Here is a 144,179-nt window from a genome sequence, read left to right as displayed (position 1 = left end):
CCAAGTTAAAGGAATGAACCGTAGCATCATGGAAGGTATCAAGGAAAGATTGGGAAGGTATGGCAAGAACTAGTTAGAAGAGCTTCCAAGCGTCCTTTGGGCTATCTGAACCACGGAGAAAACAAGTCATGGAAAAACACCATACAACCTCATCTTTGGCTCAGAAGTTTTCATCCCTGCGAAAATTGGGGTAAATTCAAGAAGGGTGAGAAACATAATGGAGAAATCAAATGACTCCGAGGTTCTGCCCAACCTCGATCTCCTGAAAGAAGCTCTCGAGCAGGCTGCCATTGAGGAAGCCAAATACAAGAAGAAGATAGAAGACTTCTACAACACAAGAGTAAGAACAGAAGTGTTTAAACCAGGAGATTTGGTAATCAGAAACAACGAGGCCAACAGACAACCCGACACGGGAAAATTGGGACCCAAGTGGGAAGGTCTCTATTTCATCAAATAAGCTCACAAGGGTGGATCCTACAAGCTCAATGACATGGAAGGAAAGAAGGTGCCACGTTACTGGAGCAACAAGCACCTCAAGAAAATTTTTGTTTAGGACAACAATTCAAGGTCCTTGTAATAGTTGTTTTGGTTTAATGATATTGAACAAATCAATTGATGATGTTGTATCCTATCTAAGGGTGGGCCCCTCCAAACTAGGCTCTGATGTGAGAAAATATATATAAATAATAATAACGAATCGCAACTAAGCTTTAAAAAAAACCAAACAACCTATCCTGGTTCACACAAACGGCAAGTGTATCGGTCTCGTATAGCAAAGAAAAGGAAAGTCCGGATATCAAACTCGAAGACACGTGAGAACGGCTCAGAATATTAACCCTAATCCAAATCCTACCTTATTATTTAATTGATTTTATTATTTTTTTATATTTTATTTTAATTAATTTAAACTAACTTAACTTAGCGAAACTAACTGAAAAACTTAACGGCACTAACGGAGCTCTCAAATATGATGAAGGTGAACCACCTAGGAAGGTATCTTTAAACTATCAACGACGCTTGGGTGACAACGAACACATAAAACCGGATTCTAAAGTTTATCTAACTAGACAATGAAAAGGGAAAATAGGTCCCCACGGTTTACTAAAAACCCCTAAAAACATCCAGAAAGAATGATAAAGCACGGCTGATTTTCTAAGTACCCAATTGATTTATTACTTGGTTCGTATCAAAATCACAAATTCCTCTAAAGCTCGTAAGCTTAACAAACCTAGGGAATAAGGGGTAATTTAATATTAAAGATTAAATAACTTGGCTTACAAAATAACCTAATCAACGGCTAGGAAACCGCACGTGGTCTCGCAACGGCTAACTAAATCGATTAGACCAAAGAGATAAACCAACTCCTAATGTCTTGGTCCAACTAAAAGGAGATAACTATTGAGATAAACAAATCTAACAAATCAAACCCTATGGTGACGTCTATCACAGAAAACCAAAAACACCAAGTAATTAGTCTAACATGCAATCCTAAACCAAACACGAAACTAATTCATGTAAAGATAAAATCACATAGGGTTTAATTAATATAATATTGAACAAACTCACTAGCAATCATAGAATAAAATCATAATAATATGAACTTGACTACAGAAAATTAATTATATGTTCGTTACTCAACCCAAAACAATTGTCAACACATCGTCAATCAACCAAACCTAGGTAGTTCCTATAAGTTTAGCTTCTCATATTCATAATAATAATCATCTTGAAAAGCATACAAAAAAATTGTAGCAAACATGATCTAAACAGGATTGAAACGAAAGATTAAAATTACTAGATTGTTGGAATCCCCTTATTTGAACAGTGACTCACAAAATAATTCTTATTACGTGTTTTGATATGTAGCCACAAAACCAAAAATCCCTTGACCCACACCAGTAGTTCCAAAATAAGCCTGCACCAAACCAAGTTGTGGCTCTGCTTCTCTCCACAAAATTTTGCCGCCACTGTGCACTAATAATAATAATATATATGTTGTTCTTTTATCTGCGTTGTTGTGCTCCAACACCTATTGTGTAGGGTTTCATCCTTTTTAAATAACTTAGATTCCACCGACTTCAACATATTTCCTTGTGGGCCATTCTTATGTGGTAGAGCCCAAGTCCATATTGACATCATAATCCCTTAGCTCGTTTATAATTTCTTGGGTTGTGACTTTCTGGAATGAAATTAAATGAAATTAAACAATAAGTATGATATATCTCTTTGAATTCATTTATTATAAGTTTGTTACAAGTCACCCTTTTCTCTCTTTTTTATTTCATAAACCGATGCCTAGCATTTTTATACCATGAGATATATTTGAAGTTTAATATAATATAATGGGTAGAGAAATCAATGTACTCAATTAATATATAATTAAACTGGTATAAAATGCATTGATTAATTATGAGTACATAAACTTCACCAGTTAGTAGTTATTATTGTTAAATCGGTTTACTCGGTTCGTTGTATCATAAAACCTTGAAACCCCACATATGAACCAATTTAGAATAATATTCAATAAAAACTCGGCTCAAATATACTTAAAAGTGTAGGAAATATTATTAGTAAAATATGTATATTCTAGAGCACATCATGCTCCATAAGGTCCGGCGTAGTTCCTACTCATGTAAAGGGTTGAGCTGCTAGGCCATATCGCTCAACAGGTAACAAGACACTATATCTTCCTGTATACAGGGTGAGTTCCTAAAACAATACGACTCCATGGAACACTTAGAAATATATTATATCCATTAAACGAGACCGAGCATCTCTTACCAACTAGCTCCTCAAGTATTAAAATCTTAGAAGCCTATTAAGCTGATAAGCTCAAGAAGCTTAGGACTTGTGTAACAATATACCACAAAACGAGTTAAGAAAAATCTTGTGGACTGACAAGCGGATAGGATGAACTTTGCATCGGTTCTTAGCTACCAACTTCAGGAAGGGTGTCTGCAGCATCCCTCCTTAACAAAGTTTCAAAGACATTGCAAAATAACAAGCAAGCTTAAAAATCAATTAGATAAATAAACTACGAAACTAGCATATAAAACATTAAAGGCAGCATTCTAAGGTGCAACGTACATCAGTAGCATAAGGTAATAATTGTCTAAGCCAATAAAGGCTTACTGATGTAACACAAAGTGTACACCTTTTAGCATCAAATTATCCTCTTATTTTGGTAAAACTCCATGCAAATTCGTTGTATTTAGTACTAAATTGAGTTATTTATGAATTTGCAGGTCCGGGCGCCCGCCCGATGAAGAAACGATGAAAAGATGTCGCTTTTTGTACAAAAATCAAGAATCTGCCAAAACTGCATGACCATGCTAAGAAAGTGCATGACCATGCAGAGTAGGTGCATGACCATGCTAAGAAAGTGTATAATCATGCTGACCAAACTGCACCATCATGCACTTTATGGGTGTGATGGTGCACCTTTATAGGAACCCCTGCACATCTGCTACCGTGCAAAAAGAGAAACTACACCATCATGTTCTTTTTGTGCACCACTATGCACTTTCGAGGGCACGAGTCCGTGCACTATCCGATGCCGAGAAAAATACATATCAACTTTGAAAGTGCACTAGCTAGTGCCGGTAATGCACGACCATGCACTTTTTGTGCATGACCGTGCACTATTTTTGGAACCTGCAACTCTGAGCAGCCGAAAGTGAAAGTTTGACTTACCAAATCGGTGCATGACCATGCACTTTTTGTGCATGACTGTGCACTTTGTCCAGAAGCTTATAAACACTTATTTTCACTTCATTTTGGGTGTGTGGAGCCTTGGTGATTCTTTCTCAACTCTTGAAAATTATTTTATGTGTTCCTTGAGAGTTTGAAGGCTTCCACCATCCTCAAGATCCATCATTCCATTCTTCAATCCTTCTTTGATCTTAGTTTACTTTCACTTGTTCTTGAACATGATTTGTAATCTTATTTCTAGTTTGATTGTAGTTGTATTAAGCCTTATGGGCTAATTACTCTTGTTATCTAGACAATGTTGAAGCTTTTGCTAATGTGATATGTTATCTATGCATGATTTTGGTAAATTGGTATTATTTCAAGAATATGGTTGAGTCTATAAGTTGATATTGATGGTGTTCATACTTTTTAGAACTGCATAATCTGGCTAGTTTTACAAATGTTTAGGCATTCATGTTGGAAGAGTATGTTCTAGATGTTTGTTTGTAAACTTTGAATGGTCATCTCTTCTTTGTTTACATTACTAAGTTAGGAATGACTAGAAAAATTAACTTGGTTATAATATTATTGATGAGTATGAAACCCTACACTTAATATTGGAAAATTGATAAGTGTTGTTATGTTTCTTGACTTGGTGATGACTTGCTAGTTAAAGTTTCATAAGTTGATATTAATTTCATGAATTTGGCTACTTTAGTGTAATCTTAGGTGGTTAGAATGTTGTTCATGCTAGCTTTCCTTTGATTGACAAACAAGTTAGTCTATGTTTATCTCTTGATTGAAAACCCATCATGATGATTATTTGCTAGTATTAGGTTGCTTTATTGAAATCTAGTATTTATGTATAGATTCATGATGTTTTGCCATATCAATGTTATTTTGTCATTTTAGTTGAGTGGATTCATGTATAGGTAGTTTGTTGGATTGATTGATTTCTTGCTTATTTACTTTCTTTGTGTTCATCGTATGCTAGTTTAGTTAATTAAAATTCAACTTAAGATTTACTTGTTCGGTTGGTCATTTACAAAGATTTAGTACTAGAAAGTTGTCGTGTCCATGGATTGATACTCGGTTCTTACCGACAATTTATTACAAAGGATAGGTACACTTCCCTTTCATGTGTGGTTAAGTGTAGGTGAAAACCTATTTTAAAACTCGATTTGTGTGGAACTTTTACTTAAATTTATATATATATATTCACACACGTCACCTACATAACCAAAACATAAAGAAGCTTCACACACGAAGCTTAAAGATAGTAAATTATTTATGCCAACAGATGCTTACACAACCAACATACAAAGAAGCTTCACAAACGAAGCTTGATAAAAACAAAGCTACTCATCAGAAGTAGCATCTTCACCATCACCACCGGAAGTCTTTGGTGCATCTCCAAAGAGGTTCCCATACAACATGTCAACATCTTTATCAATATCATCCTGGGAAGCTTCATTTGTGGCAAGAGAAGGAGTATGCTCAACTTCTCGCAATGGGGAAGGGTCCGCTCAAAGTCATCAACCTGGGAAGGAGTAACCTCAACTTCCTCTTCATTATTGTCAACTATCTGGTCAGTTGGATCTTCAAACTCAACATTAGCTTCATCACCCTCATGACCCTCATCAGAACTATATTTATCTGTAATCTTACTAACAATGGCTTGAATCACTTGATGTGCCAGCTCCTTCTTGAGACCTTCCGGCTCAATAGCTTGAAAAGATGAGAAAGGAAGGTTATAATAGCGAGAAACGACTTCAAGGTAAAGGAATGTCCTCATTTCCATGGCTCTCACAGAAGCTGCAAAATCCGTAGTGGCATGGGGCCGATAGCTTGAAAGTCCCACAAGGGAACAACCAGCTCGGCCTGCCTCAAAACCAATAGACAAGCCATGATGACGGTCATGTGCAATGGCCCTTTATAAACTTCACCAAGTGCCGAGTTAAACTCACCACTATGAAAGAGGTAGGAAACAATGTGAGGAATACCATAATTAAACATCAAATTTCTTTCAGAGAAGAGATCATTAACTTGGGCTTGGAGATCAACAATAGTAATGGAAGAAGCCAGCTTCTCATCAACCGCTTCTGCTTTTCAGCTTCCAGCTTCTCGCGCTCAACAACTAGCTTCTTATTCTCCTCAACAAGCGAGTTCCTCTCTTGACTAACCTTCTGACGTTGTTTGTAAAGATCCTTGGCATAAGCTTCTAACCTACTCCACTCATCTTCAGCAGAAGCTTTGGTAACAGCAAGCTCATAAACCAAGCTTTTCTCATGAGTGGTCAAGTTCACAACCTTCTCGTTCGACTCAACCAAGGCACCCTTTAACTTCACATTCTCTTCCTCAAACTCCACCGGCCCATACCCTCGGGTTCAAGGGATAGCAAATAAGCCAAGTACTGAAAAGTTCGGCCCATGAGCTCACTATCGCTTAAACCCTCAACAATCACCTTCTCAGCAGGAGGAATAACGTGAAGCAGGAGATCCTTCTGGAGGGATCAACAATACCCTTTTCTTTAGCCTTCTCAGTCATAACAGTCTCAGTAGTAGCAGGCTTGACACTAACATGTTCCATGTTACCTTCCACCTTCTTGCCAGTAAGTTCCTTATGCTTCTCCACCTTCTTCTCAGCAGCTACGGGAATGGGTTTCTTGGCAGTAGCCTGAGGAACCTTCTTAGAAATAGAAGGCTTGGAAGATACCTTCAATGGTGAAGAGGAAGGGCTTCTAGACAGATTCTTCGCACCAGAAGGAGGAAAGCCAATGATAGAAGCAACAAGAGCAACATCACCAACCAGTTCAACAGGATCATAAATGTTGGAGTTAGGAGTGGATGTTTCATTAAACCTCTTGATACTCCGAGCAGGAGTAGAAGCAGCCTTCCTAATGGTTCCTTTGGGAGGAAGACCGGAAGAGGTAAAGGTAGAGCTACAATCACAGGACTGGCGGAACTCCTTAGTATTCTCGACAACGTTGGGATGATCTGGGGTAACCTCCACAACAACAAAGGTAGCAATAGAAAAATCCTCAAGCGAAAGTAACTCCATAGCACTAACATCTGAAATAGGGAAGACAAAGGTTAAACCTGAATGACAAAAGAAGCATAAAAATAAACATGGAACATACCTTTATCATCAACAAAAATCTTGGGTTCGGTATGAGAATTGGGCCACCTGGTTCTCAACCCCACATAAACTAAAAACTCCTCTGGAAAAGTTCAAAGCTTACAATTCACAGAGCGAAGGCTCTTGATGAAGGTTACATAAAGCTCCTCGGCCTTCGGCTCAGGTGTGTTCAAAGTGAGATCATGATTCCTCCAAAATGGAGAGAAAAGGGTATAATAGAATCTGAAACGAAAAAGAACCTATCTTTCCTGGGAGACGTCAGTCCATCAATGCTTGAAATTAACCCAGCCCCACACCGAGTTTTCTCTCAGTAAACCAATTCCCATTTTTGGCAAGCTAAAAAAATCGCCGATACATGGGCAGGGAAGGTTCATAACCCAACGAACGAAACACGATCTGAAAATGCAGAACCCTCGCTACACCAACGGGAGCCAATTGTCTGAGGCAAACGCCATGATATTCCAACACACTCAGAAAGAGCTTCGTAAATATATATTGAAGATTCGAAATATCGAGTTTAAAGAGCAATCTTACCTTTCGGATGACACGGAATGGGAGTAGAAGGATCACGAATTTCATGCTTCAAATCGGCCCCAATCCCATAATCCAGACATAATCGATTGAGTTATGCTTGGGTCAGCTTAGAAAACTTGGTAGCCATATCACCTTTGGAACCCATAATCAGCAACTAAAGGAGGAAGAACGGTTTATGAGTAAAGAAAAAATTAGAATGAAGATCGTCGAAAAATAAGGAGAAGTTATAATTAAGGAATGGAGAAGATAGGTTATGGTGGTTACATAACTTATAAAAATGAATTTTGAAACTCAAATCCCAAAGAGTAGGGACAGGTGGAAGGTCAGGATTGAACTAGGCTACAGCTGTAACCGTCAGTCTTATGATGACTTCCGGACGTAGAGGTCTAATAGGTCAGGTGCAATAGGTAGCAGCCATCAAAACTGATAAAAATAATATTAACTTATAGGTCACTAAGAAGCTTCCAGCTTCCATCCTAATGCTTCACAAATGAAACGTTCAGGATGCTTAGCTTCCAACTTTCGCCCTGATGCCTCATGAACGAAACAATAAGGATGTTTAACTTCCAGCTTCCATACCACAAGTTAAGGAAACGTTTATCAGCTCTTGGGCTCCCCCATAACGAAACCCAACACATCAAAATGGGTAATTCTTTGGTCCATGAAGAGGCCTGCCGCTGAGCTTAAATGCATTAAACACCCAGGGGGAACATAACGAAAAAGAGTTGACTCACAAGCTTTCATCATTACAATCCGAAAACATCTGGTGGGGGGCTGATGACGTGGGTACCCTTACCCACCAACAAGCTTAATTATAGAAAAGTAGCTCACAAGCAGGGAAGCTTATGAACTAAGAGAAACAAGCATAAGCTACCAAATGGGGAAGCTTGACACTTGTCCAACAAGTCTCCTAAGTTGACTAAGAAGCTTATGCTACAGTAACTTGAGAAAAAGTCATAACTGTTCAAAAGCTGACACCTGCCATAAAGTAAAAGCAAGTACATGACAAAATAAACGCTGAGTGCAAGTTACATGGAAATGGCATATGTCCAATCTGCACAAGCTAAAGGAGGGCTGACCTTTTCAACTTAAGAAGCTTCAGCTTCCCCGGAGAAGCTTCCAAACTAACTATAAATAGGACATTTCACCAAAGGTATTTCCTCATTATGATTCACCCTATTCTCTCTAAACTCTCTCTACATACTCCTACTATATCTCTCGTATCATATCACTGATTCTCATGCTAGAGGTTGATCGTAGGAGGCCCCCTCCTACGGTGAGACTAACCGGTCGTGTTTTCTTTGATTCTTAGCAGGTTAGGAAGCTTTAATAAGATTATACTCTTGAACCGCCATACTCTCTTTGTGTGCTATATTCATTTTAGCAACAAACGGAATTAATTATCGACCGTATCAAATAACCTCAAACGAACATCTCCTTTAATTTTTGACCTTACGTTCTTGATGTGATTGACCGAGGAAAAAAAACGGGACGACACGGCAGTTCAAATCAACCGTGTGTTCAACGAGCCAAAGCTCAGATACCAATTGTTGGCCCAGACAGATCAAACAAACAAACACGAGATATTTTGATGACAACCCTCGACTCTTTTCATATAACCAAACGAACATAACTTCATGAACATACAACGAGAAGAGACTTCTCTTGACTCTCTCAAATAAAACCAATAATTTAGACCTTATTTATAGACCTACTAAACTTGTTATCCAAGAAAAACCTAACTTAAAAGATAAGATAAACTTATTCTAAAATAATCCATAATACTCTTACCATATTAAACAAATATTAATATAAAACTTAACAAAATAAAGCTCGAACTTTATTAAGATTAAATCTTCACACAATGTTTGTGTCTATTAACCATGATTAAAAGATAAATAAGAGAAAAAGGTATATCATGGATAAGTGAAAAGTTAGAGACTAAATCTCTAATGTGATTTTGGGACTATTGAATTGTATTTTTCAAGACTCTGTAAAGGAGTATGGTTGGATGCAAGCAGTACACGTCAGTGCGTGGGATTCATTCCAGATCTTTAAACGATTTAATCATTATTTTTTGGGTATCACAACAAATATTTTAATATCAAGATTTCTATTTAGTTATACCAAAATAAACAGAAATCACATAAATTTATAGATTATTAATGTGACAAGAGAGTTAGTTTTTGAAAACTTCAGGTATCCACTACATTATGTTGAAAAACCTACATTATGTTTCTTAAATGTATAAGGTGTGAGAGCCAATTTAAATATTTACATTTTTCTGTGTTTATAAATATGGGTGCTTTCATTAGTCATAACGAAACCAATTTGAAGTGAAGAAAACGAGAGAAGTGCATAAACACTTCAAAATAGAATAATAATGTTTCTAAATAGAATAATTATGTTTTAAGATATAAGGATGTCCGTAGTCCCGGCGTTTCGCCGGCGTTTTAGGGTATAACGCCGAGCCCGAGCCCCCCCCTCCCCGCCGTTTTAGGTATCTTTTTTTCCGGCGTTTTGTGTATAACGAGAGACATGACACAAATTTCAAAAATATATCCGTTGGGAGCCGTTTGAATTAAACAAAAAAACTATTTTAAATATTAACACAAATATACTATATAAACAAACCCAAACCTTAATTTTTTATACAATTCTACTACTTCTCTATCATATATTTTTTACACAATTCTACTACTACCAAAATGTTTCCGTATAACAACCAAAATGTTCTCGGTTTCGGTCAATTCGCCGTACCCGATGCCACAGTCCCCGTCCCTCAATCCCCGTACCCGTTCGAAGCGCATATGGCCGCGTACATGCAATATTCTAGAGCCCCTAACCTAAATATGGTGCCCGGTTTCCAAAACTCAATCACAAACATGATGGCCGGTTCGGGTTCTCAACCCGACGACAAGACGGTGCCGGAGACACAAATAAACCCGGAGCCACAACCCGTCCCGAAGACTCACGGCGGTTCGAGCCAACGCAGACGTCCGAGAAAACACGTAAAGAAACCCACCGGTAAAGCTCGGGCTAAAAAGAACACTATACCGTGGACTATCGATGAGTGTGAACTATGTGCTCATGCTTGGTGCGCGATATCGGAAAATCCCGAGTGCGGTAAGTTTTAAAAAATATATGTATATTTTTTAATTTCTTATAACAAACACTAAACTTGTAATGTTTTAGCGAACATTCAAGCATCAGATGTATTTTGGAACAAAATTAAAGAGTTGTTCCACGAACTTGGCGGGGACTCGCGTCGAGAAAAAGATTCCTTACTGTTGAAATGGAACGATATAAACACCAAATGCACGATTTTCCATACTGTTCACTCTCGGATGATTCGAACGTGGAGTAGCGGGTGTCTCTGACGCGGAAATCATGAAAAGGGCGTTTAAAGAGTATCAACATAAGGTCTCAGGGACCTTCAATTACTTTAGCATTTGGAAAGAACAACTGAGGTTTCACCCAAAATGGGGCTCGGTTATGGAGGCCGACACCGAAAGTGGTCAGCCTAAAAAAAGGTCTAAAACATCGGTTGATCCAGAAACGCCCCGTTCCGACACTCGAAACTTCAGCTTAAGCGATAATGAAGCCGGGAATCCCTATGCGGATATTACCGAGATGCCTCGACCAAGGGGTAGAAGCAGCAAGGGAAAGGGAAATGGGGTCGCGTCGTCGTCGGCAACAGGTTAGAATGTCGAAATGGAAAGTCATTTCAAATTAATGAACATTCGACTCAAAGATATACAAGAACTTGGAAATAAACGTCTTCAAGTAAATTTGGACGTTGTCGAAGTACTTAAAAGGAATGAATTGGACCACGACATCGAGGTTTTGACAAAGGAGTTATCCAAAGACGACCCAAGAGTCCAATCTCTAAAAGCAATTCGGCAAGCAAAAATTTTTGAAAAATACAACATGTAGTCTTATTATTATTTATTGTTGTATTTTTTTAATTTAATGTATTTTTTTTTGTTTTAATTTAGTTTTTATCTGTGAGTTTTATGTATTTTTTAAATTTTAATGTAGTTTTTTAATTTTATATTTAATTCTTTAAATGAATTATTATTTAAAAAACAAAAAAATTAATAGTGACTGGGCGCCACATGGCGCATAACGCCTGGGGTGGAGAGTTATGACTACACCATGTTTTTGTAAAAAAACAATAACTCTGACTGGGCGTCACATGGTGCATAACGCCTAGAAGTAAGACTTTATGACTACACATGGTCTAATGGTAGAATGTAAAAAAGATAGATTTTTATTGAATAATTATATTTAATTAAAAAACAGAGCAACCCTAGGAGGGCAGACAATTTATACACGAGACACGAATACACGACACGTACCTACATGACTTTAACAGGTAACAGATAAGACATTAACATGTTTCGTGTCTAAACAGGTATATTACCTGTTAGATACCTGGTTATTTTTAAAATTATATATATATATATATGTATGTATGTATGTATGTATGTATGTATAAAATATATATAGTTATATTATATCCCTAACCCTAAATTATCCAAATCATTCTTACAAGTTACAACCCACAGCCGTCGCCTCTCAATCTCTCATCATCCATCCACCGTTGACGGCCATCCTCCCGTCACCGGCCTTCCTCCAGTCGCCGGCCATCCATCTGTCGCCGGCCATATCTTTCTCCGGCCATTCTTACATACCACAGTTAATACTGTCGCCGGTCGTTCTTACAAACCACAGCTGTCGCCTCTCATCATCCATCTCACCGTCGCCGACCTTCCTTCTGACGCCGACCATATTGATCGTGTACTATCATGTATTATCGTGTATACTATGTAGTAACATGTTCGTGTTTGTGTTACAGGTACACGATAAGTTTTCGTGTCGTGTACAGGTATACACATTTCGTGTTTGTGTCTTATCGTGTACGGGTATATACGATATGCCAGCCCTAAACACGAGAAAGAAACTAAATGATGCAAAACCACCATGACACAACTAACTCAGGATGTCAAACCAAAAAACAAAAAATAAGAAAATTACAACCAACACTTACATCAATTATGCCATAAGCATTTGATATCCTCTAGGATTTGGTTGATAGACAGACTTTTATGATTGAAAATAGCCTCATTTCTTGCTCGTCAAACACAACAAAAACCCATGAGAAAAAAGATAGATGGTAATCTATTGTTTATGCGGTTCTAAAAAATCATTATTCCAAATGAAATTAGAATTTATTGGTTCTCTTACCAATATTATCAACTTTTTAGAGATGAAAGAAATGCATCATAATCTCCCATTATGTATCACACACACAATATATATATATATATATATGGAAGGGTTATTTTGAGAACCATGGTTAGTTTTAAAAACTTTAAAAACTCAATTTTAAATCACAAATTTTATTAAACGATATGAAATATGTGGCTGAGATTAAATTCAATTAAAAAATCTCGTCAAACACAACAAAAACCCATGAGAAAAAAGATAGATGGTAATCTATTGTTTATGCGGTTCTAAAAAATCATTATTCCAAATGAAATTATAATTTATTGGTTCTCTTACCAATATTATCAACTTTTTAGAGATGAAAGAAATGCATCATAATCTCCCATTATGTATCACACACACAATATATATATATATATATATATATATATATATGAAAGGGTTATTTTGAGAACCATTGTGAGTTTTAAAAACTTTAAAAACTCAATTTTAAATCACAAATTTTATTAAACGATATGAAATATGTGGCTGAGATTAAATTCAATTAAAAAATGAAGCAAGAGAGAGAATAAGTATTTTTAATAATTACACAAGTTTAAACGTTAGTTACACATGTGTAAAAAGTCGATTCGGTGTGTAAAAAATACCGTAATTTTTTGTACATCACTTACACTTACGTATTACACATGTGTAAAAAAATTCGAAAAAAAAATTGTTACGTTGAGTTCTTTCGAATTCTTAAAACTCAAAGTAGTTCTCAAAAGAAATCAATCCTGTGTGTATAAAATCATGATTATAATCATGTGATAATTATTTTGAAATTAAGAACAATGAGAATTATTTTAAACCACAAAAAACCCAAAATATTTAAAAAAATAATAAAACATAAAAAAACGTAAAAATGAAAAAAGTAAAAAAATAGAAATTCATATTTATCATCCAGGTTTCATAACAAAAACGTCTCGATTTTGCTAAATTATATACATATGTATAATATGTACATATATATATGTACATACATGTTTTTTTATACACATATGTATAATTTAAGGTAAATGATAATGTACATTACGTGACTAGAGATTAAAAAAAATTATACATATGTGAATACTGTATAGTACGAAGTTTATTTTTTATAAAACCGGAATGAAATATAAGAATTTTTGTTTTTTTATTTTTTAAATTTTTTTGTTTTTTTGTGTTTTATAATTATTTTTAAATACTTTTTTGTAACTCAAAATGGTTCTCAAAGTTCTCAATTGTCAAAGTTTCTCTTAGAATATATATATATATATATATATATATATATATATATATATGATCAGGATCATGAGAGAACTTTTTTGAAATTGAGAACCATGAGAACCATTTTAGACCACAAAAAACTCAAAAATAAAAAAAATCATAAAATAAAAAAAAACATAAAAATGAAAATGAAAAAAGTAAAAAAACCAAAATTCTTATTTTAACATCCCGGTTTCATATAAAAAAACCTCGGTTTAGCCAAATTATATACACATATGTATAATATATACATATATGTACATTTACATGATTTTTTTATACACATGTGTATAATTTAAGATAAATGACACTGTACATATGTGTATATTACGTAACTAAAGATTAAATAAAATTATACATATGTGTATGATACGACGTTTTTTTTATTTTTTTTTTGTTTTTTTTATTTTTTTTGTTTTTTTTATTTTTTTAATGAAACCAGAATGAAATATAAGAATTTTGGTTTTCTTACTTTTTTAAAATTTTTGTTTTATGATTTTTTTAAATATTTTTTTCAAAAGTGTTTTTAGTAGTCCAAAATAGTTCTCAAAGTTCTCAATTTGCAAAGGGTTCTCTTAGGATCCTTACCATATATATATATATATATGGGTGGGTTATAATAAAAAGAAATAGTTTTATAGGAAGAGTAAGAATAAATATAAGCCATTGTATCTATGATCTAGTGGTTGAGATTGTTAGCTTTTAAACTACCAAATAGTTTCCTAAGATCTAGGATTTAGGCTACATAATTTCCTAACTCTAAATTTTATTTCATTCCTACTTTTCTTACAAAACTATGTCTTTTTATTTTAACCCTTATATATGTGTGTATATATATATATATATATATATATATATATATATATATATATATATATATATATAAAAGTTCAAATAAAAAGAAATTGTTTCCTAAGAATGGTAAGAACCAATAGAATTTTGATATTTGGCATTAAAACCTATGGTGAAAGAATAATTCTAGGAAACTATGTCAGTTATAATTGTGAAAGAGTAATTCTAAGAAACTATGACGGTGTTTGATAATTTTAAATCTCAACCATTGATTGATATGATCCAATGGCTATGATTTATTATTAGTCTTCCTAGGAAACTACTTATTTTTAGGATAACCCTCCCCATATATATATATATATATATATATATATATAGAGAGAGAGAGAGAGAGAGAGAAAATGGTTCAAATAAAAAATAATTGTTTTGTGAGAAGTGTGAGAAGGCTTTAAAATAAAGCACATCATTTAAATATGACACTATATCATGTAAATAGGAAATTTTACGGTTTTTAAAAACTATCAATCTCAACCACTAGATCTTAGATCCAAGGGCTTAGATTTATTCTTATGTTTCTCACCAAACTATTGTTTTTTTCCGTTAACCCTATCATATATATATATATATATAACCATAAGTCTCTAGGATGCCATCATCACATTCATCTTCTTAACATATTGTTGTAATGGCTACCAAGGTCAAGAAGACCCACAGGCTTTCTTTTGCAATGCATACAAGTGAACACTGGTAATGATCATATATCTTTCTTGTTACCCAAATTCAGATTTGATTATTATTATTATTATCTTTTAATCTCAAATTATCACAAACTTATGATTTCATTTCCTCTTACTTGAAAATTTTTCAGTGAAGATATCCCATCTGACATATTGATTCAAGTTGGCGAATCAAAGTTCCCTCTTCACAAGGTATCATCATTCATCACATAATTATAATTATAATTTGAAATAAGGGTCGGCTAAGTCACACATGCCCCCTCCATACTAAACGTATTCATGGTGTAAATAGATGAAATTAATTATTTAACAGGAGGGTACGTTAAACATACATGATACAAGTGCACCTGACTAGAATTAGAAATAGGCTTATGCTAAAGGTGCCCCTTACGAACACACACTTGGTGGGCCCTCCCCCATTAAGAAACTAATAATCTCTCTCTCATAGGGTATGTTAACAACTTTATATATAAAACAAATCTTAAAAAGTCACCAGGGGTACATTTATTCGGTTTTGATTTTTTTTCTTTGGATATGGTTTGACTTTCAGTTTTTTTGTTTCACAGCCCTAAAAGCAGGGCCGTCTATGAGGCATGGCGGGGTAGTCGACGGCCACAGGCCCGACACCTCGTTAGCCCGAAATATTTTATTTTAAAAATAATTATATGTATTTTTTTCAAAAAAATATATATGTATAATCAATATTTCAACACAATCAATCATTAGCTTGGTTTAGTGGTAAATGGGTATGACATCTAACCAAAAGGTTGTGGATTCTAATCTTTTTTGAGACAATTTTAAGTTTATTTTTATACAAAAATTTTTTACACAACTCAAATCATAATCAATTAAGCCCACTTAAAATTAAATTGTTTAAACCCAACAAAATGTTTCTTTTACTTAAGGCCCGAAAAAAATTTCGCCTTTGACCCAAAATTTTTTTCGCCTTCTCATAGCCGGCCCTGCCTAAACGTCACATTATATTTTGGTTATGGCAGATAATGTTAATAGCTAAGAGCAACTACATAAGAAGATTAATTGTAGAATCAAAAGAACAAGAATTGGAAACAATTGATCTGTCTAATATCCCTGGAGGTGCAGAGACCTTTGACAAGTTAGCAAGGTTTTACTATGGTGCTAAGGTTGAGATTACTGTAAATAATGTTGCGGCTCTGCACTGTGCTGCAGTGTTCCTTGAAATGACTGATCATTGCTGTGAGCACAACCTTGCTGACCTCACACATGGCTTCCTCACCCAAGTGGCCTTATCTAGTCTCACTGGAGCCATTACTGTTCTAAAATCATGTCAAGATCTTCTTCCTTTAGCACAAGAGATCAATATTGTGAACCAGTGTGTTGAAGTGATTAGCATTAAGGTAAATCTTCCGTTTCTTGTATAGGGTGTTGCTATACGTGCACTATCTTAGGAGTATTCATGGTCACTTGGGTCGGTTTTGGGCTTCATTTTTCACTATAGGTGGTTTGGTTCAATTTCGGTTGTCATATGGGCTTCTTCTTTTTTATTTCTTGGAACAATCAACCAAAGTTTTACTAGAATACCACCGATTACACAAATTTTTAATTTGGGCTTCTAATTATTGAACTAAAACAAATTTGGCTCAAAATAATGCATTTGAGCTTAATATTTTTCTTTACTTAACGATTAATTAGTTATTACATATTAGGCCTAAAACTTCTAGACCACCACATTTATTAGTTTTATCACTTTATGTAAGTTAGTTAAGATTCGTAAATAAAAAACTATAATCCATAAATTTAGTAGCAAATGTCGGTTTTTTTGGTTTATTATGGTTCGGTGATTTACTGTTTCTCCTACAGGCTTGTGATGAAGCAGATTCCCCTAGTCATTCACCCGCAAACCGGTGGGCAGAAGAACTTACGAACCTCAACATAACCTTCTTCAAGAAAACAATCAACTCAATGAAATCACACCGCATGAAGCCACTCGCAATAGCTTATGCAATCACAACCTACGCCAAGCGATCGCTGCCAGACTTGGTCTTCAGTCATTCTGTTGCCGACACCAAATCTCCAATCCCTGATGAATCCAGACAGAAACAACGAGCCATTTTGGAACCAGTCGTCGATTTATTACCCGTTGAAATCCAACAACCAATTTTTTCAATCAAGTTTCTATGCTACCTCCTTCGTTTCGCTAATTTCCTAGAAAGCAATGGCAAGAAGCTCGAGAAACTGATATCAGCTGTCCTAGAGCATGTAACTGTCGACGATTTGCTCATACTGACGAGTAGATTTGACGGAGAGAGACTGCATGATTTGGAAAGTGTAAGAAGGATTGTGAAAGGATTCATGGAGAAGGAGAAGAGGAACCAGGCTCCATCGCGGGAAATGGTCAGGGTTGCCAAGACGGTTGATGCATATCTGCATCAGATTGCTAGAAATGGTGCATTGAGCATTTCACAGTTCAATGAAATTGCTAGTTTGGTGCCGAAACATGTTCGAGATGTTGATGATGATCTCTACAGCGCCATTGACATCTACCTCCAGGTAAGTTTCTCTCCAGAACGTCATATTTGAAAGATAATCAATTTATGGAATCCTAAGTTACACGGGTTTTGGTTTGAATTAGTGAGTTCAATTCATAAACAAGTTAACACGTTAATGACTAACGGATTCAACCTATCTCACACGTTTATGACACAATAGCACGTTTAATTATTGTGTTAAACGAGTTAACACGTTAATGACAGACGGGTTCAACCTATCTGATACGTTTATGAAACAACTACAATAGCACTTTAATTATCGTGTCATTTATTTATGACACAATAGCACTTAAATTATTGTGTTAAATAGGATGTCATGAACTACTTATACACATGAATTCACTTGGTTAAGCCGTTACAAGTCATACTAGCTATACCATTATTAACATGTACTTTACTTGGTGATCTATCTTTTTAATTGTAAACTTACGATTTAACGCGTCCAATTTTCTCTAGGCTCACCCTAACCTAGATGAAATCGAGCGAGAGAAAATTTGCAACACATTGGAACCCCTAAAGCTATCGGTTGAAGCGAGGGGACACGCTTCTAAAAACAAAAGACTTCCGTTACAAATAGTTTTGCACACCCTTTACTTTGACCAACTACAAGAAAGAAGTGGGCAAAGCACACCAATGAGTGCTCAAAGCATGAGGCTTCAAGTGAATGCAGATGTTAAACTGGCCAAAGAAAATGAAAGACTGAGACATGAATTATTGTGGATGAAAATGTATGTATCCGATATGGAAAAGAGTTGTAACGTGGCTCCTAAAATGAAGAAGCCTACTTTCTTCTCATCAATGTCCAAAACTTTAGGAAAGTTAAACCCTTTTAAACAAGGATCAAAAGACACTACTAATACTGATGATCATATGGATCGTATGAAGCCGAGGAGGAGGAGATTCTCCATGTCCTAATGATTATGAAAATTTATTTTAAATCGGGATTCTTGGGTCTATAAAGAAAAGATTAATTAACTGGTAAGCCGTACGGGGAAGGATGTTATGTGTAACCAACTATAGCAATATTTTTAAGTCTCTGATTGTTAAGCATTTATGTAAAAGATCTATATTATTACTTTATTTGAAAGAAAATGAAATAGAATTGATTTATTATGTTGTTTAATATAAAGTAATTTTTCTTATTTTGTGTTAAACGTTAACATTTTAATTTAAATCGGTCATATGGAACTTTCCCTATGAAATTTTATTAAGTTCGAGATCTTACCTTCTAAGAGTAATTTAAAAATATAGTTTTCAGGTTTTTATTTAAAAGTTAATTCTTTTTAATATCAGTATAATATCAATTAGGCTAGACACTCGTGTAACACCTAAGATGAATAAAAAAAGTATTAAATTAAAAAAAAAGGAGGAAAACAAACTTATATTGTTATATATAAAAATCAAGTAAAAAGATACTAAGAGAAAGAGAAACCAAAACATAAAACGAGAACTCAAACACTAAAATAAGAGCATCACCGACAGATAGATTCTTGAGGTTTTTAGATGATTACATGACACTTGACTCACCAAAATATCATTTCTCTTCTCTCTTCTCTTCTCTCTTCTCTTCTCTCTCATCTCTCTTCAATCTTTACTTAGAGCATTACATCACATCCCCTATAATTATGTGTGGGAAGTTTGTAAATTATGGGGTTGGGTTGTGAGTGATTGTGAGTGTAAATTATAGGGTGGAGAAAGAAATGTAGTGATTTTTTGTAAATTTGGAGAAACATTTGGGGAACATTGTTTGCCTCCATTTATTTTTTAATATTTGTTGGATTGGTTGTGAGTAAATGAGAGAGAAAACTGTAATGATAAAGATATAAAAAATATTATTTAATTGAACAGGAGAAAGAAATTTAGTGTTTTTTAGTGTAATTATAGAGATTGGGATGGAGAATGAGATGTGAATGCTCTTAGAGCATTCTCAGCCCATTCCCTATATTATGTGAGGGAGTTTAGAGATTCTACCATAAGAATCTTACATCGCCTTCTCTCCTCCTCCTCCTCCTTTTCCTCCTCCACATTATCATCTCTTTTTTACATCACTTTCTCTCTCTTCTAAAAGTATATAAGAATATCCTATTGGAGATGGTATAAGTAATGTCGACTATGAGGTGGGCTCGGGTGGTTGACCGACCCCGGCCCGACACCCTGATAAGCTTGAAATTATTATTTTTTTAAATATATATATATATATATATATAATATATAAACGAAAACCCAAAAATCCTAGGTGTCGCGATGTGGTCGCTCCCCCCTTTTTTGGAGTCATCAGATTTGCTTGATTTTTAAATGGAGGCTTCTCATGCATTTGACCCGAATTCACGTGTATGGGTCTTACCAAACCCATATATTTCTTAAACGGGTTATAACATCTCATTAAATTAAAACTTAATATCACCAAATATTTGATGTAAAAATCATATAAAATGGGGATATATTAAAAATTAATATATGATACTTTTAAAATATATTATTATAAATAAGTAACAATTTTATGGTAAAAAAAATAAACGGGTCCTGGGTCCCATCAAACTCATATAGCTTTTAAACCAGATTATAACATCTCATTTATTTGTGAAACAATTTAATATCAAACCATAAGTATATTATTAACTTTCATACAATAAAAAAATAAAAATTTAAAAAATAGATAAATATTAAAAATAAATAATATAAAACGACCCCGTAATACGGGGGATAAAAACTAGTATATATATATATGTTTAAGTTTAAGAGAGAAATCAAGTTATTGCGAGAAGTGTAAGAAATCATTTCAACCAATCAAAAATTTTCTTCTATTTTTTTCTTTTAATTAAACCTAAGGACATTATGGTAAGAAATTAAAATATTATATTTGATAACTATTAAATGTTTGAAATTACCATTTCTTAAAGTTATTATATTCGAAATATTTTTAATCGTATACAACATTCATTCTCATATCTTTAATTTTTTTATATTTTTTAATTCTTTATTTTGAATTAAATTAAAAAACACCAAAAGTGTTTTTATCTCCTCATCCTAATTCAAATCTTCAAAATAATAAATAAAAACCGTAAGCATTCAAATCACTTTTTATTCCTACACAACAATTTATAGACACTACACAACAATTTATGATAGATACAACTTACATGTATCTATTCTACACAAACTTTATATATCGCAAACAAAATATTGTCTTTCATTACTAGGCACGAATCACGTATACTACATAAACAAAAATTATCTCTTTCCTACACAAAAATTTATGTATCCTATACAAATTGTTATATCATAAACAATGCACATGTATGAAGCCTACATACAAAAAAGAAAAATAACCCTACATATAAATACTAAATGTGTAGGCTTTTTTCAAACTGTATAGGTTTAAATATCCAACCTCGTTATTTATAACTCAAAACCTACATAATATCATATACTTACACAAAACTATTTGATAAGAGTCATTCATACACATTGTCAAATAAACCCTACACTTGAAATTACAAACAAAAAACAAAATAAAAAATGTTGTCTTGATTTATTCTAGGCAGCCACTTGTTTTCATTTTCATATTCAACAATCAGATCACGAGTTTTATAATAGGAAATAATATTAGAAGTAAACACCAATAATTACAACTTTCCAAAGTTATCTCTATGCACAGCCACTTGTTTTCATTTTCATATTCAACGATCAGATCACGAGTTTTATAATAGGAAATAATATTAGAAGTAAACACCAATAATTACAACCTTCCAAAGTTATCTCTATGCACCATAATACTAAAATACCCTTTTCATTAAAACATTTAAAAAATAGGAACCTAATAATTACAATAATGCCACAATCAATGTAGTCCACTGATCAATTTTAATTAAGGGTTATAGATAACTTCTCTCATTTATTGTAATAAATTGATTTCTCTCCTGAATCATCCCATATATCCATATATATATATATATATATATATATTTGGCCGAAGACGAAACATAACCTATATATATATATATATAATATGTATTCTTAGCATTTAAACCCAATTCACTCAACTCTTTAAGACCCAGGTTATGTTTCGTCTTCGGCCAAAAATTTTTCACGATTCTCATATACTTACCTTTTATTTACTTATTTAGTTATCTATACATACTTTTAAAGCAAGATGGAGTTTCCACTTGTCAACATTCTAGCCCTCCACATCAATGCCATGTCAATGCCATGTCACCAATTGCCTTTCATAATAATGTCAACTCATCCACTATCCTATATTTAAACCTTAAGATTTCACCATTTTTTACCCTAAACATTATTTTCTCTCTTTCTCTATTAGCCGGATCTCCTTTAATCCTCTCCCATATTCCGGCGAATCCAAATCTAGATTTTTATTAATCGTTTTCAGGTAAGTTTCTATTATATATTAAACTTTCGATTGTTGATATATGTATTTTCCGCAATATTATATATTCTTCTGGTTATTATTTCCTCTACCTTTTTGTAACATCCCGTTTTTCTAGTTTCGGTTAATAAATGAAAATACGAGTTATTATGAGTCGGTCTAGTGTTGGGTTAAATGGATATGGGTTATAGACTTGGGTTATGAAAGAAAGAGGAAAAGACCATGGGCTTAATCTCATGATCCATAATCATATAAGTCATAATTACCCATTTAATTTCATTTACACATATTTCATACACCACCAAAACACACATTTAAGCTTTCTCTCTAGTTTCTTCTTTTCTCTCTAGCCAAACCCAAGGGTAAACCGAGCACCGATCCAAGGTAATGATAGTATGATGTTGTATAAGCTTAAACCCGTTAGTTATGGTCACGAAACGACGAGGCGACACCGTTAAACCGTTAAAATCACGAGATCAGGGTGGAATCGGGTATAAACCGAACCTAAGATGAGCTTAGGGATCACCCTAGCTCAGATCTGGATCGAACAGGGCGAAAAACGGTGAAAAACGAGTCGAAACTCGTTTTCCGACGAAACCGCCTTTTTCCGGCGACGGCGCTGGAAAGTGGTACGAGGTTAAGATGGAATGTCAGAGAATGTTCTGACATTCTCTGACCTAAACCTAGTTCACAAACAGGGAGTTAACGAACTAGAAGTGATTCGCTAGTAATTCGTTAAAGAAAGCATAACAAACTAGCTTCAGTTCGTGTTCAATTCGTTAAGGGAAAAGATAACGAATTACCCTTAATTCGTTATAGTCATTCGTTAAGGGAGATAACGAATTGGAAGGTACAATTCGTTACATGGACTGATTCGCTACATGAACTGATTCGTTAAAGGACCAGTTCGTTATAAGGTCCAATTCGTTTAAATAACCAGTTCGTTAAAGGGTCCAATTCGTTACAAGGACCAGTTCGTTATGATAACCCAATTCGTTAAGAACAATGTAACGAACTAGAAGTTTAACAAAATGACAGAATGGTCCCTGGACTTAGAAAAAGAAAGATATAATTACAAAGAAGCCCTTGAACTTTTAAGTTAGTAAATTAATTAATGATTCAAAATTTTAATGGAAAATGTGTTAAGACAGTTAATGGAAATAAAACTTTTCCAAGTTGACCTGGCAGCTCAAACCCCAGCCAGGGGCTCTGCCCCTTGGACCCTACTAGGGGCCGCCGCCCCTAGACCCCACTGCCAGGGGCGCTGCCCCCCAGACACTGTTCGTTGAGGGTTATAACTAGACTAGAAACGCGATGTGAGTAGTGATAGTTAAATTGATACGTATAATTGTTATAAAGTTAGTAGAGCATAGCTAAGGAAATGAATAACAATTAACGGTGAACGTAGTCGAGTTCAGGTGAGTTTCTAGCCCCACTTCTTTGTTATGTTTTCGGGGCTGTGTGCATACTCTATGGGATAGTTAATACACTAATCTTAAGTGGTAAGTGTATGCCTTATATGAATTATGTATGACGATTGCTTGACGGTGCATGAACGATCTTCGGATATTGCATAGACCATCAGGTGGTAGCAAAAGATATGAATGATATATATGATGTATGAATGATGCATGTATGAAGTATGTATGATGTATGAATGATATATGTATGGTATGTAAATAGTACGTGAACGATCTTCAGATATTGCACGTGTTATTAAGGCAAGTATGTAAAGGACATGTATGTTACAGTAGCACAATATAAAGGGACCAGACCCTAATAATATCTGTGAGGATAGGGACCAGACCTTAATAATATATGTGAGGATAGGGACCAGACCCTTATAATATCTGTGATGGTAGGGACCAGACCCTTATAATATCTGTGATGGTAGGGACCAGACCTAATAATATCTGTGATGTTGGGGACCAGACCCTTATAATATCTGTGAGGTTATAGGGCGGAAGGCTCTTTATTTAGTATGGATAGTTATGCAAGTAAAATAAAGTATGAATAATGTACACACCTTCGGGCACATGTGCAAGTATGTGAACAGATTGTATGTCGTATGATTAACTAGAACTCACTCAGCGTAGCTGACTTTTAGTCTGCATGCAGGTGAGTAGATTGATGCAGCTTGCATAAGGGGAAGCACATGGCATGAACTTGAAGAAGCTGGCATCTCAAGAAGTGTTATGTTGTTTTAAAGACAATATTTTATGATTAAATGTTTTGAATGCCCGTTAAGACAAGAATGGATGGTTATGTAATATAATGGTTTGAATATTTTAATATTCGGGGAATGTTTTCATTAAATCTGATATTATGAACTGTGTTTATGAGTAAATCCAACGGCCAAAGTAGGGCACCAGTAACGGGGCCTTACAAGTTGGTATCAGAGCTAAGTTCGAAAAATTTAAGCATCCTACATGCTTACACTCGAACAGATAATGGGATAAAACTTAGAAAAGAAAGAAGATGCCAGTACGAGAATGCCATGTGTCACTCAAGTAAGCTAAGTGAAGGTAAAGTATGTGATTAGATTCACATGTAAAGTAGAATAATGTTTGAACGCTAGCTTAATTGCTAGGGATAGGAGAATACGATGATATGAACTATTTGATTGTCTAACTGTTAGAAGTAGAACTAACACAAATAGACTCATAAGAGGAAGTGTATAGGACACGGAAAGTAACGTGAACAGCTAATCCCAGCTGGCTACTGTTATTACATGTTAGCCTTACTATCCTTGTACTAAATGGTTCCTTAAATGATGACGTTTGTGTTTCGTTATAGAATACGAATGGCTGGAGCTAAGAAGGTTGCTGGAAGGGGAGGACGTGTGGGACGACGGGGTAGGCCACACGTTGTTGGTGAACCGTCAGTAGAAGCAGCTACTAACAATGAAGGCGAAGGAAGTGCAGCTGGTCGAAATCCGAGTAACAACGGAGGGGTTCAACTGGGTCCCGTGGTTCAAGCTGCCATTACTTAAGCGGTAGCAGCTGCTGTGAAAAACATGAATCCTGAAGGGTCTGCTGGGGGCCGTGAAAGAACCGCTGAAAGGGTGGAAGGAGATGGTAAGAAAGATGATGAAGGGGAGAGGGAAGAGTCAAGCGTGGTTAAATAAGTGAAGGTTGATAATAGGAGAAGGGGCCGAGGTGGATGCAACTATAAGTCTTTCAAATGTTGTGATCCACCAAAGCTAACTGGTTTGGGAGACGCAATCGCTACTCTTCAGTGGATAACCGCTATGGATAAAATTATCTTCATTAGCAAGTGCCGTCCTGACCAAGCTGTGGGTTATGCTACCCATTCATTCGGTGAGGAGGCAATGTACTGGTGGGAGTCGGTTGAGCAGAGGAAGAGTCGAGAAGAGATTAAGGCCTCGAGGTGGGACGATCTGAAGGAGTTAGTGATGAAACGATTATGTGCTGATGCTGAGGTTGAAAGGGTGGAGATGAAGTTCTTGAGTCTGAAGGCGGGTGGGATGACACACCGCGAGTACACGACTGAATTCAACCGTATGTCAAGGTTGGTGCCGGACATGGTGAACACTGAGGCCAAGCGGATCAAGTGTTACCTTAGGGGACTGCCGCAGAAAGTTCGCGTCCTGGTCAAGGCTGGTAGACCGGGCACTTTTGATTCCGCTGTAGGGCTCGCGAAAATGGTTTATGATGACTTGTCGACCTAAGAGGTGGTAGTGGAAGAAAATAAGGATAAGAAGTGGGTCGCTCCTGCTAAACGACCGGGCACTCAGTTATGGAACCCCAAGAACAAACAGCCGAGAGTTTGGGAGAAGCAGTCGTGTAAGACTTGCGGAAAGATGCACGGTGGTGAGTGCAAGTGAAGTAGGAGTTCTGATGTTCGTAGTAAATATGGAAAGGCTCATGGTGGGGAATGCATGATGGGGTCCAATGCGTGTTATAAGTGTGGGAAGGTAGGGCATTACGTCAATGAGTGCAGTGCTAAGCCAGCGTGTTACAAATGTGGTAAGACGGGCCATATGGCAAGAGAGTGCAGCGAGGGTGAAGCTGGAGGAAGTGGAAGGAAGGATGCCGATCAAGCAAGGCCGAGGACTAGAGCCTACATGCTGACCCAAGAGCAAGCTAAGCAGATTCCTGATGTTGTGACTGGTACGTTCTTAGTAAACAGTATTTCTGCTTCGGTATTATTTGATTCGGGTGCGAATAGAAGTTTTGTAGCTACCCATTTAGTAAACTAGCTAAAATGAAATGTTCAAGTGTCTGAAACCTTTATAGTAGAAACCGCTAGTGACAGTTCAGTTAAAATAACAAAAATGGTTAAGGACTGTAAGGTAAAGCTAGAGGGACATGAGTTCCCTGTTACATTGTATGTTATGACCTTGGGAGGGTTCGATGTAGTTTTGGGAATGGATTGGTTGTCCGATTATGAAGCTCAGATAGTGTGTAAGAGTCTGATAATAAAGCTAAAATCCTTGGATGGCAGTGCGGTGATGGTTTATGGTGATAAGGAAAATTCAGGGCTTAACGTCATTTCGATGATAAAATCCGAAGGGTTACTAAGATGAGGGTGTGGTGCCTACCTGGCGTATGTTGTCAACGCTACGGCCGAGACGAATGAAATGAAAGATGTTCCTATCGTGCGCGACTACCCAGAAGTATTTCCTGAAGATCTTCCGGGGTTGCCACCGGAGTGAGAGATAGAATTCCAGATAGATTTAGTACCAGGAGCCCAGCCTGTTGCGAAAGCGCCTTATCGTCTAGCGCCGTTCAAGATGAAAGAATTGATGTCCCAACTGCAAGAACTCCTCAAAAAAGGTTTCGTAAGACCCAGTGTTTCCCCTTGGGGCGCGCCAGTGTTATTCGTGAAGAAGAAAGATGGAAGTATGAGAATGTGCATAGACTATCGCGAGTTGAATAAGCTTATGGTAAAGAATAGATATCCCTTTCCAAGGATTGATGATCTATTTGACCAACTGCAAGATTCAAGTTGGTTCTCACGGATAGATCTTAGATCAGGCTATCATCAGCTGAAAGTGAAAGAGGCAGACATCCCTAAGACATCGTTTCAGACGTGATATGGACACTACGAGTTTCTTGTGATGTCCTTCGGTCTAACGAATGCTCCCGTAGCATTTATGGACATGATGAATAGGGTGTGTCGGCCGATGTTGGATAAGTCGGTTATCGACTTTATCGATGATATATTGATTTATTCAAGGAGTGAGTCTGATCATGCTAAGAATTTAAGAGAGGTATTGGAGACTCTGAAGAAAGAAAAATTGTACGCTAAGTTTTTGAAATGCGTGTTTTGGTTGCGAGAAGTGCAATTTCTAGGTCACGTGATTAATCCTGAAGGGATTATTGTGGACCCAGTTAAGATTGAGGCAATAACAAATTGGAAGACTCCGCAGAATCCGACTGATATACGAAGCTTCTTAGGGTTAGCTGGCTACTATAGGAGATTCATCGAAGGTATCTCCAAGATAGCCACACCGTTGACCGGTATGACCCGAAAGTCGATAGTATTCAGTTAGGGTAAGTTTCAAGAAGAAGCTTTTGAAGAATTAAAGAAGAGACTCACTCAAGCTCCAATCCTTGCTTTACCCGATGGTGACGAGGATTTGGTTGTTTGTACTGATGCTTCATATCGTGGGTTAGGTTGCGTGCTAATGCAACGAGGGAAAGTGATAGCTTACGCGTCTAGACAGTTGAAGGTCCATGAAAGTACTTATCCGACGCATGATTTAAAGTTAGCAGCAATAGCGCACACTCTTAAGATATGGAGACACTATCTGTATGGTACTAAGTGTACCATTTACACAGATCATAAGATTTTAAAGTACTTCTTCGAGCAGAAAGAACTGAACATGAGGTAGAGAAGGTGGTTAAAGCTGATAAAAGATTACGACTGCGACACTAAGTACTACCCTGGTAAAGCTAATGTGGTCGCTGATGCGCTAAGCCGTAAGAATGAGGAAGTCATTGCAACAGTAAATTCATACCAGTTGATCATGAATTCAAGTCTTTTTGAAGAAATCGTCAAAGTGCAAGCAGAGGTGCTGGTGGATGAAGGGATAGTGAAGAAAGAAAGAATCTTCGATCAGCAGAGCGAGTTGATGGAAAATACGCATGGTGTTAAGAGTAGGTTTGACCGTATGTGGATCCCACGCCATGGAGATCTTAGGGGTCGAATCTTAGATGAAGCTCATAAGTCAAGGTATTCAATTCATCTAGGAAATACTAAGATGTACCAGGATTAGAAAAGAGATTACTGGTGGCCAAGAATGAAAAATGATGTGGTAGACTATGTCAGTAAGTGCGCAACTTGTTTACAAGTCAAAGTAGAGCACCAGAAGCCCTATGGGAAGATGCAACTGCTAGAGATACCAGAATGGAAATGGGAACACATCACCATGGATTTCATAACTAAACTACCTTGTACAGCTAAGCATCATGATACCATCTGGGTGATTGTGGACCGTTTGACCAAGAGTGTTCACTTTCTGCCTATACGAGAGGCTATCTCGTCAGAAACGTTAGCAAGCTTGTTCATTAAAGAGGTTGTGGCTAAGCATGGAGTACCGTTATCAATCGTATCAGATAGGGATACTCGGTTTACTTCGAGGTTTTGGAAGAAGTTCCATGAAGCTATGGGAACGAGATTGAACATCAGTACAACGTATCATCCTCAAACAGATGGACAGTCTGAAAGGACGATCCAAACCCTTGAGGATAAGCTACGTGCATGTGTTTTTGACTTTGGAGGAAGTTGGGATGATCATCTGCATCTGGCGGAGTTCTCCTATAACAACAGCTACATTTAAGTATTGGTATGCCACCGTGTGAGATGCTTTATGGTAGACGATGTAGAACCCGGTATGTTGGGGGGAGATTGGTCAGAAGGAGATGGGAAGTTTAGAATTTGTGCAAGAAACTATTTCAAAATTCGATCAGATCAAAGCAAGAATGAAAGCTGCTCAAGATGGACAGAAGTCGTATGCTGATAAGCGGCGACGACCAATTGAGTTTTACGTTGGTGACAATGTGATGCTCAAGGTCTAGCCTTGGAAAGGAATTATCCGTTTCAGGAAGAGAGGGAAGTTGAGTCCGAGATATATTGGACTGTTTAAGATTATTGATCGTGTAGGTGAAGTGAATTATAAGTTGGCCCGAAGAGTTTGAAGGGATTCATTCGAACTTCCATGTTTCTCATCTGAGAAAATGTCTGGCTGATGACACGTCGCACGTGCCATTAATAGACATTGAGGTTGATGAACAGTTGAATTACATTGAGCAACCAATCGAGATAGTTGATCGCAAGGAAAAGCAACTCCGACACAAGGTTATACCCCTAGTGAAAGTGATATGGAAGCATCGCAAGGGATCAGACGCTACATGGGAAGCTGAGGATGAGATGCGCAAGTTTTATCCGAATTTGTTTATGTAATAGATAGGTTTTGGGGACAAAACCACTTTAAGGAGGGAAGACTTGTAACATCCCGTTTTTCTAGTTTCGGTTAATAAATGAAAATGTGAGTTATTATGAGTCGGGCTAGTGTTGGCTTAAATATATATGGGTTATGGACTTGGGTTATGAAAGAAAAATGAAAAGACCATGGGCTTAAGCCCATGATCCATAATTATATAAGTCAAAATTATCCATTTAATTTCATTTACATATATTCCATACACCACCAAAACACACACTTAAGCTTTCTCTCTAGTTTCTTCATTTCTATCTAGCCGAACCCAAAGGTAAACCGAGCACCGATCCAAGGTAATGATAGTATGATGTTGTATGAGCTTAAACCCGTTAGTTATGGTCACAAAACGACGAGCCGACACCGTTAAACCGTTAAAGTCACGAGATCCGGGTGGAATCGGGTATAAACCGAACCTAATATGAGCTTAGGGATCACCCTAGTTCAGATCTGGATCGAACGGGGCGAAAAACGGTGAAAAACGAGTCGAAACTCGTTTTTCCGGCGAACCGCGTTTTTTCTGCGACGGCGCCGGAAAGGCGGCGCCGGAAAGTGGTACGAGGTTAAGATGGAATGTCAGAGAATGTTCTGACATTCTCTGACCTAACCCTAGTCCGCCAACGGGGAGTTAACGAACTAGAAGTGATTCGCTAGTAATTCGTTAAAGAAAGCATAACGAACTTGCTTCAGTTCGTGTTCAATTCGTTAAGGGAAAAGATAACGAATAACCCTTGATTCGTTATAGTCATTCGTTAAAGGAGATAACGAATTGAAAGGTCAAATTCGTTACATGGACTGATTCGCTACATGAACTAATTCGTCAAAGGACCAGTTCTTTATAAGGTCCAATTCATTTAAATAACCAGTTCGATAAAGGGTCCAATTCGTTACAAGGACCAGTTCGTTATGATGACCCAATTCGTTAAGAACAATGTAACGAACTAGAAGTTTAACAAAATGACAGAATGGTCCCTGGACTTAGAAAAAGAATGATATAATTACAAAGAAGCCCTTGAACTTTTAAGTAAGTAAATTAATTAATGATTCAAAATTCTAATGGAAAATGTGTTAAGACAGTTAATAGAAATAAAATTTTTCCAAGCTGACCTGGCAGCTTGACCCCAGCCAGGGGCTCTGCCCTTGGACCCTGCTAGGGGCCGCCGCCCCTAGACCCCGCTGCCAGGGGCGCTGCCCCCCCCGGACCCCCGTTCGTTGAGGGTTATAACTAGACTAGAAATGCGATGTAAGTAGTGATAGTTAAATTGATACGTGTAATTGTTATACAGTTAGTCGAGCACAGCTAAGAAAATAAATAACAATTAACGGTGAACGTAGTCGAGTTCAGGAGAGTTTCTAGCCCCACTTCTTTGTTATTTTTTCGAGGCTGTGTGCATACTCGATGTGATAGTTAATACACTTACCTTAAGTGGTAAGTGTATGCCTTATATGAATTATTTATGATGATTGCTTGACGGTGCATGAACGATCTTCGGATATTGCATGGACCGTCAGGTGGTAGCTAAAGATATGAATGATATATATGATGTATGAATGATGCATTTATGAAGTATGTATGATGTATGAAGGATATATGTATGGTATGTAAATAGTACGTGAACGATCTTCGGATATTGCAAGTGTTATTAAGGCAAGTATGTAAAGGACATGTATGTTACAGTAGCACAATATAAAGGGACCAGACCCTAATAATATATGTGAGGATAGGGACCAGACCCTAATAATATCTGTGAGGATAGGGACCAGACCCTTATAATATTTGTGATGGTAGGGACCAGACTCTTATAATATATGTGATGGTAGGGACCAGACCCTAATAATATCTGTGATGTTGGGGACCAGACCCTTGTAATATCTGTGAGGTTATAGGGCGGAAGGCTCTTTATTTAGTATGGATAGTTATGCAAGTAAAATAAAGTATGAATGATGTACACACCTTCGGGCATGTGTGCAAGTTTGTGAACAGATTGTATGTCGTATGATTAACTAGAACTCACTCAGTGTAGCTGACTTTTTGTATGTACGCAGGTGAGTAGATTGAGGCAGCTTGCATAAGGGGAAGCATATGGCATGAACTTGAAGAAGCTGGCATCTCAAGAAATATTATGTTGTTTTAAAGACTATATTTTATGATTAAATGTTTTGAATGCCCGTTAAGACAAGAATGGATGGTTATGTAATATAATGGTTTGAATGTTTTAATATTCCGTGAATGTTTTCAATAACTCTGATATTATGAACTGTGTTTATGAGTAAATCCAACGTCCAAAGTAGGGCACCGGTAACGGGGCCTTACACTTTTTATGCTTCTTTTCATTGTTAACTGATTTTATTAAAATCAGTTTAGGTTGTAAATAAAAAATGGCGATGTCTATAATATTTGGACGTGTTTACATTTTCCGGTAAGTATTGCTGGTAAGTTTTTCCGGTTACGTGTTATACCTATAAGAATGATTGTTTTCTATTTGCTAGAAGTTATTTATTTTTCGTGTTTTTTTGTTTGACATGCTGTTAATCTATTCAAGATGAAAATTCTGTTCATCCATCGATGGTATCATTATTTCTTTTTTCCTGTAAGCTACATTTAAATTATCCGGTTTCAAATTATAATTATAATCTTCCATTATATCAATGTTATAACAAAACTTTATTATTTCAGCTTATTTATCCGATTGATTTACGCAAGTCTTCATTTAAATTTGTTAAACAAAATCGAAGATACCATGGTTATTATCATTATTTGTTATTTTCCGGTAAGACATTCAAATTTTCCCGTTAGAAATTAAATATCAAATGTTCCATAATATCAACATTAATATTCTACTTGATAATTTCAGGTCAATGCCAAGACTGTTAGAAGTTCATTTCTCTTGAATTTCTACAAAAAAATCCGAGATACCATGGTCATTCTCACAATTTCGTTTTTCCGGTAACACCTTTAACATTTTCCGGTTATTAATTATAATTCAAAAATCCATTATATCAATATTAATTTTTGATTTTATTATTTCAGGTTATTGTCCGACTCATATAATATAATTTCACGATTGAGCAAGACTTTATAAGATGTATTTTTATTATATATTCATGTATAGATTTGCTTTTTTGAATATTCATATATTTCAATTCATAAACTTTAGTTAAAAGTATATATTAATGTATACCTTGATGTATATTTATTTTCCGGCGCGTTAATAAATGACACAATTAAGTATTCATTTATTCGAATTATTTAGTTTGACTTTCCTAATTTGTTTAAATAACTAAATTAACATTTTATATATATTGACTTTCCTCAATTAAGTATATCCTAATTTGGTTGGTTGGTTATGATTAATTAAGTATTTCCTTAATTTATAAAGAAACTGATTTTACAAATTAACTTCGTTTCTTTCCTCATTTACTATTTGACCATATCAATGCTAATTATAAAATAACATTTACATATATGTAGTACTTTGTTACTACCATTTATAATATAATTATTGTATTCCCTTTTATATAAAAATTTAAATCTTAATGAATTATAAATTAATTCAAAATCATTTCACCCAAGGCAAAGTTAATATGAGTTTACCGTAATCGTATATAGTTTTGGAACATCATAAAATCTTAATTTGAAATTAATTATCCATAATTTACATAATAATCAGTTCTCTAAAATTAATGGTCCATAATCTATACATAATAATAAGTTTACTAATTTACATAAATATGTAAATGAAGGTCTCTAATTTGTCTATGGTATTTCTCTACATTTTTGGTATATGATTTAAATTTTAATTTCTAATTAATGTCCATAATAATTGTTTGACTAACATTTACACGGAATATTAACAGGTTTCCTATTTAACAGGTTTCCTTTTAGTCAAACTAAAACTAAAGTCATATATTAACATGTTTCCTATTTAAGGGTAAAGTTAAAATACAAAGGACAAAAAAATGAGAAGGGTGAGAAGGAATCTAGTCCATTGATCTTAGATTTGAATGACTGAGATTAATTTAATAAATAAAAATTGATGGAAAGGACATGAAGGTAATAACCAACCTTTGTTGACTTTCTCTCTCCACTTGCAAGACATATGTCAATTCCACCATCATTTTAATTTGTCCATAACATTTTCATACAACATTATTTTTTTTTAAATTCACCATAATAAGAAGCGTTTTTTATCTTTAATATGAGTATCATATTGTTATATAAAAAAATTAATGGGTTTTTTAATTGTGTTTTTTTGTTGTTCATTGTGTAATATGTTGTTTCCATTGTGTTTTACGTTTCAAATCATTGTGTTATATATATTTACCATTGTGTCTTACGTTTTAGGTCATTGTGTTATGCGTATTCACCATTGTGTCTTACGTTTTAGGTCATTGTGTTATGCGTATTCACCATTGTGTCTTAAGTTTTAGGTAATTGTGTTATACGTATTCACCTTTGTGTTTTACGTTTTAAGTTATTGTGTAACATGTATTAATCATTTTGTTTTATGTATTAGATAATTTGTTGTTATTTTATCATTACTTTTAGATATTATTATTACACAACGGTGTTATTTGTATTTAAAAAAACATAATGATGAGTTAAAATACACAATGACGAAAAAACACAATGACGAAAAAAGACACAATGATAAGCGAAAAGACACAATAGTGTGTGAAAAGACACAATGACGAAAAAAGACACAATGGTGCGCGAAAAGACACAATGACGAAAAAAAACACAATGATAAGCGAAAAGACACAATGGTGTGCGAAATGTCATACCGACGAAAAAAGACACAATGATAAGAGAAAAGACACAATGGTGTGCGAAAAGACACAATGGTGTGCGAAAAGACACAATGACGAAAAAAGACACAATGATAAGCGAAAAGACACAATGGTGTGCGAAAAGACACAATGGAGTGCGAAAAGAAACAATGACGAAAAAAGACACAATCATAAGCGAAAAGACACAATGGTGTGCGAAAAGACATAATGACGAAAAAAGACACAATGATAAGCGAAAATACACAATGGTGTGCGAAAAGACACAATGGTGTGAGAAAAGTCATACTGACGAAAAAAGACGCAATGATAAGAGAAAAGACACAATGGTGTGCGAGAATACACAATTACGAAAAAAGACCCAATGGTGTGCGAAAAGACACAATGATGAAAATAGACACAATGATAAGCGAAAAGACACAATGGTGTGCGAAAAGACACAATGACGAAAAAAGACACAATGGTGTGCGAAAAGACACAATGACGAAAAAGACACAATGATAAGTGAAAAGACACAATGGTGTGCGAAAAGTCATACTGACGAAAAAAGACGCAATGATAAGAGAAGGTGTGCGAAAATACACAATTACGAAAAAAGACCCAATGGTGTGCGAAAAGACACAATGATGAAAAAAGACACAATGATAAGCGAAAAGACACAATGGTGTGCGAAAAGACAAAATGACGAAAAAAGACACAATGGTGTGCGAAAAGACACAATGATAAGTGAAAAGACACAATGGTGTGCCAAAAGACACAATGACGAAAAAAGACACAATGGTGTGCGAAAAGACACAATGACGAAAAAGACACAATTATAAGCGAAAAGACACAATGGTGTGCGAAAAGACACAATGACGAAAAAAGACACAATGATAAGCGAAAAGATACAATGTGTCCGAAAAGACACAATGACGAAAAAAGACACAGTGATAAGCGAAAAGACACAATGGTGTGCGAAAAGACACAATGACGAAAAAAGACACAATGATAAGCGAAAAGAGATAATGGTGTGCGAAAAACGCAATGACGTAATTTTTATTTTAAATTTTATATAACAAAAATCATACTCATATTAAAGATAAAAAAACGCTTGTTATTATGATGAATTTTTATTTTAAAATATCATACAAAAAAGTTATAGAAGTTCTAAAATGATGGGGTATTATCATGTGACTTGCATGTGGAGAGAGAAAATGTGTACAATTACCTCTATACCTTTTTTCTTTTGGTCCCCACTTGACACATGTCAATTATTTATGTCTTTTCACACTTTTCATTTTTGTTACCCTTTATAGAATAACTTGAAGCTCTCCTGTTTATATATAAACTGTATTTTTATTTGGAATATATATGTTTGACTAACATATTAATTTTTATTCGTTCCGACATTTTTGTATATCCAACTCTTTTTTCAATATTATATTTACTATAACCGTATCTTAATAATTACAAAAAATTATAATTCAGATTATGTTAAATTTAGACATTATTAAAATTATCATTTACAAGTATGTTATTATTTTTATTTTTCTTATAAAATATGAACTTAGCGTTCATAGTATTACAAATACAAATTTCTTTCTAAATATTTCAAAAGTACTACTTCGTAAAACAAATCCACTAAACAGAATAATTTAGTCAAACATCAAATTTTGCATCAAAAGTAACAAAATCAAATATCGTTCTAAATGTTTCAACTTTTTTATGCTATGCAAGTCAAATTTTGCGTATTATTTTTACACTCCCATAACTAATGGTACACATATTTCATTTGATTAAACAATGCGTGTGACAAAAATATACTCATTAAAGGTGATAAAAACTTAATTTTAGAATTAATCATTAATACTTTTTAAAATTTTATTATCGTTTATATTTAAGGTCAATGGAGGTTAATGATTTAAATATAGTAATTCTAAAAATTTTTGGTATATGATTAATTATTAATTTATAAATAATGGTCCATAATAATAATAATAATAATAATGATTTGAATAAAATATATTATTTTATATACATTTAAATTTTGACTATATTGTTACATTTAAACATTGTAATCTATTTTTTTTAAAGCTTAAAAGTTAAGGACCATACACAATATGTATAACCGTAAATTTTAGACCTTATTATAATTATATTTATCTTATAGAATCTTATAGAATTATATTCTCTTATTATATTCTAATAACTGTAAATTTAGACCTTATTATAATTATAACTATAAATATAAATTTAATTGTTTGAAAATCATTTCTATTTATATTTTATTTGACATAAATAAGCAACTAATTTATACTAAATAATAATTAAAATCAATACAAACAAAAATTAACATAAACTTATTTGGACTATTGTAACGTTTTTAATTAAATATTCTCTTACAATCCATTATTATATTATTAAGAGTTACTAATAATGTCGAAAATACTAACAGTAAATTTTTTAATGGCCTTTAAGTGTATCATAATTTATGCATGTTTATTGATATAATTGTGTATTTATCAATAATAATAAATTGGAATTTAATTATGTTTTGACCGAAATCAAATAATTAATTTGTATTAATTGTATTAAGTTTGCTTCAAGCAAAATAAAAAAACAATGGACACAATTTGGATTTTAAAAAATACATATATATTATGTTGACATTTTGAAGTCAAAATATAACATTTTAAAATTAAAAGTTAGACCTTTTAATTCAAACATGGTTTGCTAATTTTTTTTCAAGATGGTAGGTTACTAACTATCAATTTTTCAAGATGGTAATATTTAATTCAAACATGGTTTGTAATAAATGTTTTAAATTGATGTGAAAATAAAAACGGGTACTATCTTAGAGTAATAAATATTACAGTTATTGATGTGTAATAAATATCTTAGATATAATTCATCTTTTGAATCAACGTTGAGATAAAAGTTTTGTTGAATTGACATTGTGAAATTGTTTTATTGATTTGGAGACTAATTTCCTTTGTTTGCTTATTATCGTACTAATGATATAAGCTGTAAACTATGTTAACTTTTCATATCTTTGTTAGTCTTTGTATGTTATTGTATGTGATTCAAATAAGTTGATGTCTTATAACTCATGTAAAAGTATCATTTATTTATAAGTACAACTTTTTCATTTCATTAAATTTATATGATGTTACATATATATTATGTTTTTAAATATGTTCCACCATGTGTAACAATGGTACTATGCTAAATCAATATTGGAATCCAATGATCTATTTCTTTTAAAAGATTTGGATCACCTAAAGCTTGCTAATGTTATAAAAGAAAGGACACATTTGGATTTGGGAAATGAAGTTAATGATAAATGTTTTTCAAGGTGGTAATATTTAATTCAAACATGTTTTGTAATAAATGATTTAAATTGATGTACAAATAAACACGGGTACTATCTTAGAGTAATAAATATTACAGTTATTGATGTGTAATAAATGTTTTAGATAGAGTTCATCTTTTGTATTAACATTAAGACAAAAGTTTTGTTGAATCGACATTGTAGAATTGTTTTATTGATTTGGATATATACTAATTTCTTTGTTCGCTTATTATTGTACTAATGATATAAGTTATAAAATAATTTAACTTTTCATTTATCTTTGTTAGTCTTTGTATGTTTTTGTATTTGATTCAAATAAGTTATGATGTCTTATAATTCATGTAAAAGAATCATTTATTTATAAGTACAACATTTTCATTTCATTAAATTTACATGATGTTACATATATATTATGTTTTTAAATATGTTCCACCATGTGTAACATGGGTACCATTCTAAATCAATATTGGAATCCAATCATCTGTTTCTTTTAAGAGACTTGGATCACTTGAAGCTTGCTATTGTTATAAAATAAAGAGCACATTTGGATTTGGAAAATGAAGTTAGTGAGAAGGCAAAATGGTTGTTAGGGTGTGAGAACTATGAGTCAAATTTTGATGTTCTTCCAAACTCTTTGGAATCTAAAGGTAAAATTTAAGGTAACACCAATAAATTAGTTATGTAGTTGATTACTCTAATTTTTTTACTTTCATTGTTTAATTTGTGTTTTATATTTAAGTTATTAGTTTAGTTCATAACTAGAAACTTCCAAAAACATACAATAAACTTCTATAATCGTTTATTTTGTTTGTCAAGTTGTGAAGGTAATTTGTAATTTTGGTGAAATTTTGAAGAAGTTGATGGTTGGTAAATTTGACTCTGACATGTTTAGATCATCTTTTGGTCTCTCCTTTTTATGTGTATATTTAGTTTGTCTTAGTTTAAGCTTGTATTAAGACAATATGAATGATTAATAGTATGGTTACTAAGTTATGTTTATTATGTGTGTTTGTTTAATATGACAGTGAAAAAATATTATAATTTTGATGACCAATTTGTTGCATTTTTTTTTAAAAAGCATATGAATTTATAAGATTGTGGTTATAAAGTTATGTTAAATTTTATGATTTTCTAAATGTTTTCTTGTGAAATTTTATGATTGTCTATATTTATATGGTAATTATTCCATTTACACATTTTGTTTTTAGTTTTACATAATCTTCTAGATATTAATGTTAACATAAACTCATTATGAAATACATTAACATTTTAATTTAATACTTAATTAATCAGGTTGCATGGTTTGTTTTGTTTTTCAGGTTCTATAGCAAAATGCTTTTCCTTTTGGACGGATTTGAAGTTCATACTGGGATAATACGATTTTAATATTTTCATAACTTTGCTAATATAGATAAGTTTGTGTAGCTATTAACTTTTTATTTGACAATGTTACTCTCTAATATTTTGTTTAGGTAATCATAATGTTAATATATGGTTGTCTATTTATAAAAATTTATGGTTGTCAATATTGATTTTGTTATTTTTCTATTTTAACCCGTGTGTAACACGGTGTAACACCATTGGCAAACACAACATCGTCCCATTCCTAGGCAAATCCCACATCGGCCGTGGACAAGAGAGATCCTTGGTTCATAAATGAATGTCCTGCATCTTCAATCGCCAACGCGTTTTGGGCTTAGTTGGCTGTGGAGCACATGAAAACTCCACGGTTAAGCGTGCTTAGGTGGAAGTAGTACTAGGATAGGTGACCTCCTGGGAAGTTTCCATCTGGGCAACCAAAAACAAATTCGTGAGCTCTTCGTGGGCAGAGCGGACAATATTGGTGGTGCGAGGGGCCGAATGTTACAGGTATCTGTAACACCTCGGCTAAAGCGGAATACGCCCGAGTGTGACGTACATATTGCTCAAAACACATGTGACACTATTAAGTGATAATATTATCATTAATTTATTTAAACATCATGTACACAAGTTTGTAACAATAAGTAATTGTTGATGGGCAATATTACCTTTAATTAACTAATAAAGGGTTTTCTCTTGGGTGTATATAATGAGACGTAAGTATTAACATTATAACCTAATCTCACACACATACAATATTGTGTGCCTCCTCTCTCCTAAACCAGGTTCCTCTCAAGAACCTTAACACCATCCTTAACTATACATCCTAAAGGGGAACTCGATCAAGATGACAAACATGTCGATTGTTTGAGGCTGCCATGTGCTATGATGATGTGGAAATGTGGAACTCAATCAAAAACGAACCATATGTCCTAGGTGGCACAAACAACAACCAAACCGTTGAAAGACAAATGAAGAAGAAAGATGAAAGAGCATTGTCTATGCTGAAACTTGGTCTGTCTTGGGAAATATGGGCGGATCTAGGTAATCGGGTACAGGTTCACGGGAACCCACTGAGTTTCAAATTTTATATAGAATACCTATAAAAAATATGATAGTGAACCCACATATAAATTTTGAGTGAACTCAAAAACAAAGTTTCCATCATGGCCTAGTGGTAGACACCCTGCTTTGTCACATTGAGAACCAAGGTTCAATTCCCACTCTTGGCAGCTTTTTTAATAACTAGGTAATTGTGACATTCATTTTATTAGCTAAAATATGTTTTATTTTATTTTTATTTTTTTTAACTGAATTGTGTTTGTATCTTGATTTCTAACTCCAAAAGATGTGAGAGGGCCTTTAAATTTTATTAGCTAAAATATGTTTACTCTATGTGACTCTTGTCAACTAAAATCAAACCAATTTGAATAATTACTATATGTAGTAGCAACTTAGCTAGCACACATTATATGAGTCGTGTGATTGCTATGTATTACATGTAATAAGAAAGAGAGATAGGCTAGCATTTCTAAAGAACGCTTTGTAATTATAATTATTTTAAGGAATCAAAGGTGATCTTTAATAAAATCTCAATCTTTGTACACCGAACCAACCCGATCCATCCAACCGACCTGAACCATCGTAACGATTTGAACAATCGGACCGGCTAAACCGACAAACCCGACCGGAACAGTGAACCCACTTGACAAAATTCTTGGATCCGCCACTGTCGGGAAATACTGACTAGTGTGGCTTATCACACTACTACAAATGCTATGTTTGATGCCATTGTAAAAATGTTTGAGAGAAACACCGAGCTTAAAGACATCAAGAAGGAGACTGAAGCGACTTCTAGATAAATTCAAGTTTAGAGAATGAGAAAGATTAAAATATGTTTTGTAGAGGTTTGTTGCTATTGTCAATGAAATTAGAACCCCTAACCATGGAATAACATATTTTGATCTAAACAATAAGCTTTTGTCATCTTTGTCTGGAGAATGGTACACTGCAAGAAAGTTCATCAAGGAAAAAGCTAATTTCCAAACTTTCAAGCTTGATGATGTTATATGCTTTTTGCAAGCTAGTGAGCATGAGATGATAGAGAACAACATGATTAAGGAAGACAAGCCAAGCTTCCAAGTGGCTAATGCTCTTATTTAACCTATGGGGAATCTATCTACCAAGAACCAACAACAAGTCCCCATAATTGAATAACCAAGTTAGGATGGTGGTGAAACATCAAGAGTGTTTGTTGTTGGTCAGCCGAACATTCAAAATGGACAGTCAAGATTCAATGTTCAATTGATTGATGATAACGATACTTCATCAATGGCTAGTGGACATGCTTCATATATTGCTGGAAATGTCAATCATGGAAATTATTATCAAGCTCTCTTCTCTATGCTCACTGAGTCCTATAATGCATTTGTAGCAAAGAATCTAATTCATACATGTGTTGTGCAAGAAGACCTTGAGAAGATTGATGCAGATGATTTAGAAGACATGGATCTTAAGTGGCACGCTGCAATGTTAGCTTTGAGAAGTAAGAGACTATACAATAGAACTCGAAGGTCTTTGGTCTCTGGTCCTAATGACAGATTAGGTTTTGACAAATCAATCAATTTGCTATAACTATCAACAACTAGGACACTTTGCTAGAGAATGTAATCAACCAAGGCAATTTCAGAACAACAATCAACAAAGAATCAGTTTCAATATCAAAATCAGAATCAACACTAACAACAATAATAAATTTCAACAACCCATCCCAAAACCATCGACACGTCACTGCTCCTTCTCTTTCACGATGTCAAACACCCAACAATCCCTAATCACCTTCAATTCAATCTTAATCTTGCAATTAGAGGTGCCTTTGAGTGATTCACATGATTCCTAATGTTAATTGGTAAGTTTTATGTATCAATTTTTATGTTTTGATGAGTTATTGTGAAACTCTAGATGGTCAATCTCTGTAACTTTGATGATTATAATGTTAATTGATGATTTAGAAACCTAGGGATGACATAAACATGTTAGGGTTTGAGTTTTTATGACAACAGTTTGCTGACAGATTCGTTCTTATTTATAGATTGGCTTGTAACTTGATGATAAATGATTATTATTGATTTATTAATTATTCTAGGATATAGTATTCTGTTTCTAGTTTCTAGAAAGATAATTTTATAATTTTTAGACAAGTTTTGAATAGTTACTATGATTTTAAAAAAGCATCTGTCAAAGCTGATACGGGAAGTCAGATTTTGGTCTGTCTTCCGAACATCATAACTCTTTCTGGTAAAGTTAAAACAGGTTGGTTCTAGTTCTGGAACATACAATTATGAGTCTAGAAAACAATCCAATTGGACTTGTACAATTTGTATAAATGAGTTGAGAGAACCATGAAACAACTTTATGTTGCGCAAGCTGCTGAACTATTGGGACCTATCTGCGACTGAATTATTGTGCGTTTTTTATGCATGAGAATATACAATAAAATTTTTTTGAGAAACCTCATTCCTATATGCTACTGTGGTAAATTTTTTATAATTTATCCTTAAGTTTTACTTAGTTAATAAAATCAGTTTGTACATGCCATAATCTGTCTCGTGAACTGAATGATCATAAGTTGAGTTGTATGATAAATATTTGGTTTATTTTCCGTGATATGATGTGTGGATACATGTTAAGACTTTTGGTACATTTGAAATTACTTATTATCATCAACGATTCGTCGGGTCAAGTTTGTGTGAGTCCATACTTGTGTTTTAGAGTCATGTGTTGTTGAACACATTCTCATAACTTAAACACTTTTACTAGGTAACGGTTAGCGAGTCAGGTGCATCCCTTTGATTTTGAGAAAAGTATGTTACACGCGATACCAGGTGAGTTCATGCATTTTCCCTACTTGTTTTCTGGATTGAAAACACAAAACTATTTTTGTATACTTGTTTTCTAGATTGAAAACACAAAACACTTCTCATAGTTTACTAGATTGAAAACACAACTATTTTCGTATACTTGTTTTCTGGATTGAAAACACACCATTTTCCTATACTTGTTTTCGGGGAGAAAACATGGATATACTTACGTACTGGTTTTCTAGAGGAAAAAGCAGCCACTTGTTTTGGATTTATGTAGTTTCTTATATATCACAAGTTTATACTAGATGCCCTTATATCACTTAAAGTCCTTACGTTACCTTGAACTGATAGGATGGGATCGCAGGGTTATATGGAGTAGTACTACTGGGTTTGACAAACCCCACCCTGGCTAGTCGCGCTAGCACGACTGTGATGTCGTAAAACGGGTGTTATATTTACCTAACTTTTATACGACAGTGTTGGTGATATACCTGATAAGAAGGCATACATACAGTCAGCTTCGGTTCAAACATCTAGTAGCTTGTAAATGTGTTATCTACCCTGGTATATGTGAATAAAATGCTAAATATACTTATACATACACTACTTATGCTAAGTAAACTATCTATAATATATATACTACTTTTAACTACAACTTATGAACTCACCAACCTCGTGTTGATCCTTGAGTATTTATACTTGCCCAGGTTGCTAGATGTTCTAAGGAGCGGGTTGCATTGCATATGTCATGAATAACAGTTGTCACATGAACTTTTATTTCACATTGTTTACATTTGATGGGTTGTGAATGTTTGAGCACATGGTTTATTATTTTAAATCATTTACTTGACGCTTCCGCAAAACTTTAAATTGTATTGTTTTGTTTTTGTTTTCTCATGTTTGAATGAGACCTAAATAAAATTTTGAATATTTGAGTTTGATGTTTGGTATAATAAATGAGCTAGATCCTGGTATGTCACACTCCTCGCGGTGAAACTCCGTTAATCAAAATTTGAGGGTGTGACAAATTGGTATCAGACCCCTTGATTATAGTGAACTCGGTTTGTTTTCTATAAACCGGTCTATGACCTTTTTAAAGCTCAACTACATTTTTTTCAAACGTGTCAACCCATCAGTAAATGTTTTCATACATTGCACTACATACATACATACATAAATACATAAATACATACATAACATTCACACACACACACACACTATGCCACTGGTATGCCCACGATAACCAGGTCACCATCCCTAGCTGATAAGATATCTTTTAACTTGTTATTTTGCACCTTGTTTCATATCCTGATATGTCTTTTGATGCCACCTAATTCAGAAGAGCCCGGTCTAGCACCAGTGAAATGTAAGAAGGCATATGAGGAGTCATCACACGACAACACACTAGGTGACAATTACAAATGGCAGTGATTACCAGACTTAGTTAGATACTCAATATATCGATAACAATTTTCCTCCTTCCTATGCTTTTGGCATTACCTCATTGACGTTAACTACTTCGGTTTATTATATCACCACTATCATATAAAGGCATAATGGAAAGGACGTAACACCCTAATGTAAAATAAATTGACGAGTATAGTCCGGAACGTAATCGAGAATCTATAGGTACAATGGTGTGAGATGAGATTTCATTGTGTGAACACTTTTCTAAAGCAAACTCTTAAAACTCTATACTCGATTACCTAAAGTTACTGACGAAGACAAGCCCTAGACTTTCATTACAAAAATATTTATATATATCCTGACTAATTTTTATAAGTGTTTCAAAGAACTTGTGAACCTCGTCAAAAATTTGTTAAGAAAACCCTCTTGATTGAAAACTTTCCAGAATCTCATGGTTGGACCTTCAGCTTTGTCTTATGCACGGAAATTGATGAACGCCTCGTAAATTGACAACCTATTAATTATGCTCTGACTATGAATTCCTTTTTTATTCTACTTTTCTAACCTATGTTCAACCCTCAGCCTTACCTGTTTATGCTCTATTGAAACAAACTCTACGATAAGATTTTCTACAAGATAATCCTATTGTCTCAACTTCTTAAACTTCGTGTTGACTGACCTTCACCGTTTGGACTTAATTCCAAGTAATCGATCAAGCTTCTGCAAAAACATTACCTATGATGAACACATAAGCTCTGCCTCATTTATTTTCCGTTTTCTTTCCTTTGTATGGAACCTTGACATGAAACTTCTTTCACATAAGAAATTGTCTCTACCATTGAAGCACCTTATATCGCACGTATAATGACTAACTAAAACCGGAGTAAGGCTCTCCATTTTCGAAACCCTCCTTTGCGAAACCAACTAAACCCGTTAAATATGTAATTCAAGAAGTGCAAGCATCTGGTCGGCTATGCAATTATTCTTACGGATACGACTCTAGACAAGACACCTAAACTCAATCCTTCGGGATAATGTTAAGGAACAAATTCAGACTATTATATTTCTCCTTCAGTTCTAGTTCACATTGGCAAAGTAATGATTGGTAATAGTAGTCACTTGAAAAGTTCTATTAGTGTGGTGGGTTAGCTGCGGTACACCATATATATTAGCACTAACAGTATGTTGCCGGTGGGGTCTAGAGCGAGATCATTTCCCGATCTTAGCGCCTTAAGAATGTTCACTTCCGCTTTAACCTTGTAGAACCGGTACTCGCACTAAAGACCATGAATCTCAAATTTCATAAAGCATCATTAAAATCATTCATGCAAGGCATTTCTCAAATTTTTATACTACCATGCGCTTTGACACTTTTAGTATCGATAAACTATCGTTACGGTCTCAAACTATCATAATCAAAATTTCGGGACGAAATTTCTTCTAACAAGGGTATGATATGACAACCGAGAATTTTTTTTTTGTTTTTTTAAAACACTGGAAAGTATGCCCAAACGTTGGCAACACGAATCTATAGACAGGACATCTACCTACTTTATTTTGAACATAAATATAGACTGAAAGTCTACTAAATTTTATTTTGATCACACGTTTAGACTGTGAATCTACTTAATTACTTAGCGTCACTTATCAATTTTCGGGACGAAAATTCGTTGAACATGGGGATAATGTGACACCCCGCACTTTCACGTTAACAGAAACTTCTTTATGTAAATCGTTATGCATAACATTTACATAAGTCAATAATGATTCACACACATGAGTCCGTCGGTACACATTGGTGATTAATGTCGAATCATATATATTTAAATAATTCGGATATAATTGTTATGTATTGGATGATTTTATGTGTTACACGATTTAGTACAATATGCCCTCTTAACATGTTATTAGTTATTATATAAAAAAAATACCTCAATCATATTTTTATAATATTATCTATGAGAAATTACATGTAAAATGATTATGTGTTTAATTTGTAGCTTGTTGTGTGAAACTTCGATCAGTTCACTTATACGTTTTCAGCTTTTATAAAGTAGAATTTATAAACTCGGGATAGTGTTTTGGTCGTAATGATTCGATTATAATTCGGTTTTGCGTTAAAAGGTTTTTTAAAGCACCCAACAAGCCTTAATCACCTTCAATTCAATTTTAATCTTCCAATTAGAGGTGTCTTTGAATAATTCACATTATTTCTAATGTTAATTGGTAAGTTTTATGTGTCAATTTTTATGTTTTGATGAGTTATTCCAAAACCCTAGATGTTAAATCTCTGTAACTTTGATGATTATAATGTTAATTGATGATTTAGAACCCTAGGGATGATATTAACATGTTAGGGTTTGAGTTTTGATGACAACAGTTTGCTAACAGATTTGTTCTCATTTATTGATTGGTTTGTAACTTGATATTAAACGATTATTTTTGATTCTCGGATATAGTATTCTGAGTCTAGTTTCTAGAAAGGTAAATTTCATAATTTTTGGACAAGTTTTGAATAGTTTTTATAATTTTATAATTTTTGGACATGTGTCAAAGCTGATTCAGGGAGTCAGATTCTGGTCTGTCTTCCCAACATCATATTTCTTTCTTGGAAAATTAAAATGGTTTGGTTCCGGTTCTGGAACTTATAATTATGAGCGTAGAAAACAACCCAATTGGACATGTACAATTTGGATAAATGAGTTGAGAGAACCATGAAACAACTTTTTGTTGCGGAAGCTGCTGAACTGTTGGTACCTATCTACAATGATTGAATTATTATGCCTTTTATATGCATGAGAAAATATTATAAAAATTATTTGAGAAACCTAATTCCTATATGCTACTGTGGTAAATTTTGTATAATTTATCCTTAAGTTTTACATATTTATTAAAATTAGTTTGTACATGCTATAATCTGTCTCGTGAACTGAACGATCATAAGTTGAGTTGTATGATAAATATTTGGTTTATTTGCCGTGCTACGATGTGTGGATATATGTTAAGACATTTGGTACATTTGAAATTACTTATTATCGCCAACGAGTCATCGGGTCAAGTTTGTGTGATTCTATACTTGGGTTTTAGAGTCATGTGTTGTTGAACACATTCTCATAACTTGAACACTTTTACTAGGTAGCGGTTAACAAGTCAAGTGCATCCTTTTGATTTTGACAAAAGTATGTTACACGCGATACCAGGTGAGTTCATGCATTTTCCCTACTTGTTTTCTGGATTGAAAACACAAAACTATTTTTCTATACTTGTTTTCTAGATTGAAAACACAAAACACTTCTCATAGTTTACTGGATTGAACACACAACTATTTTCGTATACTTATTTTCTGGATTGAAAACACACCATTTTCCTATTCTTGTTTTCGGGGAGAAAACATGGATATACTTAGATACTGGTTTTCTGGAGGAAAACGCAGCGATTTATTTTTGATTTGTGTAGTTTATTATATATCACAAGTTTATACTAGATGCCCTTATATCACTTAAAGTCCTTACGTTACCTTGAACCGATATGATGGGATCACGGGGTTATATGGAGTAGTACTACTGGGTTTGACAAACCCCACCCGGGATAGTCGCGCTAGCACGGCTGTGATGTCGTAAAACGGGAGTTATATTTACCTAACTTTTATACGCTAGTGTTGGTGATAGACCTGGTAAGAAGGCATACACAGAAAGCTTCGGTTCAAACGTCTAGTAGCTTGTAAATGGGTTAGCTACCCTGGTATATGTGAAAAAAATGCTAAATCTACTTATACATACACTACTAATGCTAAGTATATGTCGGTCCCGAATAATCACTCACAATCACAATCTAGTCATAACTCACACAATAAATGTGTTGACAAGAGAGTTAATGACAATTGCTATTTTAGGAAAGAAAACCGTTTGTTTAAGGCGGAATCAGAAACAAACAATGTAGTTGCTAAAAGACTAACAAAAGGTAACTAACACACAAGAATCACTAAAAAGATTTCCATTCATATAAACAAGTCATACAAACGTTAATCGATTTAGGGTTTCTTTGATGGAAAGTTATATCTGTAAGATTCTTTGACAGCCGTCACGCTCAACAAATATTCTCTCAATATTAATTGTCTTGTCCGTCTCTATCTGTTGTTAGGAGGCGTGCCCTAAAATATTCCTTTTATACACCTGACACCTCCTGACAGCTGTCATTCCTTCTAGAAACCCTAATTAAATAATACATATTCAAATTACATATTCAAAACTATAATAAGTGTAAATACAGTTCTTCCGGGTAGACTTTGCATTGGTTGTCTTCACCGGATGGGCTTTGTGCCTTTGTCTTCTTCGGATAGACCTGGTAACCTAGAAGTGTGCTCGGAAACAGTTCTCCGGGTAGACTATACTTAGAGTATTTTCCTAAGAAAATACTCACCTAGCAGACTTCAATCTTCTTGATCATATCAAACTTTGCCCGATATGATCTTACGAGCAACCTTGTTCTTCGATGGTCCGTTCAACTCCTTGCTAGGGAATAGCTTATTAGCATAGTAAAGTGTGCTGGGTAACACTGTAGCCTGCTAGAGTTGAATCCTGCCCGATGTTACTTGAGATATTTCATTACTCTCATCAAGCTTACTCGGACCACTGCTTTATTGATGAATACCTTGCCCGATCTTCCAATCACTTGGCTTCATGAGCTTGGTTTGCCAAGAGCTTACTCGGAGGTAAACCTTAGTCGGCTAAGAAGAACAATCTTGTTAGATATAGTGAACCCTACTCGGTTGTACACTAAAGAAGAATTCCAGAAGATAACCATGTCCGATGGACAAAATACCTTGCTAGGGTAAGAAAACCTTGTCCGGTAATCCAAGTGTGCTCGGATTCCATACTTAACGATTTCTGAGGAGGTTAAGATGATTCCAATCTTCCTTATACTTCCCATAGGTCAAATCTTGACTCAACAATCTCCCCCAAGATTGAAACACCTCAGCTGTCTCAAAACACTTCTACAGTTAATTACACATAATGAAAATACACATCAAATCAAAATAAAATATTTATATATTTAAAATGTCAAACAATTACATATTCAAAATTCTGTCCGAAGACATTACATGGCAAAACCTATTCAAAGATCTTTATCTTCTTCTTGCATCATAGGCTGCTTGTCTTCGATTGATCATCACTGTTCCTGCTCTTTGTCGAAAGATAGAAAGGATTTGGTAATGAGTGTGACTCTCAGGAATATCCATATCCCTTATATCTCAAAGATCTTCATCATGCAAATAGGTCAGGTCTTCATCCTTTTTGATTATCCCCAAGATAAGCCCATCTGAATTTCGAAGAACATCAGTGTAGTTTGGGCATGTCATTCTTCTCCCAATTCTTACACAAGTATTCATATTTGACAGGGGATTGTTGTTTCTTACTGACACCTAATAATTCAATTCAGCACTTCTTATCTTTTTCATTCTTGTTGTTCTTCTGGTTCTATCCTGTTTTGTCAACTTCTCTTTTCTTTCAAAAGTGGAAATCCCTTGTCAGCTTCTTTTTTCAGATACTTCGAGATTTCATTTTGATGTCTCCCGGCCAATTTATTACTGTTATGATAGTCATATAAGTCAAGTGTGGCCATCTTTTCCAATTGTTCTCTTGAATACTCAGCAAATCATCTTTGAATACAATATCTCTCAATTGTCTACTTTGCATAATCACCTTTAAAAACTCAGAGATTGAGTCAAAGTAGAGTCTTGTTGGAAGATCCACATTGGATTGTGTTCTTACTTCTCTTTGTGATCCGGCTCTACTTGATTCACCTCTGCCTACTGATGGGTGTAGTCTTGATATACGTGGCCTAATTGGGATAGAATTCATAGGTTTGCTTGGCCTAGTTATAGCAAATATTTCATATACGTTGACTCAATCAGTTCAGCAAAGCAGTTGATCAGATCAGCAAAGTTTTCACCTGCATCTTTTCAATGTTTGATAATCATTTGAACTACCCTGGGATTGGTCATCAATCCTGCTGGCACAAATCTACCATCAACGAAGCTTCTAGGGTTTTCACCCTCCAACAAGACTTTCTCCCACTCAGCCTTTTGCAAGTAAAACAACTCTTTCAACTCATACTTATCCAATGCATCAAAGTCATTCTCATTCATTTCTTTATGATTCACCATTAAACTCCTAAGAATCTGAATCATTTCTGCATTTTCCCAAGGAACAATAGGTTCATCTACTGCTTCAGGTTTCACTTTCATTGGGATTTGGGTTTCATCATCCTACTTTGATTCATTCTCAGCTTCTTGTTACTTCCTCAAAGTCATTAATCTTCTTTTATTTTTGGGAGGCTCAGATGTTCTTCCCTTGACTGCCTTTTAGATTACTCAGATTGAACTCTCTCTTGCTTGTACTTTCGCTACAGTCTATTATAATGAGAGTCAACAGCAGTTTTGGGAAGACTGCTCACCAATTCTGGTGACATTCCCTTATCCAACAGGTAACCACATCTTCCATCAAACCTCTTTCTTAATTTTTCAAGCTTTTGTGTCAGTTCAGCATTTCTTGCAATTTGCTCCCTTTCTTTTCTCTGCACATCTTCTCTTGTTGTGTTGTACAACTTTTCAAGATCATCAACTTTGAAATGGGACAAGTCTTTCTCAGTGAAATTATGTTTTCTTTTAGGTAATCTCTGAACCTCAGACAGTCCTTATTTTCCTTCTCCATCATCCTTTTCACATCATCCCTCCTTTTATCCAACATTTTCTGCAACTCCTCATCAGTTAAGGAAGCCAGATCTTCAAACTTGAAACCATGTCTAATCAGACCAATAATAAAGGGATGGTTCCTTCTTGCATCATCAATACTTTGTTGCATGCTTGCCCTTTGATCTTTTGTCATTTGTACTTATGGAGACACAACATCAACATGTTCGTCAGTTTTGCCATGATCATCTACATCATCATTATTTTCATATTCATCCTCCTCCTTTGTTGATTCATTTACAGCATCAATCTTAGGTTCATTAGGTGTTGGAATATCAGGATTTGGAACATTTGGGACCCCATCAACTACTTCCTCAGGCCTTAATCTTTGTAGAGGAATAGCTCTAATTGGACTTGGTTGCTCATCTGGGATCTCAACAAAACACTTGTTCTTATCGTCCCATTTTCCCTTTTTCATTGATTCAACTCTACCAGCTTGTTCGTAATCTTCAGGTCCGAGCCTCAATCTAGTGTATTTCTTCCCATATCTTGCATCATCAGTGCATTCCCAATAAGATGGGTTTTGCCTGATATCTTCTTTGATCTGCTCAGTCCATTTCTATGCAAAGATTGATTCAACAGAGTCACCAATTTCTTTAAAGTTCAATTCCATATTCAGGTTCTTTTCTGGCTTAGGTTTTGAATTTGTTTCATTTTAAGGCTGACTGAATTTTCTCATAAGCATAGCAAAACGGTCCCTACGTAACCAGTCATCCATAATATCAAACAAATCATTTTCGTCTTTGGTAAATTTACCAAGGGCTATAGTCATCGTAATCCTCCTATTCAACTACTTCGACCATTTCCGAACACCTCATAGTATTCGGCCTCAATGGGAAAAGAAAATGGAGCACCTAACAACACATCTTCACAGACCAAGAACTACGAGATCACCCCTTTCATTCTGGGGTGACGGAGGGATCATACCATTCGAGCCTTTTTTTTCATGCTTTTCCCCGAGGTCTGGAGAAAGCTGAAATCAAATTTAACCACTTCCTTAGTTCTCCATAAATTGATCAATGTCTCAATCACTATTTGAACTGTAGGAATCGGTCTGCCCAAGACACATATTAGAGTTGATGTGGCTAGTACTTTATGATCCAAATCGGAACATACCCAATAACAAGCTAGACAAACACCATAATATTTATTGTAGATATGATCTAACAAATAAATATTAGCACTTATGATATTTAGAAAATGGGTTTCTAAATATTTGCACTTGAGGAATCGAAAAATTATATAGATATTTTATTTAGAGAGATTATCTTATGATATTATTTAAGTTGGTTAAATGATATATATATGATAATGGTTGGGGTATGTTGCATGAAACTTATGGCATGTTAAAAATGTTAAATGTCACAAAGTTTCAATAGACCTGTGACTAATACATGGAGTATTAGTCCTGTGAACTAATACATGGATTATTAGTCCTAAGACTGGTATATGGAATATTAGTCATGAGACTAGTTCATGGGGTATTAGTATGTTTCCAGGAAGAAAGTGAAAGTAATTTCGGGTAGGACCAGCCCACTTTTGGGGGGAAACTTCCTACCCATTTGTTTGAAATATTTTCTCTTATTAATATCTAACTTGGGACAACACATTTTACATACCCAACAACATTACATGAAAATCTCTCTCTCAATCCTCCCTCTCCATCTCTTTGATTTCGGCCAAAAGAAGAAGAACACAAGAGGTTTTCTTTCAAGTGCAAGAGTCAAAAATCCTAGCAAGCAAAGTGTTTGTTGAAGGCTTGGAGGGTATATAAGCTTGAGGCTCTTCTCCATTGAAGGCTAGCCATTCAAACCGTCATCTCCTTCATCTTCTTTCCTCTTGAAAGGTTGTATTACATAAACCCCCTATGGTTGATAGTTTTGGTATGCATGTTTTTATATATGGATCCGGGGCTTGGGTTTTACATATAAAACGGGTTTTATATTAATCAATATAACAAGATTTAAAACAAATTAATCCGCTGCGTTTTTCATATAAATGGGTTTATCTGGCTTTGATAATCTTGTTTAAACCCAACAATGGCATCAAGAGCCGCTTATACGGATACATGCATCAATAGATCTAAAAATTTTCGGGTTTTATGGTGTGGTTCACCATATGGCTAAAATTTTTGGGGATTTTGGTTACCCCTTGGTTCTTCAAGGTTATATTTTACATGCATGTGATAATCTTGAATAATTAATTCATTTGGATGATTGGTTGTTTTGTTTGGACAAAACCCGAAACTTTTGGTTTTTCTTATCCTTGGCCGAAAGTTTGAGGTTCACAAGGGGAACCATTTAGAGATGTGATACTTGCATATTTGGATGTGCATTTGGTTGTTCATTACCTAGCCATGACCTTGTGTTTGGATGTGTGTTTATGTTGTGATTTATTCAATATTCTATTTGGTTGTAATATTTATTTATTTGGGTTTGTAATCTATTTATTCATTCATATTGGTTTCTAATAATAAGTAGATTAGTTGAATTTCTTTTACTAGAGAAAAATGTATTAGGATATATTTTTTGTAAAACAAGATGCAACAAGGTTACGGTTTTGGGTTTGGGCCTTAATGGACCTTATAGTCCAAGATGGGATTTTAGCCCAAATGCCAAAGCCCAAACATGGAGGCCCAAGGAAGCTAGGAGCTTAAGTTGGAGCCCATTGGAAGCCCAAACAATGTGGAAAAGTCACAACACAAGGTGGACACTTGAAGCATATGGATGTGGGATCAAGTGGTAGTTCACCAACACATGCCTTGTGTCATTTCTCGTCCTTTAGGAGAGACCTTTTGGCACACTTGTTTCGGTCAACAAGTGTGGCCAAGATTAGGTGGCTAATTTTATGAACTTGTAGTTGTTTATTTATGCTTGCATGTTTGATTTATATATTTTGTTTTATCTTATTTGGATAAGGATAATTAACAAACTTAATATCAACAACTTGCATAAAATTGATTCCTTAGAAATCATTAGGTAATAAAATTGGTTTTATTAAAGGATAAAGATTTCACAATAAAATGGGTTTTATTAAAAGGAACTTTGAAAATTGTTTATCAAATAAAGTACCATACATTTGAATGCATGAAAATGCAAGGTACATAGATTTTCAATCTAGAATTTAGAAAACTTAAATCCCTTTTAAAACAAGTTAAACACCATCTTTTTATACAACACTTGAGTCACTTGTAGACTTGATGTGGGGTAAGGGTCACCTAACGACATTTAATAAAACTTGTGACCTTGAGGTGGTTTTACAATACTTGTGGGTTGAGGGTCACCTAACCACTTGTATATGTAAACTCACACGTGTGTGTAAGTTGGACGACTTGATTTGGAAACTATGGTTATAGGGTCACCAAAACATGGCGTTCAATGGTGTTGATGGGATTGAACATGCCAACAAAACATATGATGATTAACCGATCCCATAAAACTAGAAGTTGCAAAAGGGTTGAAATCATCAAACGTTGACTACCTTGTTAATTCAGTAGTAGGATAAAGGTCACCTAACTACTATGTGAATGTAACGTTGGGTTCTAGATTTTAATCATTAATTGTCTTAATGACATAAAGGGTATTAAAGATTAAAATTTGTTAACTGATATCCAAAATACTAAAATTGAGCTTTGTTAAATTGTGTAGATGTCCGTAATCAACAATCCACCTAACGCAATTATCCCACCCGTGCATAACCTATCACTAAGAGCTATACTTGATAAGGATCGTCTTAACATAATAATTTTTTGGATTGGTATTGAAATTTGAGAATTGTTCTCAAACAAGAAAAAAGGTCCTACATATTGGACGATCCTATTCCCGATGAACCGAACATTGACGATCTAGATGCCTATGCAAATTGGTTAAAATACACCGGGGATTCGGTGCAAGTTTCTTGCCTCATATTGGGAACAATGATTCCCGAGATCCAAAAGGATTTTGAGAATCATGGGGCGTATGACATGATAAGCCACTTTGTTGGACAGAAGTTGGTGATACCCAAATTACAAGATCTATTTTTATTCAAGAAACAACCAATAAGATTCATAAGATTAAAAAAAAAACTAAAAGTCGCCTGTGACCGACAGAAGAGCTATGAAGATGTTCGTAGAAAACCGTTATCTTTTGAAATAGGCGACAAGGTGTTTCTGAAAGTATTGACATGGAAAGGTGTCATAAGAGAACATCTGAGGAAACCCAACTTCTCTGAAAAAGACTTATCCCACTTCAAATTTGAAGATCTTGAAAAAGCCTACAATACGATAAGAGAAGATGTTGCAAGAAAAGAGAAAGAAAAATTTTCAAGAGAAGTAGATTTGGCTGAGATAATTGAAGAGTTGAGAAAGAAATATGATGGCAAGTGTGGATATTTACTTGATAAGGGTATAGCACCAGAAATGGTGAGCAGTTTATCTAAAACTGCTGTTGAATCTCACTACAACAGACTGCAAAAGAAAGATAAGTTAAAGAGAAATCAACGTGAGTCCTCTGTTAGGCAGTCAAGGGAAGAATAACCTGAGCCTCCTACAAAGAAAAGAAGAATCATGACCTTGAGAGAGAAGCAAAAGGCTGAAAGTGAACTAAAAAGGGCAGAAAGTCAAGAAAATCCTATCCCAGTGGAAGTGAAGCCTGAACTAGATGAACCTATAGTTACATGGGAATATGAGGATATGATTGTACACAATCGGTGAAGAGGCATCACCCAGAACCTAAAGCAAAGGTTTATAGAGGTAAGGGACACGTCAAGGGTAACGTCAAAGGGAAAGCTAATGCGGAACCACCCAAACCAAAAGAATAGAAGCTAAAGGTTAGCTTAAACGACTCGTGCCTTGGTTGTGGTGGGATAGGACATTGGAAAGGGGATTTTCCAACCTATCTCAAAGAGTTGAAAGACAAGAGGGATGCAGGGCAAACCTCGGGTACAACTTTCATGATTCATATTGATCTTAATGTTATTTCTTCTAACACATGGGTATTGGATACTGGATGTGGAACCCATATTTGTAACTTGTTGCAAGAGTTCAAAACAAATAAGCATTTCAAGAAAGGAGATACAAGTCTCTTCATGGGCCATGGAGCAAAGGTTGATGTCGAAGCCCAAGGAGACTATGATTTGAAGCTTCCAAATTGTTTGAAAGTTGTTTTAAAAAACATTTTGTATGCTCCTAATTTGACTAGGAACATTATCTTCGTTTCTCTTTTAAGACAATGTGGTAAAGATTTCAAGTTTGTAGACAATGGGTTTTATGTTTTCATGAACGATGTCTTTTATTTTAAAGCAATGCCGTTTAATGGCATTTATGAATTGGTTCATGATAATACATCCATTGATAACTCGTTGTATCAAGCTAGCACCAAAAGACTCAAATGGGATTTGAGTAAAAGTTTTCTTTGGCATTGTTGCCTTGGTCACATAAACAAGGATCGCATTCATACACTTCAAAAGAATGGTCTTTTGAAATCAAGTGATGATTCATTTAATGAATGTGAGTCTTTTTTATTGGGAAAGATGACCAAGGAGCCTTTTAATGGAACTAATGAAAGGGCGAAAGATTTATTAGGTATCATACATTCGGATGTATGTGGTCCTTTTAGGACAATGACAAGGAATGGTGAACGATACTTCATTACCTTAACGACGATTATAGTCACTATGGGTATGTGTTCTTGTTAAGACACAAAAATGAAGCCTTTGAAATGTTCAAAGTCTTCCAAAATGAAGTACAAAATCAACTCATAAAAACAATCAAAGTACTACGTTCCGATAGAGGAGGTGAATACCTTAATGATGCGTTTCTAGAACATCTTAGGAGTTGTGGGATTGTCTCACAACTTCCTCCACCTGGAACACCACAACATAATGGCTAGAAGAACATTACCTCTATCATTTTGGGGTTTCGCACTGATCTCTGCTGCCCGTATTTTAAATATGGCACCAACCAAGAAAGTGGAAAGGACACCTTTTGAAATATGGCATGGAAGGGTTCCATCGTTATCATATGTAAAGGTATGGGGTTGTGAGGCTTATGTTAAGAATCACAACCGAAACAAACTGGAATGCCGATCCACTATGTGTATACTTGTAGGATATCCTAGAGATTCGATGGGATATTATTTCTACAATCCAAATGAGCATAAAGTGTTTATTGCTCGAAAGGCTATGTTCTTGGAAAGAAAGTTCCTTAGGGAAGGAGCTAATAGAACTGTGGAACTCGAAAAGGATCGTGAACCACAAGCCTATACACGTTTGGTTGACACTAAAAATCAACAAGAGGTTGTTGATGATGAACAAATGGTTGATCAAAACACACAAAGCGTTCGCAAGTCTGGTAGATTTAGCACCCCACCTGAAAGGTATGGATTTTTCATGGATGGATGCTACGTGGTAGATTCGGATGAACCCACCACATACCGAGATGCAATATCGCAACCTGATTGTGATAAATGGCTGGAATCCATGAACGTTGAGATGCAATCCATGCATGACAACAAAGTATGGGACTTGGTTTCTCCACCTCTTAATTCAAAACTGGTTGGAAGCAAGTGGGTTTTCAAGAAGAAGACTGACATGCATGGAAATTTGGATACTTATAAAGCTAGACTCGTAGCAAAGGGTTTCACTCAAACTCAAGGGGTTGATTATGATGAAACTTTCTCGCCCGTGGTGATGCTGAAGTCTATTAGGATATTATTTGCCATAGCCGCATATTATGACTATGAGATTTGGCAAATGGATGTCAAAACCGCTTTTCTAAATGGGCATCTTGAAGAAGATGTCAATATGGTTTAGCCTGAAGATTTTTTCAGTCCACAACATCCTAATAAAGTTAGCAAGTTAAAGAAATCAATCTATGGATTGAAACAAGCATCTAGTGGGAGCATCATTACTTTCCTAGTATTGTATGTTGACGACATACTTTTGTTTGGGAATGACATTCCCACCATGGAAGGTGTAAAAGCCTGGATTGTGAGTTGTTGTTTCATCAAAGATCTTGGTGAAGCCGCCTATATTTTGGGAATAAGGATCTATAGGGATAGATCAAGGCGATTAATAGGTTTAAACCAAAGTGCATACATCGATAAAATCTTGAAAAGGTTCAAGATGGAGAACTCTAAGAAAGGTTTGGTACCTATTCAAAGAGGAACGATATTGAGTGCATCTCAATGTCCAATCTCAAAGGATGGGCAAGAGAAGATGAAAGGAATCCCAAATGATTCGGCTATAGGATCCATTATGTATGCCATGATATGCACTAGAGCAGATGTGTCATGCGCTTTGAGCATGACAAGTCAATACCAACAAAATCCGAGAAGTAGCCATTGGATGGTGGTTAAGAGCATATTGAAATACCTTAGAAGGACTAAGGATATGTTTCTAATATATGGCTCTGGTGAGGAGGAACTCGTTGTAAAGGGTTACATGAATGCGAGTTTCCCAACTGATCGAGATGATTCTCGACACAATTGTGATATGTTTTCGTTATGAATGATGGTGCTGTCTCTTGGAAGAGCGCAAAACAAGATGTGGTAGCATTGTCCACCACTGAATCTGAATACATCGCCGCCTCATTGGCCGCTCAAGAAGCTGCATGGATTAGAAAGTTCATGGCCGATCTAGGGGTAGTCCATAACATTCGTGACCCTCTAGAGATCTTTTGTGACAACGAGGGTGTGATTGCTCAAATCAAGGAACCCCATGCACATCAAAAGTCTAGGCACATTGAGCGGAGATTCAACTACATAAGGAATGAGGTTGAAAAGGGAAAGATATGTATTCGCAAAGTTCACACTGATCAAAACATTGCGGATCCACTCACGAAGCTCCTTGAAAGGCCGAAGCATGAGGGTCATACTTGCGCCTTAGTACATTGATATTCTAGTGATTGGATTTGATCTATTTTGTATTTGGATATCGGAAAAATTGTTATTTTGACTCATTCATATGATTATGGTTTATGATTATGACATTTGAGTTATGTTCCATTTTAGCATGTTTAAATCCGTGAATAAGTTAATTATTCTAAATGTCCGTAGTCGTTCATATTTGTGGGAACAAATATGAAGGTAAGACTATTATGAACTTGGATTGGTGGATAGTCATAAGGTATGAATATAGAGCAAGGGTTTGCTGCCAAGGTTCATAGATATTTATGGGATATAAATATTGGACTGTCCCGCCCTCAAATATTACTGCATGGAATCCTTGTGATTTGTGGTCATAAGTAAATTTGAGTAATGGCGAACATCATAGTATCCTCCGGCCTGAGATACATATTGGGTCTTGATATTCATCGACTATTATACTTTGACTTAGTTCTTCGCTGCTCTGAAACATGTCAGTACATAAGGCTGAGCTCAAGTGTAGTACAAGGTGACAGTGAGAGACGTATGTAGTCAATAGGGGATTGCCCCTCTTATTCGTTGAGAGTGAGATGTCTAAGGCCTACTAAGTTAAATCAACAAAGAATGATCATTCTGTGTCTTTGGATTCGACATGACGTATGTGGCAAAAGGATAAATGATAGATTCACCTAAATCATTTCAAGTAAGGGACTTGAAGGGGATGGTGTTATTGAATGGCACTTCGTCATACGTATTAGGGGTAGTAAACCGTTGTTAGGCGGTATTTGCTATTTGCATCAATATTCTATGTATCTTGTGCAAGTGGGAGATTGTAGGAATCAGTCTGCCCAACACACATATTAGAGTTGATATGGCTAGTACGTTATGATCCAAGTCGGGTCATACCCAATAACAAGATTGACAAACACCGTAATATTTATTGTAGATATGATTTAACAAATAAATATTAGCACTTATGATATTTAGAAAATGGGTTTCTAAATATTTGCACTTGAGGAATCGATAAATTATATGGATATTTTATTTAGAGAGATTATGTTATGATATTATTTAAGTTAGTTAAATGATATATATATATATGATAATGGTAGTGGTATGTTGCATGAAACTTATGGCATGTTAAAAGTGTTAAATGTCACAAAGTTTCAATAGACCTGTGACTAATACATGGAGTATTAGTCCTGTGAACTAATACATTGAGTATTAGTCCTGAGACTGGTATATGGAATATTAGTCATGAGACTAGTACATGGAGTTTTAGTCTGTTTCCAGGAAGAAAGTGAAAATAATTTCTGGTAGGACAAGCCCACTTTTGGGGGGAAACTTCCCACCCATTTGTTTGAAATATTTTCTCTTATTAATATCTAACTTGGGACAACACATTTTACATACCCAACCACATTACATGCAAATCTCTCTTTCAATCCTCCCTCTCTCTCTCTCTCTCTCTCTGTCTCTTTGATTTCGGCCAAAAGAAGAAGAACACAAGAGGTTTTCATTCAAGTGCAAGAGTCAAAAATCCTAGCAAGAAAGGTGTTTGTTGAAGTCTTGGAGGGTATACAAGCTTGAGGCTCTTCTCCATTGAAGGCTAGCCATGCAAACCGTCATCTCTTTCATCTTCTTGCCTCTTGAAAGGTTGTATTACATAAACCCCATATGGTTGATAGTTTTAGTATGCATGTAGTTCGTATATGGATCCGGGGCTTGGGTTTTACATATAAAACGGGTTTTATATTAATCAATATAACAAGATTTAAAACAAATTAATCCGCTATGTTTTTCATATAAATGGGTTTATATGGCTTTGATAATCTTGTTAAAACCCAACATGATCATCATCCTCCTCTTCATTAATAACACTTGAAATGTTAGCTTGATCAATAAGAACCTCCTGCTCTGCCAGTTCTGCTAGATCTATGGTTCAGGCAATGTGTTCCTTTTCCCATGTTTCATTCATAACTTGTTGCAGTCTCCTGGCAGCAGCAGCAGCGTTGTCTTCTTCCTCCTCTTCTCTACCAATATTTTCCTTAACAGGCTCTTCTTCCTCATCATTCTTATTAATTTTTTGCTTTTCCCTTCTCCATTATTCTTTTCAAATCTTCTTCAGTTCAAATGGAAAATCATCAATGTCTTTATCCAAGTCATCCATTTCTTCATCATGCTCTACCCTCTTGGAGCTTTCAGGTTGTTCAGTTTTAGTTTTAGTGATTATAAGCTCCATAGTAGCAGCATCATCATCATTGATCACATCAGTTTGAGTTTCTGTTGCAGTTAAAATATCAGTCAACACATCAGTCTGCATATCAGTAGCCACATCAGTCTGTATATCGGTAGCCACATCAGTGGTATCCACATTTTCATCCAAATTTATCTTTTCACGCTCATCTTCTTTCTCCTTTTCTCCTCCAACCTCATCATCATCTTTGTTCACAACATTTAACACTTCATTATTTACATCATAGTTCTGCTCATCTCCTTTAGACTCATCAGCTTCATAGTCCTCTTCTGATATCAGTCTTTCGCTGCTTTCCTCAGAAGCATCATATGCATTTAATAAACAAGTCAAACCATCAATGTTTGACATCATACCAGCATCTACACCAGCATCTAGCATCACAACCTCATTAGTACCAGTAGCACCAGTTGGCTCATTTATATTCTCCCCCTGTTTTGGGGCAGCTGAGGTCTTCTCAACCTCCTGCTCCAGGTTTTGAATTCTTGAATGTGAAACAGCCAACAGAGCTTTTAACTCCTCATTCTCATTTCTCAGTTCTGTATTCTCTCTCTTCAGATCAATAGTTTGACAAATAAGGTCGAAGTTTTTGTGTAATAGGAAGGCATTTGAGGGAAGGGAATCGGATGGTGAGGTTATTGGTTGAGCTTGTGACTGGTCAGGCTCAGGAATATGGTTTGTTTGAGTTGAGGTATGGGTTGTGGTTTGAGGTGGGGTTTGTTGTAATTGTTCAGTTTGGCTTAGGTTAGGATGGGTGTATGAGTGTATGGGGGTTGAATAGGTTGGTCATTTAGTGGTGGAGTGGAATATGGTGATTGTATTGGGGTTTGAGATATTTGGTCATTTGGTGATGGTAGGTATGGTGATGTGTTTGGTGGTGAGTCAAGAGGTGTGATAGTTGGTGTTTGTGTAAGTTGTAACTCCCCCTGATTTTGTACATTCGTATCAAAATTATCATTACCTCCTTCTGCATGCTCAGCACCATCATCTGCATCATAATTATCATCATTCTCTCCATCATCATTCTCATTCACATCACTTTCATCATTCTCCCCATCATTTCCATCATCTCCATCATTCTCTCCATCATTACCATCATCTCCATCATTTCCATCATCCGCATTTTCTTCTTCCTATACCGCCTCTACAATCTCATGTAAATGAGGAATTTGAATATCATCAACCATTAGCCATGGTAGATCTTCATGTACAACATCTGTATTGAATCTGTTTGTACTGCTTGATATTGTAATTCTCTTGTATGTATCCAGATTTTGAAATGAATGAGTGATTCCGGTAACAGGTAAGTCTTCCAACTCCTGATTGAAAATAATTTGAAGAAATCTGGGATAAGCCAAGAATCTGTTTCTATGTTCCTTCTTCAAGTTGCTCACAAGTCCTTCAAAAATCATCTTCGAAAAACTGAAGGGATATCTGAATAGTACAGCACTGTGGCATTAGCCAGATCCCGACTCATAAGAGTCCATGATCCCTTTCGAGGTCCAAAACCCTGAATAATGTGATGAATCAAAAATTGATATAACAAGGGGAACATTTCCTTCTAAAATTGGTCGTCATGTACTGTCCCCTGATAACCCATCATCTGACTGAATATTCTGAAGAGTTGGGCAGTTGATAAGTGAAGTGATTCTTGGTTCGCAATAGTGGCTTCGATCCTCTTTCCGTTAACATCATCATACAATCTCGCTGATCGCTAAAAATCAAGTGAATGATTTCTGTAGATAGTCGGATATTCAGTCAAAGCAAAATTTATGTGGGATCGTTGTATCCATCTTATCATCACTGCAACTTCTTCATTTGACTGAATGACTTGCAACAAGGCACACATGTTGTGCTTGTGCTCAAAAACATATCTTGGTGGGTTATCATCCGCCATATCTGAAAAACATAATCAAACACATTCAAAGAAGAAATTAGTCCTAAAGTTCACAACATTAACTAATTTCAAGTTATAATTTTGAAGAAGAAAGAAAGAAATATCATTAAGAACCTGTTATTCGACAAGTTTATAACGTACACATAAAACAAAGATTTTAGTCAACATGAATAATCAGAGCCCATTGTCACTCAATCGTGGTCGGAAAACGTTTAATTAAAGCTTACCGAGTCGGATTGTGAGGGCTGATAAATTAGGGTTAGGATTAATGATGAATGCGATAAGTTGGTTTGGTTTTTTAGAGAGCAAACAGTGGAAGGAAAGAGAGAGAGAGAGGGAAAATAATGTTGAAAAACTTCTCTCACTCCCTCTTATATACCTTTTGAAAGTGGGTTTTAAATAAAATTTGTCGTTTAGTGAGTTAATAGCAGTCAAATAATGATCTTATCTATTAAAAGTTTTAACACTTAAAAACCTTACCCGATAAAGTTAAGTATCAAACTTGCTCGAAAATGTTCATTATAGAATACAAGGTTTGCCCGGTCCCTTCCACATACAAAGCTTGCTCGATTTAGTCAATTAAGAATTATTAAAGTATATTTTAAATTATAAAAAGAAAGCTTACTTGAAATACATAATTGCTTGAGAACTGAATCACAAGTAGAATAATCAAGTATAAAATATCAAGTAGACAACCTTGCTAGGAATCGGTTAAGATGCCCATAGATTAAACATACTTCTCATTGCTAACCTTACCCGAATACCTCAGTTTAGCACAGACCTTACCCGAATAACTCAGTCTATCGCAAACCTTACCCGAAAATTATTCACAATACTCAATCGAGTATACTTTGATGCAATATATGCCCGAAAACCTTCATGAAATACAAAGTGCGCTAGGAGTGGATTCCTAATACAAAGTGTACTCGGAAAGTCAATTTGAAATTACCAAGTATATTAAGGGAACACGTGAAGATTCAAAGTGTTGCCGAAATATCAGTGTGCACGGAAAACAAGGTTTACCAGAAAACACTTGAAATTTCAAAGAATCATAATCACAAAAACACATAGCTTGCTAGAAATGAATTTAAACAGTAAAACACACCTAAGTGTGCTAGAGAGGTCAAAATCACTAATGCTTGCTAGAAAGCATCATATTCATACATAAACAATCAGGCTTGCTCGAAAAGTGATTAGAATAGTAAACTCTACCCGAAAAGTATCAAGTACTTCAAAGCATGCCCGAAATTAACAAACTTAAATAAAAACATCTAAGTGTGCCCGGAAAGGTTATAAATCATCAAACCTTACCAGAAATTACATAATCAACCTTTTGTAGGTAAAATGCAACACTCTTTGCTTTAAACACAATATCAGTTATATTTAACAATAAAAATCATTGTTTAAGAGCAAATGGTGCATTTAGAGATCAAATTTCTGTTATGATTCATTTCAAAACAATTTATTTTCTTTTGCTGAAAAGATCTCAATAATGGGATCATATTGACTAAGTAGCTTTCTCAATACTTCATTCTCAGCATTATTATGACAACATAGACATGTCAACAGCAGGTCTAGACTTAACATGAATTCATCTCATTGGTGATATGATTAAGTTTCAATTAATATGCATAATTCTTAATGGATAGCACATGTTAATTTCTGATGCTCCTTATCTATTCTCAAGGCTTATTTGGTTTTCTCCAGATCACCCCAATTTGACTTTGACCCCCCTGGATTTAGTCAAAATTTTAATGACAAAACATATTTATAATAATGTTGGATTTATCCTTTCAAAATTTACAAACGTATTTGTGGTTGAATGTTAGACTTACATGCCATGCATGTCGGACTTAAAGGCCTTTCATTCGGAATGTTTAAAGGACTTATATGATTGCCTCCACCCCTGTAGTTCTATAATTAACCCTCATGTTTGCATTTTCTTTTAAAAAGTTTGTGAACATTAATCAACTTTTGGTTGATAAAATATTTAAAATCATGTAGTTCACAGTTGTTCTTTGTCATTCTTTTAAATCAGACATTTCATTTTGGTGACCAAATACCAATAGGGTTGTGTATGATTGGATAATCACTTTTCCGCCTACCATTTGGAAAGATTTACATAGGAACATGCATAGACAACAATGTAACTCCACATAAGACATAGAAGTTTATTTATGTTTATATCACCTTAGAATTTACACATCATGAGAAAGCAACCATATATGTTAATGATTGTACTAAGTGCCCTTTTGGCATATTAAATCAATATGATTGGCTAAGTAGTCAATGTACTATTATTTCCCCTATTAAAACAGTTTTAAATTCAGATACCCCAATTCTCCTATTTGACAGGTAAATGGCTATCATGTCTTGAACTTGTTCAACAATTTCACTTGAGGGATCCTTTATAAATGTATATTCCCTTTCTTTACTTGCAACCTTCTTCCATAACTTTTCCAAGTCCAATGTTTTCTTATTTTTCTCTTCAATCACACTGGTCTTGTAGAATGAATCATCAAAGTCTTCAGGATAAATCTTGAATGACTATTTTTCATGATCAAACAGCCATGCTGCACCATCAACTATGTTGAATTGATTCTCATTGAAGATAATGTCAAATGATTCAATTACACTCATATGATCTTTCACATATACCGTGTATGATTTTGAGTGGGTAGAGTAACCAACAAAGAAGCAATCCAAGGATTTAGCTTTAAACTTGTTTAAATAGTCCATGGTGTTCAGGACTGAACATTTGCATACAAAAGGCTTAAGAAACTTTATGTAGGGTTTTCTATTAAAGAAAATTTCATATGGAGTCTTGTTGTGTCTTTTGTTGAGAAGTTCCATGTTCTGAACATAGCATGCTATGTTAATGGCTTCTACCCAAAATGTAACAGGTAAGTTAGCATCTGCTAGCATGGTTCTTGCAGCTTTAATGAGTGTCTTGTTTCTTCTCTCTGCAACACCATTTTGTTCAGGAGTTTTAGGAGCTTAGAATTGCTGTTGTATACCCTTTTCTGCACATAATTCTTCAATCAATCCATTTTTGAACTCAGTACCATTGTCACTTCTCATCACTTTAACCCTCTTATCCAGTTGATTCTCAATCCTTTTCACACAACCCTTAATCAACTCTGCAGTCTCATCTTTTGTACTAAGAAAATAAAACCAAGTATATCTTGAATAATCGTCAATGATCACTAGACAACATCTTTTCTTTCCTATGCTTGGGACACTCACAGGACCAATGAGATCCATGTGAAGTAATTCAAGCACTTGATCAGTTGAATTGATGAGTTTTGTCTTATGAGATTACTTGTGCTGCTTGCCTTTTTGACATGATATATATTATCATCCAATTTGAACTCCCTTGTAGGTAACCCAATCACATGCTCACCTTTCACAAGTTTGTTCATGTTTTCAGATTCACATGACACAATTTCCTATACCATAATTTTGACTCATTTTAAGTGGCTTTGGAAACAAAACATGTACCACCTCTTGAAACAGCTTCTTTCATGTTGAGCTCATATAAGTTGCCATTTCTTGGTGCCATCATCATAATCATATCAGGTGGGATCACAAATTATGGTTTTAAAATAAAACAATGTGAGTCATCAAAACCAACTCTATAACTTTTATCACACATCTGTGATATGCTCAACAGGTTATATTGTAATCCCTCAAAATAGAACACATTGTCAAATGAAACTTTTCCATTTGTTAAAATTCCCTTTCCAACTATCTTTTCCCCATTCTCATCACTACCAAATGCCACAGGATCTTCAAACTTCTCTTCATAGTTAACAAGTGACCTCTTGTCACAAGTCATGTGCCTAGAACACCCACTGTCCATATACCACACTTCATTCAGTGGAGTGGACTGTTCCTGCACAAATCAAAGAAGTTGATTAGTTAAGTGATGAAGTGCAAGCTATTTTACCATGCCAAACATCAGTATCAATTTTAGTAGCAGCATTGGGTGTGAGTGTTATAGGTTCAGGATCTTCAAGTGTTAACTCAAGATTATCTGCATTGTCAGTTTCATATCAGAACTCTCTTGGAGTTTTCACTAATGAAGTTGGGTTCTTGCAATCTCTCAGTGCATTTTCACATTCTTGAACGACATAGTCTATGTTTTCTGAGTAAATTCTTACATCAGCAATCTCTTCCTCCTTAGTTTCAACATTAGGTTTCCAAAGAAATCCTTGAGTTTCATTACCATGTTTCAAAAGAAATTTTTCATCACCAGTCAGGTCTGTTGGTTTCTTTCTAAGAAAGACACCCTTGTTTCTTGTCTTCTCACTTTTTTGTAATCTATGAGAATTATCAGACTTAACTGATTTTGTGTCATGGTTGGGGACAATTCTCAATGGTTGAACATTCTTTTTGACAGCCTTTCCAGTCTTCTTAGGAGATATGCTTCTTCTTACTTATTTAGTCACATGTTTCTTTGTCTTGACATCAGCTTTCTCCTCCTTCTTAGTCTCTACTTCAGCTTTCAACACATCTTTACTCATAGTCTCTCTTCCACAAACCTTTCCTTTTCCCAGGTGTGCATCATACTTTTGCTTGTATAAACAAAGTCTTGTCCATACTTTTTCTCATCTGTGACATGAAATGGTTTGAAGTTGAATCTCTCATTACAAGAATCAGTGTGGTGACCATATTCATCACATTTCTTGCACCAAACTTTTCCCTTATATTTTTCATGATCACTTCCTTTCTTAAACCTTTCACTTGGTCTAGGTGCTTTGACTCCAAGTGTCTTTTGATTCTTCAAACCATCAAAATCAATTGAGAAAGGAACAAATTCCTTAATCTTGATGTCTTGTCTTTCAACCTTACTTTTGACAAAGTCAATTTTCTTCATAATCAAAGGTTCTTCATCTATGCTTTCCTTATGTCTTGACTGCCTCTTCTCATATTCTTCCAAAGTTCCACTTCCCCAATATCAAACACCTCATGACTAGAGAAAACTGGATAAACAGGGATAAATTTTTCAACATCAACAGTTTCAGTCACCTTTTTCTTGTTGTTGCTCTTTATCCTTTCCAATACAGCCTTGCTTGGTGGCCTTACTGCATTGTAGCATACATTTTACTTCTCACATATGTCTAAAGACACATGCTCTCTCTTCATTCTTTCATTTTGTTTCTTCATTCTTGGTGTGATAGGTGGATAAAATGAAAGTTTGTCAATTGATTCTGGTTTCTTCAATCTTCTTCCCCTTTCAGCAGCTTTGATTTTTTCATCAGTGATCTGATCATTAAAATCACCTAATTCATCTGCATTCAGATCATCAGAATCAAAATCATCTTCAGAGACTTGTACTCCAATTGACATGTCTTCTTTTAATTCTTCCTTTACCACAAATTTTCCTTCTTCATTCACCTCAACATTCTTGTAAACATAAACAAATTCTTCTTTGTCTTGAAAGACATCTCTGAATTGTTGTAGATATGCATCTCCCTTCTCTGTGTCCACTCTGGGCATAAAGTTGTAGTCGAATGGTGGTGGAACTTCTTTGTATATGTCTTCCTCTTTCACATGGTTCAGAGTACCACAAATATTTCCTGTGGAAACCAAGTTCTTGAGAAATTCATTTTCAATTTGCAATTTTGTGTTCTGCACCTTCTCTTCTACTATCATCTTCTTCAACCCATCTATCTTAGTGGTGTATCTCTTTTGAGCTCAATAGCTGCAATCATCTTCTAAACTTTTAATTTTCTCTTCATTTATCAACTCACTTGCCTCATACCCATTGATGATACTTTTTTTCCTAAAACACTCACCCTCCAGCTTGCCTACCTTTATAGTTAATTAATTGATAATTTCATTTAAATAAACTATAGGAGTAGAGTTTACCTGAGATGAGGTTCCAGTTTCTTTCTCAACAAAAGCCATAAGTGCAACATTTTCCCTCTTGATGTCATCTGTAATGTCCTCTTCATGATTGCTCCATTCAAAATCACCGTCATGCTGTGCAGCCAAAGCTACATTCCCTTGATTTCTTGGTTGATTTTGATTGGTTCTGTTTGAGCTGGTTGGAGCAGTTTGAAGGTTTTGGTTGTTGTTTCTTTGAAAACTTTGATTCTGAGGCATAACTTGTTGATTGTTCATTTGAGGCTATTGAAAGTTGTTGAAGTTTGGATTGTAGTTGTTGAAGTTGTTGGGATTGTTGTTGAAATTGTTGTTTCTCTGCTGGTTTTGTTGGTACTGTTGTTGCTGATTTCTTGGATGGTTCTGGAACTGGTTCATCTGAATGTTTCTTGGCATGTAGCATTCTCTGGAAAAATGACCAGGCTATTGGCAGTTATAGCAGATGGCTTTTGACTTGTCAAAACCAATTCTTTCATTTGGCCCTGATAGACGTGATCTACCAGTCCTATTGTACAACCTCTTGCTTCTAAGAGCCAACATGGCAGTTTGCCATTTCAATTCCATGAATTCCAAATCATCTGCGTCAACCTGCTCTAAATCATCTTGTACAATGCTGGTTTGAACCATATTCTTTGCTACAAAAGCATTATAAGATTTAGTGAATATTGAGAGCAATGCTTGGTAATCAGATCCATGACTTCCATTTCCACCAACAAAAGGTGTATGTCCATTTGCCATTGAGGCTGAATCATTGTCTTCTAAGAGTTGGACATTGAACCTTAATTGGTTTCCTGGGTTGCTTGAACTACCACCAACAAAAGCTTTAGGTGTATCAACACCATGTTCAATTGATTCCGCTATGATGGGAAACTGTTGTTGGTTTTTGATTGACCAGTTTCCCATAGGTGCAATGAGAACATTGGTCACCTGGAAACATGGCTTCTCTTCTTTGATCATTTCGTTCTCAATCATCTTAATTTTAGCAGCCTGAAGGAAGCAGACTACATCGTCCACCTTTAATTCATTAAAGTTGGGTTTTGAAGAATTAACATGCAGGTAGTGTACCATTCCTTTGGTATTGAATTATGCAACTTGGTGCTCAAATCAAAATCGGTCATCACATAGTTAGTTGTTCTCAACTCATTAACAATTACTAGAAATCTCTCTAGAATTGACTTCAATCTTTCTCCATCCTTGTACTTGAATCTTTCTAGTTATTGCTTGAGCCTTTGTTTCTTTATGTTCTTCAGTTTAGTGTTACCTTTATACATCTCAAGGATTGAATCATATATTAGCTTAGCAGTTGTGTGATGCGCAACCTTGGTTAAAATCTCCCAAGACAGTCCTAGCTTAATCATGGCTAAGGCCCTGTCATCCACCTTCCTCATTCTTTCATGCAAAGCTGCAGTTGCATTTGCATCTTCAGTAGTATCTTGTGGACCATTCTTAATCGAATTTCACATATCCACATCGTTATAGCAAATAGCTGCTTCAAATAAAACTTTCCATTTCGTTAAATTATCCTGTCCATTAAGTCTAGGAATCTTATTAGTAGACACCTCTTGATCTTCATAACCAGACATTTCTAAAAGCAGAATCAGTTGATTAGTAAAAATAGATTTTTGAAAATAATCAAATATGAGAACCTGATCTTCAGATCCGATGTATCTGGTCCGATTAAAACAAGATTAAGTTATAAAGATGAAAACTTTAAACTAAACAAGTAAAAGAAAACACTGTGTGTATGCAGATCTGTACGAAAATGAAGAACAGAGCAGCTGGCGTCACTCTACAATGAAACAGTGTTCTGCTTACCTCATTGTTCTTCAACAGATCTTCAGTCAGCAACAAATTCTTTACTCAAATCAGCAACAAACAAGTTCTGATACCCCTTGTCGGTCCCGAATAATCAATCACAATCACAATCAAGTCATAACTCACACAATAAATGTGTCGACAAGAGAGTTAATGACAGTTGCTATTTTAGGAAAGAAAACCGTTTGTTTAAGGCGGAATCAGAAACAAACAGTGTAATTGCTAAAAGACTAAGAGAGGGACACACTAACACACAAGAATCACTCAGTATATTTCCATTCATATAAACAAGTCATACAAACATTAATCGATTTAGGGTTTCTTTGATGGAAAGTTATATCCGTACGATTCTTTGACAGCCGTCACGCTCAACAAATATTCTCTCAATATTAATTGGCTTGTCCGTCTCTATCTTTTGTTAGGAGGTGTGCCCTAAAATATTGCTTTTATAGGTCTGACACCTCCTGACAGCTGTCATTCCTTCTAGAAACCCTAAATAAATAATACATATTCAAATTACATATTCAAAACTATACTAAGTGTAAAAATTGGTCTTCCGGGAAGACTTTGCATAGGTTGTCTTCACCAGGTAGGCTTTATGCCTTTGTCTTCTTCGGGTAGACCTGGTAACCTTGAAGTGTACTCGAAAACAGATTCATATTGATCTTAATTATATTTCTTCTAACACATGGGTATTGGATACCGGATGTGGAACTCATATTTGCAATTTGTTGCAGGAGTTCAAAAGAAATAAGCATTTCAAGAAAGGAGATACAAGTCTCTTCATGGGCAACAGAGAAAAGGTTGATGTCGAAGCCCAAGGAGACTATGTTTTGAAGCTTCCAAATGGTTTGGAAGTTGTTTTGAAAAACATTTTGTATGCTCCTAGTTTAACTAGGAACATTATCTCTGTTTCTCTTTTAAGACAATGTGGTTATGATTTTAAGTTTATAGACAATGGGTTTTATGTTTTCATGAATGATGTCTTTTATTTTAAATCAATGCCGTTTAATGGCATTTATGAATTGGTTCATGATAATACATCCATTGATAACTCGTTGTACCAAGCTAGCACCAAAAGACTCAAATGGGATTTGAGTAAAACTTTTCTTTGGCATTGTCGCCTTGGTACATAAACAAGGATCGCATTCATACACTTCAAAAGAATGGTCTTTTGAAATCAAGTGATGATTCATTTGATGAATGTGAATAGATGACCAAGGAGCCCTTAAATTGAACAAATGAAAGGGCGAAAGACTTATATGGTATCATACATTCGGATGTATGTGGTCCTTTTAGGACAATGACAAGGAATGGTGAAAGATACTTCATTACCTTTACCGACGACTATAGTCGCTATGGGTATGTGTTCTTGTTAAGACACAAAAATGAAGCCTTTGAAATGTTCAAAGTCTTCCAAAATGAAGTACAAAATCAACTCAACAAAACAATCAAAGTACTACGTTCAGATGGAGGAGGTGAATACCTCAATGATGTGTTTCTAGAATATCTTATAGTCCAACATTGCTAATTAGGGTTTCAGTTAGGATTTCAAACCGAACTTTTAAACTGTAGAAACGTAATATCCATGTTCTAATCCATGTTTTTGGTCAAAAATCTACATGGTTCTGCTTTGTATACATGTTTAATATCAAAACATAATTTTAGGTGATTGTTAGGGTTTTTGTATGGTTAAACATGTTTAATACTAATCAAGACATGATTTGGTCCATCGATATCTCGTTTTGCGTGCCAAGGTTCGGTCTCGGTCCAAAAATTAGTTTGGGTCTGGCTTTTTGCAAGAAAACTAGTTCAAGTGCGAAAAACAGCAGGAAAATGAGTGTTTTTTCACCCCATTTTTGTAAAATAAGAAAAACGTACCGAGTCGTTGTAAAAATCCAAAATATTTTCACGGATTGCTTAAAACACCTTATATACGTGTTCCATAAGTCTTTTTCGGCTTGACAGATGCTACAATGCTCGTTTTGATGTTAACTATTGCGTTTAAACTCATAGCTTATTTTAAACGAAACCTTTTTCGTTTAAATGGTTTTATACGTACTTGGGTCTTAATATCAACATGTTAGCCACTATAATGTATTTATCACTCATATATGACCCCTAAGTATGTATACTTGTCATAATTGGTATCGGTCGGTTACTCATTTAATCGCTATGAATTAACTGATTATCGTTTACTCTCTACGTAGTAAATAAGGTATACCTCGTTTTGTCACGAATGTCACAATTATTGAGGAGAAGGTAAAGAATACCACACTTCAGGTTGAGAATGAATTCATGAAAAATCTTGTATCAACAGGAAACGTATGTGGTATTCTAAACAAACTCAGAGAAGAAGACAAATACAAAGAAGTTCCTCCACCAATTTAGAGATGTGTTCAAAGATAAAGAAGAATTTCTTGAAAATTATAAGATGGTAGAAGTAAGTGAAGAAGATGAGTTTGTGTTGAAAGATACGAAGAATCATGTAACTTCTGTTGGTATTCAAGTCTCAGAGGATGACTTTGATGAGGATTGCTTGGACAAAGATGACTTGAGTGATTCAAGTGATAAATTCTCAGCTGAAAGTGGAAATTCAAGTCCACCAAGCAAGATTCCTTTGTTACCAGAAACCACACCTAAAATGAGAAAACATCATGAGCAAATGAGAAGAGAACATGTGTCATTTGATATCTGTGAAAGATCAAAAGGTTCAAAGATTAGCTATATTGCAGTAAGACCTCCAAGCAAATAAGCATTCAAGATGAAAATAGTTAAGATCAAGAAGAAGAGGAAGAAACCGTTACAAGTGAACAGTTTATTCCAGTTTATCCTGTGTTTTCAAGAAAAGAATTTTTTGATATTGGTGAAGTTGAAACAATGGAAGAATATGAGAGAAGGCAGGTTAATGACTTACTATTTAGGGTTAGAACAAATATTGTGTTAACGACGGAATCACTAACACAATATATATATATATATATAGGGAGAGGATCCTCAGAGAACTCCTTTTTATGTAGAGAACTAATAATGAAATATTTTTAATTTAATTAAAAAAAAAGTTTTAAAATTTTTTTTCTTTCATCCTTATTATATTTGCAATAGTGTTATATTATATACAAAAATTAAAAAAACCGATATAATGCATATGTGCATTAGTGTTGTATTACATATATGCGATAATGTGTTTTCCATACAATTATTAGTGTCCTAATTGCATATATTCAATAGTGTGTATTTAGATAATGTATTTGTGTTGTATTATATACAATAAAACACTATTTTATATATACAATAAACATTAATGCACATACGCATTACATCAATGGGTTTTTTTTTAGTATCAATATCATCTTATTAGAATGAGGAAAGAAAAAAAATCACAAAATATAGAGGTGAGATCTAGAGAGAACTCCTCTTAAAGAGAGAACTAGAGAACTAGTAAAAAATTATTTTTAACTATTTTAAAAAAAATTATTTTGTGATTTTTTTTCTTTCCTCATTCTAATAAGATGATATTGATACTAAAAAAAAAACTTGTCGGTGTAGTACTGTAGTGCATATGTGTACTAATGCTTATTGCATATATACAATAGCGTTTTATTGCATATAATACAATACAATTGCATTATCCAATACACACTATTGAATATATGCAAATAGGAAACTAATAATTGTATGCAAAACACATTATCACATATATGTAATACAACACTAATGCACATATGCACTATATCGATTCTTTTTAATTTTTGTATATAATATAACACTATTACAAATAAACAATATAAACAACTATATATATGCTATTTAACACTATTTCAAATATCAAAATGCACAATATTGCACATATGCATTATAAAAAAGTCGGTGTATTATATATGCATTACTCGTTAAGTTTTTTTATTTTTTATTTTTTTTTAATTTTTTTTGTGGTGAAGAATAACAACGTATAAAAAGGATGGAAGAAAAAAAATTTTGAAAATATTTTTTTTAATTAAATTAAAAATACTTCATTATTAGTTCTCTAGTTCTCTCCATAAATGGAGTTCTCTCATGATCCTCTCCCTATATATATATATATATATATATATATATATATATATATATATATATATAGGGTGGGGTTAAAATTAGAAGTGGAGTTTGTCTAAGAAGTGTAAGAAGTAATCTGGTGCGTTAGATATGTTGATCTAACGTTGGATATGGAAAGTGTGTTTTTTGTTCGGTGTGTTTTAATAGATATAGTGGTGAAAACACGCTTTCTACACTTCTTATTATAAATCTACTTCTTATTTTAACCTTGCTCTAGCTCTATATATATATATATATATAAAGGTAAGGTTTTTGTCTGGACGTAATAAAGACAGGCGTCACATTCTATGTCAGGAATAAAGTGTCTATCAGCCATCTCTCTCGTATGTTTTTCCGCCTCTCGGCCCTCCTTTTAAGGCGTGCCCTAGATATTCTATTTATAGGCCTACCTGACAGCTATCATTCTTTCTAGAGACCCTAATTAATGATACATATTTAGTAAATCAAATTACAAACGATTCTAAGTGTAAAACAGGTCTTCAGGTAAGATTTGTAGCTTTTGTCTTCTTCGAGCAGGCCAGGTAACCAAAGTGTGCTGGGGAACAGTTCTCTGGGCAGACTTTACTTAGAATATTGTCTTTAGAAAATATTCACCTAGCAGACTTCAATCTTCTTGACCATAGCAAAGTTTGACCGATATGGTCCAACGAGCAAACTTGTTCTTCAGAGATTCATTCAACACTTGTTAATGAATAACTTATTGAGCAGACATAAGTGTGCTGGTAACACTGTACACTTGTGCTGGTAGCACTGTAGCTTGCTCGGAGTTTAACCTTGCCCGACAAAGTCCTTAAGATAATTCCTTATCAACTTTCTTCAAGCATACTCGGACCACTGTTTATTAATCAATAACATTGCTAGATCTTCCAAAATACTTGGCTTCAATAGCTTGGTTTAGCCAAGAGCTTGCTGGGAAGCAAACCTTGATTGGCTTTGAAGAACAACCTTGCTAGACATAGTGTACCCTAATCAGATTGACACTAAAGAAGACTTCAAGAAGATAACCTTGCCCGGAAGACAAAATACCTGCTAGGCTTAAGTAAGAGCCTGCATGGAGGCCTAAGTGTTCCCGGTGTCCAGACTTAGCCATTTTCAAGGAGGTTGATAAGATTCCAATCTTCCTTAAGCCATTTTCTCATCCCAACAATCAATGCCTAGATTGGAACACCCTCAGCTGTACCAAAACACCTTTTTGGTTACATACACTTGGTAAAAATACACATCAAATTTTAAAAGTCAAATTACATAAAATAAAAAGATTACAACTCATAATTTTGTCAGAAGGACATTTCAAATCTATATTATACTAAGTTGCATCTTCATCTTCTGGAGCAATTCATTTCAGCCGCCTCTTGCTAAAATAAAGAAATCTCCCTGTTATGTGGATGTTGAGGAGACATATTCCATTTGATTATTTCCTCAAGATCCTCAACACGAAGAAGCTCTAAATTAGATTCACTTGAGATAATGTGACTTATAGTGTCATTTGTGTTTCTCATTAGAAACCTTCCATTTCTATCATCATAAAGTATGTTTTCAATATTGTTGCAGTCTTTGATTATAGAATATGGTTGGCTTGTTGAACTTGCAAAAATTAGGTTCTTAATCACTTATCCTTTACCGTTTGATATTTTTAACCAGTTCAGACAGGGAAATCCCAATTTCGCTTGTTCCCTCAAATATTTCAATAGTTTAAACTGTTGCGCACTGGTAGACCTATATCTTACTAGATAATCAGATATGTGCAGTGCAGCAATCACAGTCAACTGCTCTATATTGAATTTTCTGAAATCATCTTTGAAGATAATTTTCTCAATTACTCCATCTTCCATTCGAACATTCAGATATTAAACCCGAGAATCATAGAATAGTCTATCTGGCGTGATTATGCTATTGACTGGTGGTTCTTCAGATTTAGCATTTGCTTCAAATTTGACACAAGATGGTTTGACTTCAGAGTTCCTAATCATTGATAGACGAGTCATCCTTTTGGGTATTCCTTTGACCTTAACATCAGGATGTTGAGCACTTCCTTTTTCTTGTTACAAGAGTTTCCCGTTTATCACTTTGAAGTTGCTCAAGATTTCCTTCCTCGTTATATTTTTCATACAGTCAAGGGGAATCCCGTGTTTCACCAGAAATTCCGGTTTCCCACCATATTTACACATAAACTTTTAAAATTTCATTTCTTATGCCAGTTCCTCTTGCTTTCTTAAGTCTTCAATTACTAAATCATTATTCTTGACAGTCTTTTATTTCTCTTAAGACCTCTGATATTTTGTCAATCACATTGTCTAGTTTTTCTTTAGTATCTGTTTCTGATTCTAATTTTTTAATCAGCTTTAGTAATGATACTAGCACTCCCTTTGGAATTTCTTCATCATTTAAACATTTTTCAATTACATCTTGTGAGTCATCCTTTTGATTTTCATTTTTTGACCCATCCCTTGATTTGTTCACATCTTCAAATTGTTCTAACATTTTTCTTTGTTCTTCAAATTCCTTGTCTGACAAAATTTGATTTAGAAACGCTCTATCTTGAATTTCTGTCAGTCTTTGCTCATAGATCATTTTGGTATTTAATTTTGATTCATCAATGTCCAAGATCTTTTCATACATTTTTGGAGAATTTATTATCTGTATCTTCTCAGTTTGTAGAGCAATTTCTTTTCCCTTGAGCTTATTTCTTTCATCAAGTTGATATTTTTCTTCTTTTGGAAGGTTAGCATTTTCATCATCTGAAACATTTTCATCATAAATTGACAGAAGATTCAATGCATTCTCCCCCTAATTTAGTGATTTCCTAGCTGAGGTCTTCTCAACCTCAGACATTAGGGTTTGAACTTTTCTTAGAGCTTTCTTCAGTTCTTCCTCAAATTCTGATAAATGGCTTTTGTAAGGTTTGGGACTACTTGAGATGGAATCCATTTCTTATCTGTAGTCACGAGAAACACAGAGGAAATATGTTAGTCAGGTAGATATTCAGTTGTTGAAATTATTAAAAAATAATGAGAGTAAAAGATTAAAATGTTTCGATTCAAACACTCGCCATGAACAATATGGATACCTACACACAACATAAAGATGTGAGTTTATTTTGAAACATAATCCCTTTAAATATAACATATTTCATTAATGAGACAAATGAATTGTCTAATGTAATGAAACTGACAAATCATTAAAGTACATGTATATTATTGGTTGAAAGAAAAGTTTCTGAAAAAGTTCTTTTGAGTCTTTCTTTTCTTTTCCACGCCAAGTTGTAAATGCATTTTATGATTTACTTCATAAATGCGTTCAACCACTAACCAAAACAAAAATTATCACAAAGCATGTTTGTCACAAGGTTTATGTTAGAAATTTTGTTTTCACTGTTTGCTCATTCCAGAATGGTTCAGATATTATATAGTTAATAAATAAATCTAAGAGAGTAAAGTGAAGGAAGCTTACTCGAAATACAAGATTGCTTGAGTAATAAATCCCAAGACAAATAAGCAATTATAAATTATCAAATAGGCAACCTTGCTAGGAATTAGTTAAGACACCCAAATAACATCTTAGAAATCTTTCTAATAGTCAACCTTGCTTGAATAACTGAACATATCATAAACCTTACCCGTAAACTTAAAAACAGTTAACAAATAGTCAGTTAAGTTCATTCTCACACAAAAGTGTGCCCGAAGAATAATTCAGAAAGGCAAAGTGTGCTAGAGAAGACTTGTCTATCCTAACATGTAAAAGTATACTCTAAACACAAAGTGTACTCGAAACTATGAATAAATCATTTAAGCACATACATGATCACTAATCTTGCCCAGATATCTTAAACAGTTAAACAAAACAACAAAGTTTGCTAGAATTGCCTAAGAATATCAAAGCTTGCTAGGAAATACATATTGAGACATTATAAAATGTAAAGCATGCTAGGATAAGTCAAATATCCTATAAAACAGCTAAGGCTGGTTGAATAAATTAAACTTGTTAAAGCTTGCTTGAAAGATCATAACCAACTTTAAAGCTTGCTAGAATGACCTAAAAATCCTGTAAAACATGTTAAGTTTGCTAAAAAGTTCAGAAATCATCTAAGCTTGCTTGAATTAACATATTTAAATGTATTCAGTTTTCAAGCTTTCCCGAAAGAGTTATACTTCAAATAAAACAGTCAAGTCTAGCCGAAAGTAACTAAAACATCAAAGCATGCCCGAAATGAATAAACTTAGATAAAATCAACTAAGTTTACCCGATAAGGTTGAAAATCCTCAAACCTTACCCGAAATTACATATTCAAACCATTCTTAGGTAAAATACAACTCTTTTTGTCTTAAACCATGTTTCATACAAATTTATCATTAAAGACCAATGTTTTAGAGCAAATGGTGCATTAAGACATCAAATTTCAGTTATATTCCTTTCTTTTTCTTTTGAAAAGATCTCAACATGTGATCATATTGGTTAAGTTGCCTCTCATTACTTCATTCTCAGCATCATTATGACATATCAAACAGGTTACCAGCATGTCTAAACATAGCATGATTTTTCATTTCTTATTGGTGAGATGCATTAAGGTTCAATTATATTACATAAGATTAAAATGGATAACACTTATTATGTTCTGATGCTCCATATCTATTCTCAATACTTATTTGGCTTTCTCCAGATCACCCCGAATTGACTCCGACCCCCGGATAATTGGTTAAAATTTTAATGACAGAACAGTTTAAAAGATTTAGATTTTTCTTTTCAAAGTTACAAACATATGTGAGGTTGAACGTTGGACTTACATGCCACACAAGTTGGACTTATAGGCCTTTCATTCAGAATTTTTAAAGGACTTAAATGATTGCCTCCACCCCTGTAGTTCTAGAATTAACCCTCTTGTTTGCATTTTTCATAAAAATTTGTGAACATTTACAAATTTTGGTTGAACAAATATATAAAAATAGTTTAGTTCACATTATTTGTTCTTGTCATTCTCAATAAGAAACTTCATTTTTTCTGACCAAGTACCAACGGGCTCGTGTATGACTGGATAATCAGTTTTCTACCTATCATGCAGAAAGATGTATATTGGAACATGCATAGATAACAATGTATCTCCACATAAAGTTTAACATTTTCTTTATGTTTATATCCTCATATTTTACACATCATGGAAAGAAAAATACATGATAATGACTATACTATGCATCTTTTTAGCCTATTAAATCCATGATTAGCATAAATAACCAATGTACTATCATTTCCCAAATGGTTGGATCAATTTTCACTTTCCAACCTTTTAAGCTTCTATAAAGCTTGAACTGAATAATCTGGTCATGTCTCTTAATGGCCTCCTTAGTTGCTTCAACAACCAAGACCTCATCACTTGATTGGGTTTTTTTAAGCTTTAATGGCTACAGCCGGTCTTCATTTTCCCTACAGCTTTTCCATTCATCCTTATCTTATCCTCATTAATAGTTACAGGTCTGGATGGACCTAATTCCCTCACCAAAGTTGGTTCATTAGTAAAATTATCAATCTAATAAAATAATTCATTCAGTTCATCATCCACTGTCGTCAGACTCTTCATCAAGCTCATTATCATCACTGTCTTCTTCCTTAGATGTCAGTTCTGGTACAGGCATAATCACCATATTGTGACCAACCAACCATAGCAAGATGTTAAACTCTGCCTGAGGATTGAAGTGGCTTGTAGAAGCCAAGTTTGCAATCCGTTTATACACATTCGGATCTTGCAATTAATGTGTTGTGCTTGTTGTTAGCACATCTTGTAATACCCGGTTAAATATAATATGTAGAAATCTCGGATAAGCTAGAAACTTGTCTTTGTTTGGCTTTCTCAAGTTGCCAATCATTCCTTCAAAAATCATCTTAGAGAAATTAAACGGCAAATCATATACAACTGGTACAGAAGCATTAGCCAAGTCACAGCTCATCAACGTCTAAGAGCCTTTCCGAGGAGCATACCCCTGAATAATATGTTTAATTAAAAACTGTAAAGGTTTGGGAACATCCCCTTTTGAAATTTTCCCTCACGAACATTTCCTTGGTAACCCATTGTTTGTTGAAATATCTACAATAGGTGATCAGTAGTGAAGTGGATTGGGTTATGATCATCATCATGTAATTGCAGACTTTGTCGAATCAATCTCTCAGTAATCCGAATCTCATGAATAGCCATAGTATCCTCTAATCGCCTACCATCTTGATCGTCAAAAAGTTTAGCTGAGAGCCAAAAATCCAACTGGTGGTTTTTATAAATCACTGGGCATTCAGTCAACGACAAATACATATTGGATCTTTGAAGCCATCTAATCATGTCTGCCACCGCTTCATTATCAGCAGTTACTTGGAGAAAAGCGCACATGTTGTGCTTCTTCTCAAATAGATATTTAGTTTCGTCCTCCATATCTGTATATACACAAACAAAAACATATTCAAAGAAAAAATTAGTCATAAAGTTCATAACTTTAACACATTTGAGGATATAATTTGAAGAAGTAAAGAAAAAGAAATGTCTTTAAGAACCTGTTCTTCGATAAATTAAAAACCTACACATAAAATAGAGAGTCAGTTCAAATGAAAATTAACTGCCCAATTCCATATAATCGGTGTCGGAAATCAATCAATTAATGCTTACCGAGTCGAAATTTGAGGGCTGGTTAAATAGGGGATGGAAAAATAATTAAGAGAGCAAGAGAGAAACTGAATTGTGTTTGGAGATATAAGTGAGGTATTAAATTTCACTAACTCCCTCTTATATACCTTTTGAAAGTGGGTTTTAAATGTATTTTGTCTTTTTGTGGGAAAAAACTGTCAGACAATTAAATTATCTCATTTAAAAATATTCCCCTTTAAAACCTTGCTCGATAAAGCACATTTATTAAACTTGGCCCAAAAAAGTTAATTTCACCAAGTTTGCGAGGTATAATTAATTTTAGCAACCTTGCCCGTTCCAGAACAGGGGATAAGATTAGTTGATTGTTCTGTTGTGGCTGTTGATAATTGTTGTTGTAGTTGGGATTATTGTTGAAGTTGTTGTTGTATGTTCTTCAATGGCCTTGTTGGTATTGGTTCTGAAATTGGTTCCGGTTTCTGGACTGATACTGCTGACCCTGATTGTGATTGAACAGTCTAGGCAGGTTGCATTCTCTTGCAAATTGTCAAGGTTGTTGACAGTTATAGCAAATAGCTTTTGACTTGTCAAACCCAATTCTCCCAGTCCTGTTGAACAGCCTCTTGCTTGTTAAGGCCAACATTGTTGCCTGCCACTTCAAGTCCATGTCCTCCAGATCATCAGCATCAATTTGCTCAAGATCATCTTGAACAACACTGGTATGGATCATGGTCTTGGCAACAAATGCATTGTAGGAGTCTGTGAACATTGTGAACAAGGCTTGGTATTCATTTCCTTGACTTTCACTTCCTCCAACAAAAGGTGCTTGTCCACTTGCCTTTGAGGCATAGTCATCATCAATAAGCTAAACATTAAACCTTGACTGACTTCCTTGATTACTTGAGCTACCAGCAACAAATCCTCTCGGTTTTTCACCACCATGCTCACTTGGTTCTTCAATAATTGAGATTTGTTGTTGGTTCCTGGTAGACAAATTGCCTATAGGAGGAATAAGAACATTGGATACTTGGAAACAAGGTTTTTCTTAACTAATCATTTCATGCTCTATCACATCCATCTTTGCAGCTTGTAAAAAGCAGATCACATCATCAAGTTTCAATGTGTCATACTTTGGTTTCTGCCTGATAAACTTTCTTGCAGTGTACCATTCCGTTGACAATACTGACAGTAACTTGGTGTTCAAGTCAAAGTCAGACACAATATAAACAGTTGTTCTTATCTCATTCACAGTTGCTAAGAACCTCTCCTGCATAAATTTGAGTCTCTCACCATCCTTGTGTTTGAACTTGTCAAGCTGCTGCTTCAGCCTTTCCTTCTTGATATTTTTCAGTTCTGAGTTGCCTTCAAACATCTCTTGATATTTTCATACATGGCCTTTATAGTCTGATGGTGAGCAACTTTTGTGAGGATTTCCCAAGATAAACCCAGTTTCAACATAGTAATAGCTCTATCATCAACCTTTTTCATTCTTGTTTCATGAACCTTGTTTGTACCATTTGGGTATATGGTCCGTTCTTAATTGAGGTCCACAATGCAACATCATTATAGCACACAGCAGCTTCAAAGAGCACCTTCCACTTGATGCAATTTTCCTGTCCATACATTCTTGGAATCTTGTTTGTGAAGACCTCTTGCTCTTTGTAACCAGACATCTTTTTGTGAATTTTAAGAAACTTAAATAATCTTTGAAAACCCTTATGAAAAATAATTAGATATGTTGATGAAATCTTGAGATCTGATGTATCAGGTTGAATAGGAGCATGATCTAAAATAAAAATTCAAATTTTAATATAAATGTGAGAAAGAAAACACCAAAAAGTTGTAGGTCTGGAAGAAAAATGAAGAAACAGAGTTGCTGACATCACTAATCAATGAAACAGGGCTTCATCTGACGTCATTATTCATCTTCAAATCTTCAAATCTTCAAATCTTCATCTTCAAATCTTCAAATCTTCAACAATCGCTCAACCAAATAGCAGGACAAGCTCTGATACCACTTATCAGTCTCGTATAACGACCACTATACTACTGTCGCAACCCACACCGTGAGGTGTTGACAAGACAGGTTAATGACTTACTATTTAGGGTAAGAACAAACATCGTGTTTACGGCAGAATCATTAACACAATAGATATATGTTGCTTGAAAATACGAATGTAAACAAACACAGTCTGTCACTCAAAAGATTTACATTTATAGAAAGATTATTACAAACGGGAATCAATAAGGATTAACAGAAATGGAATCTTTTGTCAGCACGTAATAAAGAACAGCCGTCACACTCAATATCAGGAATAAAGTGTCTAGCCCTAGGTATTCTACTTATAGGCCTACATGACAGCTGTCATTCCTTCTAGAAACCCTAATTAATGATACATATTTAGTAAATCAAATTACAAATGATTCTTATTGTAAAACAGGTCTTCGGGTAAGCTTTGTAGCTTTTGTCTTCTTTGAGCAGACCGGGTAAGCTTTGTAGAAAATATTCACCTAGAAGACTTCAATCTTCTTAATCATAGCAAACTTTGCCCCATATGGTCCTACGAGCAAACTTGTTCTTAAGAGATCCCTTTGATGTGCGAAAATATATATATAAATATTAAGCACAAGTCGCAACTAAGCTTTAAAAACCAAACAATCTATCCTAGTTCACACAAACGGCAAGTGTACCGATCGCGTGTAGCACAGATAAGGAAAGTCAGGATATCGAACTCGAAGACACGTGAAAACGTTTTTAATTACTAAACTCTAACTAAGACTCACCAAAATATTATTTAAATGATTTTTTATTATTTAAAATTGATTAAACTACTTAACTTAATTAAACGAAAACTTTTAACAAAACTCTTTGAAAACTTTGATTGCAGTGATAAAAACGTCTACCAGGGAACGAATCATGTTGATAGAAATAACAAGACAACGGATTGAAAATATTCAAGACACCGGTTATAAAGGATGACACAACTAAAACTTGTTTAAGAAAGTCAAATTACCTCTCAGTCTCTCTAACAAACTCTAACTTGTTTTAATTGAAATTAAAGAACAAACCGGAAAAACAATTATTAACGTGTTCAAATGACGACTCACCTCTCGGTCTCACCGACACACTAGCCTAATGGAAACGAATACTACGCAACCAAGGATAGAGGAACAATTTAACTTAACCCAAATTAAACCAACTAATTGCACATAAACACTCAAACTTGAAAAGACAAAAACCCGCTCTCGCGCGGTTTTAATTCTAACAAGTAAAAGCAATGAGACAATATTACTTCTTATCACCTCTCGGTCTCAAAGAAGGTGTATTTTAACTGATTTTAAATGATTATATTACCCACTTATCCCTACGGTTGTACTTCCCGCAAATAAACCCAAAACACCAAGTAAAGAGTTTAACAAGCAATCAATTAATCAAAACCAATTCAATTAACTAATGCAAGAGGATTATAAGTAATAACAAATAAAACACAGCCATCACACACAATCTAATTTATGGTTTAGTTAAACTTTACATCAATAATTTAAGTCTTGAACATTAACAATCCATTAAACAAGTTAAAACCACTCAACAATCATCTATCCTAGGTAGAACAAACAAGTTTAGCTACTCATTAATTTTGGACAGCCACATATACTCACGAAAAACACCATAAACATCATCATAAACATAATAAAACTCACTCAAGATCCAAACACAATCAATTATAAGTCAAACTATCAATCAATTGCAAAACAATTCAAATCAAAAGATCAAACTAACAAAGTTAGGGTTCTTGAAAAGTAAATAAAGTTTATGAATATTTTACTAAGAATTATGGCTGAGATCTTTGCTTGTTTGAAGCCCCTAGCAGCTGCCCCGATGTCCCTCTTTGATTTCCAGCCGCCAACAGCCTCAGTCGCCACCTTCTTTCTTTTTTTCTTTCTTCTTTTTCCGGCCGGCGGCAGAAGTTCTGATCGGAACTTGTAGTTAGGTTAGGGTTTTAGGGTTCTTGGCTGTATTTCGGGATTAGTAGCTGAATTATGGCTGATTATCCTTGTTATTAATTAAATATAATATTATAAAAGGCTTTTAAGAAGTGGGTTTGGGTCGGGCCTTGACTTATAAGTTTGAAAGTTGCACCATTAGGCCCCTAAACTCTTCAATTTAACTCTTTTTTCCACCAAACTTCACAACCTACAACTAAACAATTATATTTGTAAAATCAAGCATAAACAAACCATAAAACTTAATAATTATACTAAAAAGTAATTAAAACATGATAAAAATAATACGGAAAGTAAGTGTGTTTCACTACACATCAAACATCCCCACACTTAAACCTTTTTCGTCCCTGAAAAAGTCTAATGCAGTTGGATCAGAATCGGAAAATCAAAGTTAAATCAAACACATAGGTTATATTTTAAAGCTCAGAAAAACGCAAAAACCGAGATCATCGATATTGTTGTCCACCTAAACCCATGCCTTAATCTTTACCGGGACAAATAAGATCCGACAATAATACTACTTAGTGGTTTACACATTTAAGACCTGCTTATTTTCTGCTTTTACTGGACCAGACCACCCCAACTTGACTTAAACCTCAAAGTTTGCAGATTTAAAACTTTGTTGCTCAATATTTATGAATAGTTAAGACGATCAAGGGTATTATTTATCCACCTAAGCTTAAGCATCAAAGTCTACCAAGCAGCCATTAGATATGATTAAGGTTCAATTATTTATAGCTAGTGCTCCCCATAACATGACATACCCCTGTTATCAAGCAATACCCCAAATCCATAACCATAGGTGAGTATGAAAAATTTCATCTGTAGGGCTTACATGTAGCGTGTCCCTTGTGGTCCGTTTCTTAATGGTAATGAGACGCGAGCAAGGGGACCCCACATGACAAACAGCGTGGATGATCAAGTCTGTAGTGTATTTGTACTTTCGTACTGTTTGTGATCATGTTTATAGACTTATAAGGGTTTGCTCTTTGGCTTTATTTTAAATATCCACAACCCCACTTAGGAATTGTGAATACCCAGATAAATAGATTGCATACAGACCCATGGTCTCCGGACCCGAAGCATCCCATCAATACAACATTTAAGGTTATAAAACCATACGCCGATGAGGTGTAAAACACTAAGCTAGCATTTTAAGATTTATATCACAGGCTACACGGCAAACTCTAACGTTAAACCTACCCAAGCATCATATGATAACGTATTCAAATTTTTTAAAACTCATGATATTTCCAATTTTTCATACCAAAATTTGAGGCTTGAGTATGGCCCGACCTTTCATTGCTTATTTTCCACGGACAAAACGCTTTACCCACAAAAGATTTCCGTTTAACCGTTTTATCGAATTTGCCCTTTCATTTTCAAGGCTGAGCCTACCGACACATCCCAAGTTAAGTGCGTTTTTTTTTATTTATCTCATATTATTAGTAGTTTGAAAAACCGATTTCCGAATAAAATCATCATCTCCCACTTTAATGCAAAAGAAACTAAAAACAAGGGACAATTTTATTATTATTATTATTATTATTATTATTATTATTATTATTATTATTTTTCAACTTAAACAACGTACGAAAACGAAAAATAAGTGAAAACTTTTTATTTTTTAAAAAAAAAAATTTTAATTTTTTTTTTATTTTTTTCTACAACTAAGTAAAATAAATTCCCATCCCCACACTTAGAACGAAATCGTCCTCGACGAGAACAAGGAAAAGAAATAAAAATAAAACATAAAGCATAAACTTAAAACTTGAAAGAACATAAATTAAAATAGAGAACGGGTTACTCCCCTGGTTTAGATGCAAATTCTTCATCAGCTGTATATGACTCAAACGAACGACCGTATAGCATTTCATTCGCGGCCGCAACCTCGGGTGAACCAGTTCCAAAACGCCATCAGAGCTACCATGCGCATAATAATACATGTAACAACTCAAACTCGCTCGCATGTAGCGGCGTACAAAACAGAAAACAGAAACATAAGAAATAAACATATTTTTGTGTTTTTGAATTTTTTTAATTTTTTGTGTTTTTGATTTTATGTTTTTATAAATAGAAATAAAACAAATAAAAACAAAAAGTAAAGGGAATCATAATACAAACTCTACAACTCGGGCTGTCTCCCGAGTGATGCATCCATCACGACTATTCCTCGGTGAATGAGTCAAGGTAGAACACCTCGACTGTCTGATCAGTTATCAGCTCTCCAATGTAGTGCTTCAATCTATGGCCGTTCACCTTAAACTTCCCGCGTCGGTCTTGTATCTCAATCGTGCCTTACGGGAAAACCTCAGTGACCGTGAACGGTCCGGACCATCGGGATTTCAACTTTCCCGGGAATAACCTCAACCGTGAATTATACAGTAAAACCTTATCCCCACACTTGAACTGCTTAGTACCCTTCAATTTCCTGTCATGCAGTTCCTTCGTATGCTCCTTATACCGAAATGATTGTGCATATGCGTGATCCCGGAGCTCCTCTAATTCGTGTAATTGATGGAAACGATTACCCTCTGCGGCGGGTAAATCCAGATTAACCCTTTGAAGGGCCCATAAAGCACGGTGTTCCAATTCAACAGGAAGATGACAGGCCTTCCCATAAATTATCCGAAATGGTGTGGAACCAGTCGGAGTCTTGTAGGCTGTACGGAAGGCCCATAGAGCGTCATCTAATTTGTCGGACCAATCCCGACGATTTGAACCAACCGTTTTCTCGAGAATACGTTTGATTCCCCGATTACTCACTTCCACTTGCCCACTAGTGTGTGGGTGGTAGGCGGTTGCAAGCCGATGGGTGACCCCATAACGCTTCAACGCCTTATCCATCTGCGAGTTGCATAAGGGAGTACCTCGATCACTGATCAAGGCTTTCGGGACTCCAAAACGAGCAACTAGATTTTTCAGATAACGGACTACCACTCGGGCATCATTGGTGGGTAGAGCTTTGGCCTCAACCCACTTAGACACGTAATCGACGGCCACGAGTATGTATTTGTTTCCATGCGAGGATGGAAACGGTCCCATGAAATCGATACCCCATATATCAAAAACCTCACAAACTTGAATGGAATTCTGGGGCATTTCGTTCCACGAAGAAATGTTGCCGACACGCTGGCAACGATCGCAACTCTTAACGAACAGGTGAGCATCCTTAAAGATAGACGGCCAGTAAAAACCAGAATCAAAGACTTTCTTTGCCGTAGAACTCACACCGTAGTGACCTCCAGTCGGTCCCACATGACAATGGCTCAAAATTTGCCATCCTTCCTTGACATTTACACACCTCCTAATAAGCTGATCAGCACCAATGCGGAAAAGATACGGATCGTCCCAAAGGTAAAATTTGATGTCAGCAAAAAATTTCTTCTTTTGCTGGTAAGGCATCTTTGGGAGGTATCCGTCAGCGAAATAGTTCGCGAAATCAGCAAACCATGGAAAACCTTCCTCTTGTGCAGTAACGAACATCAGACTCTCCGTCGGAAAACGATCGTCGATCCTAACTCCCGAGTCTCCTAAATCAACTCCCTCTAGTCGTGAAAGATGATCAGCCGCCACATTCTCGGCCCCCTTTTTATCACGGATCTCTATATCGAACTCTTGCAGCAACAGGATCCATCGGATAAAACGAGGCTTAGCATCCTGCTTGCTGAAAAGATATCTAATAGCGGCATGATCCGTATAAACAATCGTTTTGGACAAAACCAGATAGGACCTAAATTTGTCGAAAGCGAACACCACAGCTAAAAGCTCTTTTTCGGTGGTGGTATAGCTTTCCTGTGCGCCATTTAAGGTCCGGCTCGCATAGTAGATCGGATGGAAATGTTTATCCTTCCATTGTCCAAGAACCGCTCTGACTGCGAAGTCGCTTGCGTCACACATCAACTCGAATGGTAACGACCAGTCGGGAGCAACCATGATCGGGGCGTTAACTAGTTTGTCTTTTAGAAGATCAAACGTCTCGATACACTGCTCAGAAAAAATAAATGGAGCATCCTTCTCCAAGAGTTTGGTCATGGGTCTCGCGATTTTAGAAAAATCTTTGATGAACCGGCGGTAGAACCCGGCATGACCTAGAAAACTACGAATTGATCTCACAGAAGTAGGCGGGGGAAGATTAGAAATGGTCTCGACCTTTGCCCGGTCAACCTCTATCCCCGCACTTGAGATTCGATAACCTAGAACAATGCCCTCGCGAACCATGAAATGACATTTTTCCCAGTTAAGGACTAGGTTGGTGTCAACGCAGCGGGACATCATCCTCTCGAGATTTGATAAACAATGATCGAAGGAACTCCCAAATACGGAAAAATCGTCCATGAACACCTCCATAGAGTCCTCGATCATATCATGAAAAATGGCCACCATACACCTCTGAAATGTGGCCGGAGCGTTACAAAGTCCGAACGGCATACGTTTGTAAGCAAACGTTCCGTAAGGGCAGGTGAAAGTGGTTTTCTCCTGGTCGTCGGGAGCTATCGGAACCTGGAAGTACCCGGAGAAACCGTCTAGGAAGCAGTAATACTACTGACCTGCTAAACGCTCTAACATCTGATCAATGAATGGGAGAGGAAAGTGGTCTTTCCTGGTGGCATCATTCAGTCGGCGATAGTCGATACAGACTCGCCATCCTGTCACAGTCCTCGTGGGAATAAGCTCGTTCCTCTCGTTGGTGACGACAGTCATGCCACCGTTTTTAGGAACCACTTGGACTGGACTTACCCAAGCACTATCAGAAATGGGGAAAATGATCCCCGCATCAAGGAGTTTAATGATCTCCTTCTTTACGACCTCTTGCATTTTCGGATTAAGCCGCAGTTGCGGCTGGACGACAGTTTTGAAATTTTCCTCCATGAGGATTTTATGAGTGCAGAACGAAGGGTTGATACCCTTGATGTCGATAATCTTCCAAGCAATAGCCTCCTTGTGCTCTCGTAGCACCCTCAACAACTTCTCCTTCTCGACCTCGGTCAACGCAGATGCAATGATAACCGGAAGCTTCCTCTCTTCATCTAGAATAGCATACTCAAGGTGGGAAGGTAAATCCTTAAGCTCTAAGGAAAGAGGAGGACTCTCGACTAAAGGTCGGTCCATCGGATCGTCTCGTACGATCTCAGCAGACACGCCAGATTCAGGGATATGCGATTCGGTGTCGTCATTTAAGGACTGATTGGTTACGGCAACCATTTCAATCTCCGGAATCTCCCTATCGTGAATCTGGGTGTCGGAGGCAGATCCTCCACAAATTTCACTAAAAAACTCCCCGACATGCTCCATGATGGTATCAATGAAGTATACGGAGTCATCAGCAGATTTGGGGTGTTTCAGTGACTGTCGAACGTCAAAGGTGACGTTCTCATCCCCAACTCTTAAGATTAATTTACCCTCACAGACATCGATCAACGCCTGTGCAGTGGCAAGGAATGGTCGGCCCAAGATAAGTGGGACACTCTCATCATCGTTCATGTTCAGGATGACAAAGTCCACCGGGAAGATGAACTTGTCGACACGAACAAGCATGTTCTCGACCACCCCTCGGGGGTATTTCACAGAACGATCAGCAAGCTGGGTACTCATACGGGTAGGCCTCGGTTCGCCTAGACCCAACTTGCGATACACGGAATACGGCATGAGATTAATACTGGCACCGAGATCTGCCAGCGCATGGACGACCGTATTATCACTCAAGATGCAGGGAATTGTGAAACTCCCAGGATCGGACATCTTTTCTGGTAACTTTCTCTGCAAGACTGCAGAGCAACCAGCACTCAGAGGAATGGAAGAGACTTCGGCTAACTTCTCTTTGTTTGAAAGAATATCCTTGAGAAACTTTGCGTATTTGGGCATTTGCGTAAGTGCCTCAAGGAAAGGAATATTAAGATGAAGTTGCTCTAGAAGATCAAGAAATTTGGAGTTTTGCTCCTCGTCTCTATCCCTACGGACTCTCCCGGGAAATGGGAGTCTAGGTTTGTAGACTCTCGGTGGTGTGCTGGGTGATGGTTGGTTCTCGGCCTGTGCTGTACTTCCTGGGCTGTGCCTTTGATGCACCCTGGCCGGTGGGGACTCCAACTGAATCTCCTCGTCTACCTGCTCCTCCACATCTACCGCAGGCTTGCTAACGACTCCTCTCGTCGCCTTTTGAATCACGGGCTCGCTACGTGCCCTCGCACCGTTCCTTGTCGTCACAGCCTTCGTGAACGCCTTCGGATTTTGTTCAGTGTTACTTGGAAGTGTACCTGGCGACCTCTCATTTAGAAGACTTACTATCTCTCCCATCTGACGCTCAAGATTTTGAATTGACGCTCCTTGATTTCTCATGAATGACTCGTGCTCCCGGAATTTCTTCTGAGTTTCTTTGTGACGGGAGTCCTCTCTAGTCATGAGTTGCGACAGCATCTGTGTCTGCTGTGCCATCATCTCCTCTAACGTGGGCTTCTTCTCCCCACTACTCGGTCCCTCACCGGAATCCTAGAATAGGCTCTGACGTTGCTGGAAGCCGGACTGATTTCCGTTCCTCCAGTTGGAATTTTGGTTACCTCTCCACCCCGAATTATAAGAATTGAAAGAATGTTGATTTCGGTTTGGATTATTAACGAAATCGACTGCCTCCTCCTGGAAACCTACGGGGCATTGAACGGTATCGTGCCCCCCTCTACAGATCTCGCATAACTTACTTTTCACCTGCAAGTCCTTCACGATCTTTGCAAACGCTTCAACTTGTGCCGCCAGTGCGGTGCTGTTGTCGACCGAATGCATGCCGCGTGATAGGGAATCGACGGTTTTGTTACTCTTAACTGGTGGTCGCTGGTATCCACTCATTGCTAAACTGTTAAACAAGGCAATGCACTCATCCGTATCCTTCGTTGTTAGTAGGTTACCTCCTGCAGCTGTGTCGAGCATACTCTGAGTTGCGTACGTCACTCCGTTGTAGAACTTCTCGACAACCGCCCAGTCTTGTAGGCCGTGGTTTGGACATAAAGCAAGTAGATTTTTGAACCTTTCCCACGCCTCGTAGAAGCTCTCGGTGTCCTCCATCTGGAAAGAATGAATCTGGTTACGCAAACGAGCGGCCTTAGCCGGAGGATCGTATTTTTCAAGAAATTGGGTCTGCATGGCAGCCCAAGTAGCAATGGATCCCTGTGGGAGGGACTCAAGCCACAGACTCGCATGATCAACGAGTGAGAACGGAAAGATTCGGAGTTTTATGGCGTCTTCGGATACGCCGGCAAGATGAAACGTGTCGCAGATACGTGCAATACGAGTGAGATGAGAATGCGGGTTCTCGTGGAGCAACCCGTGAAACTGAGCAGAATGAGCAATCGTGTTCAGAACGTTAGATGGAATCTGCCAAGTCGTTTGAACTCCTATAGCTGGTGGAGCAATGCTGGATCTTGCGCCAGCATCGACCGGACGGGCCCGGTCTGCAACTGTCCTCCTCGGTAGTGGATTCGCGTCGCCCATAATCCTATCCCTAATGACGGGTTCAGAAAAAGTAGGAGAAAAAACGTATTACCGACGGATGTAGATGAATTGGAAGACGGTTTTGTACGACGTCTCTCAAGAAGCTCTCTCTCTGGTTCGGGAAATCCTTCAACTTCTGGTGGTCCTAGAGATCGAGTACGTCGCATACAACTATTAAAATAAATAAAAGAAATTATAATAAGCCAAACAATTTTAAACTAACAAACAGAACAAATAAGAAAGACAAGTAGTAAACAAGGCAAGTCCTAACTCGAGCCGTTCTTAATACGCCTCTAACCGTGTCCCCGGCAACGGTGCCAAAAACTTGATGTGCGAGAATATATATATAAATATTAAACACAAGTCGCAACTAAGCTTTAAAAACCAAACAATCTATCCTAGTTCACACAAACGGCAAGTGTACCGATCGCGTGTAGCACAGATAAGGAAAGTCCGGATATCGAACTCGAAGACACGTGAAAACGTTTTTAATTACTAAACTCTAACTAAGACTCACCAAAATATTATTTAAATGATTTTTTAATATTTAAAATTGATTAAACTACTTAACTTAACTAAACAAAAACTTTAAACAAAACTATTTGAAAACTTTGACTGCAGTGATAAAAACGTCTACCAGGGAACGAATCATGTTGATAGAAATAACAAGACAACGGATTGAAAATATTCAAGACACCGGTTATAAAGGATGACACAACTAAAAATTGTTTAAGAAAGTCAAATTACCTCTCAGTCTCTCTAACAAACTCTAACTTGTTTTAATTGATTTTAAAGAACAAACCGGAAAAACAATTATTAACGTGTTCAAATGACGACTCACCTCTCGGTCTCACCGACACACTAGCCTAATGGAAACGAATACTACGCAACCAAGGATAGAGGAACAATTTAACTTAACCCAAATTAAACCAACTAATTGCACAAAAACACTCAAACTTGACAAGACAAAAACCAGCTCTCGCGCGGTCTTAATTCTAACAAGTAAAAGCAATGAGACAATATTACTTCTTATCACCTCTCGGTCTCAAAGAAGGTGTATTTTAACTGATTTTTAAATGATTATATTACCCACTTATCCCTACGGTTGTACTTCCCGCAAATAAACCCAAAACACCAAGTAAAGAGTTTAACAAGCAATCAATTAATCAAAACCAATTCAATTAACTAATGCAAGAGGATTATAAGTAATAACAAATAAAACACAGCCATCACACACAATCTAATTTATGGTTTAGTTAAACTTTACATCAATAATTTAAGTCTTGAACATTAACAATCCATTAAACAAGTTAAAACCACTCAACAATCATCTATCCTAGGTAGAACAAACAAGTTTAGCTACTCATTAATTTTGGACAGCCACATATACTCAAGAAAAACACCATAAACATCATCATAAACATTATAAAACTCATTCAAGATCCAAACACAATCAATTATAAGTCAAACTATCAATCAAGTGCAAAACAATTCAAATCAAAAGATCAAATTAACAAAGTTAGGGTTCTTGAAAAGTAAATAAAGTTTATGAATATTTTACTAAGAATTATGGCTGAGATCTTTGCTTGTTTGAAGCCCCTAGCAGCTGCCCCGATGTCCCTCTTTGATTTCCAGCTGCCAACAGCCTCAGCCGCCACCTTCTTTCTTTTTTTCTTTCTTCTTTTTCCGGCCGGCGGCAGAAGTTCCGATCGGAACTTGTAGTTAGGTTAGGGTTTTAGGGTTCTTGGCTGTATTTCGGGATTAGTAGCTGAATTATGGCTGATTATCCTTGTTATTAATTAAATATAATATTATAAATGGCTTTTAAGAAGTGGGCTTGGGTCGGGCCTTGACTTATAAGTTTGAAAGTTGCACCATTAGGCCCCTAAACTCTTCAATTTAACTCTTTTTTCCACCAAACTTCACAACCTACAAGTAAACAATTATATTTGTAAAATCAAGCATAAACAAACCATAAAACTTAATAATTATACTAAAAAGTAATTAAAACATGATAAAAATGATACTGAAAATAAGTGTGTTTCACTACACATCACCCTTCAACTCTTGTTAATGAATAACTTATTGAGCAGACATAAGTTTGCTGGTAACATTGTAGACTTGTGCTGGTAGCACTGTAGCTTGCTCGGAGTTGAACCTTTCCTGTCAAAGTCCTTAAGATAATTGTTTATCAACTTTCTTCAAGCATACTCGGACCATTGTTTATTAATGAATAACCTTGCTTGATCTTCAAAAATACTTGGCTTCAATAGCTTGGTTAGCCAAGAGCTTTCTGGGAAGCAAACCTTTCTTGGATTGGAAGAACAACCTTGTAAGACATAGTGAACCCTGTTCGGGTTGACACTAAAGAAGACTTAAAGAAGATAACCTTGCCCGGAAGGCAAAATACCTTGCTAGTCTTAATTAAAAGCTTCCTTGGAGGCCTAAGTGTGCCCGGTGTCCATACTTAGCCATTTTCTAGGAGGTTGAGAAGTATCCAATCTTCCTTAAGCCATTTCTCTTCCCAAGAGTATAAACTCCGAGCAAGCTCAGACGTCCCATCAAGGTTTTACTTATCCTAGCAAGGTATTTTTCCTTCCGGGCAAAGTAGTCTTCTTGAAGTCTTCTTAAGTGTTAATCCGAGAAAGGTTCACTTGTCAAGCAAGTTAGTTTTTCAAGGAAAGCAAGGTTTGCTTTCCTAGCAACCTCTTGGCTAAAACCAAGCCAATGTTAAATCTAGCCTGGTTTATCAATATTAAATAGTGTTCCCAGCAAGGTTGAAAAACATTGATAAAGAAACATGTTAAGTCTTCTACAGAGCAAGGTTCAACTCCCATCAATGCTACAGTGTCACCAGCACACATTGAGTTGCTGAATAAGTTATCATTAATAAAGAGTTGAAAGGATTCCTGAAGAACAAGTTTGCTTGTGGGATTATATCAGGAATAGTTTGATTTAGTCAAGAGGGTTCAAGTCTGCTAGGAGATTATTTTCTTTGAAAATGTTCTAAGTAAAGTCTGCCCAGAGAACTGTTACTATCACACTTCATGGTTACCAAGTCTGCTCGACAATGATACATGCTGCAAAGCTTGCCCGAAGACTTGTTTTACACTTAGCATTTATTGTAATAGCTTTTATTATGTACGAATGACTAGGGTTTCCAGATATGGAATGACAGCTGTTAGGGGCAGGCCAATAGAGGAATAATATAGGGCACGCCTAAAAAACAACTTTAGACAACTTAGAAACTACCGAATATTGATTGTGACGACTGTCTTTATCTTATACGGATAAAACATTCCATTCTAAAACCCTAATCGATTTCTTTTTGTATTTGACATATTATATATCAATGGAAATCTTTGGAGTTACAGTGTGTTGAGTCAAGATTTGACATAAACTGATCAGATGGAAGATTGGAATCTTCTCAACCTCCTCAGAATTCGCTAAGTATGGATCTGGGTACACCTCAGACCTCCGAGCATGCTTTTACTTAGCCGGGTACGATATTTTGTCTATCGGGCAGAGTTATCTTCACTAAGTCTCCTTTAGTGAATATCCGAGTAGGGTTTGCAAACTAGTGTATTACCGGGTATGGTTCACTAGTATATGCAAGTCCGGGCAAGGATCACTTTATCAAGCAGGATTGTTCTTCTTAGCCAAGTAAAGTTCACTTCCGAGTAAGCTTTAGGCTAACCAAGCTCATGAAGCCAAGAAATTGGAAGACCGGGCATGGTATTCATTAATAAGTATGGTCCAGGTAGGCTTGATGATCTAATGATATATCTCAAGTATTATCGGGCAAGGTTCAACTTAAGCAAGGAACAGTGCAACCGAGCACACTTTGCTAATAAGTTATTTTCTAACAAAGGGTTGAAGGGACCATTGAAGAACAAGGTTGCTCGTAAGGGTTTGTCGGGCAAAGTCTGGCAAAGTCAAGAAGATTGAAGTCTACCCGGTGAGTATTTTACTTGGTAAAATACTCTTCAAGTAAAGTCTACCCGGGAACTGATCCCGAGCACACTTCTATGTTACCAAGTTATGAAGGATGGCCGAGCATACTCGGAAAGACAAGATTGATGCAAAGCCTACCCGGAAGACTTGATTTACACTTAGAATATTTCTGAATATGTAATTTGAATATGTATTATCGGATAGGGTTTCTAAAAGGAATGACAGCTGTCCACAGGTGTCAGGCCTATAAATAGAATAATTTAGGGCACACCTGGACACACAACAAGGCAAACAGTCACATTTATTAAGAAAGAATATTATGTGTGACGGCTGAAACCTTCTTTATCAAGAAACCCTAAAACGATTATCCACTTTGTATGATTCATTTATATAAATGGAAATCTTTTGAGTAAATCTTGTTTGTGTTGATTACCTTTGAATACTGTTTAATCAACCATATGTTTGTTATTGATTCCGCCTTTAACAAACGGTGAACTTTCTAAATATAGTAACCCGTCATTAACTCCCTTGTCAACACATCTATTTGTGTGAGTTATGACATTATTCGAGTAAGATCCAGCTGAAATCGGGGACTTGACAAGTGGTATCAAAGCTTGTTAGTGCTATTTTGGAAAGATTCTTGTTGCTAATTGAAAATTTGAAGAAAGATGACGTAAGCAGACCACTGTTTCATTGATTTGTGACGTCAGCAGCTCTGTTTTTCATTTTTCTTCCAGATCTACAATATACCGGTGTTTTCTCTTCCTTATTTCAATTAAAGCTTTAATCTTTATATCTAAATCTTGCTCTAATCATATCAGACACATCAGATCTGAACAACCTGTTTTCAGATCTGATTATTTTTAAAACTTTGATTTTTTTACTAAGAAACTGATTTTTTAAGTCTTTGAAAATGTCTGGATATGAGGAACAAGAGGTGTCTACTAACAAGATACCAAGATTGTATGGACATGAAAACTATACCAAGTGGAAAGTGCTTTTTGAAGCAGCAGTGTGCTACAATGATGTTGATATGTGGAACTCCATCAAGAATGGTCCACAAGCTGCAGCTGAAGAATGTGCAAATACAGCTGGAACTGCAGCTCTAAGAGAAAGAATAAGAAAGGTGGATGACAGAGCCTTAGCTATGATTAAGCTAGGACTGTCTTGGGAGATTTTAACCAAGGTGGCACATCACACAACTGCCAAGCAAATGTATGATGCCATCCTTGAGATGTATGAAGGGAATACTGAGCTGAAGAACATAAAGAAGCAAAGATTGAAGCAACAGTTGGAAAGGTTCAAGTATAAGGAAGCAGAAAGGTTGAAATCAATACTAGAACGCTTTCTAGGTATTGTGAATGAGTTGAGGACAACTGATTTTGTCATGACTGACTTTGATTTAAACACAAAGTTACTCAACTCAATGCCAAAAGAATGGTATACTCCTTGCAAGTTCATCCTTCAGAAGCATAATTTCAATGACTTGAAATTGGATGATGTGATATGCTTCCTTCAGGATGCGGAACTGGAGATGATAGAGAATGAAATGATTAAAGAAGAAAGACCATGCTTCAATGTTTCAAATGCATTGATTGCATCCATGGGAAATTTGACTACCAAGAATCAACAACAAATTTCCATTATTGAAGAACCAGTTGAGCACAATGTTGACACTCCAAAGTCTTTTATTGTTGGTAGCTCAAGTAATCAAGGAAATCAGCAGAGATTCAATGTGCAACTAATTGATGACACTAATACTGCCTTAATGGCAAGTGGGAATGTACCTCACTCTAGTGGTGGAAATGGTTAAACAATGAAACACAGGCATTGCTGTCTATGTTTACTGATTCATATAATGCATTTGTTGCATAGAATCTAATTCACACAAGTGTGGTACAAGATGATTTAGAGCAAATTGATGCAGATGATTTAGAAGACATGGATTTGAAGTGGCAAGCTACCATGTTAGCTTTGAGAAGTAAGAGGTTGTGTAATAGAACTGGTAGATCTCTGGTTTCTGGTCCTAATGAGAGGATTGGATTTGACAAGTCAAAGGCAATCTGCTACAATTGCCAACAGCCAGGACATTTTGCAAGAGAATGCAACTTGCCAAGGAATTATCAGATGAATCAATTCCAAAATCAACAACCAAGAGGTCAGCAGCAATACCAGCAGAATCAACAAAGAAACAACAACCAAAACTTCAACAACAACTTCAATCCCAACAACAATTACAATCCCAACTTCAACAACTTTCAGCCTCAAATGAATAATCTTAATCAAAGGGTGCATCAGAATCAAGGTTTTCAAATGAACAATAATCAGAACCTTCAAGCAGTTCAAAATGTTTCAAACAACACTGTTCCAGCTAAACAAAATCAACCAAGAAACCAAGGAAATGTGGCAGTTACTACACAACATGAAGGTAACTTTGATTGGAGCAATCATGAAGAAGACATTGCAGATGATATCAAGAGAGCAAATGTGGAATTCATGGCTATAATTGAGAAAGAAACTGCATCTTCATCTCAGGTACAATCTACTCCTACTGTTGATTTAAATGAACTTATCAATGAATTGAAAACAAAAGTAGGCAAGATGGAAAGTGAGTGTTTTAGGAAACAAAGTATCATCAATACATACGAGGCAAGTGAATTGATAAGTGAGGAAAGAATGAATAGTTTGGAAGAGGACTGTATAAACAGCTACAGAGCTCAGAAAAGGTTCACAACTGAAATAGATGGGGTTGAAGAAAATAGTTATAGAAGAAAAGGTATAGAACACAAAACTACAAGCTGATAATGAATTTTTGAAGAACTTGATCTCCACTGGAAACATCTGTGGAATTTTAAATCAAGTTAAGGAAGAAGACAAGTACAAAGCAGTACCACCACCATTCAACAACAACTTTATGCCAAAAGTTGATAAAGAGAAAAGAAATGCATATCTACAACAATTCATATATGTTTTTCAAGACAAAGAAGAACTTGTAGATTTGTATAAGAATGTTGAGGTGAGTGAAGAAGGAGAGTTTGTTGTGAAGAAAGAATTGAAAGAAGAAAAGTCAATTGGAGTTCAAGTCTCTGAAGATGACCTTGAGTCAATTAATTTGGATCAAGATGACTTGAGTGATTTGAGTGATCAAATTACTGAAGAGGAAATAAAAGTTGCTGAAAGAGGAAGAAAATACAAGAAACCAGAGTCTGTTGATCAACTTCCAAAGTATCCACCAGTCCCACCAAGAATGAAGAAACAAAATGATAAGATGTAAAGAGAACCGGTATCTTTTGACATTTGTGAAAAGAAGAAGATAAACTACAATGCAGTCAGCCCACCAAGCAAGGTTGTGTTGGAAAGGATAAAGTAAAACAAAAAGGAGAGAATAATTGAAGAAGTTGAATCAGAAAACTTTATCCCAGTTTATCCAGTCTTCTCTAGTCATGAAGTACTGGATGTTGGAGAAATAGAAACTATGGAAGAATATGAAAAGAGGCAGTCAAGGGTTAGAGAAAACAGTGATGAAGAACCTATGATTATGGAAAAGGTTATCTTTGACAAAAGCAAACTTCATAGACAGGATATCAAGATTGAGGAGTTTGTGCCTTTTTCAATTGATTTTGATGGTTTAAAGAATCAGAAGACTCTAGGAGTCAAGACAACTAAGCCAAGTGAAAGGTTCAAGAAACCAAAAGAACATGAAAAATTTAAAGGTAACGTATGGTGCAAGAAGTGTGATGAATATGGTCATCACACAAACTCATGCAATGAGAGATTGAAATTTCAACCATTTCATGTCCCAGATGGAACAAAGTATGGTCAAGACTTTGTCTTGTACAAACAGAAGTATGATGTATATCTGGGAAAAGGAAAGGTGTGTGGAAATGAAACCATGAACAGAGAAGAAAAGAAATCTGAAAATGAGACAAGGATTGAGAAGAAAGCTGAAGTAAAAACAAAGAAGCAAGTGACAGAATTAGCAAGGAGAAGTAAATCTCCTAAGAAGCATGAGAAATTGACCAAAAAGAACTATCTGCCATTGAGAATCAAACAAGATACTCAATCAGTCAAATCTGATGAATCTCAAGAATCATCAAGCAGTGAGAAGACAAGAAGAAAAGGTGCATATCCTAGAAAGAAACCAACAGAACTCACTGGTGATGAGATGTTTTTCCTAAATCATGGATATGAACCACATGGTTTCCTTTGGAAACCCAAGACTTAAACTAAAGTTGAGATAGTTGCTGATGTGAGAGACTACTCTGAAAAAAAGATTATGTGATCAAAGAGTATAACACTGACTCAGCTGAATTACAGACCTCAACTTCACTTGTTAAAACCCCAAGAGAGTGTGGTTATAAAACTGATAATTCAGACAATTTAGAAGTCACTCATGAAGATCCAGAACCAACAACACTCACTTCCCAAGCTGTCAAAGAAACTGAAATTGATGAGTTGCAAGCTGTAGAAGCTTGCACTTCATCACTCAACTAATCAAACTCTTTCTTTTGTGCCGGAACAGTCCACTCCTCTAAATGAAATATGGTATATGGATAGTGGTTGTTCTTGGCACATGACTTGTGACAAAAGATCACTTGTTAATTATGAAGAAAAGTATGAAGGACCTGTAGCATTTGGGAGTGATGAAAATGGTGGAAAGATTATGGGGAAAGGAATCTTAAAAAATGGAAAGGTTTCTTTTGATAATGTGTTTCATGTTGAAGGTCTTCAGTATAATCTACTGAGTATATCACAAATGTGTGATAAGGGATACAAAGTCAGTTTTGATGATTCCCACTGTTTCATCTTAAAACCTGAGTTTGTCATTCCACCTGAAATGATTATGATGATGTCACCAAGAAATGGCAACTTGTATGAACTGAATATGAAAGAAGCTGTTTCAAGTGGGGGTGCATGTTTTGTTTCCAAAGCCACTGAAAATGAGTCCAAATTGTGGCATAGGAAACTGTGTCATGTGAACTTAAAGAACATGAATAGACTTGTCAAAGGTGAGCATGTCATAGGCTTAACTACAAGAGAGTTCAAATTGGAAGATCATTGTAATTCTTGTCAAAAGGGAAACAGCACAAATCTACTCATAAGCCTAAGATCATCAATTCAATTGATCAAATACTTGAATTACTTCACATGGATCTTTTTGGTCCTGTGAGTGTGCCAAGTATAGGAAAGAAAAGATACTGTCTTGTGATCATTGATGACTATTCAAGATACACTTGGGTTTTTTCCTAAGTACCAAAGATGAGACTGCAGAGTTGATTAAGGGTTATGTTACAATGATTGAGAACAAGTTGAATAAGAAGGTTAAAATGATGAGAATTGACAATGGTACTGAGTTCAAGAATGGAGTTATGCAAGAATTTTGTACAGAAAAGGGAATACTTCAACAATTCTCAGCTCCTAGAACTCCTGAACAAAATGGTGTTGCGGAAAGAATAAATAGAACTTTAATTGAGGCTGCAAGAACCATGTTAGCATATGCTAATCTGCCTGTTACTTTTTGGGCTGAAGCAATAAACACTTCTTGCTATGTTCAGAACAGGGTTCTTGTAAACAAAAGGCATAACAAGACTCCATATGAAATATTCCACAACAGAAAGCCTTATATCAAGTTTTTCAAGCCCTTTGGATGTAAATGTTTTCTTTTGAACACTAGAGATTATTTGAACAAGTTTCAAACAAAGTCTCTAGATTGTTTCTTTATTGGATATTCTACACACTCAAAATCTTACAGAGTATATGTGAAAGACCATTTGAGTGTCATAGAATCATCTGACATCATTTTTAATGAGAATCAATTCAATACAGTTGATGGTGCAGCATGGCTGTTTGATCATGAAAAGTTAATAAGGTCTTTCAAGATTTATCCTGAAGACTTTGATGACTCATTCTACAAGACCAGTGTAATTGAAGAGAAAAAGAAGAAACCACTGGACTTAGAAAAATTGTGGAAAAAGGTTGCTGGAAAATAAAAGGAATATACTTTTGTGAAGAATTCCTCAAGTGATATTGTTTAATAAATTCAAGAAGATTATCAAGAAAACAATCATAGTCCTGAACATGATCATACTGAGATAAATCGAGATAATCAAGATGTACAGAATGATCAAGTTCAGAATGAGGGAGACTCAAGCAACCAAGCAAGTGAAGAAGAAGTTGCATCTACTGCAAGATTTCAAGATCTGTTTCAAAGATTGAACTTAGAAAACAATGGTGAATCTACTTCAAGACAAAATAATGATGAAGCACCAGAATTTCATGATGCAGAGACTGATTTGATCATTGAAGAACCAGAACTCAATGAGTCAAATCTTGACACAACTGTGTCTACAGATATGATTGTTCAAACTCCTTATATGGAAAAGAATCATCCTTCTGAAAACATCATTGGAGATTTGCATGAAAGAGTTACAAGAAGTCACTCAGAAATTGCAAACATCTGTCTTTACTCCTGTTTTCTATCCCAAATAGAGCCTAAGAATATTGCTCAAGCACTGAAAGACAATAGTTGGGTGGAAGCCATGCAGGAAGAATTGGCACAGTTCAGAGATCTACATGTGTGGGATCTTGTTGATAAGCCATTTGACAGATATGCAATAGGAACCAAATGTGTTTTTAGGAACAAAAGGGATGAGAGGGGTTTGGTGACTAAGAACAAAGCTAGACTTGTGTCTCTGGGATGTCTTCAAGAGGAAGGAATAGACTTTGAGGAAGTCTTCGCTCCTGTAGCAAGACTTGAAGCTATCAGGATCTTTCTTGCATATGCTGCCTCAAAGAACATTAAGGTGTTCCAGCTTGATGTTAAGTCTGCATTCCTAAATGGAAAGATAGATGAAGAGGCGTATGTGGCTCAACCTCCAGGTTTTGAGGATCCTTTGTATCCAAACAGGGTGTATAAGCTAAACAAAGCCCTTTATGGATTGCATCAGGCTCCTAGAGCATGGTATGATGAGCTGTCAAATCATCTTATTGTAAATGGTTTCAAAAGAGGAGCCATTGACAAGACACTCTTCTACAAAGGAAAGGGATCAGACTTGCTTCTGTTACAAGTGTATGTTGATGATATCATCTTTGGTTCCACAAATGAACAAATGTGTATGGAGTTTGAAGGGGTAATGAAGTCCAAATACAGCATGAGTTCAATGGGAGAAATGAACTTCTTTCTTGGATTACAAGTTCAACAAAAGGCTGAAGGGATCTTCATTCATCAAACTAAGTATGTGCAGGACATTTTGAACAAGTTCAACTATCATGAGTACAAAACTGCATCAACTCCAATGGATACCAAGGAAAAGATGATTGCAGATGAAAAGGGGGAGCCTGTAGATGAACATGAATACAGAGCAAAAATTGGATCTCTGATGTATCTGACTGCTACAAGACCAGATATCATGTTTGCTGTATGTGTGTGTGCAAGATTCCAGTCAAGTCCAAGAGTCTCCCACATGAATGCTGTTAAAAGAATATTCAGATATTTGAAGGGAAGACCAGATTTGGGAATTTGGTATCCAAAGAATCATTCATTTGATCTGATTGCCTACACAGACAGTGATTATGATGGCTGCAATATGAGTAGAAAGTTAACATCAGGAGGATGTCAATTCTTGGGAGAAAGGCTAGTGTCATGGCAATGCAAGAAGCAAACAACTGTCTCAATCTCATCTGCAGAAGCTGAATATGTTGCTGCATCTGCCTATTGTGCACAAGTTCTATGGATTCAGAACCAGATGCTGGACTATGGTTTGAATTTTCTGAACACCCCTATTCTTATTGATAATACTGCTACATATTTTACTATTAAGAATCCAGTTCAACATTCTAAGACTAAGCACATTGAAATCAGACATCATTTCATCAGAGATTGTAGTGAAAAAGGTTTGATTGAAATGCAAAGAGTTGATACAAGTGACAATTTGGCTGACCTATTCACCAAACCACTTGATAGAACCAGGTTCAACTTTCTTTTGAAAGCCCTGGGAATGATCAACTCTGATGAAATCTGATTAAGGATGTGTGCTTGGTTGTTTACCTCTATGTTCTAAATGATTACTTTGTTTAGAGGTTTCACAAATTGAATGTCACGTGAATATTCTTGAGTATGTTAATGAATATATTGATTGAATATACTTGAGTATGTTACTGAATATGTTGACTGATATGCGCTTAAACTGATTAATGTATGCAAAAATGACATAAGTGATTTGACTAATGTGTTTTCATGTTTATCAGTGAATGCGTATTTTTGATGTTAAGATTAGTAGTCATGCTATGAATTACTTGTTAAATGCTTATCTGACAACACTGCTTAATTGCTTGAATATGTATTTTATCTGATCTTCTAATGTTGTTATGATAGAATAGACTTTGAACGTGTGTACTGTCTGTCTGTCTTGATGATGTTATGTTTGATTAAGATTTGATTATGTGCTGCAACTGTTTATGTCAAAATATGTTTAATGACAAAATTAAGTGATAAAATGAATTTTCTAATGAATTTTGCATAAATACTATATTTTGAACCAAAACATGAGCATGTTGCAATGGTGTAGAGACATGATAAGATTATTCAGTTCAAGCTTTAAAGAAGCTTAAAAGAAGGATTTTTCAATGAAAAGTCTCAGGTAGTTATCTTTGCTGAAAATTATGTCATTTGCCCAGTTGGAAGGACATACACCTGTGTATGTTTGGTCCTGCAATCTGCAAAGATTAAAAGGATAGCCATTAACCAGAAAACTGAAAGAATTTGGGGCAATTGTAACTTGTTTCTTATTCCTTCACTTAAAATTATGTCAATAGCTCTGACTTTGAAATGACATATATTCACATGTATGTTTGGTCCTGTTAACCACTTGTGGTCAAACAGAACAGCCATTTACCTGACAATTAAGAGAAATTGGGTTGACTGAATATTAAACTGAATATTAATGGGAAATGATAGTACATTGACTACTTAGCCAATCATATGGATTTATTAGGCTAAAAGGGCTCTTAGTACAGTCATTGACATGTATGGTTGCTTTCTCATGATATGTAAAATCTAAGGTGATATAAACTTAAAGAAAATGCTAAAATTTATATGGAGTTACATTGCTGTCTATGCATGTTCCTAGATAAATCTTTTCAAATGATAGGCAGAAAAGTGATTATCCAGTCATACACAAGCCTGCTGGTCTTTGGTTACCCTAAATGAATCATATTTTAAAGGAATGACAATGAACTGATGTGAACTACTTTAATTTCAAATGTTTATTCAACATTTTCACAAATTTTTATTGATAAAATACAAACATGAGGGTTAATTACAGAACTACAAGGGTGGAGGCAGTCATATAAGTCCTTTAAACATCCTGAATGAAAGTCCTGTAAGACCGACTTGCGTGGCATGTAAGTCCAACGTTCAACTTCACATATGTTTGTAGAATTGAAAAGAAATATCTTATAAATTTTCAAAAATATGTTCTGTCATTAAAGTTTTTAACCAAAACCAGGGTGTCAAAGTCAAATTGGGGTGATCTGGAGAAAGCCAAATAAGCCTTGAGGATAGATAAGGAGCATCAGAAAACAATATGTGTTATCCATTGAATTTTCTTCAAAATTAATTGAAAATAATCATATCACCAAAGAAATGAAAATCATGTTAAGTCTAGACCTGCAGTTGACCTGTCTTTGTAGTCATAATAATGCTGAGAATGAAGTATTGAGAAAGCTACTTACGCAATATGATCCCATTTCTGAGATCTTTTCAGTTTACAAAAGGAAATTGTTTTGAAATGAAACATAACTGAAATTTGATCTCTAAATGCTCCATTTGCTCTTAAACTATGATCTTTAAAGATAAAATTGTTCTGACAAATTTGACAACTGGTTTAAGTCAAAAAGTGTTGCATTTTTCCTAAAATAGGTTGAATATGTTAATTCGGGTAAGGTTTGATGTTATTAGACATTCCCAAGCACAAACTGTTTGATTATGTATTTTCGAGCAAGGTGTGATGTTCTCAAAACCTTTTCGAGTACAAAACAGTTGAATATGTTTGCATATGCATTTTCGGATATGGTTTGATGATTCATAGCCTTTCCGAGCAAGCTTTGTCATTTTTGACTAAGTTTATGATTTTCGGGCATGCTGTGAAGTGTTTACACTTTTCGGGTAAGGTACACCATTGTACAAATTTCCCGAGCAAGCTTGAAGTCTTCAGATGATTATGTGTTCTAGCTAGCCTATTAACAAGAGAAAATTGTTTCGGGCAAGCTTTGCATTTTGTTTATGCTGATTGTTATTCCAAGCAAACTTTGTGAACTCCTTGAGTACACCAGGTAAACTTTGTTTCGGGTAAACCTTGTTTTCCGAACACACTTTATATTTCGGGTACACTTTGGTTCCCCTAATATACTTGGTAATTTCAAAATTTGATTTTCCGAGTACATTATCTGCTAGAAGTCCTTTTCGGACACACGTTGTACTCTAGGAAGATTATTCAGGTATACTTTGCATAAGAAGGTTGTTCGGGCACACTAACATTATGATGGTTGCTCGGGCAAACTATGTTTTCAAGTATGCTTGATTGAATATACTTTTATTGTAATTGATTGCAGATGATTCTTATTTTTGTTAGGATTTTTGCTAGATTAAGATTTTAATTTAAATTTGAGAAATTTATATGGGCATCTTAATTGATTCCTAGAAAGAATGTTTATTTGATATTTTATACTTGATTAATTATCTTGTGATTAATTTCTCAAGAAATCTGGTATTTCGGTAAGCTTTCTTCATAGTGTCTTGACTTAAATTACATAGCTTGATCAAGCAAGGTTTGTGATTAAAAGGGTTTAATATTATTCCGGTAAGATTTGTGTAAGAGGGAGTATACCGAGTAGACTTTGCAAAGGATTACTTTTCCGATTAAGGTTTGCTAAGCCTAAAATGATAAAAATTATTTGTTTTAAAATATCAAGTGGATAATGTTACTATTTGACAGCTAATAATTCACAAAATGACAAAAAGCATTTAAAACCCACTTTCAAAAGGTATATAAGAGGGAGTTAGGCAAAATTTTCAACATTATATTTCCCTCTCTCTCTCTCTTTCCACTGCAACTGCTTATTCGCAAAGAAACCCAACCGACCTATCGCATTCATTATTAATCCAAACCCTAACTTGAATCAGCCCTCTAATTCCGACTCGGTAAGCATCAATAACGTGTTTTCCGATCATGATTAGACAATAATGAGCATTGATTATGTATTTGTTTACTAATATTTTTTTTATGTGTTTAGGTTATAAACTTGTCGAAGAACAGGTTCTTGATGATTTTTCTCTCTTTCTTCTTCATTTTTATACCTTGAAATTGCTTAAAGTACTGAACTTTATGCCTAATTTCACTTTGAATATATTTGTTTATATGATTCAGATATGGCAGACGATGAACCCAAATATGTCTTCGAACCAAAACACAACATGTGTGCATTGTTACATGTCACACCTGACAATGAGCCTATGGCGAGGATGATAACATGGATGGCACGGTCAAATGTCAGTTTTTCGTTCATTGAAAGCCATGTCATCTACAGAAATCATTCTTTGGATTTCTGGAGATCTGCAGAACTGGTTGAAGACATCAATGGTAAAAGAATTGAAGCAACCATTGCTAGACAGGAAATACATATTACGGAAAGGTTGAGAAGAAGATGTCTACGGTTAAATGATGGTGATCATAATTCTATAAACTTCAGCACACCTCACTTGATGAAGATATTTGAAGAAACAATGGGGTATCAAGGAACTGTACATGATGGACAGTTTCAAAAGGGTATGTTCCTTATGTTGTACAGGTTTCTTATTCATCATGTGATACATAGATTTACCCCAAGGAAGGGATCATGGACCTTGATGAGTCATGATTTGGCAAATGCCACGGTTGGAATTATGTATGATCTACCCTTCAATTTTTCAAAGATGATATTTGAAGGATTAATAGGAAACTTGAAAAAGGCAGAAAAGAAAATATGTTTACAATACCCAAGGTTCCTACAAATAATCTTCAATAGTGAACTCCAAGATCTACCCACTGTTGGAACTACACACATGTTGCAAGACCCTGACACATACAGAAGAATCAGAAATCCAGGTGTTTCCAATATGTATAACTCAAATATCCCATTTGAGATATTTCCATGGTTATTGAACCATGATTTGAATGTGATGCCAGTGCTTGAGTTAAGCTCATAAGAGGAAGGAGGAGATGATGTTGAGAGTGATGATGATGGTTCTGATGATGAAAATAATGATATTGATGGAGATGAAGGAGGACAAGGAGTAGCTATAAATAATGATGCACCTGATCAGGGGGAGCAACTTGAACAACCTATTCCAACACCACCACAATCACCACCACACATTGACCAACCCTTTGTACCTTCACCACCACAAACTCCAACACATCAAACCACTCAAACCCCACCCCAAACCCTAACCATAAGCCAACCTGAAACATCAACACATACATCCCCAACACCACAATCACCACCATCATATAGCCCAACTCACACAGAACAATTCATTCCAAGTCCACCTCATACACAATCACCACCACCATCCATATTTCAAACCCACACCACAAACCAAGAACAGGCTGATTATGAACAATTCTCTACATCACCACCTACAACACCACCAACTGAAACTGATATGTTGACCCTATTAAAAGAAAATGCTGAACTGAAGAGAACGAATGAGGAGGTGACAGAGGAGAATGTGATATTGTTAGAGAAGATGGTACAAGCAAAACTGAAAATTCAAGCCCTGGAGCAGGAGGTTGAGAAGACCTCAGCTGCCCCAAAATAGGGGGAGAATGAATCTATGCCAACTGTCTCGGGTGTGAATGTTGCAGAAACTGTAACAGTTGTGGAGACTGCAGACGGTTTAAAACTGATTATGAATGTTTATGATGATGGAGAGGGGAGTAGTGAGGAGAGGAGGATTGAAGATTATGAATATGAGGGTGATAGATCAGATGTAGGAGAGCAGGATTATGATTACAATGAAGAAAGAAATGATGAAATGAGAATTGTGGAAAGGGATGAAGATAATGTTGAAGAGAATGTTGAAGAAGATGTTGAGGAAAATGTAGTTGCTACTGATATAGCTACTGATATTGTGACTGATATAGCAACTGATGCTTTGACAGAAGTAGCTACTGACATACAGATTGATGATCAAACTGAAGAAATCATTGATGAAGATGCTGCTACTAAGGAACTTATAAAAACTGAACCAGAAACTGATCAACAAGCAAGTTCCAAGAGAATAGAGCATGACCCGGAACTAGAAGCACTTGAGAAAGAAATAGATAACTATGAACAGTCTGAAAATGAAGAGGATATCAGAAAAAGAATTGAGAAAGGTAAAGCAAAAGTTTGTGAAGAAGAGCATGTTAAGGCATATCCAGAAAAGAATGTGTTGTTTACATATGATGATATTGCTGCTGCTGCCTTAAGAGAACAAGAGAATATTTTAAGGGAGACAAGGGATAGGGAGATATTGGCTCAAACACTGACTCCAGAAGAAATGGCAGAGCAAGAAAATTTGATCAATCAAGACAATCTTGCTAAAGAAATTTTTGAAGAAGTGGCTGATCAAGAAGCAATTGAAACATTGATTATGATGAACAGAACTGAGGAAGCTGACAATTCCTTGGCTATGGTGGTTAGTATGTTTCAACCACAAAGCCAACCTGAAAAGGAATCTGAAAAGGCTTGTGAATCTGAAGAAATGCCACAAAAGGAACCCAGAAGGGAACCTGAAAGGCCTACTGGTGAATCTGTTGAAGAAATGTTGGCTAATATCACCAGAATCAGGATGGAAAGAGCCAAAAGGTTTGAACAAGTGTATACAAGAAAGAGGAAGTTTGATGAATAGAAAAGAACTTATGAGAGGAGAAAAAAGAGAGGAAAATGGGATGAAAATAACAAATGCAATGTTGAGACTCCTGATGATGAGGGTGATAATGATAATAGTCCAATCAGAGCAATTCCACTGCAGACACTGCAACCTGGTCAACAGATTCCAGGTGTTCCTGATGTACCTGCTCAAACTGAATCAAACCCAGAGCATCCACCCTCTGATGAACCCAAGATTGGTGCAATGAATAATCTAACTGAAGAGGAGGATGAGTCTGAGGAGTCTGATGAGGATGATAATCCTGATGATGATCAGAGAGAAGGTGTTAAAGCTGCCAATGTTGAATCTCCACAAGTAGAAATGACTAATGAGCAGAGAGCTAACATTGATTTGAGTTGAGATAAGCTAAGAGAAATCATCCATTGTTGAAAACTCCAATACCTTTACAATAGTGAAAGAGAAAAGGTTATTGAAAAATGTGTGAAAGAGAATGAGAAGACTGAGAAATTGGAAACTTTGAAGAAGATGTCAGGTCCCCGATTTTCAGATAGATCTTACTTAAATCATGTCATAACTCACACATGTAAATGTGTCGACAAGAGAGTTAATGACGGGTTGCTATATTTAGAAAGATTACCGTTTGTTAAAGGCGGAATCAATAATAAACATATGGTTGCTAAATAAGTATTCAAAGGTAATTAATACAAACAGGATTCACTCAAAAGATTTCCATTCATATAAAGTTACTCATACAAATTGGATAATCGATTTAGGGTTTTTGTAGGAATCCTAGGACAGCCGTCACACAATATTCTCTCTCAATAAATGTGTCTGTCTGCCTCTCTGTGTTAATTTCCGTGTTGTGTGTGTCTTCCCAGGTGTGCCCTAATTATTCCTTATATAGGCCTGACACCTGTGGACAGCTGTCATTCCTTCTAGAAACCCTATCCGATAATACATATTCAAATTACATATTCAGAAATATTCTAAGTGTGAAACAAGTCTTCCGGGTAGGCTTTGCATCAATCTTGTCTTTTCGAGTATGCTCGGCCATCCTTCCTAACTTGGTAACATAGAAGTGTGCTCGGGATAAGTTTCCGGGTAGACTTTACTTAAAGAGTATTTTACCAAGTAAAATACTCACCGGGTAGACTTCAATCTTCTTGGCTTTTACAGACTTTGCCCGACAAACCCTTACTAGAAACCTTGTTCTTCAATGGTCCTATCAACTCCTTGCCTGGAATAAGCTTATTAGCAAAGTGTGCTTGGAGGCACTTTACCTTGCTAGAGTTGAATCCTGCCCGATACACTAGGCGTACTCGGACCATCTTTATTAATGAATACCTTGTCCGATCTTCCAAATACTTGGTTTCTAGAGCTTGGTTAGCCTAATGCTTACTCGGAAGTGAACTTTACTTGGCTATGAAGAACAAACCTGCTTGATAAAGTGATCCTTGCCCGGACATGCATATATCAGTGAACCATACTCGGTAATGCACTAATTAGCAGACCTTTAGTGGATATCCGATCAAGGTCTGCTAATTAGTGCATTACCGAGTATGGTTCACTGATATATGCATGTCCGGGCAAGGATCACTTTATCAAGCAGGTTTGTTCTTCATAGCCAAGTAAAGTTCACTTCTGAGTAAGCTTTAGGCTAACCAAGCTCTAGAAACCAAGTATTTGGAAGATCGGGCAAGGTATTCAATAATAAAGATGGTCTGAGTACCCCTAGTGTTTAATGAAGTATTACAAGTATCATCGGGCAGGATTCAACTCTAGCAAGGTAAAGTGCCTCCAAGCACACTTTGCTAATAAGCTTATTCCAGGCAAGGAGTTGATAGGACCATTGAAGAACAAGGTTGCTCGTAAGGGTTTATCGGGCAAAGTCTGATAAAGCCAAGAAGATTGAAGTCTACCCGGTGAGTATTTTACTTGGTAAAACACCCTTCAAGTAAAGTCTACCCGGAAACTGATCCCGAGCACACTTCTATGTTACCAAGTTATGAAGGATGGCCGAGCATACTCGGAAAGATAAGATTGATGCAAAGCCTACCCGGAAGACTTGTTTCACACTTAGAATATTTCTAAATATGTAATTTGAATATGTATTATCGGATAGGGTTTCTAGAAGGAATGACAGCTGTCCACAGGTGACAGGCCTATATAAGGAATAATTAGGGCACACCGGGGAAGACACACACAACACGGAAATTAACACAGAGAGGCAAATAAACACATTTATTGAGAGAGAATATTGTGTGACGGCTGTCCTAAGATTCCTACAAAAACCCTAAATCGATTATCCAATTTGTATGAGTAACTTTATATGAATGAAAATCTTTTGAGTAAATCCTGTCTGTATTAATTACCTTTGAATACTTATTTAGCAACTATATGTTTGTTATTGATTCCGCCTTTAACAAACGGTAATCTTTCTAAATATAGCAACCTGTCATTAACTCTCTTGTCGACACATTTACATGTGTGAGTTATGAGATGATTTAAGTAAGATCCATCTGAAAATCGGGGACCTGACAGAAGAAATTTGGAGGTATGTGTGGTTACTTGCTTGAGAAAGGGTTAAAGCCTGAGATGGTTGAGAACCTATCTAGAGAATCAGTATTGGATAAGTACAACAAACTGAAAAGAAAAGAAAATTTGAAGAGAGTCCAAACTGAGAGCTCTACCAAACATGCTGAAACATCTATTGAACCTCAAATAAAGAAAAGAAAGATAATTACTCTGAGGGAGAAACATAAGATACAGGGTGAAAAGGAAGTGTCTAAGGAAGTTCCTATTGTTGAAACCCCTACTCCACAAGAAGTGGATTCTTAATCTGAATATGAACCTTGTATACCTTGGGAAAATGAAGAGATGATCAACATTCTAAGGAATATAATGATTACTCAAAGAGGAATGGATGAAGCCTCTTTCAAGGCTTTGGAAAAGGAGGATTTGAATTATCTCTTCCATATTCAAAAAGCTAAATGGGAGAAAGCTCTAAAAGAAGGTGATAACCCTAGATACTATGCAGTTGGAAGTTTTGTACCTGCTGGTTTTTCAAGAACTCCTAGTATGGAGAAAATGTTGCTAGCTCTTAGAGATGCAGGAGCAAATGTTGTTGAGCTTGCCAACCTTCCAACTGAAATGGTGGAAGCAATCTACATCAAATTCTTCAATTTGGGGCCCAGAAAACCCAAGAAGTTTGTTCCTTTCAAACCACCAATTTCAAGAAGATATCCACAAGGTGGAAGAGGTGATGGTGGAAGAGGTGAAAGTGGAAGAGGAGAATCAAGTAGATCTGCACAACAAAGAACAACAAGACCACAGTCAGATGTGGATCTTCCTAGAGAGATTTACTATGATTCTGTGTGTGAATGCATAAGAGTGATTATGGAAAGTAGACAACTAAGAGATATAGTTGTGAGAAGTGATTTCTATGAATATACTCAAGAACAATTAGAAAGAATGAAAAAACTCACTTTGTATGATTATAGAAACAGAAATAGAGTGGCTGGAAGACAAATGAATGATCTTTCTAAATTCTTAAGAGAAGAAGCAGATAGAGGATTCAGATTTCTGAAAGTAAAGAGAAAATGGAAGACTGTCCAAATTCACAGATCAAAGAGAACTGCAAAGTTAAGAAGGATGGACATGGCTGAAACAAACTATAAGGTGAATGTCAGAGACAGGAATCCACTGTCAAACATGAACACATGCATAAGTCTTGAAAGAAGGATGACACGCCCCAATTATACAGTCCAAAGAAATGGCATCATTACTGAAGTGGAATACAAAGAAAAAGATGATCATTACTTGCTGAGAAATTTTGATGGAAAAATACTGTAGATTATTAAGAAGGATGAAGACTTAAATTACTTACATGATGAAGATCTAATGGATATTAGGGACTGGGTCATACCAGAAGTTCATACTCATTACCAAGCCCTTGATATCTTCAAAATGAGAGTTGCATCAGTGATAACAAACAGAAGGCAAGCCGCTTACAGTGCATGGAAAAGACAAAATTCCTAGACTAGGCTTTTACTTTGTAATATCTTATGACAACCTTTTTGAATTTTTATTTTTTGTTTATGTTAATTGAATATGTAATTTGACTTTTAATTTGATGTGTATTTTGACTAAGTGTAAGTAACCTTAGAAATGTTTTGGGTCAGCTGAGGTGTTCCAATCTAGGGGGAGATTGTTGAGTCAAAATTTGACACAAAACTGATCAGATGGAAGATTGGAATCTTCTCAACCTCCTCAGAATTCGCTAAGTATGGATCCGAGCAGAGTTATCTTCACTAAGTCTATCGGGCATGCTTTTACTTAGCCGGGTACGTTATTTGTCTATCGGGCAGAGTTATCTTCACTAAGTCTCCTTTAGTGAATATCCGAGCAGGGTTTGTAAACTAGTGCATTACCGGGTATGGTTCACTAGTATATGCAAGTCCGGGCAAGGATCACTTTATCAAGCAGGATTGTTCTCCTTAGCCAAGTAAAGTTCACTTCCGAGTAAGCTTTAGGCTAACCAAGCTCATGAAGCCAAGAAATTGGAAGACCGGGCAAGGTATTCATGAATAAGTATGGTCCAAGTAGGCTTGATGATCTAATGATATATCTCAAGTATCATCGGGCAAGGTTCAACTTAAGCAAGGAACAGTGCAACCGAGCACACTTTGCTAATAAGTTATTTTCTAACAAAGGGTTGAAAGGACCATTGAAGAACAAGGTTGCTCGTAAGGGTTTATCGGGCAAAGTCTGGCAAAGTCAAGAAGATTGAAGTCTACCCGGTGAGTATTTTACTTGGTAAAATACTCTTCAAGTAAAGTCTATCCGGAAACTGATCCCGAGCACACTTCTATGTTACCAAGTTATGAAGGATGGTCGAGCATACTCGGAAAGACAAGATTGATGCAAAGCCTACCCGGAAGACTTGTTTTACACTTAGAATATTTCTGAATATGTAATTTGAATATGTATTATCGGATAGGGTTTCTAGAAGGAATGACAGCTCTCCACAGGTGTCAGGCCTATAAATAGAATAATTTAGGGCACACCTGGACACACAACAAGGCAGACAGTCACATTTATTAAGAAAGAATATTATGTGTGACGGATGAAACCTTCCTTATCAAGAAACCCTAAAACGATTATCCACTTTGTATGATTCATTTATATAAATGGAAATCTTTTGAGTAAATCTTGTTTGTGTTGATTACCTTTTAATACTGTTTAAGCAACCATATGTTTGTTATTGATTCTGCCTTTAACAAACGGTGAACTTTCTAAATATAGTAACACGTCATTAACTCGCTTGTCAACACATCTATTTGTGTGAGTTATGACATGATTCGAGTAAGATCCAGCTGAAATCGGGGACCTGACACAGTGTGTGTTTGTTACATTTGTGTCTTGTTAGCAACATTTAGTGCGTTAGTAATTCCGCCATTAACATATCTATTGTTCTTTCCTAATTTAGCAAGTCGTTAACCTTCTTGTCGACACTCTTTGTGTGGATTACGACATAGTGATTAATCGATATATTTGGGACCGACAGAAGGAATTATGATGGAATTATTCTCAGGACTTCCATGAGCAAGGTTCAACCTTAAGCAAGCTACAGTGTCACCATAACTTTTAGTTTGTTTAAATAAGTTAAAGACAAAAGGTTGAAGGGATCAAAGAAGAACTTGTTTGCTCGTAGGACTTTATTGAGCAATGTTTTATATATCATGAAGATTGAAGTCTGCTTTACGGATACTTTCTAAGGAAAATATTCTGAAAAAAACTTGCTCGGAGAACTGTTCCAAGCACACTTATGGTTACACGATCTGCTCGACAAGGATGAAAGCATACTCGAAGACATTTTACACTTATAATATTTTGAATACGTTTGAATATGTTTTGTAACAATCTTTAGGGTTTCTAGAGGGTGTTAGGTGTGCCTATTTAAGGAAATTTTAGGTCACATTTATGAAGATAGACATGAAGACACCTAAGCGAATATTGAGTGATTTGACGGCTGACAACTTTCTTGTAAACAAAATATTTTGTACGAAAAGTATCCTCGCACCTAACATTCCACCTAGAAACCCTAATAGGTCTTCCTTGTATTCTTAGATAATATTAATGAAAATATTTTGAGTGACTTGTGTGTTTGTTATATTTGTGTTCGTCTAGCAACACTTTGAATATCATTGATTCCGCTTTTGATGTTCATTGGGTTCTTTACATTGGCATTCTTCGTAACCGTCTTGTCAACACTCTGTTGTTGGTTACGAGATTGATTTGGTGTCTAAAATTGGTCCTGACAAGTGCTATAAGAGCTCGGTTTTCCCTTATGAAGATCCTATTGTTGCTGATTGGGAAGTTATTGCTGATTATTGTCTGATTTTGAAGAAGAAAATGATGACGTCAGCTGAGCACTGTTACATTGGTTAGTGACATCAGTAGCTTTATTCTTCATTTTTCATATCTGCAATCTGTTAAGGTTTAAAAGTGTTCTATGCTCAGATCTACCTCGTTTATTTTTTCTTTGAGTCTAGATCTTGGTATTATCCATCTGTTTTCAATAGATCTAAGGAACTTATTTTCAGATCTGATTGTTTTTCAAATTTTGTTAAATTTTAAGTAATTTTCATTTCTAAAATTTTTCAAATATACAAAAACCAATTCTGAACAAATGGATGAACAAGAGGTGTCTACTAACAAGATTCCAAGGTTGTTAGGCCAGGAAAACTACATCAAATGGAAATTCTTATTTGAAGTAGTTGTTTCTTACAATGATGTTGATATGAGGAACTCCGTAAAAAACTGTCTATATGTTCCAACTAATGGTGTAAACAACATCCAAACATTGGAGAGACAAATGAGGAATAAGGATGATAAGGCTCTGTCCATGTTGAAGCTAAGTCTGTCATGGGAAATATTAACAAGTGTGAATCATCACACTACTGCTAAGGCCATGTTTGATGTTGTAGTTGAAATGTTTTGAGGAAATTCTGAGCTGAAAGACATTAAGAAAGACAGATTGAAGCAATAGCTTTATAGGTTTAAGTTTAAAGAAGGAAAGAGGTTAAAATTTGTTTTGCGAAGGTTTTGTTGCAATAGCCAATGAGATAAGAACCACTGATCTTGCAATCACTGATTTTAACCTGAACAAGATGTTGCAATCGTCTCTATCTGGTGAATGGTACACAACTAGCAAATTCAATAAAGAATAGGAAAATTTCCCAAACTTCAAGCTAGATGATGCTATTGTTAGTGCACGGTTTTGGTCGTCTCAAGTCTTTGTAATCGTTTGTATTTATTATTATTTTAATATAAGGGTACTTTGGTAATTACAAGCTCATTCGCTAAGTTATATGAACTCGTTCGTTAAGTATGTTTAAAGAATGATAGTTAAGTTGTTGTACGTGTCCATTCGTTAATGATGTTTAACGAATAGACCTTAATCATTAATGATACATTCCCATTCGCCATGGAATGTTGACAAATGGGCTATAGCGAATGAGTCATTCGCTATACCATTATGTAATTTATTGAAATGAAGACGAATGAAAGACATTCGTTACGGCATGTATAACGAATGGTATTCGTCTTCTTATAAAGGTTGTTCACGCCTTCATAATTTAAAGTTTGATTTAACGTATTTTTCCTAAGCTTTTACTCTGCCGAATTTCTCACTCACATACTTTATTCTTAATCTATTACACATATCAGATAACTAAATCCTATTAATTAGATCACTATGAATTGATCAATTAATCTATTATAGCTCAATAGAATCTTGTTTCTACAGTTATTTGTTTTCTACAAGCTGTTGAGCATGAAGTGATAGAGAATCACATGATCAAGGAAGAAAAAACAATCTTTCAAGTTACAAACGCTTTAATTGCACTAATTGAGAACCTGTCAACCAAAAATCAATAGGAAGTTGCCATTATTGAAGAACCAAATGAATTTAATGCTGAAACTCCAAGAGTGTTTGTGGCCAGTCAGTTTTGAAGTCAAAGTGGACATCCAAGGTTTAATGTTCAGTTGATAGATGATGGTGATACGTCCTTAATTGCTAGTGGACATGCTCCTTATGTTGCAAAAAGTACTAATCAAGGAAATGATTATCAAACTCTTTTCTTAATGTTCACTTAGTCATACAATGTCTTTGTGTCCAAGAACTTGATACACACAAGTGTGGGGCAAGAAGACATAGAAAAAATTGATGTTGATGATTTGTAAGAACTTGATACACACATGGATCTGAAATGGAAAGCTACCATGTTGGCTGTGAGAAGCAAAAGGTTATGCAACAGAACATGAAGATCATTAATTTCTCGACCAAATGACAGAATTGGCATTGACAACTCCAAAGCAATATGCTGCAATTTCCAACTACCAACACATTTTACCAAAGAGTGTAACCAACCAAGGCGGTTTAAAAACAACAATCAACATAGATTGAGAATGCTAATGTGGCATTTATGGCAAGAGAATGTTGGTGTGGCTCAACAACCACAAGATGGGTTGTTTGACTGGAGTAACCATGATGAAGACATTGAGAAAACTAATGTGGTATTTATGGCAAAGATTGGAAATCAAGCTAAATATTTTTCATCACAATTACATTCAAATCCCAAAACTTTTGAATTACTTGAAATGAATGATATCTTAAGAAAGGAAGTTGGTGAATAGAAAACTAGGTGTTTCAAGAGACATAGTATAATCAATGTGTATGAGATGAGTGAATTGACATATGAAAACCAAATCAAGAGTTTGGAACAAGAATGCATGGACAGTTATGAAACTCAGTCCAGATATACTACTAAGATTAATAAGGTGAAGAAGATGTACCTAGATGAGAAGTTGAAGAACACCCAACTTCAAGTTGAAGTTGAGTTTCTGAATAATGTAGTTTCCATTGGTATCATTTGTGGAAAATTGAAGAAAATTAATGAAGAAGATAATTACAAGGTTGTTCCTCCACCTTTGATGACAATTATTCATTAAAGGTGGATAAAGAAAAGAGAAGAGCATATCTTGATCAGAAGGGGAATTTGTTGTGAATTATAAAATGGTTGAGGTTGATCAGAAATGAGAGTTTGTGATGAACGTTGTAGAAAGAAGAGAAAATTTGTTTGACAAATATGTTGGAATTCAAGTTTCAATAGAAGATCAAGAATGAAATGTGTCAAGTGAAGATGACATAAGTGTGTCAAGTGATCAATACTCAAGCTGTTGTAGTTTGAAAGGAAAGAAAAAGAGTAAACAAGGTTTAAAGGACAAGATCCCTTTGTTACCATAGATTACTCTAAGGATGAAGAAACACCATGAGCAAATGAGAAGAGAACATAGATCCTTTGATCTTTGTGGTGGATATAATGGAAGGAAAATCAGTGAAAATCTTACAAGCAAAGTGTCTTCAAAAAGTACAAGTGCCAAGAACAATAAAAAGAATGATGAAACATTCAAGAATGATGATCAGTTTCTACCAATCTATCAAGTATTTTTCCAATCATGAATTATTTGATGTGGGAGATCATGTGGAAAGCATGGAAGAGTATTTAAGAAGATGGTCAAGACCAAGAAGTGAAAACAATGAGAGCTCAATAAAATTGGAAAAGATTAATTTTGTAAAAAGTTTTGTTGAAAGGTGTGATGAAAAGATTGAACACACTACAAAAAAAATGCCATGTAGTGGCACACGTTTCTAATGGCATTTACCTTTTGTGCCACTATTTTAGGTATTAGTGACACTTTGTGTATGTCACAATTTCTTATCACACACTTTTAGTGGCATTTACCATTTGTGCACTAAAGTTTAGGTTTTAGTGGCACTTACGTATGCCACATTTGCTTGGCACACACTTTTAATGGCATTTAGTATTTGTGTCAATAAATTTAGGTATTTAATAGCACCTTGTTTATGCCATATTTTCTTGATCATGTTTATTGTGGCATTTAGCATTTGTGTCATGTAAATTTAAGGCTCTTTCAATGTTCATTGATACTTATTTTGGGCATGCGATCACAATAGTACTTTTTTTCATTGAACACATGTAGTATCAATGGCTATCAACCTTTTGTCATGTACCAAGCGATTATTGTGTTTTATATATTTGACTGTAAAGTTTATGATTTTTATTTCTAACAAATGAGTTTGATTTATATATAACTAATTAAAATAAAAAAAATAAAATGGATTATGTATGCTATAAGAGAGGGATGTTTGAAAAAGGGATTGGTGGTGGGAGGTGGGGGAATAATAATAATAATAATAAACTTTTAAGAATGGATCGAACCTGCGTGACAATGTCTAGGAGAGTAAAATAAAAAGTGAAAAACCTAACAACTGGGTCATAATATGCTTGTAATAAAGAAATGAACAATAGTTTTTTTATATATAAAATAAAATTAGCCCTAAGCCCCCAACGACCACGTCTTTCTCCCAGCCATTCTTCTTATCACGATCAGTTTGTGATCTCATAATCCTAATTAAGATGGATGTTCGCATTCAGCTTTGTGATCTCAGAATCCGATCAGTGATAAATCTGAGCATATTCAAGAAGAAACCAACCCACAAATAATTGTTTTTAGACGATTTTTAGTTAATATACTTCACCGATTTATGTTTAATTGGCAAAATTCACATTTGCAAATATGTTACTTTTAGCCATAGTTTTTTGTTTACTGCCAAAATGTAAATCGATTTGAATTAAATGTTAGTTGCTGCTTTCTACATGTTGCTTGATCTACTACAATAACTGATATGAATGCAATGTTTGTTACAACTAGTATTTTAATTGTATTATAATATTCCCATATAGGGATGAGCTTGGGACAGCACATGTATTCGTACCCGTACCTGTACTTGATTGTACCCGTACCAAAAATAAATAAATACATGTACCAATACTCGTACCAAATTTTCCAGTATGGTACGGGTACATGTACGGGTATTTCGTTACGGTACCCGTTTTTGTACCACTTTTTTTTTATTTATTTCCAAATTTTCGACGATCTTGAAACCGATACTAGTACGAGGAACAAACAATCTGAATTAGTCTGAGTATCGGTACTTGAACAGGTACCTGACGGGTTCCAAATTAGTACATGTACCAGATTGGTCGTCAATTTAATGATAGGATAACATTGAAGAACCCTAATTTGGTCGCCGACTTTAAATTATTTGTTTGTTAGTTCAAGTCTTGAATGTTATATTATTTAATATTGAAGCAATATTTGGTACTTGTTCAATAATAACATGGTTGGAGAATTTATTTATATATTAAATATGAAGAATCTTATTTAAACCCATATACATTCCAAACCGGTACAAAATACCAAACGTACCTGTACCTGTACCCACTTGTACCTATATTGAAATTCAAAAAATGAGAACCAATACCCGTACCGAATAGGCTAAATCGGTACGGGTACGAGTACAGGTATTTGGGACAAATTCTCGTCCCTATTCCCACACTGGTAAGAATATGGGATGCAACACTTTGTAATTGATGTTGTGCTTCTTGTAATTACAAGTGATTTTAATTTAATAAGACTCTTGTTATTGTAACCAGATAAGAACCAATAGGTACCAATTACAACCACAAATACTTAAGACTGTATAAATCCTCCTTTGTGTGTCCTTTGTGTGACCTGTTGTAAAAGTTGTATCATGTAAAATGCATTGATGTTGGAAGTTGCTGCAAATTAGTGTTTATGAATAGCCCTATAATACTTATAAAATTTTTTATTTTTCATTATGAATAATCATGGATGTATCTTACACCAAGATCAAGTCAAACTTTTGTTAATGTGGTGCAATCCTTCTTAAATTTTGCATTTGAGAGAGTTTATGGGGACAATAATGTGTCCATAGTTGCTAGAAAAGTCAAAGTCAAACTGCTAACTTTTTGATGCTATGGAGTCTTAGAATGCTATTGCAACTTGGTATTGCCATTACTCTGATGGAACTCTTTCATGTGTACAAGTTATTAGTTGTTATTCTTTGTGTAGTTAACTCTTATTATGGGCTATATTGGATCCAATCATGTTTTGAGGAGATCCTAACTCATAATGACTATTCAGTGGACTATTCAATTTAGTGAGGCCACTGTATTTGTGGAAGTTGTTAAAGATCACTGATTGATTTTTGTCTCCTTAAGTGCGACTTTTAGTCAGTTGGAGTTAGAATGTGTTAATACAATTATTGTAAAGACACATACTTATTATGATCATAAACCAAAATTCGATATTTGTGTTTTTACAAGATTTAGGACAAAGGGGCATTTTGGTTATAATATAGAAATTGGGAAGTTTTGGATAGTTAGGTACTAAAAGTTAAGTTATGTATGGGTTAAACTAGAAATTTCGTAGTACTTAAGGCTCATGCTCTTTTTGGTCAGCTTTAATTCTTTTGGAACTATTGACTTTTTTCGTAATTTTGAACAAAAAGTCAATAGCTGGGTCAACAGTAGGTTGCAGTTTTGGCAACTGGTTTATTTGATAAATGAAGTCGCAGGATTTTTTTTTTTTTAAATATAATTAACTCGAGCCGACTAACCTAAAACCCAAACTGTCTGAAATGGGTCGTTCGAATTGACCCACAAATTACCTAACTAAACTGAAACCACTTGTATATAATGATAGATATTCTAAATCTGGACTTAGCAGAATCCCAAACATTGATGATTCAGCTAATAAGTTAAATAAATTGTTGATTATGAGCAGGTATTTCAAAAATATATGTTAATTTTCAATCGAACATAGTATAAACAGAAATTATGTACAAATTGTTTTTATTTTTGAACTTTTTTGGTTTTTTAAAAAAATAAATTTGTAACAGGGATCAGCGGATGTTGCCAGCCATAGACACGTAGCTCGACAGGGAAGTCAAACAAAGTCAAACTTTGTGGTCAAATGCCAAATACACTTCTGATGAAGCTCGTTGCACCTCAACAGGGAAGTCAAACAAACTCAGACGCAATATTTGTTGGATCCAATTTGTAACACCCCGTAACCGCAGCGGAAACGTAAACGGGATGCAACAGACACATCTGATATCAACAGCATTGCTTATAAAGAAAACACCACTACATTAATTTAAACGTATTACATTGTTCCGAGTTTCTTTACCGTCTAGGCGTTATCACATAAGTTTTACCGATAGTACGTTAACATGTTTAATACAAAATATAGACCCTTAAGCTTCCACAAAATAGCACACATCATCAAGCACGTATCACTCATTCCAATTTGGGTGTACCTAGAAATCATGTAAAGAAAACGGGTCAACTACGAATAGTTGGTGAGTTTCACTAATTTAAATAAACCATGACAATTCATTATAATAATCATAAATTAGCAATGTAATTATGCTGAGCCTACAAGTGAAACCTCTGTTAACCCAGAAACACATCTAATAACCTCTGGGGACACTGTTAACCCAGAAACACATTTAATAACCTCTGGGGACACTGTTAACCCAGAAACACATTTAATAACCTCTGGGGACACTGTTAACCCAGAAACACATTTAATACCCTCTGGGGACACTGTTAACCCAGAAACCCTTTTAATAACCTCTGGGGACACTGTTAACCCAGAACACTGTTTCGGGCCTTACAATGTTAACAACTCAGACAATTACCATCTTAATACATTACCGTACGATTCCCGTACAATAAACATTATATAAATACATTCATTTCCATGCGATCAGCATGTACTTAAACATTTTGATATAAACATGCTTTCCGCCCCGGGAAAATATTTAAAACAGTTCAGTAAGAAGGGGCTCGTGAAACTCACCTTCTCGTGAGTCAGTATGTACTACAGTGAACAGCTATGGGCCTGAATCTGTAATATGATACCTAAGTCGTTACTATACAATTTCCATAAATTAAATCCGTGTCAACCGGTACATCTGGGGACACTGTTAACCCAGTACTGTACTCGATCCGGGGACAATGTTAACCCAGGGACACTTCTCAGGACTCAGATTGTGATATCTCTTAGAGTTTATCCATCAAAATTTATTATTATTATGTTTTCCCCGTTTTGCGTGCCTAGCACGGTTATCCGTTTTTATGTTTCAAAAATGAGTTTGGTCACACACGACCCGAAAATAGTGTTTGACTGATATTTTAGTTAAAACCGTGAATTTATAGCTCGGTTTAGACGCCCCGTTTGGCCGCGGGACCCGTTTCCGTCTTTAGGGTGCCGGAAACTGTTATTTCGGATAAAAATACCCAAATCATCCGAATTATTTTCGGATGATTTATTTTTACTTGATTAACTTAGTTTCATGAAAATAATCCATTTTTAAGGTTTTTATACACCGGTCAGCTCGCTTAGGCGAACTTTACCGGTTTACGCGTTTTAAGCTTTAAAAGTTTGTTTTTATGTTCTTTTTAGCACAAATAAATATCCGCTTAGTCTCGGATCTTGAAATTTTGCACAAATCAGTTTTTGACAGTAAGGAATTTTATAAAAATATTTCCAGAATTAATTTCTATATTTAACATTTATTTATCTATTTTTAAACGTCATTTAAACACCAAATATGTCGAAAATACCAAACGACCTTAGAAAAATCCCAAATTTTTCTGGGATGACCCCTGCCATCCACATAGTTCCCTGTAATTTTTCCAGAACCAAAATCTTATTTTTCATGCCATTTTCACCAAAACCGAGCTAGAAAACCCTAGAACTCGTTTTAACGAAAAGCCTACTTAGACTTCTCCAACGGATCTGAAATTTTGTGTGTGACTTTTACATGTTATGAAAAGCTTATCTGGAATTTTCCAGAATTTTTCATGATGTTTAGCTATTTTTCACCATTTTTAGCCAAAACCGAGCATTAAATTCACCAAATATTCATCCTTTATCCAAAAATTACCAAATTTTCACAGATCTCTTATTTTCATGTGTAGATCATCTCTGTGAAATTTCATGACCCAACTCTAAGTCTATCACAATCTGTCCAAATCATACAAATCATACGAAAAACCGAACTACCTTGTGTTTCTAGCTTTAGATCGCAAAGATCTTGCTTTCTAGCCTTTGCTAGAAACTAGATATAACACCTACAAGCACAACAACACCACACCAAGCAAGTTACACCCACAATCAAGCCATTTCTTTCATGGTTTCGGTTAAGACATCAAAACAAAGATTTTAACCGTAAAAATTCGTTTTTGACTCTTTTAACTCCTTTCTTGGACCAAGATCCCTTGTATAACTTGTATACATCACTTGATCATGCAAGAATCGGTTTCATCTTGGGTTCTCACCCATTTTTCATTTGAAACCTCATTTTCTTGTAAATGACTCGAGAAAAGAAGATGAACACGACTATAATACGATCTTTACCTCGGTTTCTCTTGTTGAAAAGCTCGGTTTTTGGTTCTAGATCTTGAGAGAGTAAAGGGATTGTTGGAGGGTGTTGTGAAAAAAAGAAAAATGAAATGAAATGAAGCATAGTGGTCCGATCGGACCATATTGGAGGGTGGGGTGGGACCCACATCTTCATTTTAAGCCACATATTCAGATTCTCGTAATCTGGATAATGTTTTGGATAATCTGGTTCAGTTCGTTTTTCGGTTAAACGTTTAATTCGGCTTAAAACGAGGCTAAAACGGTCGTTTTTCGGCTTAAAAATGAAATTTATATAAAACCGATTTAAAAATTTAAACCATGACATTTATTAACTTAAAACATCATAGTATTAATAATTGTGCATCTTTTTCGGCTTGATCGATCGTCTCTTGCTTGGTTCGGTATTAAAGGTTTCGTTTAACGTACCGACGTATCATTAAATCGAAATCCTTTTTATGTGCTTTAATTCACTTATCCCGAAGCTTTAATACTTCGCAAACATCACTAAATATTATATATTTCGTCTATAATGCAATCCCCGATCATTCGGGTTTCAATAACCGTTAATCGGTTAATCGTATTTCCAATACGATTAACTGTATATTCGAGTATAATTCGTACTATGAATCATACATACTTGTATAAACGCATCATAATTCACATAATCATTATTAAATAACACATAAATAGTATATACCGGTTAGGGTATACCTGGTTTTGCCGGAATCGTTACATTCTCCCCCCGTAACAAAAATTTCGTCCTCGAAATTTTACGCGTCGATTACTTCCTTTTGAGGAAACAGGTAGGGGTATTTCTTTCGAAATTCGTCTTTTCGTTCACAAGTATATTCTGGGCCTCGTTGCGAATTCCATCTAACTTTGACCAACGAAATTTTATTGTGTCTAAGTTGCTTGATTTTCCCGTCTACAATTTCTATGGGTTCCTCTACGAAATTAAGCTTATCGTTTAATTGGTCACCCTCTAGTGGTAATACCGATGTCTCATCCGACAGACACCTTTTCAAATTCGATACGTGAAACACGTTGTGAACTGCACTTAATTCATCGGGTAGTTCTAATCGGTAAGCTACGGGACCGATTTTTTCAGTAATATCGAATGGTCCAATATATCTCGGGGCTAACTTCCCCGCCTTGCCAAATCTAACCACACCCTTCCACGGTGATACTTTCAAATACACCTTATCACCTTTCTCAAATGACAACGGTTTTCTACGGGTATCGGCATAACTCTTCTACCGATCCCGCACGGCCTTCAGATTGTTCCTAATTTCAAGGATTTTGCTGGTCGTTTCCTGGACCAGGTCTGATCTAATAACCTGTGTGTCACCCACTTCAGTCCAGCAGAGTGGTGATCGGCACTTCCGCCCATACAATGCTTCGTAAGGTGCTGCCTTTATGCTGCTATGGTAACTGTTATTATAGGAAAATTCAACGAGTGGGAGATGTTGATCCCAATTTCCCTTAAAATCCAGTACGCACGCACGAAGCAAATCCTCCAGGGTTTGAATGGTCCTCTCAGACTGACCATCGGTCTGAGGGTGGTAAGTTGTGCTTAGATCAATACGCGTTCCCAACGCTTCTTGGACAGCTTGCCAAAGATTGGAGGTGAAATGGCTATCCCGATCGGAGATGATCGAGATGGGTATACCATGACGAGACACAATTTCATTTATATAAATCTGCGCAAGTCTCTCGGTGTTATAATTATTTCTAATCGGAATAAAATGTGCCGACTTGGTTAATCGATCCACGATTACCCAAATTGCATCGTGTCCACGGGACGTCTTAGGGAGATGTGTCACAAAATCCATCGTGATTTGCTCCCATTTCCATTCGAGAATTTCCGGTTGTTGTAACATCCCCGAGGGTTTCTGGTGCTCCGCCTTAACCCTCGCACACGTCGTGCACTTGCCGACGTATGTGGCTATATCCTTTTTCATACCCGGCCACCAGTAGAACTCCTTCACATCCTTGTACATCTTATCCGATCCCGGATGTATGGAATATTTCGATTTATGCGCTTCGTCCATGATTAATTCACGAAGGTCATGGAGGGTCGGGATCCAAATCCGATTTTTGAAATAGAGAATTTCGTCCACGCGCGGTTCGAAATTCTTCTCGTTACCGTAAAGTCCCTCTTTTTCCAATTGTTCCTCTTTCAACGCCTCGCGTTGAGCGACTCGAACCAGGTCCGAAAGGTTCGACCGGACTATCATCCCCAGCGCTCGCACTCGCAATGGCTTAACCCGATCCTTCCTACTCAAGGCATCGGCTACGACGTTAGCCTTGTCGGGGTGATAACGGATGTCACAGTCATAGTCGCTTAATAACTCGACTGTAACACCCCGTAACCGCAGCGGAAACGTAAACGGGATGCAACAGACACATCTGATATCAACAGCATTGCTTATAAAGAAAACACCACTACATTAATTTAAACGTATTACATTGTTCCGAGTTTCTTTACCGTCTAGGCGTTATCACATAAGTTTTACCGATAGTACGTTAACATGTTTAATACAAAATATAGACCCTTAAGCTTCCACAAAATAGCACACATCATCAAGCACGTATCACTCATTCCAATTTGGGTGTACCTAGAAATCATGTAAAGAAAACGGGTCAACTACGAATAGTTGGTGAGTTTCACTAATTTAAATAAACCATGACAATTCATTATAATAATCATAAATTAGCAATGTAATTATGCTGAGCCTACAAGTGAAACCTCTGTTAACCCAGAAACACATCTAATAACCTCTGGGGACACTGTTAACCCAGAAACACATTTAATAACCTCTGGGGACACTGTTAACCCAGAAACACATTTAATAACCTCTGGGGACACTGTTAACCCAGAAACACATTTAATAACCTCTGGGGATACTGTTAACCCAGAAATACATTTAATAACCTCTGGGGACACTGTTAACCCAGAACACTGTTTCGGGCCTTACAATATTAGCAACTCAGACAATTACCATCTTAATACATTACCGTACGATTCCCGTACAATAAACATTATATAAATACATTCATTTCCATGCGATCGGCATGTACTTAAACACTTTGATAAAAACATGCTTTCCGCCCCGGGAAAATATTTAAAACAGTTCAGTAAAAAGGGGCTCGTGAAACTCACCTTTTCGTGAGTAAAGATGTAATACTGTGCGCGGCTACCGGTCCGGATCTGTAATACGATCCCTAAGTCGTTACTACACAATTTCTATTAATATAACTTAAATTCGTGTTAACCGGTACGTCTGGGGACACTGTTAACCCAGTACCGTACACGATCCGGGAACAATGTTAACCCCGAAACACTTCTCAGGACTTAGATTGTGATATCACTTAGAGTTATTTAGTCAAAACTACCATTAGTTTGTTTTCTCGTTTTGCATGCCTAGCACGGTTATCCGTCTTTATGTTTTCAAAAATGAGTTTGGTCACATACGACCCGAAAATAGTTGTTACTGATATTTTAATTATAGTGGTGAAATTAGAGCTCGGTTTAGACACCCCGTTTGGCCGCGGGGCCCGTTTCCGTCTTTAATACACCGGAAACTGCTAAATCGGGTAAAAATACCCAAATCATCCGAATTATTTTCGGATGATTTATTTTTACTTGATTAACTTAGTTTCATGAAAATAGTCCATTTTTAAGGTTTTTATACACCGGTCAGCTCGCTTAGGCGAACTTTACCGGTTTACGCGTTTTAAGCTTTAAAAGTTTGTTTTTATGTTCTTTTTAGCACAAATAAATATCTGCTTAGTCTCGGATCTTGAAATTTTGCACAAATCAGTTTTTGACAGTAAGGAATTTTATAAAAATATTTCCAGAATTAATTTCTATATTTAACATTTATTTATCTATTTTTAAACGTCATTTAAACACCAAATATGTCGAAAATACCAAACGACCTTAGAAAAATCCCAAATTTTTCTGGGATGACCCCTGCCATCCACATAGTTCCCTGTAATTTTTCCAGAACCAAAATCTTAATTTTCATGCCATTTTCACCAAAACCGAGCTAGAAAACCCTAGAACTCGTTTTACCGAAAAGCCTACTTAGACTTCTCCAATGGACCTGAAATTTTGTGTGTGACTTTTATATGTTATAAAAAGCTTATCTGAATTTTTCCAGAATTGTTCATGATGTTTAGCTATTTTTCACCATTTTTAGCCAAAACCGAGCATTAAATTCACCAAATATTCATCCTTTATCCAAAAATTACCAAATTTTCACAGATCTCATATTTTCATGTGTAGATCATCTCTGTGAAATTTCATGACCCAACTCTAAGTCTACCACAATCTGTCCAAATCATACAAATCATACGAAAAACCGAACTACCTTGTGTTTCTAGCTTTAGATCGCAAAGATCTTGCTTTCTAGCCTTTGCTAGCAACTAGATACAACACCTACAAGCACAAAAACACCACACCAAGCAAGTTATACCCACAATCAAGCCATTTCTTTCATGGTTTCGGTTAAGACATCAAAACAAAGATTTTAACCGTAAAAATTCGTTTTTGACTCTTTTAACTCCTTTCTTGGACCAAGATCCCTTGTATAACTTGTATACATCACTTGATCATGCAAGAATCGGTTTCATTACGGGTTTTCACCCATTTTTCACTTGAAACCTCATTTTCTCAAGATTTTGGAATTAAAAACCAAGATTAAACCATAACAACATGTTTATACCTTGTGGATCTTCTTAAAAATCAAAGGTTTTTGGTTGAATGTGTGGAGGATGGAGAGGATTTTGAGAGTATGATGATAAAAAAAAGAAAATGGAAGCCAAGGGGTTCCCCCCTTGGTCCGATCGGTCCACCTTAAGGGGGTGGGATGGGGCCCACTCCCTCATTCTTGGCCACAAGTTCAGATTACGCAATCTGGATAATGTTTTGGATAATCTGGTTCAGTTCGTTTTTCGGTTAAACGTTTAATTCGGCTTAAAACGAGGCTAAAACGGTCGTTTTTCGTCTTAAAAATGAAATTTATATAAAACCGATTTAAAAACTTTAAAAACTTAAACCATGACATTTATTGACTTAACACATCATATTGTCGGTAGTTGTGCATCTTTTTCGGCTTGATCGATCGTCTCTTGCTTGGTTTGATGTTAAAGGTTTCGTTTAACGTACCGACGTACCAATAAATCGAAATCCTTTTTCTGTGCTATAATTCACTTATCCCGAAGCCTTAATACTTCGTAAACCTTACTAAACATCATATATTTCATCTATAATGTAATCACCGATTCGTTCGGGTTTCAATAACCGTTCATCGGTTAATCGTAATTCCAATACGACTAACTGTACATTCGAGTATAATTCGTACTGTGAATCTTATATACTCGTACAAACACATTATAATTCATATATTCGGTATTAAATAACACGTAAATAGTATATACCGGCTAGGGTATACCTGAATTTGCCGGAATCGTTACATTTTCCCCCCGTTACAAAAATTTCGTCCTCGAAATTTTACGCGTCAATTACTTCCTTTTGAGGAAATAGGTGGGGGTATTTCTTCCGAAATTCGTCCTTTTGTTCCCATGTATATTCTGGGCCTCGTTGCGAATTCCATCTAACTTTGACCAGCGAGATCTTATTGTGTCTAAGTTGCTTGATTTTCCCGTCCACTATTTCTATGGGTTCCTCTACGAAATTAAGCTGATCACTTATTTGGACACCCTCTAAAGGTAACACCGATGTCTCATCCGACAGACACCTTTTCAAGTTCGACACGTGAAACACGTTGTGAACTGCACTTAATTCATCAGGCAGTTCTAATCGGTATGCTACAGGACCGATTTTTGCAGTAATGTCGAATGGTCCAATGTATCTAGGGGCTAACTTCCCCGCCTTTCCAAATCTGACTACTCCTTTCCAAGGTGATACTTTCAAATACACTTTATCACCTTTCTCAAATGATAACGGTTTTCTACGGGTATCGGCATAACTCTTCTGCCGATCCCGTGCGGCCTTCAGATTGTTCTTAATTTCAAGGATTTTGCTGGTCGTTTCCTGGACCAGATCTGATCTAATAACCTGTGTGTCGCCCATTTCAGTCCAGCAGAGTGGTGATCGGCACTTCCGTCCATACAATGCTTCGTAAGGTGCTGCGTTTATATTGCTATGGTAACTGTTATTATAGGAAAATTCAACGAGTGGGAGATGTTGATCCCAATTTCCCTTAAAATCCAGTACGCATGCACGAAGCAAATCCTCCAGTGTTTGGATGGTCCTCTCAGACTGACCGTCGGTCTGAGGGTGGTAAGCTGTGCTTAGATCAATACGCGTTCCCAACACTTCTTGTACAGCTTGCCAAAGATTGGAGGTGAAATGGCTATCTCGATCGGAGATGATTGAGATGGGTATCCCATGACGAGACACAATTTCATTTATATAAATCTGCGCAAGCCTTTCGGTGTTATAATTATTTCTAATCGGAATAAAATGTGCCGACTTGGTTAGTCGATCCACGATTACCCAAATTGCATCGTGTCCACGGGAGTCTTAGGGAGATGTGTCACAAAATCCATCGTGATTTGCTCCCATTTCCATTCGGGAATTTCCGGTTGTTGTAACATCCCCGAGGGTTTCTGATGCTCCGCCTTAACCCTCGCACACGTCGTACACTTGCCGACGTATGTGGCTATATCCTTTTTCATACCCGGCCACCAGTAGAACTCCTTCACATCCTTGTACATCTTATCCGATCCCGGATGTATGGAATATTTCGATTTATGCGCTTCGTCCATGATTAATTCTCGAAGGTCATGGAGGGTCGGGATCCAAATCCGATTTTTGAAATAGAGAATTTCGTCCACGCGCTGTTCGAAATTCTTCTCGTTACCGTAAAGTCCCTCTTTTTCCAATTGTTCCTCTTTCAACGCCTCGCGTTGAGCGACTCGAACCAGGTCCGAAAGGTTCGACTGGACTATCATTTCCAGTGCTCGCACTCGCAATGGCTTAACCCGATCCTTCCTACTCAAGGCATCGGCTACGACGTTAGCCTTGCCGGGGTGATAACGGATGTCACAGTCATAGTCGCTTAACAACTCGACCCATCTTCGTTGCCTTATATTCAGTTCTTTCTGATCGAATATGTGTTGCAAACTTTTATGATCGGTGAAGATGGTGCACTTTGTACCATAGAGATAATGTCTCCAGATTTTAAGTGCGAAGATAACTGCTCCCAGTTCTAAGTCATGAGTAGTGTAATTTTTCTCGTGTGTTTTTAACTGTCGAGAAGCATAGGCTATAACCTTATTATTTTGCATCAACACGCATCCTAACCCTCTCCGGGATGCGTCACAGTACACGACAAAACCATCGTCTCCGTCGGGGAGACTTAAGATCGGCGCTTGGCACAATCTTTGTTTTAGCGTTTGAAACGCCGTTTCCTGTTCTTCACCCCATTCATACTTTCGATCCTTTTGGGTCAGAAGGGTTAAAGGTTGGGCGATGCTGGAAAAGTTCTCTATAAATCGACGATAATATCTAGCTAAGCCTAAGAATTGGCGGATTTCCTTTGGCGATTTAGGCGCTTGCCAATTCTTAACTGCTTCCACCTTACTTGGATCAACGTGTATTCCTTGATGGTTTATAACGTGACCAAGGAATTGCACTTCTTGTAACCAGAAGTTACACTTGGAGAATTTTGCATACAACTTCTCCTGATTTAGAAGCTCTAAAATTAATCTTCAGTGTTGCTCGTGCTCTCCTTTACTCTTCGAGTATATCAAAATATCGTCAATAAACACGATGACGAATTTATCGAGGTAGGGTTTACAGACTCGATTCATGAGATCCATGAACACTGCTGGCGCATTTGTTAGCCCAAAAGGCATAACTAAGAACTCGTAATGGCCGTAGCGAGTCCGGAATGCGGTTTTTGAGATATCCTCCTCCTGAATTCTAACCTGATGGTATCCCGATCTAAGATCTATTTTTGAGAAGTAGCTAGCACCTTGTAGTTGGGCGAACAGGTCATCGATTCGGGGGAGAGGATACCTATTTTTGATTGTCAACTTGTTCAATTCCCTGTAATCAATGCACATTCTAAGGCTCCCGTCCTTCTTTTTCACGAATAGTACAGGTGCACCCCACGGGGAATAACTGGGACGTATAAATCCTTTATCCAACAATTCTTGCAACTGGTTAGATAATTCTTGCATCTCGGATGGTGCAAGTCGGTAGGGCGCCTTAGCAACAGGGCCAGCTTGAGGTAATAAGTCGATTCTGAATTCGACCTGTCGGGTTGGCGGTAATCCAGGAAGTTCTTCTGGGAAAACTTGTGGAAATTCGCGTACCACTGGAATATCATCTGTGACACCCGGTAAACTCCCAATCCCTTAAACCAAGTAATCAACCTAAATATTAGGTAATTATGTTATATGCGCCTTGCGCGAGCGCGCCATGTTAGTCAGCGCGTGCATTTGTTATGTGCGCCCTGCGCGAGCGCGCCATGATAGTCAGCGCGTGCATTTGTTATGTGCGCCCTGCGCGAGCGCGCCATGATAGTCAGCGCGTGCATTTGTTATGTGCGCCCTGCGCGAGCGCGCCATGTTAAGAACCAGCGTGGGCATATGTTATATGCGCCATGCGCGAATGTTTGGCTTTATGTTTTCATGTACCTTAACGTTATGTTGTCTAATGGGTTGACCATCCCGCATGATGCTAAGGCGGGTGCATCCTAAATCGTTTATGCGCGTGCGGAAGGGAACTAACCTCCCCGCATGGCGGGAACATTGAGAGCTAGTTTGTCTGAAGCTCTAAGATGGAATTGACTTCAACATAACTGATCACTATGTTGAAATACCAAGACCACCTGGAGAATCTACAAATGAAACTCAATGTCCCTAACTGCGAGAAGGTTACGCACCTACCCGCAGCAAAGAAATGTCCTTCACGCAGAAAGCTATGCGCACAAAGTAATACGCACAGAACACTTAGTCTATTCTCCAGGCGTAAGGAGATTACTCCCGCCCAAAAGGAAACAGTAGCGTGTTTCAGAGATTTTCCACTTTTTACTGTACACTAACAAAAGTACCTGAAAAAGCACTGTAACACGAAAAGTCAACTATCAGCCACCCTATTCTCACCAACCCCAGACCTGCATGCCCTGACCAAATCAAATCAAAATCTTTTATCCACTACTCCACTTTTAAATAAATAATAATAATTTCCATACTTTATCATCATTACCCCTAGATATGAAAAGATTACAATCCCCTAAAGCAAGGGATTGTGTTCCCTTGAGTTTGCCTATAAATATGTAACCTAAGTTATCACCCAAAACACACTTCAAAGAACTGCAAACTTGCACTAATCCTCTCCCAAGCATCCGTTGTTTTCAGCTCCGATCCTGTTACTAGGTAAGCCGAGAATATAACCTTGAGATCTACTTTCCAACCCTTATATTCTCCTATTTCTTGATCTTAATATATATACTTCTTGTTATTTAATCGTATTCTAGACCTTCAATTCCGAGGCCAACACCAAGAAAACCCAAATCTCGATTTAATCCCTTAACAAGAACCACAGGTGAGTCTCACAGCCCCTATTCTCGCTGTTTTCACTGTTTTTAAACTGCTTTCGGGGCGAGGGACACGTACTTAAATAATGTTTTATCATGGTATACTTACAAGCTATGCAAGCGATTATGTGTTTAAATTATATTTCATGATGAGCAATGCGAACGGTTATCTAAGGTTTTCGATGTATGTGCGCTAGAACTCGAGTAAGTGATCACTTTACCATTGGAACTCTAAGGGTAGGGACTGCTGGTTTGATCCACCCACTCGTAGGGGTCGCACCTCTTTGCATGGACGAGTGCCTAGTATGGTCATGGGGCAGTACTATGGGTTTGAGCCCGCTCGTAGGGGTCGCGCCTCTTTGCATGGACGAGCGCCTTGTTTTCCGGCACAACGTCCGCGCGTAACCCGCGGGACGGAATTATTGATTAGCTCGTAGTGGCAGCGCCACTTTGCATGGACGAGCACATTTTCCTGAAACGTTCGCGCGTAATCCGCGGGACGGTATTACTTATTTTAGCTCGTAGTGGCAGCGCCACTTTGCATAGACGAGCACAGTTCCCAGAAATGTTCGCAGCGTAACCCGCGGAACGATTTTATCAGAATATGTTGATAGAACTATGTTTTACCAAGCTTGTGTTTTAATGATGCTATCAGAATTGTGTTTCAGAATGATTTGTATCAAGATTATGATGCAATACGATTTATCAAGTTACCAAAACTTGTGAACTCACTCAGTTTATACTGATTCAAATGTTTTTACGTGTCTTTCAGGAGATAACTAGGTAGCGCATGGAGTCACACTTAGAGCACCTCACGCTGAACATCTAAAACTAGCTTTTTGGAAGATTTTAGTTCTATCCCTTCGATGCGCGTGGTTGTTCCCGCCGCGGAAGGGGATATGGCGTGGAAATCTTCAACAGTTTTTATACTTGGATGTTTTTATGAAATTCTTAAACAATGTAATGTATTTGTATTAAACATTTCATGCGCAATGAAAATCTTTGAATGTTTGCAATGGCCCGTGCTTAATTATCAATCCCCACTCGCGCGCGCCCGGCTGTTTCTGCCGCTCAGGGCCGGGTGTGACATCATCCACCCGTTTCTCCTCAGAATCAGTGGCCGTCAAGCTTGCTAGATACGCCACGCATCCTTGGCGTATGTATTTTAACACCTTGAGGTGGGATATAAATGGTATCATGGTGCCTGACTTTTCTCCTTGCACTAATATCTCTTCGTCATCCGACACCCGGATCTTGACGATTTTCTTTTCACAGTTTATTTCTACTTTGTTGCGTGCTAACCAATCCATTCCCACTATCACGTCAAAACTACCCAATTCTACCGGTAACAAGTCAATCGGAAGGGATTGATCGTTCAGAATAAAAGGGCAATTCCGAACTATTCGATTAACTATCATGGTTTTACCGTTAGCGACTTCTACGGTATAAGGTTCTATGGTCTCACCAATTGGAAGGTTTGCTATCGACAGGAATTTAACGGAAACAAAACTTCTATCGGCGCCTGTATCAAATAATACAGAAGCGTAATGATCAGAGACGAGGAATGTACCTGTCACTACACTGGGGTCCTGGCGTGCTTCGTTCGCCCCCATCACGAATGCTCGGCCTCGCGCCGGATTGGACGACGATGCCTGACCCGCGGTTTGCCGCCCATTTCCTCCCTGGTTCAGTTTCGGACAGTTTCTCTTGAAGTGCTCCGTGCTGCCGCATTCAAAGCAAGCACGGCTGGTGGTCATCACTTGATTTCCTTGTGGGTTTTGTTGTCGGGCTGGTTGGGTCCTAAATGGCTGCGCACGGATAGGTTGCGGTTGTCGGTTCAGGTTGTTCAGGTTTGTCCTACATCTCGGTGCGGAGTGCCCTTCCCTGCCACACCGATGGCACACTACCACCCTGCACTCGCCTCCATGTTGGTAACCGCATTTCCCACACCTGGGAAACGTCCTTGTCTGCGGTTCCTGCCTTCCGCCCGAACTAGTCATGGCGTAGTTCTGGGCAGCGGGCCTAGCACGTTTACCTTGCTGCTTTTCCTGAATCCTATGGTCATGTGTACCCCGCTTTCCCCCAGCGGATTCTCCCGCCCCCTTCAGTGACCTGCTCCTTACGAAATCATACGTAACGATACCAGCTTGCGTCACCGCACCCTCATACGTCTGGTGTCCCCCAGAATTGACTATACTCCTTACAACTGGAGTTAGCCCCCAAATATAACGCTCAACCCTCTTCGACTCTGGGGTGACCAACCATGGTACCAATCGCGACAACTCATTAAACCAGTTCGTATAACCCAAATGGTCTGCCCCCTGCATCTCCAGGTTCCACAATTCATTTTCTAATTTCTGCAATTCGTTTTTCGGGCAGAAATGTTCCAGTACAAGAGCCTTAAGCTCTGTCCAGGTCATGCGGTTTGTCGCCGCCTGACCCCGGGTCTGCACTATCGTGTTCCACCATGTCAAGGCATGGTCCGTGAATGTGCAGGTGGCGTACTTTACAACACAGTCCTCGGGGCAGTTGCTGATGTTCACAACTGATTCTATTTTCTCGATCCACTTAACCAACCCATTTGGTCCTTCAGACCCGCTAAACTCTAGAGGTTTGCACAACATAAAGTCTTTGATCGAACATCCCCTGGATGCAGGAATCGGTTCAGTACGGTTCGTCTCTACAGTTGGTATAGGGCCATTACTGTCCGTAACGACCACCCTAGGCGGTGCGTCATTACTCGGAATCGTGTTATCATTCTGTGGAGGATTAACATTTTGTTCCCCGTCATTATTGGTGGTCGTTTGATTGCTCGGAGGGGTTGGATTGGTCGAATTGTTAATACTGGCGGCGATGCGCGATACTATATCCGGTATCGCCGCCTCTAACTGTTGAGCAATCAAACGGCTCACATCTACTTCCGACATTTGAGTTGATCGTTTTGGTGCCATTCTACACATCATCAAGAAAATACATATAATTAATACAAGTTCCAATCATAAAACACAACAAACCTTCCATTCATTAACAAACATTAGTACATATTACATCCATGTCAGTTCACATACTTTCCTGTCATCATTACATAAATTAAGTTTTCCTACATAGGGCCTATGTCGGCATAATCTCGACATAACCCGCAATGGGTCAGTGCTTGAATGATACCCAAAAGTATCTATAATGATATACCCCAAAAGAGACCCCCTAAGGGCCAGTGGTTGTATTATAACTACACAAGATTCACTATATGTTAGCATCACCACTTAACTGCTTACACAGAGTATCAAAAAGCGGTCCATGACTTCTACCATCCTAACATCACTAAACACGGTGGTATACCAACCCCACCAACACAGCCACCAACACCACCATCACAGCCAGCATAACCCGGATCCGCGTCTCCATCCGGCCGATCATCCACTGGGAGTATGAGCACTCCCTCTTCAGCTGCGCAATCGCATACTGGTGGTCCAGTATGTAGTCCCCCAGATACATCCGCCTCTGCACTCCCACTGTCAAGGCGGCGGAGTGCTCATTCACCTGCTCGGTGAGCACTCGAAGCCATGCCGCTGCGTCCCTTTCCTGCCTAGGGAGACCCCACACAGGTGGAGTCACAGGCTCGGGCTGGGAGCGGGAGGACTCGCCCCTGCGGGTAGCAGGTCTGGGTGAGGGCGAGGTAGGTGGGACATGCGGGACACTGATCCGCGCCGTGAGGCGGGGTCCGAATCCGGGGGGGACAGGGATGGCCTGTGGTGCGGGCGGGGTAGGGGATCTGACAATCCTGACTGGGGAGGACTGGCCAGAGCTCCTACGACTAGCCTCGCTAGGCTCAGAGCTGGATGATACGCGTAGGCTCCCAGAGTTCCCGGAGCTGACTTCCTCCGGGTCCTCCTCCACCGACAAACTAGGAGTTCTCGACATTCTTTCCTGCACACAAGTTAACAAATATATAGTTCTTTCCATAGTGTAAATCATAATCAAATTAATATGCACTTACTTATACAACTTGACCACATAACAATATTATCATATATTTGCACATATGTTGCCAATTTTACCTATTAAAGTCCCCCGTGACTTCCCCTGAATTCCCTCGTGCGGACAAGTCTGTTATTATGTTCCGGACCATAATAACTCACTTGTCCATCCAAGTTCATCCAGACCTTGTCACAATAAATTATTAGTTGATATTCAGATCCTATAACACTTGAGCTACTGGTTATATTTTAGGTATCTTTTAAAGACATCCTAATTCTTTATAACCAATGGCTCTGATACCAAGTTCTGTAACACCCCGTAACCGCAGCGGAAACGTAAACGGGATGCAACAGACACATCTGATATCAACAGCATTGCTTATAAAGAAAACACCACTACATTAATTTAAACGTATTACATTGTTCCGAGTTTCGTTACCGTCTAGGCGTTATCACATAAGTTTTACCGATAGTACGTTAACATGTTTAATACAAAATATAGACCCTTAAGCTTCCACAAAATAGCACACATCATCAAGCACGTATCACTCATTCCAATTTGGGTGTACCTAGAAAGCATGTAAAGAAAACGGGTCAACTACGAATAGTTGGTGAGTTTCACTAATTTAAATAAACCATGACAATTCATTATAATAATCATAAATTAGCGTTGTAATTATGCTGAGCCTACAAGTGAAACCTCTGTTAACCCAGAAACACATCTAATAACCTCTGGGGACACTGTTAACCCAGAAACACATTTAATAACCTCTGGGGACACTGTTAACCCAGAAACACATTTAATAACCTCTGGGGACACTGTTAACCCAGAAACACATTTAATAACCTCTGGGGACACTGTTAACCCAGAAATACATTTAATAACCTCTGGGGACACTGTTAACCCAGAACACTGTTTCGGGCCTTACAATATTAGCAACTCAGACAATTACCATCTTAATACATTACCGTACGATTCCCGTACAATAAACATTATATAAATACATTCATTTCCATGCGATCGGCATGTACTTAAACACTTTGATAAAAACATGCTTTCCGCCCCGGGAAAATATTTAAAACAGTTCAGTAAAAAGGGGCTCGTGAAACTCACCTTTTCGTGAGTAAAGATGTAATACTGTGCGCGGCTACCGGTCCGGATCTGTAATACGATCCCTAAGTCGTTACTACACAATTTCTATTAATATAACTTAAATTCGTGTTAACCGGTACGTTTGGGGACACTGTTAACCCAGTACCGTACACGATCCGGGAACAATGTTAACCCCGAAACACTTCTCAGGACTTAGATTGTGATATCACTTAGAGTTCTTTAGTCAAAACTACCATTAGTTTGTTTTCTCGTTTTGCGTGCCTAGTACGGTTATCCGTCTTTATGTTTTCAAAAATGAGTTTGGTCAAATACGACCCGAAATCAGTTGTTACTGATATTTTAATTATAGTGGTGAATTTAGAGCTCGGTTTAGACACCCCGTTTGGCCGCGGGGCCCGTTTACGTCTTTAATACACCGGAAACTGCTAAATAGGGTAAAAATACCCAAATCATCCGAATTATTTTCGGATGATTTATTTTTATTTGATTAACTTAGTTTCATGAAAATAATCCATTTTTAAGGTTTTTATACACCGGTCAGCTCGCTTAGGCGAACTTTACCGGTTTACGCGTTTTAAGCTTTAAAAGTTTGTTTTTATGTTCTTTTTAGCACAAATAAATATCCGCTTAGTCTCGGATCTTGAAATTTTGGACAAATCAGTTTTTGACAGTAAGGAATTTTATAAAAATATTTCCAGAATTAATTTATATATTGAACATTTATTTATCTATTTTTAAACGTCATTTAAACACCAAATATGTCGAAAATACCAAACGACCTTAGAAAAATCCCAAATTTTTCTGGGATGACCCCTGCCATCCACATAGTTCCCTGTAATTTTTCCAGAACCAAAATCTTATTTTTCATGCCATTTTCACCAAAACCGAGCTAGAAAACCCTAGAACTCGTTTTACCGAAAAGCCTACTTAGACTTCTCCAATGGACCTGAAATTTTGTGTGTGACTTTTATATGTTATAAAAAGCTTATCTGAAGTTTTCCAGAATTTTTCATGATGTTTAGCTATTTTTCACCATTTTTAGCCAAAACCGAGCATTAAATTCACCAAATATTCATCCTTTATCCAAAAATTACCAAATTTTTACAGCTCTCATATTTTCATGTGTAGATCATCTCTGTGAAATTTCATGACCCAACTCTAAGTCTACCACAATCTGTTCAAATCATACAAATCATACGAAAAACCGAACTACCTTGTGTTTCTAGCTTTAGATCGCAAAGATCTTGCTTTCTAGCCTTTGCTAGCAACTAGATAAAACACCTACAAGCACAACAACACCACACCAAACAAGTTATACCCACAATCAAGCCATTTCTTTCATGGTTTCGGTTAAGACATCAAAACAAAGATTTTAACCGTAAACATTCGTTTTTGACTCTTTTAACTCCTTTCTTGAACCAAGATCCCTTGTATAACTTTTATACATCACTTGATCATGCAAGAATCGGTTTCATTACGGGTTTTCACCCATTTTTCACTTGAAACCTCATTTTCTCAAGATTTTGGAATTAAAAACCAAGATTAAACCATAACAACATGTTTATACCTTGTGGATCTTCTTAAAAATCAAAGGTTTTTGGTTGAATGTGTGGAGGATGGAGAGGATTTTGAGAGTATGATGATAAAAAAAAGAAAATGGAAGCCAAGGGGTTCCCCCCTTGGTCCGATCGGTCCACCTTAAGGGGGTGGGGTGGGGCCCACTCCCTCATTCTTGGCCACAAGTTCAGATTACGCAATCTGGATAATGTTTTGGATAATCTGGTTCAGTTCGTTTTTCGGTTAAACGTTTAATTCGGCTTAAAACGAGGCTAAAACGGTCGTTTTTCGGCTTAAAAATGAAATTTATATAAAACCGATTTAAAAACTTTAAAAACTTAAACCATGACATTTATTGACTTAACACATCATATTGTCGGTAGTTGTGCATCTTTTTCGGCTTGATCGATCGTCTCTTGCTTGGTTTGATGTTAAGGTTTCGTTTAACGTACCGACGTACCAATAAATCGAAATCCTTTTTCTGTGCTATAATTCACTTATCCCGAAGCCTTAATACTTCGTAAACCTTACTAAACATCATATATTTCATCTATAATGTAATCCCCGATTCGTTCGGGTTTCAATAACCGTTCATCGGTTAATCGTAATTCCAATACGACTAACTGTACATTCGAGTATAATTCGTACTGTGAATCTTATATACTCGTACAAACACATTATAATTCATATATTCGGTATTAAATAACACGTAAATAGTATATACCGGCTAGGGTATACCTGAATTTGCCGGAATCGTTACATCGACCCATCTTCGTTGCCTCATATTCAGTTCTTTCTGATCGAATATATGTTGCAAACTTTTATGATCGGTGAAGATGGTGCACTTTGTACCGTAGAGATAATGTCTCCAGATTTTAAGTGCGAAGATAACTGCTCCCAGTTCTAAGTCATGAGTAGTGTAATTTTTCTCGTGTACTTTTAACTGTCGGGAAGCATAGGCTATGACCTTATTATTCTGCATCAACACGCATCCTAACCCTCTACGGGATGCGTCACAATACACGACAAAACCATCGTCTCCGTCGGGGAGACTTAAGATCGGCGCTTGGCACAATCTTTGTTTTAGCGTTTGAAACGCCGTTTCCTGCTCTTCACCCCATTCATACTTTCGATCCTTTTGGGTCAGAAGGGTTAAAGGTTGGGCGATGCATGAAAAGTTCTCTATAAATCGACGATAATATCCAGCTAAGCCTAAGAATTGGCGGATTTCCTTTGGAGATTTAGGCGCTTGCCAATTCTTAATTGCTTCAACCTTACTCGGATCAACGTGTATTCCTTGATGGTTTATAACGTGACCGAGGAATTGCACCTCTTGTAACCAGAAGTTACACTTGGAGAATTTTGCATACAACTTCTCTTGATTTAGAAGCTCTAAGATTAATCTTAAGTGTTGCTCGTGCTCTTCTTTACTCTTCGAGTATATCAAAATATCGTCAATAAACACGATGACGAATTTATCGAGGTAGGGTTTACAGACTCGATTCATGAGA

At 36.3% G+C, this 144,179-nt stretch overlaps 1 protein-coding gene across 1 annotated transcript; it reads left to right on the top strand.

Moving 5' to 3' along the window:
• Positions 1-15,355: 15,355 nt before the first annotated feature.
• On the top strand, positions 15,356-18,850 carry LOC143615409 (root phototropism protein 2-like). Its single transcript, XM_077088536.1, has 5 exons — positions 15,356-15,417; positions 15,539-15,599; positions 16,406-16,783; positions 17,247-17,936; positions 18,392-18,850. Exons 1-5 carry the CDS (start codon positions 15,356-15,358, stop codon positions 18,848-18,850), a joined length of 1,650 nt encoding a protein of 549 aa, XP_076944651.1.
• Positions 18,851-144,179: the final 125,329 nt, after the last annotated feature.

The sequence above is a fragment of the Bidens hawaiensis genome, unplaced genomic scaffold, assembly GCF_021521415.1.
Source record: "Bidens hawaiensis isolate Kalapana, Puna unplaced genomic scaffold, B.hawaiensis_p1.1 tig00042885_1, whole genome shotgun sequence".
Classification (NCBI taxonomy): Eukaryota; Viridiplantae; Streptophyta; class Magnoliopsida; order Asterales; family Asteraceae; genus Bidens; species Bidens hawaiensis.
This window is presented reverse-complemented; position numbering and strand designations above follow the sequence as displayed.

Bases quoted from the DNA above. Each gene is read 5' to 3' on its own strand.
- LOC143615409 (XM_077088536.1), top strand. From the start codon at position 15,356: ATGGCTACCAAGGTCAAGAAGACCCACAGGCTTTCTTTTGCAATGCAT. The intron at 15,418-15,538 runs GTAATGATCATA...AAAATTTTTCAG, and splicing joins ATGCATACAAGTGAACACTG to TGAAGATATCCCATCTGACA. The intron at 16,784-17,246 runs GTAAATCTTCCG...TTTCTCCTACAG, and splicing joins TTGAAGTGATTAGCATTAAG to GCTTGTGATGAAGCAGATTC.